The sequence below is a fragment of the Bufo bufo genome, chromosome 2 (assembly GCF_905171765.1).
Source record: "Bufo bufo chromosome 2, aBufBuf1.1, whole genome shotgun sequence".
Taxonomy (NCBI): domain Eukaryota; kingdom Metazoa; phylum Chordata; class Amphibia; order Anura; family Bufonidae; genus Bufo; species Bufo bufo.
In genome coordinates, this window is record NC_053390.1 from 257,281,276 (window position 1) to 257,425,454 (window position 144,179).

At 44.7% G+C, this 144,179-nt stretch overlaps 3 protein-coding genes across 8 annotated transcripts; 1 reads left to right on the forward strand and 2 right to left on the reverse strand.

Annotated features, from left to right (window-relative positions):
* Nucleotides 1-8,677: 8,677 nt before the first annotated feature.
* On the reverse strand, nucleotides 8,678-32,142 carry RNF185 (ring finger protein 185). 4 transcript variants are annotated; one of them, XM_040416491.1, is made up of 7 exons: nucleotides 32,061-32,142; nucleotides 17,932-18,144; nucleotides 15,031-15,049; nucleotides 13,467-13,579; nucleotides 13,325-13,379; nucleotides 11,048-11,165; nucleotides 8,678-9,510 (listed from the first exon to the last, which is right to left on the reverse strand). In XM_040416491.1, exons 2-7 carry the CDS (start codon nucleotides 18,093-18,095, stop codon nucleotides 9,416-9,418), a joined length of 564 nt encoding a protein of 187 aa, XP_040272425.1. In that variant the 5' UTR covers nucleotides 18,096-18,144; nucleotides 32,061-32,142; the 3' UTR covers nucleotides 8,678-9,415. The 4 variants fall into 4 exon arrangements, with proteins under 4 accessions (XP_040272425.1, XP_040272422.1, XP_040272424.1 ...); XM_040416488.1 differs by having other exon boundaries at nucleotides 8,678-9,513; XM_040416490.1 differs by lacking the exon at nucleotides 32,061-32,142 and adding an exon at nucleotides 31,952-31,976 and having other exon boundaries at nucleotides 8,678-9,513.
* C2H12orf43 (chromosome 2 C12orf43 homolog) lies at nucleotides 32,118-49,086 on the forward strand. The gene is made up of 6 exons (XM_040416487.1): nucleotides 32,118-32,263; nucleotides 36,619-36,682; nucleotides 36,757-36,855; nucleotides 37,426-37,499; nucleotides 42,401-42,491; nucleotides 48,117-49,086. Exons 1-6 carry the CDS (start codon nucleotides 32,164-32,166, stop codon nucleotides 48,613-48,615), a joined length of 927 nt encoding a protein of 308 aa, XP_040272421.1. The 5' UTR covers nucleotides 32,118-32,163; the 3' UTR covers nucleotides 48,616-49,086.
* HNF1A (HNF1 homeobox A) lies at nucleotides 48,927-101,714 on the reverse strand. 3 transcript variants are annotated; one of them, XM_040416484.1, is made up of 9 exons: nucleotides 100,563-101,714; nucleotides 56,617-56,816; nucleotides 56,351-56,522; nucleotides 54,560-54,765; nucleotides 53,635-53,946; nucleotides 51,828-52,016; nucleotides 51,259-51,380; nucleotides 50,999-51,131; nucleotides 48,927-49,086 (listed from the first exon to the last, which is right to left on the reverse strand). In XM_040416484.1, exons 1-9 carry the CDS (start codon nucleotides 100,880-100,882, stop codon nucleotides 48,959-48,961), a joined length of 1,782 nt encoding a protein of 593 aa, XP_040272418.1. In that variant the 5' UTR covers nucleotides 100,883-101,714; the 3' UTR covers nucleotides 48,927-48,958. The 3 variants fall into 3 exon arrangements, with proteins under 3 accessions (XP_040272418.1, XP_040272420.1, XP_040272417.1); XM_040416486.1 differs by having other exon boundaries at nucleotides 51,017-51,131; nucleotides 56,351-56,537; XM_040416483.1 differs by having other exon boundaries at nucleotides 56,351-56,537.
* Nucleotides 101,715-144,179: the final 42,465 nt, after the last annotated feature.

Consider the following 144,179-nt stretch of genomic DNA (forward strand, 5'->3'; position numbering starts at 1 on the left):
ACATTTGTTTTGATTTCCGTTTTTCATTTCCACCGAAGGAACATCGTGAATGGCGCTTTATGTTCAGTTCTTGTTTTCACATTGATGCCAGTTCTATGTCAGTGTGGTATTCTGCGCTGTGTATTCCCGGACTGTGACAGACTATTCAGACAGTACACATAATGCAGAATACGCCACTCACATAGAAGCGGCATCAATGTGAAAACAATAACCCATCATAAAGCGCCATCGCCCTCTGTATGTTGGCAGTGTAGGATCAGTGGCTTGAATTCATTTAACCCTATAAAAACACCAGTTACTTACTCAAAACAGGAGAAATAGTTTGTCTGCTCATTGTGATGCCACTTCTTGTGCGAACAATCTGATCGGGCCAGGCTGATCTCAACTCTGTCTAATGTGCGGCATCACCCTCTGTATGTTGGCAGTGCGGCATCACTGGCCTGAATGCATTTAACCATTTAAAAAGACCAGTTACTTATTCAATTTAGTGAAAATAGTTTGCTAACTTTGATGCCAGTTGTCGTGTCGAGAACCTGTTCAAAACTGACGAATAAGAAATCAACTTTAAAGGGGTTTTCCTCAGGATAGGTCATCAATATCTGATCTGTGAGGGTCCCACTCTCGGCACCCCCCTTCGACCCTCTCACAGCTAAGGCTTTGTTCACATCACCGCTATTATTTTGCGTTCTTCTGCTCTGTTATAGGAGCAGAAGAACGGAAGCACATAATGGGATCTGTTCGGGAAAACTTTTTTTTTAAACTTTCTCTGCTTTGACATCGTTCAAAAATGTACGGTTTGCAGCAGGAGACTACTGTAACTTTCTTCAACAAAATACAGTAATGAAAAAACTGTCAGCACTGTATCCTGCATAGTTATGGGGGCACATGTAGCTGAGACCATCAGTGGATGACGCACTGCTATGTGGAGGGGGGATCTGCTGCTGACACACTGTTACGGGGGATCTGCTGCTGAAATGGTTATGGGAGGATCTGCTGTTGTGAGCGAAATCAGCCCTAATGATATCATGATGGGGTCACATCAAGGGTTAAGTCGAGCAGCTTAGGAAAATCATCACAGAGACACAGGAGGTGAGTTCTCTATAAATGACCAAACTTTATTTCAGCAAGCGCGTATATATATACCGATAGGATATCATAATGGATCTAGGCCAAAAAGCAGTGAAACTTTCACAAAAGTGAAGACAAGTTTAGAATATCCTGTTCTAGAGATTATATAAAAATGCAAGCATCAGCATGTGAATCAGAGAGTATGAGAATATGGGAGTATGCTAAAGAACAAGGAAGCAGGGCAGCTGAGAGACATTTTGGGCCACCTCCAATTGAAAGAATGATAAGATAATGGAGGAAACAGGAGGATCAGCTGCAAAAAGCGGATAAAAGTAACAACACTTTTTGTGGGCATTCTCCAAAGTGGCCATAGTTAGGCCCCTTAACACAGGCGAGTATTCCGCGCGGATGCGATGCGTGAGTTCAACGCATTGCACCCGCACTGAATCCTGACTCATTCATTTCTATGGGGCTGTTCACATGAGCGGTGATTTTCACGCATCACTTGTGCGTTGCGTGAAGATCGCAGCATGCTCTATATTCTGCGTTTTTCACGCAACACAGGCCCCATAGAAGTGAATGCGCATGCGGTGCGATTTTAACGCACAGTTGCTAGGAGACGATCAGGATGGAGACCCAATCATTATTATTTCCCCTTATAACATGGTTATAAGGGAAAATAATAGCATTCTGAATACAGAATGCATAGTAAAATAGCGCTGGAGGGGTTAAAAAAAATAATAATAATTTAACCCACTTTAATCCACTTGATCGCGGAGCCGGCATCTCCTTTTGTCTTCCTCTTAGCTGTGTGCAGGAAGAGGACCTGTGGTGATGTCATTCCGGTCATCACATGGTCCATCACCATGGTAAAAGATCATGTGATGACCGGAGTGACGTCACCACAGGTCCTGTTGCTCCACACAGCTAAGATGAAGACAGAAGGAGATGCCGGCTCTGCGATCAAGTGGATTAAGGTGAGTTAAATTTTTTTTTTTTTTTTTAACCCCTCCAGCGCTATTTTACTATGCTGTCACAGCCACTATCTCTGGCTGTGACCTTCCGTTCTTGCTCGTTCGGCGCTCCTCGCTGAAGTTCTGTTTCTCTGTATTATTTGTGGTTCTGTATGGGTTAACTCCCCTGTGCCTATTAGGAGTTAATCCTCTGTCTGCTCCATGGGTGTGGTCTCTCTGCTGCACCCATGGAACCTGTATATAAGGCTGAGGTTTCCTCAGTTCTGGGTCAGCTCTCCTGGTGTGTGTTGTCTGTCCTGCTCCTGTTTTGTACTCTGTCTCCCATGCTGCTGACCCATGGGATCTGTGGGTTTCCCTACTTGTTCATTTGCGTCCTTTTTCCTGTCCTCTTTTCTGTCTTTCTGTTCTGCCAGTTATGTTTTAGTTACTTTGTGTTTATTCTGATGTCTGTGTTCTGCAAGCCTTTGCAGCAGAGTGGCATGACAAGGCCATGCAGATTTCTACTGGTGGAGCAAGTCCTTCTCTGCTCATTGCCACTCCTGCTCCCTTGCATGAACTCCTGCTTGTGTTATTATTTGCCCTGTTTTGTATTTACCTGTCTGTTATGTTTGCCTATGTGCCGTCGGTACCTTCTGGTACCTGTTGTCCATTCGCTCCTGCTGTCACTGTCTAGGTCACGCTCCAGAGTGGACCCTGGCAACTTTCTGCGGCTAAGTCTAACCCTACCATCTAGGGCTCTAGTGAAAACCAGTAGTTGCTTAGTTACGCCCCTCTGGAGTATTACTAGACAGTGGCGCAGTGGGGGTTTTCTCCCACTGTGCTGACTGTACATAGAGCTGGTGGCAGGCCAACATAAGAAATGAGCAATTCTGTACAAATCATGGGCCTAAAAGACCCATGAAGGTTCAAAATTAAAAAAAAAGGATTTTGTAGGCTCAAATACGAGCTTCAAAATCATAAAAAACTTAAAAAATATATATAATTTTTTTTATTTAATCACCCCCCTTTTCGTAGAAAAAAATTAATAAATACATAAATAACAAAAAACATAAACATCATGGGCATCACCGCTTCCGAAAATGCCCTTAGTATTAAAATATAAAAATAATTTTTCCAATATGGAGAATGGCATAATGGAAAAAAGGGTGAAAATGGCCAATTTGCCATTTTTTCATTGCTTCTCTTACCCCAAAACATGTAATAAAATGTGATCAAAAAGTCATACACAATCCAAAATAGTAATAAAAAAAAACTACAGATTGTCCCGCAAAAACTGAGCCCCCACTCAGCTTAGTAATGGTGATGTAAAAAAAATATTATTTTCAATGTTTACATATTTTTTTACACTATTTAGATATAAAAAACCTATACATATGTGGTATCATTGTAATCATACTGACCCAGGGAATGAAAGGCACAGGTCAGTTTTGCAGCAAAGGGAATGCCATGGGAACAAAACTCATAAAACAGTGGAGGAATTGTGTTTTATTTCCAGTTCCACCCAAATTGGATATTTTTTCCCGCTTCCCACTACATTGTATGCCATATTAAAAATTAAAACTTGTCCCGCATAGAAATAAGCCCTCATGCAGCTATATGAACCAAAAAATAAAAACGTTATTGCTCAAGAAAGATTGGGAAGAAAAATAAAACAGAAAAAAACTCTGCTATCCAAAGGGTTAAAACTTAATTTTTCTCAGCAATGCGGGCACATATGAACATAGGACCAACACAGATGTCTTCAGCTGCAAAGTGCACATGTAACAGGTCAGCCAGTGTCATAGGTACAAATCTGATGACAGATGCCCTTTAATATAAGTAGCTTTTAACTATATATTGTTATTTAAAACAATCGTAATAATTTAACCACTGCATCGGATTTTGATAGTTTGCCGCAAACTTTCGTATATAATAATATCCTCTTGTTTCAAAAGTATTTGCTCCAGATAACTAAGGCTACAACTACAGGAATTAATTATAGGACACTATTTTTTGTCCTTCCATTTGAAATCTATTTCTGGGGCCAGTGTTCCGCTGACCATTCGCTGTTAGGGCTTGTTCACACGACCATTGCCCCTCCGTGCCCGTGCTGTGGACCGCAAATTGCGGTCCGCAATGCACTGGCACCGACCGTGGGCCAGCTGCATGTGGATCGCGGATCCATTCACTTGAATGGGTCCTCGATCCGTCCGTTCCGCAAAAAGATAGAGCCAGTTCTATCTTTTTGCAGTGTGGAGGCACGGAACAGAACCCCAGGAAGCACTCCGTAGTGCTTCCGTGGGGTTCCGTTCCGCACCGCATCTCCAGACCTATTCAAGTGAATGGGTCCTCATCCGTGATGTGGAATGCACACGGCCGGTACCCCGTTTCCAAAATGAGGTCACTTCTTGGGAGTTTCTACTGTAAGGGTGCATTAGGGGGCTTCAAATGGGACATGGCATCTAAAAACCATGTGGAGTTCCTTTTCTTCTGCGCCCTGCCGTGTGCCCCCACAGCAGTTTATGACCACATGTGGGGTGTTTCTGTAAACTGCAGAATCTGGGTAATAAATATTGAGTTTTGTTTGGCTGTTAACCATCGATGTGTTAAAGAAAAAATTGGATTAAAATGGAAAATCTGCCAAAAAAGTGAAATTTAAAAATTTGATCTCCATTTTCCTTTAATTCTTGTGGAACGCCTAAAGGGTTAACAAAGTTTGTAAAAATGTTTGTTTTGTATACCTTGAGGGGTGTAGTTTCTACAATGGGGTCATTTATGGGGGTATCCACTATGTAGGCCCCACGAAGTGACTTCAGACCTGAACTGGTCCATAAAAAGTGGGTTTTGGCAATTTTCTTAAAAATTTGAAGAATTGCTTCTAAACTTCTAAGCCTTCTAAAGTCCTAAAAAAATAAAATGACATTTCCAAAATGATGCCAACAAAAAGTAGACATATGGGGATTGTTAAGTAATAAATATTTTATGAGGTATCGCTTTCTGTTTTAAAAGCAGAGAAATTGAAATTTAGAAAATTGCGAATTTTTCAAATTTTTGGGTAAATTTGGGATTTTTTCATAAATAAAGGTGAAATATTTTGACTCAAATTTATGATTATCATGAAGTACAATGTGTCACGAGAAAACAATCTCTGAATGACTGATAAATAAAGGCGTTCCAAAGTTATTACCACATAAAGTGAGATGTCAGTTTTGCAAAATTAGGCCTGGTCAGGAAGGGGGCAAATGGCCCAGATGGGAAGTGGTTAACATTCCCCATATGTCTACTTTATGTTGGCATCATTTTGGAAATGTCATTAATTTTTTTTAGGACGTTACAAGGCTTAGAAGTTTAGAAGCAATTCTTCAAATTTTTAAGAAAATTTCCAAAACCCACTTTTTAAAAGGACCAGTTCAGGTCTGAAGTCCCTTTGTGGGGCTTACATAGTGTATACCCCCATAAATGACCCCATTGTAGAAACTACACCCCTCAAGTTACTCAAAACTGATTTGACAAACTTTGTTAACCCTTTAGGTGTTCCACAAGAATTAAAGGAAAATGGAGATCAAATTTCAAAATTTCACTTTTTTGGCAGATTTTCCATTTTATTACATTTTTTTCTTTAACACATTGAGGGTTAACAGCCAAACAAAACTCAATATTTATTAGCCCGATTCTGCGGTTTACAGAAACACCCCACATGTGGTTGTAAACTGATGTAAGGGCACACGGCAGGGTGCAGAAGGAAAGGAGAGCCATATGGTTTTTGGAAGGCAGATTTTGCTGGACTGGTTTTTAGATGCCATGTCCCATTTAAAGCACCCCTACAGTAGAAACTCCCAAAAAGTGACCCCATTTTGGATGGGGGGGCGCTTTGCAGCGCTTGGATTAAAGAGCTGGCTTGATGTTTATACACGTGGTAGCTGCACGGGGCATGTGCAAATATCACGTATTTAAACGGATTGCAGTCGTGAAGGGGTTAAAGTAAGCCCCATAACCAGCTGCATCGGTGAACAATTTCAAGGATTCAGAAATCAATGAATTTCTCCTGCCATAGATTGTTTCTAGGGATGAGCAAACGCCATATTTTGAAGTTCGGGTATATGCTGAATTGCGTTATGGATTCCGTTACCACGGACCATAAAGCAATTCCATGATGGAATGCCTTTAGAGGCATTCCGTTATTTATTCCGTCATAATAGAAGTCTATGGCCTGCTCGCTATTACATGCAGTGATCTCCTTCGCAGCATGTGGAGGAGCGATCTCTATGCCATTGCTCGTCCCCATGCTGTATAGTGGTTTGCCGGTGGCAGATCATGATTAGACACCATGACCTGCCGCCTACAAACGAACATTTTTGAACACGTCAAAAGATTTGATTGTTTATAGGGCAATCGGCGGCAGTATTACACTGCAAAATGATCGGCGGGTGTAATACAGGCTTTAATCTCATTCAAGTGAATGGGCCTGGGCTGCAATACCAAGCACAACCACTATACAATGTATAACAATGAGCTTGGTAAGCTGCAAGGAGGTTGCGGCACTCACTGGAGCACCATGGCCTCTTCAAACAGCTGACTGGTGGTGGTGCCAGGAGTCGGACAGTCACCAGATACCAATGTCGGATCCTGAGGAAAGGACAATATTAAACTCCCAGAAAACCTCTTTAAATTAGGCGCAAATACATTGTAAAATCACATTAGAGCTGAACATAATATTCATAAATCCCCTCTGATATCAAAATAGTTGGCAATTGTGATAGGGTTACGGAAACAGCTGAATGAAAAAACGAAGTGAAGAAAAAAAAAATGTACATGTCTCTCTTGGGATTTGAACCTGAGACATATATATATATATATATAATATCTGGCTTCAATAAGTACAATAGCTTTCTAAGTATAGAAAACCGTGCTTGAGGAAGGCTCCTGTATAGAGCCGAAACGTCGCATGTCCTTTTTGGGTAAATAAATTATTTTTGCATTTTTTACTTTCTGGAGTGCTGCCCGTTTTTTTATTTTTTATCTATTTGGATTGGCTTATATCCATATTGGGCCAGCTGCACCCTTTTTTCTATACCAAGGACGGTGCTGCCACTTTGTTTTCTTTTACTGGCTTCAATAAGTACAATAGCTTTCTAAGCATAGAAAACCGTTGTTCTAAACATGGTAGAGCTATAGCGTGGAGGTAAGTGGTATGCCTTCCAAATAGAGGGTCCCAGGTTCAAATCCCAAAAGAGAATTGTAATTTCTTCCCTCCCTCATTTAACCTATAATAAAAGTTGATAGAAATGAAAATGTTAGGTGTATGGTAAAAAATGGTCTTATGCTAGTAATGCTACACTTGCTAGGCTGTAAGTAGTGTATATGATATCATGTTATGACACAGCTGTAGGATAATTTTACTTATTTCCTGATACTCATATACACTGCCTGTCCAACAAAAAAAAAAAAAAAGTCGCCACCTGGATTTAACTAAGCAAATAGTTCTGAGCCTCCTATTGGATAAATACTGCATGGGCGATTATCTTTCAGCTGGCAACAAGTTATTTAACCCCAACTGGTGCAATGAGTTGCTTCTCATTTCTTAAACAACCATGTCGAAAGACACATCTCGTGGTCGTAGAAAAGATGTTAGTCTGTTTGAGAAGGGTCAAATTATTGGCATGCATCAAGCAGAGAAAACAGCTAAGGAGATTGCAGAAACTACTAAAATTGGGGTAAGAACTGTCCAATGCATTATTAAAAACTGAAAGGATAGTGGGGACCCATCATATTCGAGGAAGAAATGTGGCGGGAAGAAAATCCTTAATGATCATGATTGGCGATCACTTAAACGTTTAGTGAAATCAAATCGAAGAAAAACAACAGTAGAACTCAGGGCTATGTTTAATAGTGAAAGTAAGAGTATGTAAGGCTGGCGGGCGCATGCGCTGTAGTGATACTGAAGCCGGCTGAGTGTACGAGCCGGAGCCGGGATCGCGCTACAGCAGCCCTTTACTGCGCATGCGGGCTGAGAGCGCAGTCCCGGCACTGAGATGCGGCGTGTCAATCAAGGCGGCGGGAGGCGGGGAGAGCAGGATTGGAGACGGCTAGGCCGCTGCCCCCCTTGACTCCAAGCCTGACTCGGAGACAGCGCCAACAGACATTAAAACATCGTTTTTAACAAGTATGAAGAAACACAAAGAGGCAAGAAAAACATTAGCAGCAACACACTGGGGGCTACTGTAAGGTACTGTGGTCGGTTTAATATGCGTTTTTCAGGTGACAGGTTCCCTTTAAGATCTGTGTAAAGGCAAAGTCCAAGCCAGAGCTGATTGTCACAGATTTATGAGAAGCATGACTACACCTGCTGCTTCTGCAATTACCATGCTTAATGTCTAGTCCTGTCTATCAGTAGGGAGGGCGTGAGGGACGTTGCAAAAGCAGTGCTCCAAGGACTCTGCCCGGCCCCCTGGTGCTTAAACTTATTTGCATGTGAATAAAAATGCTGATATTTCTGCAGCGATTTAAGATACAAACAAAATCAGAAAGATCAACCCTACAAGGCAGTAAACCTCGTTTATTAGGTTTGATCATGCTGACAGAGGCTCTTTAATAAAGTCATCCCACAGCACTGAGGAGTACATAGAAAAAGCTGAATAAACACAAGAATACTAGAATGTATTTTAAAATTAACATTTAATCCCAATGAATTATTAAAATCTCATAAAATTGAGGAATCACCCTTAAATTCCAAAGCACATTGAGAGTATCTACAAACTTCATGGCATCATCCTTTGGAGCTCAGGGGCAGATCTTGGAGCATACATTTTGGACAAAAATAATTCACTCTTCATTCAGAGTATTTTCTCATAAAACTAATTTCAAAGTCTTATTGTCCCTGAATCCCGATGTTTTGTCTTTTCCACCTCTTCTTACCTTGTGCTACACTGCATTTTGCCCAGAAATATATCGTTTTGCTGCCATGTATTTGCCAGTATGCAATATACTTTCCATTCAGTACTCTCCTATGTTAGCTTTTAAGGACCCGAGGAGCCTTTTTTTTAACAGATTCTCCATTTTTCTTTGCGTCCACACTTATATGTGTTTCCTTATATTTATTATTCTGATTTGCAATATTCTCACCCTGTCCCACTCCAAGTAATTATAATGGTGCCTCTCTGGCACAGGATATTTACTCCATCTGTCGGCGACACAGCTCCTCCATAGCCAATAATACTTTTGTGCTTTATGTCCTCTCTTGTCTAACAGCCCTTTCTAGTAATCTAAAGAGCAGCGACTAGAGCGTAGCACTTCAGAGGCCAGAGAAGGATACGGGGCAAAGTTCAGGCTAAGAAATCACGGGGATTGGGACGATATTCAGTCCTTACTGCCATCCACAGAGTAATTAGTGATATTCAAGCGATCAGCAGCCAAAACATTATTACCAGGGCAACGAAAAGGAAAAGACGAGACAGGAACTGTTCATCCACATATTGAGGGGTTCCAGGGACTGCTGTAAAACAGGTTCAAAGAGAGAATGAGAAACATTGCACTAAGAAATTATTGTCTTAAAACTAAGTAAGGATTAATGTACTTTAAAGGTCCAGCCATGCAAATAAAAAAAATACGATACAGTATACAATACTCGCCTTACCGGTCCCCTGACCGACTATGTATCCTGGCCTCTAGCAGTGACTCTCCTACACGAACATGTGACCATGGCAGCAAGTCGCTGGCTGTAGCAGGTACCCGTGAGGTCTCTGCTGCAGCCAGTGGTTAGCTTTAGTGGTCACATCTGTGTCGGGACATCATCGCTGGAGGTCAGGATGCACAGTATGTTGGGGGATCGGAAATCGTCGGGGAATAGGTAAGGTATACGTACCTTACTTCTGTTATCATTTTACAACAGTAAGTTTTTTGCGTATTTTTTTTTTTTTTACTATTTATGTAGCTAAACAACCCATTTAAAAGAGGAAGCTATAGGACGGCTCTACCTCTGATTGGGGAGAGCAAGGTGCACCAATCTGATGTCGCACTCAAATCACCAAGGAAAATTGTATCAAAGAAATGAATGGGCACCCTTATATCCGGAACATAGGTTTAGTGTAGTCACACTGTCTATATTTATTAATACATATGATAATGATGCAAAGTACATAAAACACAAATCCGAATCAGGAATATATATGAATAGCCTAGTGCTTTTTTGCTGTAGTGTGCAAGCACGACCACGGCTGATGGATTGCAGGGTGGTCGTAACCATGTAAATGAGCAGTGCATAAGGTGATGGAAAAATGAATGCAGCCAGCAAAGGAAACCGTATGGACATTAGTAAGTGCCTTGTATTAACTTCCTCTACATCATAAATGCTGTTTGCTGAAGTGACACAACCATTTTAAAGTGCAAAGTTTAAAGTGAATGTTCACCTTTAAACATGATTTGACATTTTCCATATACAATTATTGTACATTGAGGGTTATGGCCAATGATAACCAGCAGAACTCTGACTACAGCTCTGGATTATAATATACTGTAGTCTATAATTTAGCATTAGTGCAAGTAATATAATGTATTTACATTACTGACCCTTTTTTGCAGATTTTATGCTATTCTGACTTCATTTAAAAAAACAAAACAAAAACTTACTGGAGACACCATCTTAAGTCCAACAACTCCTGCTAAATGCGATTTTCTGCATGTTTAAACAATAAGCTACATTCAGACGACCATATGTGTTTTGCAGTCCGCAAATTGCGAAACCTCAAAACACGGATACCAGTCGTGATGCGTTCCGCATTTTGCGGAATGCACATGGCTAGCCCTATGATAGAAACGCCTATTCTTGTCAGTAAGAATAGGACATGCTCTGTCTTTTTTGCGGAACGGAACTACAGATGTGGACAGCACACGGTGTGCTGTCCCCATCTTTTGCGGCCCCTTTGAAATAAGTGGGTCCGCACCCCAGAGCGGATGCTGACCCATTCATATGGTTGTGTGAATTAGCCCTTATACTCATGACTTTACTGCTACTGGAAAGCTTGGTTCACCTGGTGGAGGACGACCATCATTGATGTTAAATGCTGTCGCAAACATTCCAAAGGGAAATGCTCCAATGCCAAAGGACATCTGAAAGCCTCCATCTCCAAAACCAAACCCTTGGAAACCCTGGAAAAATATAATAAAACTATAAAGACCAAGAAACTAGACAGAGTACATCATATAAAATGTGTCCACAAGAGGATTTTTCGAATCTCCTTGAGGCTCTGTTGCTGTAATTTTATAAATTTGGCACATCTTGAAATATGTCTAGAGATGTTACTCCAGTTGATCTGCCAACTTAGTTGAAGGGGTTGTCTCACTTCATTAAGTGGCATTTATCATGTAGATAAAGTTAATACAAGCCCCTTACTAATATATTGTTATTATCCATATTGCCTCCTTTGCTGGCTGGCTTCATTTTTCCATCACATTATACACTGCTCGTTTCCATGGTTACGACCACCCTGCAATCCATCAGTGGTGGTCGTGCTTTCACAATATGGGAAAAAGCACGAGCCTATGTGCGCTCCCATGGTCCCAGCCACCAGAGAGGCTGACGCTTTTACCTATAATATGCAAGCACGACCACCACTGATGGATTTCAGGTGGTCATAACCATGGAAACGAGCAGTGTTTAATGTGATGGAAAAATAAATCCAGCCAGCAATGGAGGCAATATGGATAATAACAATACATTAGTAAGTGGATTGTGTTAACTTTCGCTACATGATAAATGCAACTTACTGAAGTGAGACAACCCCTTTAAAAGGCTATGTACACCTTTGGGGCAATTGGTCTTTATTAATAATGTTCAGCTGTTTCTGAGATAAACGGGTTAAAAAAATAATAATAATAATCTGTCTGTTTGCAAGTTGTGAATCTGTTTCTTTGAATCCTGTCAACTGACTGCTCATGTAGAGCTCCTATCTCTGATCTCCTGACCTTATGAACACCTATTTAAAAAGGGAGTCTGTCACCTACCTGACCGGTTTCAAACAGGTGCCATGATTCACCCGCATCACAGCTTTCTATGATTCTGTTCTGCACATGAATGAACATGTTCAGCACAGAACTGAATCCGTCAAGTGTCAGTTCAGACAGCGGCGATGTGGGTGAATCATATCACCGCCGCCATCTTACACCCTATGGACGTTGTTTACACAGATCGGGACCACAGAGCAGGGGTAAGTTATGATGTGACATACAAATCAAAAATTTGGGTAAAACATCTTTACAAATTGGCTTACCCCGTTATAGAGGACTCATCACCTCCCCTGACATGTCTGTTTGGTAAATAATTGTATTCCCAATCCTATAAAAATTCTGGAGCTTGTTTTCCTAAAAATCTGCCAAGTGCCATTCCTCTGTTATTCCTCTTAAAAAAATGTATAAATAAATTGACACCTGAAGTCACCAATTGGGGGAGAGTGTCCCTATATCCCCTAACACTGTCCAATCTGTGCCAACAGTATCAGACTAGAGGAACACCACAACGCAGCGTTCTAAGGAGAGATGCTGCAGAATAACAAGAGAATCCAGGTATTTACTAAGAGAGACATGTTATTAGAGTGGACAGGTCCTCTTTAAAGGACCACTAGAAATGGCATTGAGAATATGGTGTAATAGCTAGTAGCTTTCAATGTCATACAGTACTGTATATGTAAGCAGTTTGTCATTGTATAACCAGGTTGTATAGTAACCTCGGGTGCAAAGCAATCCAACTGACTAATAAGCTGTATGTAGCACTTAGGATAGGGTCACATCTCCGTTTAAATTCTGCCGTAGGAACAGAATAGCGGAATTGCCGGTTCAATCACATGCCAGACACTGCAAGCGCCCAATGGATCCTATCCCCTCTGCAGGATAAACTGGCGTGATACTATGTGGCCACAATGTCATATCATGTCAACAGGAGGGTTGGCCCACTGTAACGACAGCTTGTACAGGTACAGCTCATGCCATACCCATTTACAACTTCTGAAACCTGCACGAGTTACAGAATCCATCACCAATACACTACGGTGTAAATCTAAGGACTGGATCTTGGAGGAAAAAAAAAAAAAAAGCTGGAAATGGCCAATCACAGATTTAGAAGCAGAAGATGAATGGCAGGAAGCGCTGTGCGGCCGGTGTCATCCTGTTACTGTTAATTAGTTTTTCTCGAGGGAAGCTCGTTATGTGTTAACTAACAATTCCCAGGAGCCGCTACAGAATTACAGATTAGAAGCAATCGTTTCATCATGTGACACATACTGTACAACCCCAAACCTTCACCCATCACTCACCCCTCTGTTCTCTGGCTCCGGTCGCTGCCCTTGAGGCCGTGGGGGAGTTTTTTCCCTAATGGAAGGAAGATTGTGTAAGATGAGTTCACGTGTAACGCCAGAAAATAACATTGTGACTGCTTCTATAGAAGTGACTGCTCACCGAGGGTCTTCTTGGCCCGTGCTTCCTCTTCCATACAAAGGTATTACTTTATCACGGCTGATTCCAGCTTTGCACACTGGACACACCTGGCGATTTGGTCGGGTTTCTAACCACTGAAGACAAGAAGGACACATGTAGTGAATCTTCATTAACCATTATCACTAACGGTCCTTTTACATGGAGCAATAATCAGGCCAATTAATGGGGATGAGGGTTTGTAGAAGTGCTGGTTCCTGATAATTGGCCTTTGTGAAAGGTGCAGATCCTGTCGTTCAGCCAGCACTAAAGCACTCATTGTTCCGTGCAGCAGACTGGGCTGTGTAATCCGTCATCTGCAGCCCAGGAACAATGATTTTCAATGGGATCAAGCAATCAATGTAGCAATCGCTTCTCCTCATACAGCGGAAGTGATTGCTGCATGTAAATGCAGCCCTCATCACCGATGAAAATTAGGCAATTATCAGGAACGTTTGTAAACATTTCCAATAATTGCCTGATCGTCAGAGATGAAGCTGCATTTATATGCAGCAATCACCTCGGCTATTGCTACAGCCATTGCTTGTCCTCATAGAGATTCATGGTTCCTGGGCAGCCGGTCTGCTGCACGGAAACAATGATTTTAGGTGCCAGCCTTTTACACATGCCAATAGTCAAGAACCGCGTTTCTACAAACACTCATCCTGAAAATTGGCCTATTATCAGTCTTGGTAAGAGGACAATCAAAGATAAAGACCAGGCGTACATGCAGGCCAACCTAGTGGAGTGGACTGCACCATTGCCAGAAATAATATGCATCACAGGAGCCCGTAGATGTGACTTTACAGAAAGAAATAACGCTAGGTATGCTTCTACAGGAGAACCATGTACAACCCATTAAAGGGCCACCCCTTATCCAGACCAGATTTCCTGCTCCACCATAATTATGTATACTGGGCATCTTCTTTGAGAAGACCACTGTTCAATGCAATTGTGGGTGGTCACCTCCAAGAAGTTTCCCTGTATGTGGTACTGCATTCCACTCCTAAAGTTAAAGGTAGGGTGAGCACACACACGAAAATCTTGTAGCACAGTTAGGCTCCATTCACACGTCCGCAATTCCGTTCCGCATTTTGCGGAATGGAATTGTGGACCCATTAATTTCTACGGGGCCGCACGATGCGGACCCGCATTTCCGGGTCCACAAATCCGATCCCCCAAAAAATAGAACATGTCCTATTCTTATCCGCAACAAGAATAGGCATTTTCTATTAGGTGCCGGCAATGTGCGGCCCGGATCCAGAAATGCGGACCCGCACTTCCGGGTCCGCAATTCCGATCCCGAAAAAAATAGAACATGTCCTATTCTTATCCGCAACAAGAATAGGCATTTTCTATTAAGTGCCGGCGATGTGCGGTCCGCAAAATGCGGAATTCACATTGCCGGTGTCCGTGTTTTCCGGATCTGTGGATCCCCAAAACACACACAGACTTCTGAATGGAGCCTTATCAAAAGGTTTGGTACACCCTCCATATCCCATACCCTCCTTTACAATCCTAAGTAATATAGTATAATATATAAACTTACCTGATGCAAACATGGCCAGCTAGAAAGGTAAGAGAAGAAAATGTTATACGATAGTATATATGTTATAAATAATATTGCACATTAGCACTTACTCATTTACTATATCTCTTTATATATCTAAAAAGGAGTTTGTCTATCCGTCCGTCCGTTCTTTCTTTCTGCGCGACAAAAAGACTGGACCGATCTTTACCAAATTTGGCACACAGGTACATGAGGTGTCAGGAAAAATTCTCAGCTCTCTAGCACGTACCGTTTCTGAGATATTCCCAAAAAATGACCTGCATTAACCAATACAAGCCTGCAAGTCTTTCTCTTCATATCCCAACTGCCATACACACGGTCGCATGTTCCTTATCAGCCAATAGAAGCTTGCATGCCCTTAGTCTCCACATACACACAGTTTTACTCCAGCCATTTTTCTTCACTGCTGTAGGTCAGCTTTAGCCTAGGGCTACACGACGACAATAAGTCGCACGACACATAGGGCACAACTACACTGCTACATGCATCCATCTTGGATGGATTTTTGGCGACTGTCGTGTCGCAGCATGTCGCAGTGTAACACCATAGCCTATCAATATAAAAATTGTTGCGCGATACATGTCTTCATGTATCCCTAGCCTTAAAGGGGCAGGGCGCTGTGGAGGTCACTGTTAGGGTCCATTCACACGTCCGTTGTTTCTTTCCTGATCTGTTCCGTTTTTTGCGGAACAGATCTGGACCCATTCATTTTCAATGGGTCCTGAAAAAAATCGGACAGCTCAATGTCTGATTTTTTTTCAGGACCTATTGAAAATGAATGGGTCCAGATCTGTTCCGCAAAAAACGGAACAGATCAGGAAAGAAACAACGGACGTGTGAATGGACCCTTAAGGGGGCAGGGGCCACTATTAAAGGGGCAGCTGCTGTGGAGGTCACTGTTAAAGGGACAGGTGCTGTGGAGGTCTCTGTTAAGGGGGCAGGGAACAGTGGAGGTCACAGATAAGGGGACGATCCCCTATGGAGGTCAGTGTTAAGGGGCGGGGTGCTGTATAAGTCACTGTTAAGGGGGCGGACCCCTGAGGAGGTCACTGTCAAGGGAGTCGGGTGCTGTGAAACTCACTGTTAGGCCTCTTTCACACGAGCACAGTCCGTGGGGCAGCCGCAGTGGATCGCGGACCCATTCACTTAAATGGGTCCGCGATCCGGCCGTTCCGCAAAAAGATAGGACATGTTCTATCTTTTTGCAGAACGGAAGTACGGGACGAAACCCCACAGAAGCACTCCGTAGTGCTTCCGTTCCGCATCTCCGGATTTGCGGACCCATTGAAGTGAATGGGTCCGCATCCATGATGCGTAATGCCCACGGAACGGCACCCGTGTATTGCGGATCCGCAAATGCGGTCCACAATACGGCAACGGGGCGCACACGCCCGTGTGAAAGAGGCCTTAAAGGGGAGGGCTGCTGTGAAGGTCAAAGTTAAGGGAATGGGCTGCTGTTGAGGGCACTGTGGGGAGGGGGTCAGTGTTAAGGGGGCAGGGTACTGTAGAGGTCACTGTTATGGGGGATACTGTCCATATCTTTTAACGACACACAGAAACATTAAATGAAATATACCCGTGCGAAGCCGTGTCCTTCTGCTAATATATATATTATATATATATATATATATATATATATATATATATATATATATATTAGGGCTGCACGATATGGGAATTTTGTGCGATTGCGATTAGGGCCCTAAAAATTGCGATAACGATGTGCGATGCAATATTTTAAGGGAATTGTGCTAGAGGTCTATTTGCTTGGATTTTCCCATATGAGCCGCTGACGCGGCTGAGTATGACATAGTTATGGGGGATCTGTGGATGACGCTGTGTTGTGGGGGATCTGTGGATGACGCCGTTATGGGGGGGGGGATCTGTGGAGGACGCCGTTATGGGGGGGGGGGGATCTGTGGAGGACGCCGTTATGGGGGGGGGGATCTGTGGAGGACGCCGTTATGGGGGGGGGGGGATCTGTGGAGGACGCCGTTATGGGGGGGGGATCTGTGGAGGACGCCGTTATGGGGTGGGATCTGTGGAGGACGCCGTTATGGGGGGGGGGATCTGTGGAGGACGCCGTTATGGGGGGGGGATCTGTGGAGGACGCCGTTATGGGGGGGGGGATCTGTGGAGGACGCCGTTATGGGGGGGGATCTGTGGAGGACGCCGTTATGGGGGGGGATCTGTGGAGGACGCCGTTATGGGGGGGGGGATCTGTGGAGGACGCCGTTATGGGGGGGATCTGTGGAGGACGCCGTTATGGGGGGGGGGATCTGTGGAGGACGCCGTTATGGGGGGGGGATCTGTGGAGGACGCCGTTATGGGGGGGGGGATCTGTGGAGGACGCCGTTATGGGGGGGGGGGGGATCTGTGGAGGACGCCGTTATGGGGGGGGGGGGGGATCTGTGGAGGACGCCGTTATGGGGGGGGATCTGTGGAGGACGCCGTTTTGGGGGGGGGGGGATCTGTGGAGGACGCCGTTATGGGGACCTGTGGATGGCACTGTTATAGGGGATGTGTGCTATGACACTTAGTCACGCTCCTGCTTCCTGAATTAAGTGACGTCAGTCACGCGCCGGCCGGCTGGCCGCCTCGCTCGCTCCCGCTCTCTGCAGTGCATTCATCGTGAAAGTAAGTACAGAGGCTGGCAATTTTATCAATAGGACAGAGGACATTTTATCAATAGGGGCCCCTTCATATATAATCGCGGCATTTTCGGGTAGGCCGAATCGCCATATCGCATTTGTCGATTATCGCCCTAATATATATATATATATATATATATATATATATATATATATATATATATATATATATATATATATATATATATCTCCAGCCCGTGCAGTCTTACAACAGTAATCAGCTACTTACCAGAAGAGGTGGCCACATAAGCTGATCACGGCATCCTTGGCTGTGTCCAGGCAAATGTTGCACTCAAATGTGCTGTCCTGGCTGCTCCCCTCGCTACTTCCACTTGCTCCACCAGGGCCTGAATTCTCTGCAGACGCAGAGGTGGCTGGACCCGCACTCGCCATCTTATCCAGGGCACCACAGGGCTGAGATAACTAATCCAAGACAGTGGACCTAGCAGAGACAAGAGGAAGTAAATGACGGCATCTATGCATGCATGGTAAGGTTAGGCCAATCTCAAAAGCCAGGCAAACTTACCGAAAATGTAATAACCGATTGGTGCTACAGTACAACTTGCAGCAGGGACAGTCACTATCACTCAGTGATGGAGGAAGAAGAGACTATGCTATATGTGTGGTGTGTGGTGCTTTTTCACTCTGTTACATCATGTCCCCAAAGAATAGATTGATGACAGGATGAAAAAAAAAAAAAAAAAACATGGAGTGACGCACAGAGTGAAGGAAATGGGTCTGGAGAAAGGGGAAAGGAGAAATAAAGGAATGGGGAGGGGTTAAGCAGACAGCAATTAAACCAGAGAAATCGGAGAATGCCTTAGAGACTAGAGGAGACCAGCAATGAACCACCCTCTCACCTGTCTGGACCGCCCCTGTGTGTGCACACGTAGCCAGCTAATCCCCTGCCCATAGGGACCACCTTCACAGCTGTCATGCAATTTCATAGACAGCAACAGGAAACCATGCGCATGCCCTGGCACAACATTTAGCAAGACCAGTTCAACCAGTGTCGCTACTGTACAGATTACAAAACAAACCAGATCATACCAGGACTGTTCTGCAGGAGCAACGCTCCAAATGCCAGCGGGGTTTACCCGCTTTAAAACTGTGAAGCGTTTGAAAGATCCACAGGGGCATCAAAGAGGAGACAGCCACTAATGGCCACTGCCCCTCTCCCTAAGCGATGCTGCCGTTCGGAAGCATCCAGACTGAACAGTGACCCACGCATTTCAATGGGTATACGCAGAGGAGCACTAGTCATCACTGACTGCCTGTTCCGGAAAAATAGTAGCATGCTCCATCTTCATCCGTTTTTCATGCAGGACTGGTTCATTCAAGTCAATGGGTCAGTGAAAAAAAATAAGTCCTCTTGCACACGACCGTATGTATTTTGCGGTCGGCGAAAAACGGATCCACAAAATATACGGATGACATCAGTGTGCATTCCCTATTTTGAGTAACGGAACAGCTAATAGAACAGTTTTATCCTTGTCCGTAATGCAGACAATAATAGGACATGTTCTATTTTTTTGCGGAACGGAAATGGAATGCACAAGGAGTACCGTTTTTTTTGCAGACAATATACGGAACCATTCATTTCAAAGGGTCAGCAAAAAAAACGTGAGGTACTCCTTGTGCATTCCATTTCTGTTCCGCAAAAAAATAGAAAAAAATGGAACGGACACGGAATGAAAATACGTTTGTGTGCAAGAGGCCTAATTGACAGCATCCGTGTGTGTTTTTCACTGGCAATGACCTCTAAGGGCTCATTCACACGACTGTGGTTTGGTTCCGCAACCGGGCTGCATTGTTTGTGGCTCAGGTGCGGACCCATTCACTTCAATGGGGCCGTTTTGCGGACAAGAACAGGCATTTCTATAAAGGGCCGTCCGTTCTGAAAATTGCGGAAGGCACACTGGCGGCATCAGTGTCTTGCGGATCCGCAATTTGCAGACCGCAAAACACGGCACGGTCGTGTGAACAAGCCCTAATACGGTTATATACATGTTTGCTTCTCGCATCAGTGAGCCAGTTGAAGAACCGAGGTGCTGGCCTAGCCCCTCAGAGCACTGCTTCACCTTCCCCTCCTGCACTGATTGACAGGGGTCAGGCATCCCAACTGTTCAGATGCCTGGCCCTGAAATCCCGCACATGCGCAGATTGGATTTCAGTGGGGACTCCACTCTTAAAGGGGTTATCAGAGTTATGGAAAAAAATATATAAAAAAACCTTATAAAACTCATCAGGACATACATATACATTCTTTAAAGGGACTCTGTCACCACTTTCTAACCCCCCCTTTTAAAAGTATTGTTCTCTCCATGGCGCCCTTGTGATTACAAAGGTGTTGTTATAACATAAATTCGCCGTCTCGTTTTGATAAAAATACCTTTTATCTAACCTGTCAATCTTGTGGATAAGGTGCCCAGGACGTTTCTGAAGGTCTGAAGCTGCCGCCCGCCGCCGCCATTGGTGCCCAGCTCCTCCCCTGATCCTTTCAGCGCCGCCTGAATGTAAAGAAATCCGCCTCCGGCTCTCGCTGTGCGCACGCGCGGGATCTTTGAAGGAGGAGGGGGCACTGAGCGAGAGCCGGAGGTGGATTTCTTTACATTCAGGCGGCGCTGAAAGGATCAGGGGAGGAGCTGGGCACCAACGGCGGCGGCGGGCGGCAGCTTCAGACCTTCAGAAACGCCCTGGGCACCTTATCCACAAGATTGACAGGTTAGATAAAAGGTATTTTTATCAAAACGAGACGGCGAATTTATGTTATAACAACACCTTTGTAATCACAAGGGCGCCATGGAGAGAACAATACTTTTAAAAGGGGGGGTTAGAAAGTGGTGACAGAGTCCCTTTAAGCTTGATTTCTTAAGAGAAAAAAAAAACATGCTAAGGCTACTTTCACACTTGCGTTCAGAGACGGATCCACTCCTATAATGCAGACGTTTGGATACGTTCAGAACGGATACGTCTGCATAATAGTTTAGAAAAAATTCTAAGTGTGAAAGTAGCCTGAACGGATCCGTCCAGACTTTACATTGAAAGTAAATGGGGGACGGATCTGTTTAAAAATTGAGCCATATTGTGTCAACTTCAAACGGATCCGTCCCCATTGACTTACATTGTAAGTCTGGACGGATCCGCTTGCCTCCGCACGGCCAGGCGGACACCCGAACGGTGTCCGCTTGCTGAGCGGAGCGGAGGCTGAACGCTGCCAGACTGATGCATTCTGAGCGGATCCGCGTCCACTCAGAATGCATTAGGGCTGGACGGATGCGTTCGGGGCCGCTTGTGAGACCCTTCAAACGGAGCTCACAAGCGGAGCCCCGAACGCTAGTGTGAAAGTAGCCTTAAAGGGAACCTGTCACCGGGATTTTGTGTATAGAGCTGAGGACATGGGTTGCTAGATGGCCGCTAGCACATCCACAATACCCAGTCCCCATAGCTCTGTGTGCTTTTATTGTGGGAAAAAAAAGATTTGATACATATGCAAATTACCCTGAGATGAGTCAGAGCTTGAAAATATGACTCTTCTCTGGTCACACAAGTAAGATATGACTCTTATGTTAATTTGCATATGTATCAAATCGTTTTTTTTACACAATAAAAGTAGGGGTGCACCGAAATTTCGGCAGCCGAAAATATCGGCCGAAAATGCACCTAATCCACTTCGGCCGATATTGTTACATATCAGCCGAAAATATGGGGTGTGGGATTTGTCACCCACCATCTGCGGGCAGGCGCCGGGCGGGCGGTTTACTTTGTCACTGCATCTTTATTTTACCTTACAATCGTGAGGCTCCAGTAACTAACAACTCTGCAGGCAGAGCGGAGGCCGGCGTAACGTCACTTACTCACGTGACGCGCCTGCTCCGCCTCCTTCATTCATAAAGTGGGCGGAGCAGGTGCGTCACGTGAGTAAGTGACGTTACGCCGCCCTCCGCTCTGCCTGCAGAGTTGTTACCGGAGCGTCACGATTGTAAGGTAAAATAAAGATGCAGTGAGTGATGCTGTGAGCAGCAGGGCCGGGGCTGTTATGGGTAGGGGGATCGGTCTATGGCACTGCTATGGGGAGGGGGGATCTGTGCACTGCTATGGTGAGGGGGGATCTGTGCACTGTTATGGGGAAAGGGATCTGTGCACTGTTATGCCCATAACAGTGCACATATCCCCTTTCCATAACAGTGCACAGATCCCCCTCTCCATAACAGCGCCACCCACAGATCCCCCTCTCCATAACAGCGCCACCCACAGATCCCCCTCTCCATAACAGCGCCACCCACAGATCCCCCTCTCCATAACAGCGCCACCCACAGATCCCCCTCTCCATAACAGCGCCACCCACAGATCCCCCTCTCCATAACAGCGCCACCCACAGATCCCCCTCTCCATAACAGCGCCACCCACAGATCCCCCTCTCCATAACAGCGCCACCCACAGATCCCCCTCTCCATAACAGCGCCACCCACAGATCCCCCTCTCCATAACAGCGCCACCCACAGATCCCCCTCTCCATAACAGCGCCACCCACAGATCCCCCTCTCCATAACAGCGCCACCCACAGATCCCCCTCTCCATAACAGCGCCACCCACAGATCCCCCTCTCCATAACAGCGCCACCCACAGATGAATTTCATTCATGAAAAAGAATTATTAATAAAATCATTAAAAAAAAAAGTATTTTAAAAGTATTTGGGCAAAAAGGCAGTTTCGGTTTCGGTTTTCGGTCAAGGGCATCCTGAATTTTCGGTTTCGGTTTCGGACCAGAATTTTCATTTCGGTGCACCCCTAAATAAAAGCACACAGAGCTATGGGGACTGGATATTGCGGATGTGCTAGCGGCGATCTAGCAACCCATGTCCTCCGCTCTATACCTAAAATCCCGGTGACAGGTTCCCTTTAAACCTTTGCATGGTTCTGTTATTCATGCTTTGTTTACATGCTGCAGCAAAGCTGTGGGGGCGTGTAACAACAATGCCTGAGCCCTCCCTCATGAATATTTGTGGGTGGGAATAATCTGACCTTCCCCGCCCCTGCACTGCACGCTCTGCAGAACTAAACTTTACATTAAAAAAACTGTCATTATCATTGTGATAATAACAAATGTAATTACATCTAAATAAAAAGGTATAGATATAGAGATATGTAGATAGATCATAAATGTATATAGAGAGATAGATCAGTAACTATATACATATAGATATTTACTGTTCTATATATACATAGATGTTATATCTACATCTTATATATATATATATATATATATATATATATATATATGCCGGCCGGTTCCAAGTGTCTAAGTGTGGTGAGCTCCGTCCTGCTGTTTTTAACTTATGATAAGGTACAGCTGTACCAGTAACTGATGTTTTTAACCCTATATGCACTTAACACTTTCTGCACAGTGTCTATTATGGGTAATCATGTATTGAATAGAGAGATATATATTCTATTTAAATGTAATGGAAGCACAGAGATCTACCTCTATATATTAGTTTTGATATCATTATGATCACTTATGAAATGTTTGTACGCTCGCAACATGAGAATGTTCATTATACACTTATGTCATGTGTTTATATGGTTAATGATCACGTGACTTGACTGGAGTCACGCCTAATCACTGATTGTAATTGATTTGTATTGATTGGTGGGTATATATACCTTGTCATATGCACTGTTATGTAGCTTGAGAAAGGCCTCATTGAGCAGGCCGAAACGTCGCTTGAATAAAGTTTGGGGTCCTCACCCGTTCACTCTATACTGGAAGTGCTGCCTCATCATTCGTTTGATATATTTCGTGGAGGAAGAGCCGACCTCTGTGGGGACCTTGCACCCGGTACATCGTATCTGACTGTGCTGCTGCACTATTTGTGAGATATATATATATATATATACACATACATACATACATACATACATACACACACTCACCTAAAGAATTATTAGGAACACCTGTTCTATTTCTCATTAATGCAATTATCTAGTCAACCAATCACATGGCAGTTGCTTCAATGCATTTAGGGGGGTGGTCCTGGTCAAGACAATCTCCTGAACTCCAAACTGAATGTCAGAATGGGAAAGAAAGGTGATTTAAGCAATTTTGAGCGTGGCATGGTTGTTGGTGCCAGACGGGCCGGTCTGAGTATTTCACAATCTGCTCAGTTACTGGGATTTTCACGCACAACCATTTCTAGGGTTTACAAAGAATGGTGTGAAAAGGGAAAAACATCCAGTATGCGGCAGTCCTGTGGGCAAAAATGCCTTGTGGATGCTAGAGGTCAGAGGAGAATGGGCCGACTGATTCAAGCTGATAGAAGAGCAACGTTGACTGAAATAACCACTCGTTACAACCGAGGTATGCAGCAAAGCATTTGTGAAGCCACAACACGCACAACCTTGAGGCGGATGGGCTACAACAGCAGAAGACCCCACCGGGTACCACTCATCTCCACTACAAATAGGAAAAAGAGGCTACAATTTGCACGAGCTCACCAAAATTGGACTGTTGAAGACTGGAAAAATGTTGCCTGGTCTGATGAGTCTCGATTTCTGTTGAGACATTCAAATGGTAGAGTCCGAATTTGGCGTAAACAGAATGAGAACATGTATCCATCCTCTGATGGCTACTTCCAGCAGGATAACGCACCATGTCACAAAGCTCAAATCATTTCAAATTGGTTTCTTGAACATGACAATGAGTTCACTGTACTAAAATGGCCCCCACAGTCACCAGATCTCAACCCAATAGAGCATCTTTGGGATGTGGTGGAACGGGAGCTTCGTGCCCTGGATGTGCATCCCTCAAATCTCCATCAACTGCAAGATGCTATCCTATCAATATGGGCCAACATTTCTAAAGAATGCTATCAGCATCTTGTTGAATCAATGCCACGTAGAATTAAGGCAGTTCTGAAGGCAAAAGGGGGTCCAACACCGTATTAGTATGGTGTTCCTAATAATTCTTTAGGTGAGTGTATATATATATATATATATATATATATATATATATATACACACACACACACATTTTTATATGTATCTAAGCTATATGACAGCTGCGTGTATCTAAGCTATATGACAGCTGCGTGTATCTAAGCTATATGACAGCTGCGTGTATCTAAGCTGCATGTATCTAAGCTACATGACCGCTATATGCATCTAAGGGCTCTTTCACACTTGCGTTCTTTTCTTCCGGCATAGAGTTCCGTCGTCGGGGCTCTATGCCAGAAGAATCCTGATCAGGATTATCCTAATGCATTCTGAATGGAGAGAAATCCGTTCAGGATGCATCAGGATGCCTTCAGTTCCGGAACGGAACGTTTTTTGGCCGGAGAAAATACTGCAGCATGCTGCGCTTTTTACTCCGGCCAAAAATCCGGAACACTTGCCGCAAGGCCGGATCCGGAATTAATGCCCATTGAAAGGCATTAATCCGGATCCGGCCTTAAGCTAAACGTCGTTTCAGCGCATTGCCGGATCCGACGTTTAGCTTTTTCTGAATGGTTACCATGGCTGCAAGGACGCTAAAGTCCTGTCAGCCATGGTAAAGTGTAGTGGGGAGCGGGGGGGCAGTATACTTACCGTCCGTGCGGCTCCCCGGGCGCTCCAGAGTGACGTCAGGGCGCCCCACGCTCATGGATGACGTGATCGCATGGACACAGCATCCATGCGCATGGGGCGCTCTGACGTCATTCTGGAGCGCCCCGGGAGCCGCACGGACTGTAAGTATACTGCTCCCCCGCTCCCCACTACTACTATGGCAGCCAGGACTTTAATAGCGTCCTGGGTGCCATAGTAACACTGAACGCATTTTGAAGACGGATCCGTCTTCAAATGCTTTCAGTTCACTTGCGTTTTTCCGGATCCGGCGTGTAATTCCAGCAAATGGAATACACGCCGGATCCGGACAACGCAAGTGTGAAAGAGCCCTAAGCCATATGAATCTAAGCTATTTGACACCTACATCTATCTAAGCTATATGACACCTACTATCTAAGGGTACTTTCACACTAGCGTTTTTCTTTTCCGGCATAGAGTTCCGTCACAAGGGCTCAATACCGGAAAAGAACTGATCAGTTTTATCCCCATGCATTCTGAATGGAGAGTAATCCGTTCAGGATGCATCAGGATGTCTTCAGTTCAGTCATTTTGACTGATCAGGCAAAAGAGAAAACCGTAGCATGCTACGGTTTTATCTCAGGCGAAAAAAACTGAAGACTTGCCTGAATGCCGGATCCGGCATTTTTTCCCATAGGAATGTATTAGTGCTGGATCTGGCATTCAAAATACCGGAATGCCGGATCCGTCCTTCCGCTCTGCGCACGCACAAGACGGATCCGTCTGTCCGCATGACAAGCAGAGAGACGGATCCGTTCTTGCAATGCATTTGTGAGACGGATCCGCATCTGGATGCGTCTCACAAATGCTTTCAGTCACATCCAGATCGGCGGATCCGGCAAGCAGTTCTGGCAAGCAGTTCCATCGTCGGATCACACTGCCGCAAGTGTGAAAGTAGCCTCAGGCTACTTTCACACTAGCGGCAGGACGGATCCGACAGGCTGTTCACCCTGTCGGATCCGTCCTGCCACTATTTCACCGTGCCGCCGGACTGCCGCTCCGTCCCCATTGACTATAATTGGGACGGGGGCGGAGCTCCGGCGCAGCGAGAGGCCCCCGGACTAAAAGTACTGCATGTCCGACTTTTTAGTCCGGCGGTCTCTCGCCATGCTGCTCCGGAGCTCTGCCCCCGTTCCCATTATGGTCAATGGGGATGGAGCAGCAGTCCGGCGGCACGGCGAAATAGCGGCAGGACGGATCCAACAGGGTTAACAGCCTGTCGGATCCGTCCTGCTGCTAGTGTGAAAGTACCCTTATCAGGATCCTGATCAGTCTGAAAAATGCCTGATCAGTCAGAAAAATGCATTGGAATACCAGATCCGTTTTTCCGGTGTCACCCGGCAAAACGGATTCGGTATTTATTTTTTTCACATTTTTAAAGGTCTGCGCATGCGCAGACTGGAATGCCGCATCCGGCATTCAGGCAAGTGTTCTGTTTTTTTTGCCGGAAATAAAACCGTAGCATGCTGCAGTATTATCTCCTTCTTGAAAAGTCAAAAAGACTGAACTGAAGACATTCTGATGCATCCTGAACGGATTGCTCTCCATTCAAAATGCATCAAGATAAAACTGATCAGTTCTTTTCTGGTATTGAGCCCCTAGGACGGAACTCAATGCCGGAAAAGGAAAAAGCTAGTGTGAAAGTACCCTTAGCTATATCACAGCTATATCACAGCTATATCTATATGATGGACAATGATTTACTTTGTGATGTTCCTGGGGTGGTTTTGTTTCTGAAGGCCAGTGGAGTAGGCCAATAGTAACTGCCTACTGGTAAAGATCGCCAGACGCAGAAGCAGGGGAACAGGCACACTGGTGGATCACAGGGAGGGAGCAGGCACACCAATGAATCTTTTGGCACGGCTGCCGGTGTTCCGTTATATTTCCCTACCCGTGAGATTTCCCTACCCTAGTCACTTCCTGCTGTGACGCGGCCGCACCGGACATGACGTGAGGAGGTGGTGTGGCGCGCCGCGCAGGCACACAACGACGGGGTAGGGAAATTTCACAGCAGAGTTAGCTGGAGCCGACCGACACTGCGCATGCGCCAGGAGCCTCAACAGCGGTTAGGGTAGGGAAAAATTACGGGCCAGTGCGCAGGCGCGGTGATCGGATCGATGTTCTCAGCTGGACACCGGCCGACACTGCGCATACGCTGGGAGCCTCACCAGCGGTTATGGTAGGGACAAAGCACTGGCCCGTAATTTTTCTCTTTAACAGCTGGTGAGTCTCCCAGCGCATGCAGTGTCGGCCGGTGTCCAGCTGAGAACATCCATCCGATCACCGCGCCTGCGAACTGGCCTGTAATTTTTCCCTACCCTAACCATTTGTGATGCTCCCAGCTCATGCGCAGTGTCGGCCGGTGTCCAGCTAACTCTGCTGTGAAATTTCCCTACCCCGTCGTTGTGCACCTGCACGGCACACCTCCTCACGTCATGTCCGGTGCGGCCGGAAGTGACGAGGGTAGGGAAATATAACGGAACACCGGCACTGGAAAGGATCGCGCATTCGTGATACCTCACAGGAGCTGCGGCATCCAGAGGAGAGACAGAGGGGGGCGGGCACACAAGGCTCTGACGTTTCGTGTACAGAGCCGGGCCACTCCCTAAGGCAGGGAGAAGCCTGTACACGAGACGTCACCACCGGAGCCTGGTGGAGGACGTCAGGGGTCACATGACCCGCATTGGCTGTGCAGAAACACGGCAGAATAAATAAAGTAAACTACAACTGTATTTTTAATAATGTTATAAGCCACCGTAATATATACAGTACAGACCAAAAGTTTGGACACACCTTCTCATTCAAAGAGTTTTCTTTATTTTCATGACTATAAAGGCATCAAAACTATGAATTAACACATGTGGAATTATATACATAACAAACAAGTGTGAAACAACTGAAAATATGTCATATTCTAGGTCAGGGCTCGACAAATCCCAGGCGCCAGGTCGCCATGGCGACCAGGAATTTAGTCCTGGCGCTTGGGTATTTGTCAGCCCGTTTTCAAAGGTGCCCGGGCGATGGTTGCGGAGCTGCCGTTCTGTCCGGAGGCAGCACCGTTTGAAACAGCTCCAGTCCTCAGTCAGTGAGTCACAGCACACAGAGAGCGAGACGCTGGCAGCAGGGAGGGGAGGGGCTCGGGAGGAGTGTAATCTGATCCTAGAGTGGAAGCTGCTTCTGCCAGCCCCTCCCCTCCCTGCCCACCAACCAATCAGAGCTGAGGCAAGGACTAGCAGTAGCAGCTCTGAGCCCGAGTCACTGACACAAGTACAGGGAGTCTAAGTAAGAAAGAATCGAATGAGTCTCAGGTTAAAAGAATCTAAAGATCCGATTAGTTAGAGACTCATTCGATTCTTTGAGTTAAAAGAACAGTCAGTCAGACTGTAGAACAGTTTACACTGAGGCTCGGCTGATGCTTTTGCAGCAGTGATAAGATTAAGGGACAGGAGCAGAGAGATAAGAGAAGTGACAGGACACAGTTTAGATTACAGTTTGAATTAACCCTTTAGGATCAAATTGGCTTCTCAAGGAGATCTATGTTAAAGGCATCCCTTCTTCTGTCTGATTCAGTAGCTATAGAACTAAGGCTACTTTTACACTTGCGGCAGGATGGATCTGGCAGGCTGTTCACCCTGTCGAATCCGTCCTTCGCCGGACCGCAGCTCTGTCCCCATTGACTATAATGGGGGCAGAGCTCTGGCGCAGCACGGCAGTGCATGGTAAGGCTACTTTCACACCTGCGTTCGGGTGTCCGCTCGTGAGCTCCGTTTGAAGGGGCTCACAAGCGGCCCCGAACGCATCCGTCCAGCCCTAATGCATTCTCAGTGGAGGCGGATCCGCTCAGAATGCATCAGTCTGGCGGTGTTCAGCCTCCGCTCCGCTCAGCGAGCGGACACCTGAACGCTGCTTGCAGCGTTCGGGTGTCCGCCTGGCCGTGCGGAGGCAAGCGGATCCGTCCAGACTTACAATGGAAGTCAATGGGGACGGATCCGCTTTAAGATGACACTATATGGCTCAATCTTCAAACGGATCTGCCCCCATTGACTTTCAATGTAAAGTCTGGACGGATCCGTTCAGGCTACTTTCAGACTTAGAAATTTTCTAAGTTATAATGCAGACGGATCCGTTCTGAACGGATGCAAACGTCTGCATTATAGGAGCGGATCCGTCTGATGAAACATCAGACGGACCCGCTCCGAACGCTAGTCTGAAAGTAGCCTAAAAGTACTGCATGTCCAACTTTTTAGTCCGGCGGCCTCTCACCGCGAACTGCCGTACTGCGCCGGAGCTCCACCCCCGTCCCCATTATAGTCAATAGGGTCCGGGGACGGAGCGGCGGTATATGTAACATGGTATACAGCATTATTGGGGGGGCTCTATGGAGAAGTGGGGAGGGGAGGCACCTACTGGGGGCTTTATGACGCGGCTCCGCCTGGCTCCTAACTTTTTTAGCTGGCTCCTAGATTCCGAGGAAATTTGTCAAGCCCTGTTCTAGGTTCTTCAAAGTAGCCACCTTTTGCTTTGATTACTGCTTTGCACACTCTTGGCATTCTCTTGATGAGCTTCAAGAGGTAGTCCCCTGAAATGGTCTTCCAACAGTCTTGAAGGAGTTCCCAGAGATGCTTAGCACTTGTTGGCCCTTTTGCCTTCACTCTGCGGTCCAGCTCACCCCAAACCATCTCGATTGGGTTCAGGTCCGGTGACTGTGGAGGCCAGGTCATCTGGCGCAGCACCCCATCACTCTCCTTCATGGTCAAATAGCCCTTACTTTCAAAGTTTTCCCAATTTTTCGGCTGACTGACTGACCTTTATTTCTTAAAGTAATGATGGCCACTTGTTTTTCTTTACTTAGCTGCTTTTTTTCTTGCCATAATACAAATTCTAACAGTCTATTCAGTAGGACTATCAGCTGTGTATCCACCTGACTTCTCCTCAACGCAACTGATGGTCCCAACCCCATTTATAAGGCAAGAAATCCCACTTATTAAACCTGACAGGGCACACCTGTGAAGTGAAAACCATTTCAGGGGACTACTTCTTGAAGCTCATCAAGAGAATGCCAAGAGTGTGCAAAGCAGTAATCAAAGCAAAAGGTGGCTACTTTGAAGAACCTAGAATATGACATATTTTCAGTTGTTTCACACTTGTTTGTTATGTATATAATTCCACATGTGTTAATTCATAGTTTTGATGCCTTCAGTGTGAATCTACAATTTTCATAGTCATGAAAATAAAGAAAACTCTTTGAATGAGAAGGTGTGTCCAAACTTTTGGTCTGTACTGTATAGATATAACTCGGACAACCCCTTTAAGATCCAAACTACGCATGCAGTGATTGTACTCTCGCCAGATCTCAGTGGGTACAGATGTCCTTGTTTTGACCTCCAAACTGTTCTAGCACAGACAGTACTATGGCTGACACATGCGCAAGCTTTCAGGGCCATCTGAACAGTGAGGATGCCTAGCCTTGTCAATCAGTACAGGAGGTTGGAGTGGTGCCGAGGAAGAGGTGAAATGGTGCTCCGAGGACCTCATTAACATAAAAATAAAAGTGCACATTCCTGTACTCGGCATAATCAACACTTCAAAGCAGTATGTCTGGTTTATTAGGTATGATCATGCTGACAGATGCTCACATTATACATTGGGACTTAGAACAGCTGAAACTTACAAGATCCATATCAGCTATGACTGATACCCATACGCTTGTGATTCTCTCAGAACATCTGTTTAACACCCTAAATATCAGAGATATCTCAACAGTTTAGATCAGTGTGGGTCTGAGTGCGGAGACCCCCACGATCCGCAGAACGAGGGGAGAGACGCACCCACATATCTCGCTCTCTCCTCAGAGATGGGCCTATAGACTTCTATGGAGCCTGTATACTTCCAGTATATGTGAGTTCCCATTTAAAGTAAATTAAAAGTGTTCAGACTTTTTTTTTTTTAAAGGGTCCTGGTTTTTGAGCACTTGTTGCAAGGAGTCGGACAAGCCCATTAAGCTGATAGGATCAGACTACTGTTTAGATTACTGTACAGTCTATTTCTAGGTGTTATTAGCGAAGCATTTGGGGGTGGATCCTGCTGATGTTGTCAGGGTCAGACTAGATCTAGACATGTCTGATCCTGTTTCCGCAGGCAGATAAGCGGCGTCCCGGATGTTTGGCAGCCATTTATCCCTCTTTGTATACTGTTTTAAAATTGTTTTTATTAGTTTTCATCATAAAGTAAGAACATAAAAGGTCGACATTGTTTCAACCTTTTGGTAGTATAAACTTAACCTGAGCGTACATCCCTCTTTGTATACTGAACTAAAGAGGCATGAATGTTCTCCTGACAACCAGCACGGTGCGCAGGCAGCAGCCCCCTGGGCGAGTCAGCAGATCTGCATCATCACAATGATGCAACAGCCCTCCTCCATGGAAGTGAATGGAAAGTCTGCCCCCTGCCTTATGCACCTTCTGTGGGAGGCAAGTGACACCTTGTGACTCCAGGTGACAGGCAGCTGCTACCGAGAGCCCCTGTCTGGTAGTCTGCAGTGCATGCTGAGACTTGTAGTACTACAGAGGCCGTCTCTGGCAGCTGACTGTAGCAGCCGGTGGGATATGTGGCAGCTATGAACATACCCAGCAATGGCTGATATTGTGGGAGAAGAAAACGCAGGCGGTAGTTACAAGAAGAACTAGCAGTCTGTTTGGCGACGTACGCGCTACAAGGAAGTCTCCTGCCGCTCACCTCCGATAAGCCGAGATCCACCATCACCAAGCGTCAGCTGTAGGCCGTCCCTTTACGTCACTTCCGGGTCACATCAGCAGACCTGGGGGACACGTGAGGCAAGATGGCGGCGCCCAGGAGCAGCTGGCAGGAGGCGGAATCTGACAGTAGTAGTGGGGCTGAGGATCTGGAGCGGTTCCGAGAGGCGGCCTGGGAGCCTCCTGGTGAGAGACCTCACAGCTCCACATACTCATACTACAGGCTTACTTGCACCTTACGGTGATGCATACAGTGTATTGAAATGGGTGGCATGATGCCAGCCTGGTTCTGCAGCCTCTGGGGCAAACATTTACCTGTTTTATCCAGAATCCAAGAGAGTCTGGGGCAGATGAATGCAGACTCCTGGATTGCACAGTGGTATGGAGATTTAAAGGGTTGTTCTGTTTCAGGAGAAAACTAAACAACACGTGATCCACCTGCAATAAAGAATAGATTTTTACCTGAACGCTCCCTCTCCAGTTCTCCGGGCCAGGCTCTATTTACCTGGCTGCAGCACTGACATAAAGTCAATAGCATGTGACCGCTGTAGCCAATCACTGGTGTCAGCAGTTTCCAAGAACAGGCCAGTGATTGGCTGCAGTGGTCACATGTTGTTGACATGGCATCACTGCTGCAGCTGGGTAAATGGAGCCCTATCGGGAGAACCGTGCCATAGGGTGGAAAACAATCAGGCAATTATCTATCTATTCTTTACTGCAGGTGGATCACATGTGCTGCCTGGTTTCCTCCTGAAACAAGACAACCCCTTTAATATTTTGTATAGCTTGTGCTGTGCCTCCCCCCCCCAACTAGCCATATGTATGTTGAAGAACATGGAGCAGACTACTAGACAGGTCTAGGTTGTGTCTGGCGTGGTACCCTGCCCCATGTTAGGGTACTTTCACACTAGCGTTAAAGTTTTCCGGCATAGAGTTCCATCTTAGGGGCTCAATACCGGAAAAAAAACAGATCAGTTTTATCCTAATGCATTCTGAATGGAGAGCAATCCGTTCAGTATGCATCAGGATGTCTTCAGTTCAGTCCTTTTACGGTATTTGGACGGCGAAAAAAACCGCAGCATGCGGTCTTCCGGCCTACGCATGTGCAGACCTTTTAAAAATGTTTAAAAAAAAAAATACCAGATCCGTTTTTCCGGATGACACTGGAGAGACGGATCTAGTATTGCAATGCATTTTGTGAGACGGATCCGGATCCGTTTACAAATTGTTTCCGTTTGCATACAGATTACCGGATCCGGCAGGCAGTTCCGGATCCAGCACCACTAGTCATATCCATTGTTCTGATCCGTTATAGCAGCAGAATAAGGCTGCATTCATACGGGCGTGGGATGGCCGTGCCTGTATTGCGGACCGCAAACTGCGCATCGGCTGTGTGCACTTCACATCACGGTGCAGACCATTGATTTCAATGGTCCGTAATCCGCAAGATGTGATGAAAGATGAGACATGTCCTATATTTTGTGGCACGGACCTGGAAGCACAAGGAAACACACGGAAGCCTTTCCATCTGCTTCCGGGACCATGCCTCTGCACCATGTGAATGCAACCTAATGAGAATACCGGAAGATCCGGCACATAAATGAAATGAGCAGAGCCGAATATTGACATTAATGGGTCCATTCAGTTTCAGTTTTTGGTGGCCCTGAATGGAGCCTCCAGTGCAGATGTGAACAAGTCCACCCACACACCCTAAGAACATTGGTTAAGGGTATATTCACACTTGCAGGTTTTGTTCATGTTTTCTAAGACACATTTTGAGGCCAAAATCAGATTTAACTTGTGCCCCATTTTGACCTACCCTCAAAACACCATAAAAAAATGCAAAAAAAACACATGTGGGTTCCACACTGAGTTTTGCAGGGGGATTTTCAGAATCATGTGAACATAAGGGTGGGTTCACACTATGTTTGTTGTCTTTTAACTATGCACCTTATTGATTTTTTTTTTTTTTAAGGAAAAAACCACACCATTGTCTGATGTTACATGTTCTGTATAGGAAAATAAAGCATCTATAAAAAAAAAAGTGAAATGTTTGACAAAAAAACACCACCTCAAACAAAAGCGTGTAAAAGCCTAAGAGCAGCGTGAAGTAGTTACAGGCTCACTGAGAAGCAGAAGTGAACAGAAGGAAAAGTGTAAGGCCTCATGCACACGACTGTGGGGCTGCCGCATGCGGATCGTGGACCCATTCACTTTTTTGCGGTGCGGAGGCACGGACAGAAAACCAAGGGAGGCACTCCATAGTGCTTCCGTGGGCTTCCGATCCATACCTCCGTTCCGCACCGCATCTCCCGGATATCGGACCCATTCAAGTAAATGGGTCTGCAACTCTGCATCCATGAGGCGGGGTGCATACGGCCGGTGCCCGTGTATTTCAGACTCGCTGCCGCACCACCTTTCTTTCGTATCCACGCCTGACTGTGACTTAAACAGTCTAGTGAGTGCAGTTTTATGTGAGATTTCAGAGTTTCAGTAAATATACAATTTAATATTTTCAGCACATGAAAGCCCAGATTTACTAACATTTCTGCAGCAAAAATCTGTCTAAAAAGTGGCGCAATATCGCTTCTAGGGTTTCTACACATTTTTACGATATGCTCGGGAGGGGGGTGGTTTAGTGGAAAAGGGTGTAACTTCATTCGACAGGGCCTAAAATGCTCAATTTTGAGCCAAACTTGCGCCGCAATTCTGGCCTAAAATTCTGTATGACAGTAGCCAACCAATACTACAGAGTCAGAATCTCTCCCTGCACCACATGTATCCTCCAGCCGGAGCTGGTGCCGGTCTAGACAGCCTGGCTGTTCACCCTGTGGGATATGTCCTGCTGCTATTTCGTACTAAAGGTACTGCATTTCTGACCTTTTAGTCCGGCGGCCTCTCACCGCGCGCTGCGCCAGAGCTCCGCCCCCATTATAGTCAATGGGGACGGAGCGGCAGTCCGGCGGCTAGGCGAAATAGCAGCAGGACAGATCCGACAGGGTGAACAGCCTGTCGGATCCGTCCTGCCGCAAGTGTGAAAGTAGCCTTAGCTTACAACATCTATAGGATTAGGAAATCTGGGACAAAGTATTTATGGGGTCAGTATCTTTATATGAAGTAATTGCATACGTATAAAATTGATACTATCTATAAACAGGCGTTGTCTTTATGATCTAAATATAATAAATATGTGTGTGTTCATGTCTTTTTACTAGTATAGTAGTCCTAGACACCGGTTTGCTGGATACATTCCTATTAGATTGTTGGGGTATGTTCACACTGAGTATTTTGAGCATGGAAACCGCGCCAAAAAGTGATGCAAAACTTCCCCACTTATTTCAATGGGGAATCTACATGTTAAACCATACAGCGCTTTAAAAATAAAATAAAAAATTCCACTTGTGGATTTGAAAACTGCACTGCAGAAAAAAGACGTGTCCTGTGCATACTAGACACAGATTCCACACCAAAAGCCACATTAAAAAAGTAAAAAAAAAAACTGCATCATTCCCTTAGAGTACTTTTTTTTTCCCCCCCTTTACATACATCAGTCTTTTGGCCGAACACAGTCAGTTGATGCTCTTGGTAGCATTGGATACAATGGGCGCTCATAATTATCTTTAATTTCTGTTGCTGATTGTACGTTTTTACCTAGATTTGTGGTAACTGTGGTAGAGGTCTTACAAACATCACATCTCCATTTTTCCCTCTTATAAAAGAGGTTTTCCCAAAATAGGCATCATCTTTCCATATGCTCTGTTGGGGCACATGGACGCCTCTTATCTGGATCAGCTTTCTTTTCATCTAGGTAGCTATTCTTTTTTGCAGTAGGGCTAATGGAGAATACGGATAAAGATAAATATAGAACATTTCTTGTAAATTTAGGTAAAATACAGTACTAATAAACTTCAGAACATACTCCGTACTGATCAGACAGTACTATGGCACATTTAAACTCACTGGTTCACCATTTTACTTCCTATTATCCTCATTTTAATGTTCTGTTAAAGGGGTTCTGTCGTCAGATATGTCGCAATTAAACAGTCTCATCTGAGACATGTGCGCGTGACAGTTGAACATCATGGTCTTGGTCCAATCTGCCTGGGTTCCCGCAATGAATGTTTTGTAATATGCAAATGAGACGCTAGGAGCAACGAGGGTGGTGCTGTTGCACCTCGTTGCTCCCAGAGGCTCCGCTCACTGCCCTTCATGCTGTGCCCTCACCACTGACTGAAAGGAACAGGCAGTGAAAACATACACCTGGCCTTGAGGTCTTGTGGGAGCCTCTGGGAGCAACAAAGTGCAATGTCGCGCTCCTAGGGGCACATTTGCATATTATAAAACATCCATTTTTTTAAATAATGAGGGCATCTAGGAAGATGGGACCTAGACCATGATGTTCAATGTCAAGCACACATCAGGTGAGACGATTTTATTGCGACGTCTCTGATGACAGAACCCCTTTAAATTGAATTAGTTTCTGCCAAAACGTAAAATTCCTAATAATGACCTTAGTTACCGGTACTTTCTTTTAAATTAAGGTTCAGTGAAGAAAATAGTTCCATTTCCAGAGAAATCTGCTTCTCCTGTTGTCCCAAGTTTACGGTACGTACAGTAAAATATCAGGGCCAGATTCTGTACCTTTGCCAAAGTCCTCTAAACATTTCAGCCTTTTCTAGGGTTCGACCTAACAGCCATGAGCATGACGGGAATGAACTCCAAACTACCCCTGAATTCCGCACTCATGTTGCCAAGAAGCTCGCTGCCATGCTGGACAGGTAAGCAGAAGCACTTGTTAGGCTGGGTTCACATCTGCTGCGGAGGTTCAGTTACGAGTCTTCGTTACAGGACAAAATACTGTTCCATGCTAATTAATGGAAACTCGATGAACCCCATTATGGTCAATGGGATTCGTCGGAAGTCATCAGTGTTTGTCATGGCGAATCTGGTGCTTCCTTTTTTTTCTGGTCCCACGATGGAACAGAAAAAGTGAACCTGGGCCGTAGATGTGAACTTAGCCTTAGGGCTCATACACACGAATGTGGTGCCGCAAAAGATGAGGACAGCACTCCATGTGCTGTCCACATCCGTTGCTCCGTTCCTTGGGGCCGCAAAAAAATAGAAGATGTCCTATTCTTGTCCGTTTTGCGGACAAGAGTAGGCATTTCTATTATGGGCGGCCCGTTCCGTTCCGCAAAATGCGAAATACACACGGGTGGCATCCGTGTTTTTTGGATTCCCAATTTGCGGCCCAAAAAACACAGCGCGGTCGTGTGCATGAGCCCTTGCAATCTGTATAATTCCTGCTCGTGACTATGGGATAAAAAATGTTTGCCTGTGTTCTTCAGCTGCATCAAAGAAATTCCAGGAAGCAACAGCTTCAATCAGGAATCTGCAGCCGCATCAGACTCCGAAGACGAAGGTAAATAGTATCATCATATCGACATTTGGATACAGGTTCCTTATTCCTACTTTCAAGTTCCAGCAATTTCAGCTTTGTCTTACTTGTTCCTAGACCTAACATTAAAAAAACCCAGTTCCATCAAATGCGTAACCATCCTACCACCCTCTAGCCTAGCTCGCATTATAAGAGTCCATTCACACGTCCGCAATTCTGTTCCTCATTTTGCGGACCCATTCATTTCTATGGGGCCACACTATGTGCTGTCCAGATCCGCAATTCCGTTCCCGAAAAAAATAGAACATGTCCTATTCTTGTCTGCAATTGCGGAGAAGATTAGGCATTTTCTATTATAGTGCCGGCGATGTGCGGTCCTGCAAAATGCGGAGCGCACATTGCCGGTGTCTGTGTTTTGCGGATCCGTGGATGTGTGAATGGACCCTAAGAGTGTTCTTCCTTTTTTCTCCATGCCAACTCTACATTTATTTTCAAAAGCAGAATACGCTTCTGTCCTGCATTTTTATTGCATTGTGCATTTTACTGTCTGTAGTCGGTAGCTCTGATTTATTATATCTACATGATATGTCTCATATGGCCGTTGCAGCAGCATGAATAGGTAGATCTGGTGTCCTCACCTATTGCGTTATTCTTATGCAGCGGCCAAAGGGCAGTCTACATGGTAGTTTATTATTCAGATACATACAATGTATCATGATTACGTTTTCTCATCGGTCTCTCTCTCCTTGCCTTGACCCTGTAATTTCACACGACGATATCTCAGCATGCAAGCTATAAAGAAGTGTTTTTTCACATTTAATGTACATTAAAGAGCCTTTTGTTACTTATGTTAAGTCCCCTTTATCTTCTTTCTTATTATGTAGGGAGCTTTTTCTCTGGTAGTATATTTTCTGATTAGGACTTTCACTTCTGATTTTCGTTGGATGACCAGAGCCCAAATGCTTAAAGGGGTTCTCCAGGCATTATCAAAAAATACAAGCAGTCTTTTGACCTGTTAAAGAAAGATCATTTCTTCAGTACTTACCTGTCCTTCGTTCCAGCCAATGCCACAGTCTCCACTGCATTCAAATGGGCTGTGAGCCGTTCTGCTCCAGTCCCGACCAGATGTGTTCCCTTCTCTTCCTCTTCAGCTACATTTACTATTATGCAGTTGCATCCTGTTGAAACCCGAGCAGAAGAGCTTGCAGCATCGGCGGAGCGAGGGACAGGCAAGCATTAACAAAATTATCTTTTTTCAACAGGTCAGAAGAATGCTTGTATTTTTTTATAATGCCTTTAAAAGGGGTGGCCCAAGATAATTATTAATCTCAGACAAGCCCTCCAATAGCCTAAAAAAAGAAATGCATGTTATAGTCACCCCTTTCTCCAGCACCGTTGGTTTGGCCCTCCTGCTGCTGCTTGTGTACAAACTGCAACAGGGACGTTCCGTTACATGGCCTGAAAATGCTGCAACCAATCAGTGTGCTCAATGGTCTAACGCTAAGGACAGTCATTGGCTGCAGCGGTCACATGGTGTATACTGGCACGTGGCCACTGCAGTTTAAAACAGGAAGCGACAGGAGGACTAGACCAATGGTGCTGAAGAAAGGGGGGACTATAACACGATAGGCAAACAATATCAGATCAGCAGTGGTCTCACACCCTTGCTGTACAACTATTTCGTTTTATCTCCGGCACTAAAACTATACAGATCCCTCCATTCTGTAGTGGGTGGTGCTGGTAACGGCAGCGCTGCTCCCATTCTCTTCAGTGGAAGTAGTGCTGCAGTTAGCAATTCTACTGACTATATAATGGACAGGGCTGTGTAGGTCCAGCACTAACTTCTGGCCCCAGAGCTCCTTCTCAGCGGCTAATCAGCATGGGTGCGGACTCCAGCTGAACTGATATTGATCTGATCTATCCTTTATTCATTACTAAAATCCCAGCCCACCCCTTTAACTACTTCCAGATCACCCATAAGGATGTCATGTCAGAGAAGAGGGCTTCTTTTTTTTTATTTTTCCAGTCCAGCTCAGTAACATGCAGCCATTTTGCTGTTTCGAGCACCTTGGAGAGACATGAGCCCTAATGCAGGGATCAGCAGCCTTCAGCACTCCAGCTATGGTGAAACTCCCAGCATGCACACTTGCTTGGATGGGGCTCTTTTTTTTTCTTATGGAAAAGATTCTGGTTTTAACTTAGTTATGAGAAAAGTAACGTAGAAATTTATGATCTCCTTTGCGCCTGAAAAGTGATGTCAAAATTTGCAAACTATGTATTTGCAACTTTTTAGAAAATTGTCACATCTCCCACGTTATGGACAGCAGCTGCGACAGACTTCTCTTCATTTACGCCAGTTTTCTGGTGCAAATGAAGCCAGAAATCGACAGCAGCTCAGGGTTGCCGTAGATTTCTGTTTAGGCGCACTGACTGAGGCAATGAAGGCGATATTAACCACTTAAGGACCACAGGTTTATACCCCCCTAGTGACCAGGCCCTTTTTTACAAATCGGCACTTCACAACTTTCACGGTTTATTGCTCGGTCATGCAACTTTGCACCCAAATGAATTTTACCTCCTTTTCTTCTCACAAATACAGATTTCTTTTGGTGGTATTTGATTGCTGCTGACATTTTTCTGATATTAATCAAAATAGACCGCGTATTTTTAACTTTTTCTGGTAAAATTGTTCAAATATAATTACATTTCTATACACGTTTGTGTCAGAATTTATTGTGCTACATGTCTTTGATTAAAAAAAAAATCCAATAAGTGTATATTTATTGGTTTGTGCAAAAGTTATAGCGTTTACAAACTATGGTACAAAAAAGTGAATTTCCGCATTTTGAAGCAGCTCTGACTTTCTGAGCACCTGTCATGTTTCTTGAGGTGCTAGAATGCCAGGATAGTATAAATACCCCCCAAATGACCCCATTTTAGAAAGAAGACACCCCAAAGTATTCGCGGAGGGGCATGGTGAGTTCATGTATGATTTAATTTTTTTTCACAAGTTAGCGGAAAATGACACTTTCTGAGGAAAAAAATAAAATAAATAAAGTTTCCATTTCTGCTAACTTCTGGCAAAAAAAAATAAAAATCTCCCCCGGACTCACTATGCCCCTCAGTGAATACCTTGGGGTGTCTACTTTCCGAAATGGGGTCATTTGTGGGGTGTGTTTACTGTTCTGGCATTTTGGGCGGGGCTAAATTGTGAGCAACCCTGTGAAGCCTAAAGGTACTCGTTGGACTTTCGGGCCCTTTGCGCATCTTGACTGCAAAAAAGTGTCACACATGTGGTATCGCCGTACTCAGGAGAAGTAGGGCAATGTGTTTTGGGGTGTATTTTTACATATACCCATGCTGGGTGAGTGAAATATCTCTGTAAATTGACAACTTTGTATAAAAAAATGGAAAAAGTTGTCATTTACAGAGATATTTCTCACACACAGTATGGGCATTTTTACGCATTTGGATTCCGTGAGGGGTATGGTGAGTTCATGTAAGATTTTATTTTTTGTCACAAGTTAGTGGAATATGAGACTTTGTAAGAAAAAACAAAAGAAAAAAATATCAATTTCCGCTAAATTGTGCCAAAAAAAAAGAATCTTCTATGAACTCGCCATGCCCCTCAAAAGTGATCTTTATAGCGCCGCAGCGATTTTACGGTATTTTTGCAGTGATCAGAAAAAATATATATTCTGTCACTGCGGTGGGGCGGACTGAACGCAAGTGTGCGCACAAGATCAGGCCTGATCGGGCGAACACTGCGTTTTTTGTAGAGCCTATAGAACATGTCCTATTCTTCTCCGTAATTGCGGACAAGAAAAGGCATTTTCTATATAGTTCTGGCAATGTGCGGATCCGCAAAATGCAGAAAGCACATTGCCGGTGTCCGTGTTTTGCGAAAACACATACGGACGTCTGAATGGAGCCTTACAGGGGAGTGATCAGGGAGTCTATATGGGGTGATCAGGGGTTAATAAGGGGTTAATAAGTGACAGGGGGGGTGTAGTGTGGTGCTTGGTGCTACTTACAGAGCTGCCTGTGTCCTCTGGTGGTCGATCCAAGCAAAAGGGACCACCAGAGGACCAGGTAGCAGGTATATCAGACGCTGTTAACAAAATAGCATCTAATATACCTTTCTGGGGTTAAAAAAAATCGCATCTACAGCCTGCCAGCGAATGATCGCTGCTGGCAGGCTGTAGATCAACTCGTTTACCTTGCGATCCTGTGAACGCGCGTTCACAGGAAATCTCGGCTCACGCGAGATGACGCGTATATGCGTCCAGGAGGAATAACCCGCCCGCCCGCAGGACGCATCCCTGCGTTAGGCGGTCGGGAGGTGGTTTTAAGCAGAAAGCGCAGGTCTTGATAAATCTCCCCCTTTGTTTCTCATGACTGTATGTCTCAAGTCATTGACTTGACTTCTAAGGTGGCCATCCAATAGGTGGCACCAGAGAGCCTGTGTTTGTCCTTCTACATAAGAGCTTATTTAAGACAGGTGATCAAGATATGTGAGGAGGATCTGACTCCCAGTACCCCTGCTGATCAGTTTTTTGTTTTTTTTTGAGTTTTATAAATATACGAAAACCAAAATTAGCGGAGTAGCTGATCAACTTTTTGAAGAAGCCGCTGTGCTCTGTGAGACGGCTGCAGATAAACATTGAAGAGAATGCAGCACTCGCACAAGTGCAGCAGCTTCTTCAATCAGCCGATCGGTGGGGTTGCACCGGATCAGGCCCCCACCAATCTGATATGAATCACCTATCCTGAGGCTAGGTCATCAATCTCGTGACACAGCACAAATGCATTATGTTAATAGACAAGTCTACTTTTGCTGGATCTTTCATTGGGATATGCCATCAATCTGTATGTTTTGCAGCCTCCTGTTTGGTAATGGTATATGTTTTACTTTTATGTTTAAGGTTTTCGGCTATTAACTACATCTGTTCCTGGGGATTGTGGGAAAATATTACCGTCTCCAACCTTAAAACGCAGAGTGGCATCTTCTACCAGGTGAGGTGGTAACAGGGTTTAAAAACGTTTAGTTACTTTTACCGCACTAGTAGAAAAGTATAGTGATCGGAAGGGGCAGATTTAATAATCCTTTTAACGCTTAAATGGCGTAAACTTAAACTTTACTAGACAGTCTGAAAATGCACCAGATTTATGACAATAGTTCATTATGGATGATACATTTGGTGCATATTTAGAGACTTGTTTAATTTTACACCACCTATTGGCTGGTTTACTGTGTAAGGCTACTTTCACACTGGCGTTTTGGCTTTCCCGTTTGTGACATCCGTTCAGGGCTCTCACAAGCGGTCCAGAATGCATCAGTTCAGTCTCCATTCCTGTTTGGAGACGGATACCAAAACGTTGCTTGCAGCGTTTTGGTGTCCGTCTGATGAAACTGAGCCAAACCATCCTGGCACACAATGTACGGTAAGTCAATAGGGACGGATCCATTTTCACTGGCACAATAGAAAACGGATCCGTCCTCCATTGACTTTCAATGGTGTTCAAGACAGATCCGTCTTGGCTATGTTACAGATAAAACAAAGGGATCCGTTCTGAACTGATGCAGACGGTTGCATTATCTGAACGGATCCATCCATGACGGATCCGCACAAAACGCTAGTGTGAAAGTAGCCTAACAAGTACAGTTTGCATCATAATCTACACCCTTTCCACTAATCCATGCCCCTATTCCATGACCCCCACTCATCAGATAAGGCACAAAAACTGTCTTAAAGTCCGAATAAACGTGGTGCGTTCATGTTCTCAATTTGAGCCCGAATTCTTGTGCATTTTGAATAGTAAATCTGCCCCCATTGTATATTATTGGGAATTGTATTAACCTGACACTTGTGCACACCTGGTGGTTTATCAGCCCTAACTTTCCATTTTTTTTTTTCCTTAGCCTTTGTGCCTTTTCTCCCTTTTTCTTTATTTTGCATGGGACTGCTTTTGATATATATATTTTTTTGTTTAATTCAGGTAATGGTTTACAAAAAGTTAAAATAATTTATTAAGTATATATATATATATATATATATATATATATATTTTTTTATTATTTTTATTTTTTTTATTATTATTTAAATTTGTAATCTAAGTATTAGAATGGGTTCCCTATTTTGTTTTGGTTGTTTTTTTCATACATAAATGGGAAGATTTTTCAAGACTGTGGTTTGTAACCAGCCTAGATGTAGTTTATGATGTTTGATGCACCAAAATTATTAAGAGAAACTATCCTTTTTAATAATTCTGGTGCATCTCGGCAGGTCTGTGTGCCACAGTCTGAAATTGACACCACTTAGGAGCTGGAGTAGATATCAGACATTACTTGTACCAGAAAATGCGTAAGTAATGGTAAATGTGTTGGGTTGCCTAGGCCATGCCCCTCACACCCATGCCATGCCCTAAAGTCGCATTGGTTGTGCAAAGCGGGGCTTGCACAAAAATGTATAACTTTTTGGTGCCACGTTTCAGGTGTAGGGGGCTTGATAAATAATCCCTAATATGTGTAGTCTGAGGTGAACAGGATAGCTATGGTGACTGTGGAGGTGTGAGTTTATAAACTGCTTCTGTCTTAGCCTCAAGATGCCAAACTCTCTGACAGTGGCGTAGCATTAAAGCCCAAGACCACATGCTTTACATCTTGGTGTTTTCCACCAGTTAATTATATCCCCAATAGACTATATAGTATTTCAGGAAAAGAGCTGCGTGGCAGTACTGAACCATCAAAAAGTTACAAAATTGTTGTTACACAGGAAGTATTAATGCCTTATATTTATGGCGTGGTGGTTGCTAATTACAGGCTTACAAACTCTGCCAGTCCTAAAAGCCACTCATACAACATTGGTGCCACCAATTATACTTTTATCTCATGTCTGTGTGATGAAACTAATCCTTGACTATGTCAAGGAGTATAGCAGTACATGGTGTTTGGTCTGTTCTGTCTCACTGACATTGCCTACGAGATTCTTTTGGGAAAACAAGTAGCTAAAAACCGCAGTATATAATACTCCCAAACACTTCAGCAGCTCAGCACTGTTTGGTTGTCATGTCCATACAGCAGGGGTAGGCAACCTCCGGCACTCCAGATGTTGTAAAACTACAACTCCCAGCATGCATACTTCCTCTGCTCTTCTCAGAACTCTCACAGAAATGAATGGAGCATGCTGGGAATTGTAGTTTCGCAACAGCTGGAGTGCCGGAGGTTGCTGACCCCTGCCATACAGGTTGTGGCCTAGAAAAGAAAATGATTTATGGTGGCATGCCTAGCCAACTCCTATTTTTAGTGTTGGTGTCCTGGCGATGGGATTCAGTGATCCAGTTTGTATAGAGGCAGGTTTAGGTTATGTATTTCAGTATATCATAGCTATTACCACCAAATTTATGGCACAAGTCTTATTATTTTTATTTATTGTTCGGTTTGTCATATTGTATAAAGTGCAGCATACAATGTGTAACGCTATATAAATAGTAATGTATATACATGATATCATCTTCCACAGTTAAAGAGGACCTGTCACCACAAAATACAGTGCAGTATGTTGTAGAGCAGGAGGATTGATGTATATTTTTGTAGGAAAAGACTCAGTAAAACTTGTGATTTATACATTTAAATCTCTACTGTTTCAGACTTCGTTGTACACAGGGTGGTGTTATCAGTGATTGATAGTATTCTCTATGTAAGTGTGTATACATAGATAGCTGTCAGTCACTAATAGTTATACATGGGGAAGGTATTATGTGATTGATAGCATTCTCTGTGTAAGTGTGTATACATAGATAGCTGTCAGTCACTGATAGTTGTACACGAGGGAGGTGTTATCAGTGACTGATAGTATTCTCTGTGTAAGTGTGTATACATAGATAGCTGTCAGTCACTGATAGTTATACATGGGGAAGGTATTATGTGATTGATAGCATTCTCTGTGTAAGTGTGTATACAGAGATAGCTGTCAGTCACTGATAGTTGTAAATAGGGGAGGTGCTATCAGTGATAGCATTCCCTGTGTAAGTGTGTATACATAGATAGCTGTCAGTTTAGGGCTGAAACGATTACTCGATTGAATTGAGTAATTCGATGCAAAAAAAATCATCGATGCAAATTTCTTGCATCGAGGATTCGTTTGTGTCATGTGACCATGGAGCGGGAGTGAAGCACTTGCTATTACTTACCGCTCTGTGATCACCCGCCGGCCCGTACCGCGCTGCACTGGATCCTAACACATGGCCAGGTCATAGTGAACGTAAGCGCGCACTATGACCCGGCGCTGTGTGACGTCAGGATCCAGTGCAGAGCGCGGAGAAGAAGAGGAAGGAGCTGTGGAGCGGCGCCCCTACAGGAAAGGTAAGTATTTTATTTCACTGGCGCTGGGGACATGGCACTGAAGGGGGACAGCCGGCAATGGATGGCATAGAGGGGCAGATGGGAGTGGGGCACATGGAGGGGCTGATCTGATGGCACTGGGGGACATGGTGGGGCTGATCTGATGGCACTGGGGGACATGGTGGGGCTGATCTGATGGCACTGGGGGACATGGTGGGGCTGATCTGATGGCACTGGGGGAGTAGGGGACATGGCGGGGCTGATCTGATGGCACTATGGGAGTGGGGACATGGAGGGGCTGATCTGATGGCACTGGGGGAGCGGGGGACATGGATGGGCTGATCTGATGGCACTGGGGGAGCGGGGGACATGGAGGGGCTGATCTGATGGCACTGGGGGAGTTGGGGACATGGAGGGGCTAATCTGATGGCACTGGGAGTTGGGGACATTGAGGGGCTAATCTGATGGCACTGGGGGACATTGAGGGGCTAATCTGATGGCACTGGGGGAGATGGAGGGGCTAATCTGATGGCACTGGGGGAGATGGAGGGGCTAATCTGATGGCACTGGGGGAGATGGAGGGGCTAATCTGATGGCACTGGGGGAGATGGAGGGGCTAATCTGATGGCACTGGGGGAGATGGAGGGGCTAATCTGATGGCACTGGGGGAGATGGAGGGGCTAATCTGATGGCACTGGGGGAGATGGAGGGGCTAATCTGATGGCACTGGGGGAGATGGAGGGGCTAATCTGATGGCACTGGGGGAGATGGAGGGGCTAATCTGATGGCACTGGGGGAGATGGAGGGGCTAATCTGATGGCACTGGGGGAGATGGAGGGGCTAATCTGATGGCACTGGGGGACATGGAGGGGCTAATCTGATGGCACTGGGGGGGGGGGGAGATCTGAAGGCACTGGGGGAACGGAGCTGATGGCACTGAGGGATAGTGGAGCTGATGGCACTGGGGAACTGATGCACTTGGGCTGATCGCACAGGGGGGAACGAAGGGTGTTGGGGACTGATGGCAGGGGGTCTGAGTTTTTATAAAGGAAAACGGTCTATTAAGTCATTTTTTCTTATTAGATTACTCGATTAATCGTAAAAGATAATCGGTAGAATACTCGATTACTAAAATAATCGTTTACTGCAGCCCTATGTCAGTCACTGATAGTTGTACACGGGGAGGTGTTATCAGTGATTGATGGCTTTCTCTGTGTAAGTGTGTATGCATAGATAGCTCTCAGTCACTGATAGTGGTACATGGGAGGTGTTATCAGTGATAGATAGCATTCTCTGTAACTGTGTATACATAGATAGCTGTCAGTCACTGATAGTTGTACACAGGGGAGGTGTTATCAGTGATAGTATTCTCTGTGAAAGTGTGTATACATAGATAGCTGTCAGTCACTGATAACACCTCCCCTGGGAACAATTAAATCAGAAATAGCAGAGATTGAAATGTTAAGGCTTGTTTCACATTTGCGCTATACATCTCTGGCAGGCTGTCCCAGCAGGGGAGCAGCCTGCTGGAGATGTCTGGATCCGGCACTCGAGATCTGGTCACAAGCCGGCAAGCATGCCGGGTAACGTCTGGAGAAAAACTGCTGCATATAGCGGTATTTGTCCGGTATGCTGGTCCCCATTATAGTGAATTGGGGCCGGACAAGAATGATGCAGAGAGATCCAGCAGGCAAATGTGAAACAGGCCTAAATTACAAATCTTACAGAATTCCCCCCCCCCCCCCCCCCCCCCCCCCACAAAACTATTTCAATCTGCTCAGCTCCTCCTGCTCTGTAACGTGCTGCAAATCATTGCGTTTCGTGGTGACAGGTCCTCTTTAGGTGATTTGCGCTAGAGGTATCAGCTCACCATATATATAAGTTCTGGATTGAGGTCTTTTCAGGGGGAATTGTATGACAGGTTGAAAGAATTTTGCAGTTTGAAGCTTAGAATTATATGCTGTGTACTGTACAGGTAATGGGCAATCCCACACAAACATGCATGTAGAAATGTGCTTTTCGGGGGCTTTAAAGGGAGCGTGATGTTTTTTGCAACTATCAGATTTCTTCTAGGATGGTCTTTCTCTAGAGTATTGGAGACTTTTTTCCCCTTGCACTTGTCACGTGATGCAGGAAGATTAGTAATAACCACTCCAGTGTTTTAGCCCCCTGAGCGAGCGAATTTCCTGCTGCAGTTAAGGTTCATCCAGGGGCTTAAAATGTAATTGTTCTTTTAAGCTTAGCTTCTAGCAAATAATTACAGTTGCTCACTATATTTCTTCATTTTTGCCTGTCAGTGAGAACAGTGAAGAAGAGGAACAGAGGTGTCGCGAGGCAGCTGTGTCAGGATTAGATATTCTTAAACACAGTGCATTACAGACAACCCTAGTGGAGAGGATCGAAACCGATGCTACTAACCAACCTAAAAAGAAGAAGAAGAAAAAGAAGGCAAAGAAGGATAGAGGGTTGAGTGGTGAGACTGAAACAGATGACCAGAACATGGAACCCAAAGGTAATATAAATGGGTTTAAGAAGAAAAAGAAAGAAAGAGAAATGAGTGACAAGACAGACTCGCATGAGAAGACTATTCTTCCAGGGTCTGAAAAGATCAACCCAGAATCGGATTGTTATAATAAGTCCAAAACTGTAAAAGATCAGTCTAAGAAGAAAAAGAAGGAAATGGGATTGAATCGGGAGACTACACCAGATTACAACATAAATACAATGTGTGGAAAAAGTGGAACCAAAAAGAAGAAAAAGAAGGTAGCTGCGGAAAATTGTGATGAACATGACTGATCGTGGATTATCAATGACTTATCCAGGCAAATACTGTGTTCTTGATGTACAGAAATCGAATGTTGGATTGAGACAAGTTCATCAGAAGTGTTCAGTGGTTTTAGCTGTTAGTGAAGTTTCCAGTTCATGCATGTATGCTAGAAAAGCTACATGCTAGCCATTCTGCACAACTTGGTTCTAGTCGCATCTCCAGAGAAGGAGGATGGAGGATAATCTTCATAGACCCAATACTTGCAACCTTCGTTAGGTCTGACACTGACAAGTCCTCTCTTGTACCTCCATTATTTAGCATGAGTCCAAGGAATGTACTTTACTGGCAGGTCAAGCTGTGGTCGCAGGTCCTTCACTGTGAGGAAGATGCCATCTGTGAGGACATATAATTGTCCAGGCTGTTGTGTGAAGGGGATAGGAGGTGGCTGTGGCTCTCTGGGGTACTGGAATTCTGGTAGTGTACCAAGCTTGCTGAAGACACTGTACCAAGAAAAGGGAAAAAAGTGAGAGATCAGAGTATGAACCTTTGGTCCAAGTTATTTTTGGTTGTTCATTATATGTTTTACGTTGAAATCTTGTAAACTATCTTTATTAAAAAGATAAAAACTAAACATGGCTCTGAGATATGTGGCTTACTACTATACCCATAATACAGAAATAATATGGATTTTTCTTTAAAGCATCCATAAGCATGGCTTCAGGGTATCTTTTGTTGCCCATACCCAGAGAATTCTGCTGTGACAGCACTGGCAGGTTGCGATGCTGCAGTGTGCTCCTGTCTCTTTGCAGTGTTAGTATCATGAGTAAAAACCTTTTTTAGTTGTCCTTCACACACAAATGTGCTCTGGCATTATTTTACTACTAAAAATCACCATAAAAAGCACTTGGTATCGCATGTGTTCTTTATGGCATTTTTCTTTTCCAGAACAAATTTGTGGATTGGATTGCATTTTTTTCCCTATAGAGGGGGAGATGGAAAATTGAACATTAAAAAAGGAATCTTCAAATTTTAAAACAAAAACGTCAGCAGCCAAAAAACTGCTTTTCTTATTTCCCATAGATGATAAAGAGGACCTTTCACCGCTCCTGACATGCTTATTTTAATTGCTACATGCATTCCCCATGTAATAACAACAGTTCTGAAGCATCTATTCTTATGGCTCTATGTTGCTCCATTCCTTTATTATTTCTACTAGAAGTTATGTATGAATTGCTGTCAGTCTGCAGTAAGGGTACAGAAGGGAGGTAACCAGTTGGGGGGTGTACCTGCACAGACTCACTCTATCCAATCAGTGCTGCCATTGTCAGACTGTGCAGGTACACACCCCAACTGGTTACCTCCCCTCTGTACCCTTTACTGAAGGTTAATAGCAATTCATTCATAACTTCTAGTAGAAATAATAAAGGAATGGCACATCATACAGACATAAGAATAGATGCTCCAGAATTGTTGTTACATGGGGAATGCATGGAGCTTTTAAAACAGGCATGTCAGGACTGGTGAAAGGTCCTCTTTAGGCTACATGCACAAGACCGTATGTGTTTTGCAGTCCGCAAATTGCGGGTCAGCAAAAAAAAAAACGGATGACATCTGTATGCCATTAGTTTTTTTTGTTTTTTTTTTTGCGGATCCATTGTAACAATGCTTAAAACGGACAAGAATAGGACCTGTTATATTTTTTTTGCGGGGCTACGGAATGGACATTCGGATGCAGATTGAAATAAATGGGTCTGCATCCTATCTGCAAAAAAACACAAACCTGTGTGAATCTTCCCTTAGGGGGCATAAACATTGTTGTTTTGTTTTTTGGTGATGTATTTTTATTTTTTGTGCCTGTTCATATTTAAAAAAATAAATAAAAAAAGTCAAAGGGAATGCATCATCAGAAAATGACACGTTTTTATCTTATTTTTTAGCATTTTTGGTGTTCTGTGCAGGTAACTTTTCAGCAGTCATCTCATTATTATCACAGGCAGAATTACAATGACAAGTAAAACCTCTGTATAGACAACACAGGATCCATCATTAACAATAGTTGATATCACATCAGCGTTAGACATGAGATGCACAAACATTATCATATGTTAGGTCTCATTCAGACAGCAGTAAGGTGGGTGCATTTTAGCATCCCTATTACAGCTGCAAACGCTGGTCTAGTGGCCAAAACTAACAGCATTTATAAGGGTAACTAAATCGAAAGTTGAGCCGGGATTTGTGGCTGTATGTAGAAGCTATGATGCTTCCATAATATGGCTGTCTGAATGGGACCTTAGTTCCTTCCAGTACCTACACAGTAAACTAGCACTCAGCTAGATCTGTATGAACCTAGTACAATTTGGTCCCTTTTGATAGAGAAACGGGTTTTGATGAATGTACATCAAACTTTCTTACTCAAGGTTTGCTCCTTACTGGTTGAGCTTGGGGAGAGACGGTGGCTGGGAGCGAGATGGAGGATGTTGGAGTCCTGATTCTGAAGCTGAGAGCCCTGAGAATCTCCTTGTCCACTAGAGTGCAGTGAATGAATCTGTAAAGAGGAGAATAATGGGGTAGATTTATCAAATCTAGTTAGTTAGAGAGTTTCACAATAAATATGCGCCGTCCCTTATATCTGTAGATGAATGAGAAGATAGGTGTAGTATGTGGACTATTACCTGTTTGCTGGAGGTCAGGCTCGTTAAGGTTCCCAGGTTAGAAGTGTCAGTGATGACCATTGTTTGTGGAAAGAAGCTAGCAGATGCATACTGTGCAACATCAGGTTTATGGCCATAAAAAGCTGTGGAAATGAAAATTCTGTTGAGAAAATCTTCAGATGGACCCAATTTTACTTAGAGGGACACTGTCACCTTGGACCAGCCCTATTAACAGTACTGTATAGACAGTGTCCTGGACGCTAAGCTAGGCTCAGATCAGTCTTTTTTTTATCTCTGATCTAAGCTAAGCTAAGCTCAGATCAGTCATTTTTATATCTGTACTCACTGTGTACAGGCAAACCAACAGACTCCTTGGTTTGCACAGATAATGGAGAGGACTCCTGGAAGAGTCCCTTCTGTGCATTACACTGCCGGTTTGCCGGAGTTCAGCAGGGGAGCTGAAGTGAATTTATAGAGATAAAAATGACTGATCTAAGCTCAGTATCAGGTATACTAGTCATGAAGTAAAGTAGTTAATAGGGCTGGTCCACGGTGATAGTGTCCCTCTAAACCTGACTGTCCTCTCTTACCATGTGGAGACTGGAGCTGAGCCATTGTGGCCATGAATGGATTCTGTGACATATGGCCTTGGACCTGTTGTACTATAGGCTGCTGGTGCGAAGGATGGATTTGCTGAGAGAACTGAACGGGCTGCAAGGTGGTCAGACTGCTGCCAACACTGTTTATCACAGGAACACTCTGAGATTGTGATGTAAGACCTGAAACACAAAGTTAGCCTGAAGTGAAACCTTATTTTACTACTATATAATGTATTATTAGTCTGGATAGCCCCTTCTCTCCAGACTGCTTCACAAATCAAATGTAAAAGCAGAAAAAAAATAAAAAATCTATGTAATAACTTAAATCAGAATTTTAATTAAAGGCAAAGACATGAATAAAAGTTTAGCATTTTATGCCAAAGTGTGTCTTATTTATTGGAAGACATTTTTAATCATTTGTGCAAGAAATTAGAGCCGTTTGCGCCTTGCAAAAGCAGAGTGGCTTGCTGGATTTAGACATATTTATGAACTGCAACTTTTTAAAATCTTTCAACATTTTTGCTCAATCTCACTTTAATAGGTAGCTGAAAAAAAAACGTCTCCAGACCTATTTAAAAGATGCTACAAATGCATCAACGTTAGAGATGAGTGAATCGATTTTAACAAATTGAATTTGTTTACCATCAGTCTCCTGGCTGGCCCCTCAGCTGAAGATACTCCCCCCTTCCACCTTGATTGAGGGGGCCAGACATCTCACCTGGCCTGTCAATCTTGTGTTTGCACCTTTGCTCCAAGTACTGACGCAAGCACAGATTATCTGCTGCTGCTACCTGAGCAGTGCATATACCTACTGCGCATGTGGCGCCGGCGTCCGAGTACACCCGGAAGTGGATTCAGCTCTCCTCCATCTGAAGCCTCCACTTCAGTGTGTACCAAGAGGTCAGCGATGCATGCAGTCGGTTATCTGCACTGCTCAGGTAGCAGCAGCAGATCCTCTGTTCGGAGCATTGGTGCAGGCCCAAGATTGGCCAGGCCATTGGAGATGTCTGGCCCAAAGGGAGTGGGGAGTCTCTTCAGCAGTGGGCCCAGCCCTTCAGTGCTCCAGGAGGCTGATTTTGAACAAATTTGATCCTTTAGAATATATTTGCTCCTCTCTAAATCAACATCATGTGACATCTTGATCCGTTTTTCGCAAATAATAGCAACATTGCCTTCAGCAAAACTGACCGTAGGGGGAGATTTAACACGAGGGGTATTTTGTAAGCCATTTGAGTCTGCATTGCTGTAATTTGCAGTAAATGAATCAAAGTCACATGATTGTCTGGAAAATATTACTTTTGATTAATCGGGTGTTCCTCTACTTGCCTAGCTAACCACTCGCTCTTTCTCACCCATTTTCCAGAAGTTATGGGACCAGTGTAAAATCACAAAGGTTTCAAATGTTGTCCACAAAACTGTCATACAACAAAATGTGTGACTTATTTTGCCAGAAAACTGTCATACAGGGCTTCATAAAATTCCCCACACATTTATGACTTTAAAGGTTGGCCTATGCGAGTATGTATGGACACAACAAATTTGTTCTATGGACTATATATTTGTCTAAAATTTTTATATTTAAAGCTAGAGTCTGTATTGCCATACTGTCCACCAAATGGATGAAATGTCACACAAATTTCTGGAAAATAAGTCTAATTTGATAAATCTGGTTTACACAATCTTGCCTAGCTAACTACCCCAGGTTGACCTATGTGAGAATGCAAGATTATACGTGTACAACAGGATCTGTTTATACACAACTAATTTGTTCTTGGGACCATATATTTGGATTCCTTACCTATGAGTAAAGTTGAAGGGCCAGAATTGCTAAACCCGTGCCCAAGTGCCGCGTCTGTTCCAATTGTCATGACACTAGGTAACGAAGCCATAATGAGATTTTGTGCTTGGCTAAGAGTATGCTGTCCGTGGTCCAGGCTATGCAGAGCGGTCAGTGTGCTGACAGGTGGAAGGGAGCCCCCTGATGTTGGAATCAACTTGTCACTGTTCATGAGACTGTGGCTGTGCTCTATACCAGACGGAGACATACTGCTTTGGTTGGTCACCATTGAGTTCCCTCGCTCACTGCCGGAGTCTTGAGAATAACGAAGACCTGTAAAGATAAAAAGTATGGCAGAATGGGAAGCATTGAGTCATCTGAACTTTGTGGGACACAGGCATGCTTCTTACCTGCAGGACGGTGCAAGGATTTTTGCCCACACAAGCGAAGCTACATTTTGGTGCCCCCCCCCCAGAACTCGGTGGGGGTGATGTAAAAAGGAGGGGGAGAAATGTGACCATTATGCTCCTCACCTGGCCCTGGTCCCGTCTGCAGCAGCTCCCCTTGTCCTCTGTGTGGTCCTGGTATCTTCTCTCTGGGCTCCTGACAAGACTTTGAGGACCCTTTCCACTCAGCCAATCAGTGGCCGCAGCTGTGTCACATGTCAGGCCAGTGATTGGCTCAGCAGGAAATCACTGCCATGACATGTGACACAGCTGCAGCCACTGATTGGCTGAGTGGGAAAGGTCTTCAAACAACTTGTCGGGACTCGGGAGCCCAGAGAGAAGATATCAGGACCACCACACAGAGGAGAACAGCCGCAGGCGGCCAGTGGCGTGCAAGTGATTAATAAAAATAAAAAAAAGTTTCATTTTTCTCTTCCCCCCTTCTCTGCGACCTAAGGCAGCCGCTTGGTCTGCCTTATTATAGCAACGGGCCTGCTTACCTGTTGCTTTGGCTGTAGAAAGTTCGTGGACTGACAGAGGAGGTGCAGAGCTCTGACCATTGTATGTGTCCATTGCTAGCTTGTGTCGAAATGCTTCTTCTTTGCGCCGGTTTGCAAACCAGTTGTACACTCGCACTTCTGTCACCAAGTTGGAGCCCAGGCCTTGTGCTTGAGATGGGGACACCCCTCTCTGTAGACACTCTGCCCTTGAATTAACATAAGAAGAGAATTGACTGACTTTTAGGGGTTGTGCACATGAGAGTTCCTAAACTTGTGGGATTCTGTCAGTGAAAAACGGACTGTTTTCCCTCCGTTTTTCTTCAGTGTATTCTGGTGATTGTGTTAAAAGTCCTTGCATATTCTCTGCCCAAAAATTTTTATGCACGTGAAAAAAAAAAAGAAAAATTAACAAGGCATCTCCTAGCAAACATCAGCGAAAAATGGACCCTCAATCAATGTGCTTGTTTTTTGTTTTTCTCTGATCTATTGACTTGAATAGGTGACTCCTGCACGAAAAGCGCAGCACATGCGGTTTTTCATGCAGACCTATTCTTGCATGAAAAATGCAAAAGATGGAATATGCAGCTTTTTTTTTTTTTCATGCAGAGCATGTGCCTAAACCTATTGACTTTAATGGGTCAATATTCACTGCTGGTGCTACCCGTACATGAACTGGCTTGTGTGCATGAGCCCTTACTTATGAAAGTTGGTTCTACAACACAATTGCACACCCATATACCATTAACCTTTCATCACATAACTCTGTTCTCCTAAAGAACAGTCCTCGGTATCCATATACACTACCGGTTCTATCAGGCAGAGGGAGCAGTCACATGTGTAAATTCTCTACTTGGTCCTGATTAGGTGTAGTCTCATGTGATGCCCAATAATGGTACTGTCCCTTCCTTGCCAATAATGGTTTACTTTGTTCTTCAGGTTTAGGTAATTCACCAGTGCAAAGGCTCAAACAGGATCAATAAAAAACAAAGTTCAATATGCAAGTGTGGGTGCGCCCTGGCTGCTGGCATACCAGATAGGACAGCGATACCCAGTAACAAGCAGTCTCGCTTCAGTGGCATCACTTGTCAGGAGATCCATTCTGGAAAACGGTTCATGCACTTGACCATATTTTGCATCCGTGTCCGATCCGCATCTTTTGTGGATTGCACATGGGCCTATTCATTTCTATGGGACCGCATCCATATGTCTGTTACGTTAATTAGAGAACATGTCCTATTCTTGTCTATGTTGTGAACAAACCTAGTCCTTTCTAATGATGGGAGTGAGAAAAATAAGTGCACACAGATAGTATCCGTATTTTACAGATCCCAATAGAGACACTGCAATGTGCATGAGGCCTAAGGCTGATTTCCTTCGTTATTTGTGCAGAAATTAACTGATGCTTAGCTTTTTTCCCTTACTGATGGTTCAACAGATTGTACTTTCTAATCATCCTGCCCATGCACTGACTTCCTGGTGAGCCTGTGATGGACTTGTGGTTATTCGCAGCAGCCTATCTGAAAAGGCAGAGCTTCAGAGGAGCGAGAGAGCAACAGCCTGGACTAATGAAGAGACGGGGTGTGTCTTAGACTACCTTAGACTCCCTGTAGGCATGTAGCTAAAGTGTAGTCACAGATCAAGGTTCTACCATAATACAGATGAGCACAGGAAAATAAATAGCAGGTAAGTATCTGTAGATATTGCATATCATTTTTTAGGTCATTACTGTACAGTCACATTCACAAAAAAGATGTTTGTCTTGGGTCTATTTTTTTTGCAGATTTTTTTTACCTGTTGCATTCCTCAACAAGTGCTTCACGTTCCTCTTTGCTTGGATTCTTCTGTCGTTCATAGGCTTGGAACAGAATGTGTTGTGAAGCTGGGCCCCACTTGAATCGGTTTCTTCTCATTTTCTTATTTGGTACTTCGTCACAAGACATATCATCTGACATCATGGTTTGGCCTGCGTGTGTGAACTCTGTCATTAAAACATAAGTATTAGGGCCCCATGCAGCTTTTTCACAAATCCGATCCCTTAGATATTTAGCAATACTCACGCCTTGCAACTTCTCGCTGTTTACCGACATACCAGGTGTATAGGGCTGCCCGCTTTTGAGTTTTCATGGGTGTACCCTTGTTGAGGTGCTGGGATAAATGTGACTGGTTAAGCCCCGTGGTGTCCACCACTTCCCTCTGAGGAATATTGTGCTGCTGTAAGTAAGATTTGACCAGTTTGGCCACATGCCATGGGTCTTCCCTACAAAATGAAAGTCACACAGTTTACTATATAAACCTTGAATAGAGATTGAATTAATTAGATGAATACAAATGGTCAAATTGTCCCCTTTTGTACAATGGTTCAGCCATCTTTATACCAAAAGTGTTGGAGCACACAAAAAGCTTCATGAACCAGTCACCGGCCAGTATCTGTGCACAGATATAAAGTGCATTTCAGTGTATGGGATGTGGGGATCACTTATGCGTTAAGGGGTCAGGTTCTGATGAATAATGTAGGAAAAAGAAAGTAGTTTTTTTATTTATTTATTTTTTAAAGGGAGTCTTTCACCTAATTCTAAAGACAGCCGACCGACCCATGTGCAATATGAAAAGCTGTTCCTCTGCCCATAATGGGCAGAGCAGTGCGCAGGTGCGGGCCAGTTCCTAGCCTGACTTCTTCTCTTGCCGCTCGTGAAGTCCGCCGGCTGGAGGCAGAGGAGGAGGTAATAATAGGACAGAAGGACGGATCAGAGGTCTGAAAGAGGTGTGTTTTTCTGGGCACATCGCCCAGTAACGCCGCCCCTGGGCACCTTCAGAAGCTCATTTGCATACGTTTAAAAAGTGTTTTTTTTTTTTAATATCTGGACGAGGGACACAGAAAACAAAGGTAACATTGTAATGAGGGTCAAAGAGTCTATAACCTGATCTGAGCGGTCTAAAACGCTCAGATTAGGTGAAAGACTCCCTTTAAATTAACCCTGTAGTTTTTACATTGGCCACTTAGGCTAATAATTGGGCACAAGGCAAATGTGGTGCCCATTTTCAATTGAACCTTTCAAAATTATGGTGCCCATTTTCAAAAGGACTCTAGATCTTCCCCAGGAAATTGTAGACCAGTTAGCTTAACTTCTGTTGTGGGGAAAACTGTTTGAAGGATTCTTCAGGCACTATATACAGGAGTATGTGACTGTTAATATCGTAAGTGATAGCCATCATAGGTTTACCAAGAACAGATGTTTTCAGACTAAGGCCTCTTTCACACTTGCGTTGTCCGGATCCGTTGTGCACTCCATTTGCCGGAAGTGCCCGCCGGATCCGTAACACCGCAAGTGAACTGAAAGCATTTGAAGACGGATCCGTCTTCAAAATGCGTTCAGTGTTACTATGGCACCCAGGACGCTATTAAAGTCCTGGTTGCCATAGTAGTAGTGGGGAGCGGGGGAGCAGTATACTTACCGTCCGTGCGGCTCCTGGGGCGCTCCAGAATGACGTCAGAGCGCCCCATGCGCATGGATGACGTGATCCATGCGATCACGTCATCCATGCGCGTGGGGCGCCCTGACGTCACTCTGAAGCGTCCCGGGAGCCGCACGGACGGTAAGTATACTGCTCCCCCGCTCCCCACTACACTTTACCATGGCTGCCAGGACTTTAGTGTCCTGGCAGCCATGGTAACCATTCAGAAAAAGCTAAACGTCGGATCCGGTAATGCGCCGAAACGGAGTTTAGCTTAAGGCCGGATCCGGATTAATGCCTTTCAATGGGCATTAATTCCGGATCCGGCCTTGCGGCAAGTGTTCAGGATTTTTGGCCGGAGCAAAAAGCGCAGCATGCTGCGGTATTTTCTCGGGCCAAAAAACGTTCCGTTCCGGAACTGAAGACATCCTGATGCATCCTGAACGGATTTATCTCCATTCAGAATGCATTGGGATAATCTTGATCAGGATTCTTCCGGCATAGAGCCCCGACGACGGAACTCTATGCCGGAACAGAACAACGCAAGTGTGAAAGAGCCCTAACCTGATTTGTTTTTTTGAGGTCAGGGTTCAGTGCTGAGTCCACATTTAACTTATTTATTAATGCCTTCCCCACATCCACCGGCAGATGTTGGGTCTTTAAAGATGGTGATTCCTGCTGCGTTACACAGCAAACACCTGGGACTAATGTCAGCGATTAGTGATAACACAAAAAAACTCAGAAGCATGCGCTCTCAGGGGTGGAACGCCTTTCCCTCGCAGAGATCGGGGAAGGCATTACTTAGTATTAACAGACCTGTTACCACGTCTATTACAGGTATATTCCAATGCAAGCCTGTAGGTGGCAGCACTGCATTGAAATGTACAGAATTTTCTATTCCGTAATGGATTAAATTCCATTACTGATTAGAAATGGCAATCTAATTATTTTATTTTGAGGCCACTCTATAAAACATCTTAAATTATCAAAAAATAAAATCTATATAAATCATGGGCATTGTCGTGTCTGATAATGCCTGTAGCATTAAAAAATTTAAATATTTATCCTATACGGCGAATTGCACAACGGAAGGAAATCAAATGGTCAATTCACAGTTTTTTCATTGCTTCACTCCTCCAAATTTTTTTTTATAAAAAGCTATCAAAAAGTCATAAACACTCCAATATAGTATAAATAAAACTACAGGTCATCTTGCAAAAAATGAGCCCTAATAGCTCCGTAGACATAGCTATAAAAAAAAGTTATGGGGGGTCAGAATATGGCGATGAAAAAAAAAAAAAACAAAGGTGTTTTTTTCAGTATTAAAAAAACAAGAAAAACTATACAAATGTGGTATTGTTGTAATCGTACTGACCCATAAAATGAAACTAACAGGTCAGTTTTACTGCATAGGGAACACTGTGAAAACAAAACCCATAAAACTGTGTCAGAATTACATTTTTTTTTTCCATATTCTCACTATTCTGTCCTAGGTGATGTAGCACTGGGAGAGTCACTTATAGAGAAGGATTTAGGTGTCCTTGTGGATAGCAGATTAAATTATAGTATACAATGTCAATCAGCTGCTTCTAAGGCCACCAGGATATATTGTCATGCATTAACCCCTTACGGACACATGATGTACCGGTACGGCATGTTTCCCGAGTCCTTAAGGACAACACACGTCATGTGTTGTTCCGATCACCGCTGCCCGGCGGGCGGTGATCGGAACAAGGTGCCTGCTCAAATCATTGAGCAGGCACCTCGGCTAAATGCGCGTGGGGGTCCCGTGAAACCCCCCCCCCCCCTCCCCGTGTCGGCGATCGCCGCAAACCGCAGGTCAATTCAGACCTGAGGTTTGCGGCTTTTCATGGTGTGGGCGGCAGCAGTGCCATCGGGTCCCCATGGGGCTGTGGGGGGGACCCAATGGCATGGAAGGCAGCGCGATGCCTTCCTGAGGCATCTGCGCTGCCTTCCGGTGAAGAGCCAGGCCCCGGAAGCTGTATGAGTAATAGACACAGTATTACTCATACAGCCAATGCATTCCAATACAGAAGTATTGGAATGCATTGTAAAGGAATATACCCCCAAAAGTTCAAGTAAACAAAAACTTCATTTTCCCCAAATAAAGTAAAAGAAAATTGGTAAAAAATAGGGGGGGGGGAGTGTACATATTAGGTATCAATACATCCGTATCGACCGGCTCTAAAAACATATCACATGACCTAACCCCTCAGATGAACACCGTAAAAAATAAAAACTGTGCTAAATAAACCATTTTTTTGTCACCTTACATCACAAAAAGTAGAACAGCAAGCGATCAAAAAGGCGTTTGCCCACCAAAATAGTACCAATCTAACCGTCACCTCATCCCGCAAAAAAATGAGCCCCTACCTAAGACAATCGCCCAAAAAATAAAAAAAACTATGGCTCAGAATATGGAGACACTAAAACATCATTTTTTTTGTCTGAAAAAAGCTGTTATTGTGTAAAACTTACATAAATAAATAAAAAGTATACATATTTGGTATCGCCGCGTTTGTATAGACTGGCTCTATAAAAATATCACATGACCTAACCTCTCAGATGAACACCGTAAAAAATAAAAAATAAAAACTGTGCTAAATAAACCATTTTTTGTCACCTTACATCACAAATAGTGTAATAGCAAGCGATCAAAAAGTGATATGCACCCCAAAATAGTGCCAATCAAACCGTTATCTCATCCCACAAAAAATGAGACCCTACCTAAGATAATCGCCCAAAAACTTAAAAAACTATGGCTCTCAGAATATGGAGACACTAAAACATGATTTTTTTTTTTGTTTCAAAAATTATATTATTGTGTAAAACTTACATAAATAAAAAAAAAAAGTATACATATTAGGTATCGCCGCGTCCGTCTCGACCGGCTCTATAAAAATATCACATGACCTAACCCCTCAGATGAACACCGTAAAAAAATTTAAATAAAAACTGTGCTAAATAAACCATTTTTTGTCACCTTACATCACAAAAAGTGTAATAGCAAGCGATCAAAAAGTGTAATAGCAAGCGATCAAAAAGTCACACGCACCCCAAAATAGTGCCAATAAAACCGTCATCTCATCCCGCAAAAATCATACCCTACCCAAGGTATTCACCCAAAAACGGAAAAAATTATGGTTCTCAGACTATGGAAACACTAATACATGTTTTTTTTTTGCTTCACAAATGAAATCATTGTTTAAAACTTACATAAATAAAAAAAAAAGTATACATATTAGGTATCGCCGCATCTGTGACAACCTGGTCTATAAAAATATCACATGATCTAACCTGTCAGATGAATGTTGTAAATAACAAAAAATAAAAACGGTGCCAAAACAGCTATTTCTTGTTATCTTGCCTCACAAAAAGTGTAATGTAGAGCAACAAAAAATCATATGTACCCTAAACTAGTACCAACAATACTGCCACCCTATCCCGTAGTTTCTAAAATGGGGCCACTTTTTGGGGGAATAATGGATTAAAATAGAAAATTTGCCAAAAAATGTAAATTCTGAAATTTCATCTCCATTTGCCAATAACTCTTGTGGAACACCTAAACGGTTAACAACGTTTGTAAAATCTGTTTTGAATACCTTGAGGGGTGTAGTTTCTTAGATGGGGTCACTTTTATGGAGTTTCTACTCTAGGGGTGCATCAGGGGGGCTTCAAATAGGACATGGTGTAAAAAAAAACAGTCCAGCAAAACCTGCCTTCCAAAACCGTATGGCATTCCTTTCCTTCTGCGCCCTGCCGTGAGCCCGTACAGCGGTTTACGACTACATATGGGGTGTTTCTGTAAACTAAAGAATCAGGGCCATAAATATTGAGTTTGGTTTGGCTGTTAACCTTTGCTTTGTAACCGGAAAAAAAATTATTAAAATGGAAAATCTGCCAAAAAAGTGAAATTTTTTAATTGTATCTCTATTCTCCATTAATTCTTGTGGAACACCTAAAGGGTTAACAAAGTTTGTAAAATCAGTTTTGAATACCTTGAGGGGTGTAGTTTATAGAATGGGGTCATTTTTGGGTGGTTTCTATTATGTAAGCCTCGCAAAGTGACTTCAGACCTGAACTGGTCCCTAAAAATTGGGTTTTTGAAAATTTCAGAAAAATTTCAAGATTTGCTTCTAAACTTCTAAGCCTTGTAACATCCCCAAAAAATAAAATATCATTCCCAAAATGATCCAAACATGAAGTAGACATATGGGGAATGTAAAGTAATAACTATTTTTGGAGGTATTACTATGTATTATAGAAGTAGAGAAATTGAAGCTTAGAAATTTGCAATTTTTTTACAAATGTTTGGTAAATTTGGTATTTTTTTTATAAAAAAAAATGAATTTTTTTTATTTCATTTTACCAGTGTCATGAAGTACAATTTGTGACGAAAAAAACTATAACTATCTCAGAATGGCCTGGATAAGTCAAAGCGTTTTAAAGTTATCAGCACTTAAAGTGACACTGGTCAGATTTGCAAAAAATGGCCTGGTCCTTAAGGTGACATAGTCCTTAAGGGGTTAAACGAGGCATGGACTCGCGGGGCAGGGATGTAATACTACCACTTTACAAAGTACAAAGAAGAACGACTAAACTAATAAGGCGCATGCAGGGTCTTAGTTATGAGAAAAGATTAAAATAATTAAATTTATTTAGTCTTGAGAAGAGACGTCTAATGGGGGACATGATTAACTTGTGTAAATGGGCCGTACAATAAATGTTCAATGTAAAATCCCCTTAAAAGACAAGGGGGCACTGCCTCCGACTGAAGAAGAAAAAGTTACGTCTCCAGAGGTGTCAACTAGGGTTGAGCGAATTTCATATTTTGAAATTCTGGTTCGGGTTGTGGTATAATCTGAATTGCATTATGGATTCCGTTACCGCGGACCATAACGCAATTCCATAACGGAATGCCTCTAAAGGCATTCCGTTATGCATTCCGTCATGGAATTGTGTTATGGTCCCTGGTAACTGAATCCATAACGCAATTCAGATTATACCCGCTCATCCCTAGTGTCAAGGTTTAATGAAAAATAAATTGTAGTCATGAATGATACAAGTTAGGTGAGCATGGATGTCTCAGCTACAAACTGACATACAGGTGAAACTCGAAAAATTAGAATATTGTGCAAAAGTTCATTTATTTCAGTAATGGAACTTAAAAGGTAAAACTAATATATGAGATAGACTCATTACATGCAAAGCGAGATATTTCAAGCCTTTATTTGGTATAATTTGGATGATTATGGTTTACAGCTTATAAAACCCCTAAATTCACAATCTCAGAAAATTTGAATATTACATGAAATCAATAAAAAAAAAGGATGTTAAATAGAAAAATGTAGGACCTCTGAAAAGTATAATCATGCATATGTACTCGGTACTTGGTTTGGGCCCCTTTTGCATCAATTACTGCCTCAATGCGGTGTGGCATTGATGCTATTAGCCTAAGGCTATGCTGAGGTGTTATGGAAGACCAGGATGCTTCATTAACAGCCTTCAGCTCTTCTGTATTGTTCGGTCTCATGTCTCTCATCTTTCTCTTGGCAATGCCCCATAGATTCTCTATGGGGTTCAGGTCAGGCGAGTTTGCTGGACAATCAAGCACAGTAATCCCATGGTCAGTGAACCAGGTTTTGGTACTTTTTGCAGTTTGGGCAGGTGCCAAGTCCTGCTGGAAAATGAAGTCACCATCTCCATAAAGCTCATCTGCGGAAGGAAGCATGAAGTGCTCCAAAATCTCCTGGTAGATGTCTTTGTTGACTCTGGATTTAATAAAGCACAGTGGGCCACTACCAGCAGATGGCTTGGCTCCTCAAATCAACACAGACTGTGGAAACTTCACCCTGGACTTCAAGCATCTTGCATTGTTTGCCTCTCCATTCTTCCTCCAGACTTTGGGTCCTTGGTTTCAAATGAGATGCAAAAGTTGCTCTCATCAGAAAAGAGGACTTTGGACCACTGAGCAACAGACCAGTTCTTTTTTTCTTTAGCCCGGACGCTTCTGACATTGTTTGTTATTCAGGAGAGGCTTGACAAGAGGAATACAACATTTGAATCCCATGTCTAGGATCCGTCTGTGTGTGGTGGCTCTTGATGCACTAACTCCAGCCTCAGTCCACTCCTTGTGGAAGTCCCTAACACTTTTGAATGGCCTTTTCCTAACAATCCTCTCCAGGCTGTGGTCATTCCTGCTGCTTGTGTACCTTTTTCTTCCACACTTGTCCCTTCCACATAACTTTGTATTAATGTGCTTTGATACAGCACTTTGGGAACACCCAACTTCTTTTGCAATTACCTTTTGAGGCTTTCCCTCCTTATGGAGGGTGTCAATGATGGGTTTTCTGCACAACTGTCAGGTTAGCAGTCTTTCCCATGATTGTGATTCCTACTGAACCAGACTGAGAGACAATTTAAAGGCCCAGGAACCCTTTGCAGGTATTATGGATTAATTAGCTGACTAGAGTGTGACACTTTGAGCCTAGAATATTGAACCTTTTCACAATATTCTAATTTTCTGAGATTGTGAATTTGGGGTTTCATAAGCTGTAAGCCATAATCATCCAAATTATAACAAATAAAGGCTTGAAATATTTTGCTTTGCATGTAATGAGTCTATCTCATATATTAGTTTCACCTTTCAAATTGCATTACTGAAATAAATGAACTTTTGCACAATATTCAAATTTTTAGAGTTTCATCTGTACGTATTTACTCACCCATCCAAGTACATTACTGTATGATTGTATTTAAACTAGTCAACTTAATGCTATTTTTATTTTTGGTTTTCTTTGTCACACATTGAACGTCAGAGATAACAAACATCAGTTGGGGGGGAGATTTAACACAACTAGTATAAAGGAAAGCTGTCTTAGATTCTAACAGCAACCAATCAGATTGAAACTTCCATTTTTCAAAGTAGCTCTGAAAAATGAAATGTGAAATCTGATTGGTTTCTATGGGCAACTAAGCCAGTTCTGATAAGCCACTTAGTTTCTTATCATGTCCTGGATTTTGTTATCTAGAGCTATATGCTCAAAATTCTATTTGGGTACAATTTGGTAAAATCGGTCAACCGATTCAGGTTTAAATCAATTCTAACCGAATCGAAAGTGCTCCAGTTGGCCAGATAATTTGCATATGACACTCAGATGTCTCCTAGGATATTATTTATATCTTTTATTTCTCACTTTAAAAAAAAATGTTTTCATTTTTATTTTCCCCCTCTCACTCTGCCCAAATTGAATCATTTAAAATTTGAATTCGGGTCCATTTTTACTAAATTTGGGTCAAATCAAATTCGTTTAGAATCGATTTCCTCATCTTGAATAGAATTATATAGTAGCTGTCAACTTCATTTAATTGAATAACCCCATTCAGTATCTGCATTTTAAATTCATGACTGTGTCATACTGACAGAAATCTGTTTTTAGTATCTTCCATCTTAATAAAAACCAAATAACCAATGGCAAATACATATAAAAGTTTATATTTTCCCCTTCTATTTTTGTATTTTGTGTTCTTGTGATTTTGAAGTATTGTACGTTTAGTAAACAAGCACTGGTATTCATTGTCCTTATGTGGCACTGAAAGAGTTAAGAGTTATCAAGAAACACGCATGTCAATAAAATGAAAGGGTAGGGCAACCTTTGGAGTCAGAGCTAGAGTTAACACATTATAGTTATTACTGAAGACTTGTGCTGTAACAGGGGTCCATCCCGATGAAAGGGGACGGGGTCGCTTTCATTATAGATAAGCCTTTTTTAGTGTAGAGTATTTGGAATTCTTCACAGATTTTTGACCAGTCAGACGATCTTACAGATGATATAGCTGGTTAGAGTTGGTCATGCGCACACACAGACATACACTGAACAAAAATATAAACGCAACACTTTCGGTTTTGCTCCCATTTTGCATCAGCTGAACTCAAAGATCTGAAACATTTTCTACATACACAAAAGACCCATTACTCTCAAATATGTCTAAATCTGTGTTTGTGAGCACTTCTCCTTTCTCGAGATAATCCATCCCACCTCACAGGTGTGGCATATTAAGGTGCTGATTAGACAGCATGCATATTTCACAGGTGTGCCTTAGACTGCCCACAATAAAAGGCCACTCTGAAATGTGCACAGTTTTGCCTTACTTGGGGGGGGGGGGGGGGGTCAGAAAACCAATCAGTATCTGGTGTGGCCACCATTTGCCTCACACAGTGCAACACATCTCCGTCGCATAGAGTTGATCAGGTTGTTGATTGTGGCCTGTGGAATGTTGATGCACTCCTCTTCAATAGCTGTGCGAAGTTGCAGAATATTGGGGCAGGAACTGGAACACGCTGTTGTATATGCCGATCCAAAGCATCCCAAACATGCTCAATGGGTGATATGTCCAGTGAGTATGCAAGAACTGGGATGTTTTCAGCTTCCAGGAATTGTGTACAGATCCTTGCAATATGGGGCTGTGCATTATCATGCTGCAACATGAGGCGATGGTCGTGGATGAATGGCACAACAGTGGGCCTCACTATCTCGTCACAATATCTTTGTGCATTCAAAATGCCATCAATAAAATGCACCTGTGTTCGTTGTCCATAACATACGCCTGCTCATACCTTAACCCCACCACCACTATGGGCCACTCGATCCACAACGTTGAAATCAGAATACCGGGACTTATCCATGAACAGAACGCCTCTCCAACGTGCCAAACGCCATCGAATGTGAGCATTTTCCCACTCAATTTGGTTACGACGACGAACTGCAGTCAGGTCCAGACCCCGATGAGGACGACTAGCATGCAGATGAGTTTCCCTGAGACAGTTTTGGACAGTTTGTGCAGAAATTCTTTGGATATGCAAACCGATTGCTGCTGCAGCTGTCCGGGTGGCTGGTCTCAGACGATCATGGAGGTGAACATGCTGGATGTGGAGGTCCTGGGCTGGTGTGGTTACACGTGGTCTGCGGTTGTGAGGTTGGTTGGATGTACTGCCAAATTCTCTAAAACAGCAAATATGTGGCCACAGGATGAGAAAGGCACTCATAGGGTGAATAGGTAAAGATGAAACAGCGTTCTTCACCCCGAGACGCGTTGTCTCTCAATAAACCCGTACTTGTCAAATCTGGTTGTGATTTGCGCCTCACGTCCACCAGCTCGCCAGACCACAAAAGTCGTGAAGGGCACCGTCAGAAATTCTCTAAAAGACCATTCATTGCACGGGAAACAGCTCTGGTAGACATTCCTGCAGTCAGCATGTCAATTACACACTCCCTCAAACGTTGCGACATCTGTGGCATTGTGCTGTGTGATCAAACTGCACATTTCAGAGTGTCCTTTTATTGTGGGCAGTCTAAGGCACACCTGTGAAATATTTATGCTGTCTAATCAGCACCTTGATATGCCACACCTGTGAGGTGGGATGGATTATCTCGGAAAAGTGCTCACTAACACAGATTTAGACAGATTTGTGAACAATATTTGAGAGTAATGGGTCTTTTGTGTATGTAGAAAATGTTTCAGATCTTTGAGTTCAGCTTATGCAAAATGGGAGCAAAACCGAAAGTGTTGCGTTTATATTTTTGTTTACTGTATATTATGTAAGGATGCCCCTAAACAATGTGGTCCGTCAGTCAGATCCAAATGCGAATCACTGCTAGTTGCCAGGCCACACCTTTACTTGCCGTCCAACACCTATTTGTTTCAAACTTCATCTTCATGTGCATACAGTCAGGTCCATAAATATTGGGACATAGTTCCAATTTTAACATTTTTGGCTCTATACACCACCACAATGGATTTGAAATGAAACTAACAAGATGTGCTTTAACTGCAGACTGTCAGCTTTAATTTGAGGTTATTTACATCCAAATCAGGTGAACGGTGTAGGAATTACAACAGTTTGCATATGTGCCTCCCACTATTTAAGGGACCAAAAGTAATAGGACAATTGTCTTCTCAGCTGTTCCATGGCCAGGTGTGTGTTATTCCCTCATTATCCCAATTACAATGATAAAAGGTCCAGAGTTCATTTCAAGTGTGCTATTTGCATTTGGAATCTGTTGCTGTTAACTCTCAAGATGAGATCCAAAGAGCTGTCACTGTCAGTGAAGCAAGCCATTATTAGGCTGAAAAAAACAAAACAAACCCATCAGAGAGATAGCAAAAACATTAGGCGTGGCCAAAACAACTGTTTTGAATATTCTTAAAAAGAAGGAATGCATCGGTGAGCTCAGCAACACCAAAAGACCACGGAAAACAACTGTGGTGGATGACCGAAGAATTATTTCCCTGGTGAAGAAAACACCCTTCACAACAGTTGGCCAGATCAAGAACACTCTCCAGGAGGTAGGTGTATGTGTGTCAAAGTCAACAATCAAGAGAAGACTTCACCAGAGTGAATACAGCGGGTTCACCACAAGATGTAAACCATTGGTGAGCCTCAAAAACAGGAAGGCCATATTAGAGTTTACCAAACGACATCTAAAAAAGCCTTCACAGTTCTGGAACAACATCCTATGGACAGATGAGACCAAGATCAACTTGTACCAGAGTGATGGGAAGAGAAAAGTATGGAGAAGGAAAGGAACTGCTCATGATCCTAAGTATACCAACTCATCAGTGAAGCATGGTGGTAGTGATAGTGTCATGGCGTGGGCATGTATGGCTGCCAATGGAACTGGTTCTCTTGTATTTATTGATGCTGTGACTGCTGTTAAAAGCAGCAGGATGAATTCTGAAGTGTTTCGGGCAATATTATCTGCTCATATTCAGCCAAATGCTTCAGAACTCATTGGACGGTGCTTCACAGTGCAGATGGACAATGACCCAAAGCATACTGCAAAAGCAACCAAAGAGTTTTTTAAGGGAAAGAAGCGGAATGTTATGCAATGGCCAAGTCCATCACCTGACCTGAATCCGACTGAGCATGCATTTCACTTGCTGAAGACAAAACTGAAGGGAAAATGCCGAATGAACAAGCAGGAACTGAAGACAGTTGCAGTAGAGGACTGGCAGAGCATCATGAGGGATGAAACCCAGCGGCTGGTGATGTCAATGCGTTCCAGACTTCAGGCTGTAATTGACTGCAAAGGATTTGCAACCAAGTATTAAAAAGAGAAAGTTTGATTTATGATTATTATTCTGTCCCATTATTTTTGGTCCCTTAACAAGTGGGAGGTACATATGCAAACTATTGTAATTCCTACACCGTTCACCTGATATGGATGTAAATACCCTCAAATTAAAGCTGACAGTCTGCAGTTAAAGCACATCTTGTTAGTTTCATTTCAAATCCATTGTGGTGGTGTATAGAGCCAAAAATGTTAGAATTGTGTTGATGTCCCAATATTTATGGACCTGACTGTATGTGGCCTGGGAAGTACAGGTACAGCTTGGAAATTAGCAGTGATCTGCATGCGGATCCCACTGCCGTGCTGGACACCATTGTGTACTGGCAACTTAAGTTACAACCAATTCGCAACTTCCTCAGCTAAGATCATCCTAAAGTAAAACAAAACAAAACTTTCTATTCCCAATAATGTGTTTCAGTTTTGGAGATCTTTGTGATGCTTTTTTACATGCTACAATCATTGTGATTATCAGATATTTTATGCACAACATCACTTTTCTGGCAGCTGACAGATGTCAGATTAAATGGTTATTAAGACACAGAAATTTGGACAGAAATCAGATATCTGTACATGTGAGAGCACCCTAATCTGGTTGGTCATAAAACACATCTTAAAGGGATTGTGTGAAAAATTTAACAACCCCCCCTTCCCTCCCAGCCAACGGCATCTTGCCACTTTGGGACAAATCCTGCTACAGAATCCTGCTACTCTGTTACCGATTACAGATTCAGAAATGGTGGAGGGAGGTGTATCAAAACTTTTAACTGATCTTGTTGAACATGGCCCTCATGATTGCGTACAATTAATGCAGCAGGAAACGTCTGGGTTTGATCATGTTCATGAAAAACCTCTTTCTAATCCTGACTTTGAGTAGATGGAAGCAGATTCATGGGAGAGGATGGCCGGTTCCATACTGGATATGCACTGGTCACACAGCACGAGGTAGGTACAGCAGAACTACTCCCACCTCATATGTCAGCACAAGAGGCGGAATTGAAGGCACTCACTGAGGCGTGTAAAATGGCCAAGGGGAAGAAGGTAAACATCTACTCAAGGTATGCTTTTGATATTGCACATAATTAGGGACCTATTTGGCGGGCCAGGGACTTCCTAACATCTGCAGGCCAGTCTATAAAGAATAAAGACTCTGTACTAGAACTTATGAACTCTCTGTTGTTACCAGAGGAAGTTGCCATCATCAAGATCAAGGCACACACCAGGCACACTACGGTGGAGGCAAAAGGTAACGATCGAGCTGACAAGATGGCCAAACAAGCCGCACTACAGACTGTAAAGACTGTCCCCACCCCGGTAAAAATCCTGAAGCCTGAAGATGTGTCTGTAAGTATGCTCCAGAAAATGACTGGTTAAGCCCCTCCTGAGAAAAAAGAACTTTGGCCAAAGCACGGGGCCAAGGTTGATGAACAAGGAATTTGGAGAAACAAAGAAAGGACTTGTTTACCTTTTCCAATGTATCCTGCTATGGCACAGGAGGCCCATGGACCTACCCATCTGTCTAAAGGTGCTATTGTAAGTGTTGTAAATGCTGGTTGTATTGCACCAGGGTTTTCCACAGTAGCAGCTCGGTTTGTACAAGGGTGCATGATTTGTGCATTGAATAATCCCGGTCAAGTGGTGAAGACTCCAAGCAAGCACACCCCAAGGTCATTTTACCCATTTCAGAGATTGCAGATAGACTATATACAGCTACCTAAGGTAGGTGTGTATGAGTTTGTTCTTGTGTGTTTTGATCTCTTTTCAGGATGGCCAGAAGCCTTCCCAGTAGCAAGCCAAATGCAAAGAATACCTCCAAGAAATTGGTCAGTGAACTGATATGCAGGTACGGTGTTCCTGAAGTCATTGAGTCAGATAGGGGGTCCCATTTCACAGGAGAAGTAATGAGGGAGGCCATGCAGGCGCGAGGGGTCACTCAAGCGTTTAACACGGCCTACCATCCCCAAAGTAGCGGCCGAGTTGAACGCCTCAATGGCACATTGCAGTTAAAGATCCAGAAAGCAATGCAGGAAACCCAAAGAACTTGGCCAGAATGCCTGCCCTATATTCTGTTAGGACCACTCCCAACCGAAAAACAGGACTGTATCCTTTTGATATTTTGTTTGGGTGCGCTCCCAGACTTGGGTTGTACTTCCCCCAGCAGTTACAGAACAATGACAATCTCGCTGGGTTTGTCCAGGCCCTCACAAAAAAGGCTTGAACATACTCTTAAACAAGTGTTTGCTTCACTTCCAGATCCTGACTCAGTAGAAGGAACTCACAGCTTGCAGGCCAGAGACTGGGTGATGATAAAGAGGCATGTGAGAAAAGGACAAAATTCGATAGTCCCTTTCAAGTACTGTTGACCACCCACAGCGAAGGAAAACCCAACTGGATACACGCTTCTCACTGCAAGAAAGTCTTGGAACCACAGGATGAAGATCCTCCTGCTGACAGTGGCTCTGACCCTGAGCGTGTCAGCAGTCTTTCGTCCACTGAATGATGAATGGGACAATGCTTTGATACGGCACCATAAGGTGCTGTTTGAAGGACTGAATGACATTGAAAAATTGAGGGACTGTTAGATCTGTACTCACAGTCCTGTGAGTTCAGCCAGTATGCCCTATTTCGCCATGCCCCTCAATTTTTCTGAATTGACTGAACTGGCCAACTCTACTATCTTTTTCTCAGGCATGAAGCAGGTTAAGTCTAAAACTAGAGACAGGGAAGCACCCTTACCCATTGCAGGATGGGCTGAGCCCCCCTGGCTCATGGTAAACAGATCAGGGCCACCAGTTGATTATAGCTCTTCCCCCTGGAACGAGAACATGTGGTGCAATGTGTCATGCTTTCCAAGTTGGACACACTGGTATTGTTTGCAAATACAGTCGAAAGGTATGTCTTTTAGTCCTCATAACAAATTCGGCTGCAATGACTCTAACCCGAACAGCCTGGTGCAGTGTGTTGGTATATATCCTGTAAAGGGTAAGAATCTGGTCTGCAACAACCGTACCTTAGTTTATTTAATTGCTGGAATAACCTCTAACTCCTCAGAGGGTCAGGAAAAGGGACCAAAACTGGCAGAAGGTGTCCTACTGGCCAAATTGATAACTCAGTTGTTTAATAGTACGGTGGTTGCAGTCCCAGAAGATATATTCCTAGTCTGTGGGCATAAGGCATACAAGTGGTTGCCCAGAAATGTCACTGGTCTATGTACAATTGTCCGGCTTACTCCTGTAACCTTTATAATACCCCATTCCTACATAGATATAAACGCTGTAACTAAACATACTCTGTATCGATGGGGCCAAGGACAATACACCCAGACCAAATGGTAAACCTCACATAGCAGAGATGAGCATCTCCAATAAGATTTTCAGTACCCTGTTCTTGTACCCCATGGTAATGCAGATGTGGGACAAGCTAGTGGTGGCAACTGATTATTCGGATGATCAGATATGGGAGGTGTTAAGACTCATGAACACCTCTAACATTGTCCAGAACCAGATAATCATTGTCACCAATCAATACACCTTGGTTTTAGACTACCTGACAGCAAAGGAAGGAGGTATGTGTCAGGTTGTAGGACCTGCTTGTTGTGATTACATAGATCCCCAAGGTAACCTACAGGTAAAAGCTGGAATAGAAAAGGTGAAAGCCATGAGAGACAAATGGTTACAGGAAAATAGTGCAGACAATGACTCATGGTGGGGAGGCACCTTTTCCTTCCTCAACCCTGCCAACTGGTTCAAAACTTTGGGAGGGTGGTTGGTATGTATTGCTTAGGCTACTGTTTATGTGCACAAAGTATGTACCAAGAGAAGAGATTATAGAGACTATTGAGAAAATCTTCTGTCCTGCGCCAGCTGCAGCACTGAAGATATCTCAAAATGGAGGAATTGTGAGGGATAAGAATCCATTTTGTATAAAGATGTCCTCCATCTTGTCTATATGGGAGATTTAGGTCAGGTCCTAAATGGAGCTTACAGGGTTAAATAGACAGATAATAATGTCTAAAAACAAGGTCAAAAATGTTTCAAGCCTATATTATTGTGAGCTTGTCTATGAATTAAAGAGAAATCTGATACAACTACATCCAATGTTTATGTCAGTTTCCCGAGCGCTCCAATCCCTTTTACTTTGGATTCCAACAATTATAAGTGAAGGGATATTTCCTTAACAGTACTTGACACGGATGAGGACAGTATACTGCTACAGATGGATCTGGATAGATTGGAGGCTTGGGCAGAGACGTGGCAGATGAGATTTAACACTGACAAATGTAACGTTATGCACATGGGAAGGACTAATGCAAGTCACCCGTACATACTAAATGGTAAAACACTGGGTAACACTGACATGGAAAAGCACCTAGGAAATTTTAGTGAACAGCAAACTAAGCTGTAAAAACTAGTGTCAGGCAGCTGCTGCCAAGGCCAATAAGATAATGGGTTTCTTTCAAAACTATGACAAGATGGTATAATGATCCATTTAAACTCTTTAAAATGGGTCTCTCAAATAATGATTTGTGTTGGAGATCCAAAACGCAGAGAGGTACCATAGGTCACATCATGTGGTATTGTCCGTTAATTCGCCCTTTTTGGGACCAAGTGGAACATATAATAAACAAGATTTGCAAATCCTCGATTGAGCTCTCTCCTCAATCAGTATTTCTATGGCAGCCGTCGTTGTCTGACTTACCGCACCTATTAATTCAGACAGCAAGATAACTACCATATACAGTTGTGTTCAAAATTATTCAACCCCCACTGAAATTGAGTGTTTTGGCCAGTTTGACATTGATTTTGATCATTTCAGTCATCTTGTTTACAATTATAAAGAGCACTTGTAAGTCAGACAAATATAACATAACATTTATAATGAAATAACCACAAATGTCTTTTCTGTGCTCACATCATTATCAGTTTTATTCAACCCCCAAGTGACATTCAATCTTAGTACTTAGTACAACATCCTTTTCCAGTTATAACAGCTTTTAAACGTGAAGCATAGCTTGACACAAGTGTCTTGCAGCGATCTACAGGTATCTTTGCCCATTCTTCATGGGCAAAAGCCTCCAGTTCAGTCACATTCTTAGGCTTGCGCGCTGCAACTGCTTTCTTTAAGTCCCACCAGAGGTTCTCAATCGGATTTAAGTCTGGTGACTGCGATGGCCACTTCAAATGTTCCAGCCATTAATCTGCAACCATGCTCTAGTGGACTTGGAGGTATGCTTGGGATCATTGTCCTGTTGAAAGGTCCAACGTCTCGCAAGCCTCAGGTTTGTGACGGACTGCATCACATTTTCATCCAATATCTCCTGGTACTGAAGAGAATTCATGGTACCTTGCACACGCTGAAGCTTCCCTGTACCTGTAGAAGCAAAACAGCCCCAAAGCATGATTGACCCCCCGCCATGCTTCACAGTAGGCAAGATGTTCTTTTCTTCATAGGCCTTGTTCTTCCTCCTCCAAACATAGCGTTGATCCATGGGCCCATACAGTTCTAATTTTGTTTCATCAGTCCACAGAACACTATCCCAAAACTTTTGTGGTTTGTCCACATGACTTTTGGCATACTGCAGTCGACTCTTATTCTTTGGAGACAGCAAGGGGGTGCGCCTGGGAGTTCTGGCATGGAGACCTTCATTACGCAGTGTGCGCCTTATTGTCTGAGCTGAAACTTCAGTACCCACATCTGACAAATCTTTTTTCAGTTCCTCAGCAGTCACACGGGGACTTTTCTCCACTTTGCGCTTCAGGTAGCGCACAACAATCGAAGTCAGCATCTTCTTTCTGCCACGACCAGGTAGCGTTTCAACAGTGCCCTTTGCCTTGAATTTGCGAATGATGCTTCCTATGGTGTCTCTTGGTATGTTTAACATCTTTGCAATCTTCTTATAGCCATTGCCCTTCCTGTGAAGAGAAATCACCTCTTCTCTTGTCTTCCTGGACCATTCTCTTGACTTCACTATGTTTGTAAACATACCAGTAAATGTCTAGAAGGAGTCAAGTATCACAGTCCTTTTAAATCTGCCTAATTGGTGCTTATTATGCTTGATTGCTGCTCCTTGACATCCACAGGTGTTTTCAATACCTGATCGAAAACACTTGAATGAACCTCTGTTCTTAAGAGTGGTAGTCTTTAAGGGGTTGAATAATTGTGTCAATGAAGAAATCACAAAAAAAAATGTAATACTGTATTACAAAAACAATTGATGTCATTTTAGTTGCATTTGGTTCTTTAAAAAGTCCTTGTAAGATTTCATTCTGAACACAATTACAAATGTACACTAAATTCCCTAAAACCCTTTACAGCACGGGTGTCAAACACAAGGCCCGCGGGCCGAATCCGGCCCGCCAGACCTCGTCATGTGGCCCGCGCAGCCGCCGCCGATATGCGGCAGGCGAGCGAGCTGGCGGCGGCGGCTGGGCACAGGGAGATGAGCGCTTCCATTGTGGAAGCGCTCATCTCCAGTCATCTGTATCGCCGTCCTCAGGACAGCGATACAGATGCCTGCCTGTGCTGCGGTAGGGGAGGGAGAGGCGTGTCCCTTTCCCTTCCTCTGATAGGCTGCCGGCCTAGTGCCTGCAGCCTATCAGAGGCCGGAGCAGGCGTCGCGATGACGTCATCGCGCTGCCTGAGCCATACAGCGTGGGACACAGGCCAGAAGAGGCCTGCATCGCATCACTGACATGGAGGTAAGTATGTGTTTTTTTTAATTATTTTTATTATGTACAATACTTTTACTGGCGGGGTCTGTTATTACTGGCAAAGGGGGGGCTGTTTGTTATTACTGGCAAAGGGGGGGCTGTTATTACTGGCGGGGGCTGTTATTACTGGCAAAGGGGGGGGCTGTTTGTTATTACTGCCAAAGGGGGGGCTGTTATTACTGGCAAAGGGGGGGCTGTTTGTTATTACTGGCAAAGGGGGGGGCTGTTTGTTATTACTGGCAAAGGGGGGGCTGTTATTACTGGCAAAGGGGGGGGCTGTTATTACTGGCAAAGGGGGGGCTGTTTGTTATTACTGGCAAAGGGGGGGCTGTTTGTTATTACTGGCAAAGGGGGGGGGCTGTTTGTTATTACTGGCAAAGGGGGGGCTGTTTGTTATTACTGGCAAAGGGGGGGCTGTTTGTTATTACTGGCAAAGGGGGGGCTGTTTGTTATTACTGGCAAAGGGGGGGCTGTTATTACTGGCAAAGGGGGGGCTGTTATTACTGGCAAAGGGGGGGCTGTTTGTTATTACTTGCAAAGGGGGGGCTGTTTGTTATTACTGGCAAAGGGGGGGCTGTTATTACTGGCAAAGGGGGGGCTGTTTGTTATTACTGGCAAAGGGGGGGCTGTTTGTTATTACTGGCAAAGGGGGGGGCTGTTATTACTGGCAAAGGGGGGGCTGTTTGTTATTACTGGCAAAGGGGGGGCTGTTTGTTATTACTGGCAAAGGGGGGGCTGTTTGTTATTACTGGCAAAGGGGGGGGCTGTTATTACTGGCAAAGGGGGGGCTGTTTGTTATTACTGGCAAAGGGGGGGCTGTTTGTTATTACTGGCAAAGGGGGGGCTGTTATTACTGGCAAAGGGGGGGGGGGGGCTGTTATTACTGGCAAAGGGGGGGGCTGTTTGTTATTACTGGCAAAGGGGGGCTGTTATTACTGGCAAAGGGGGGCTGTTATTACTGGCAAAGGGGGGCTGTTTGTTATTACTGGCAAAGGGGGGGCTGTTATTACTGGCAAAGGGGGGGCTGTTATTACTGGCAAAGGGGGGGCTGGTATTACTGGCAAAGGGGGGGCTGTTATTATTGGCAAAGGGGGGGCTGTTATTACTGGCAAAGGGGGGGCTGTTATTACTGGCAAAGGGGGGGCTGTTATTACTGGCGGGGGCTGTTATTACTGGCAAAGGGGGGGCTGTTATTACTGGCAAAGGAGGGGGCTGTTTGTTATTACTGGCAAAGGGGGGCTGTTATTACTGGCGGGGGCTGTTATTACTGGCAAAGGGGGGGGCTGTTTGTTATTACTGGCAAAGGGTGGGCTGTTATTACTGGCAAAGGGGGGCTGTTATTACTGGCAAAGGGGGGCTGTTTGTTATTACTGGCAAAGGGGGGGCTGTTATTACTGGCAAAGGGGGGCTGTTATTACTGGCAAAGGGGGGCTGTTATTACTGGCAAAGGGGGGGCTGTTATTACTGGCAAAGGGGGGGCTGTTATTATTGGCAAAGGGGGGGCTGTTATTACTGGCAAAGGGGGGGCTGTTATTATTGGCAAAGGGGGGGGCTGTTTGTTATTACTGGCAAAGGGGGGGCTGTTTGTTATTACTGGCAAAGGGCGGGCTGTTTGTTATTATTGGCAAAGGGGGGGCTGTTATTACTGGCAAAGGGGGCTGTTATTACTGGCGGGGGCTGTTATTACTGGGGGCTGTTATTACTGGCACAGAGGGGCTGTTATTACTGGGAGCTGCTATTACTGGCAAAGGGGGGGGCTGTTATTACTGGCAAAGGGGGGGCTGTTATTACTGGCAAAGGGGGCTGTTATTACTGGCGGGGGCTGTTATTACTGGCACAGAGGGGCTATTACTGGCACAGAGGGGCTCTTATTACTGGGGGCTGCTATTACTGGCAAAGGGGGGGCTGTTATTACTGGCAAAGGGGGGGCTGTTATTACTGGCAAAGGGGGGGCTGTTATTACTGGCAAAGGGGGCTGTTATTACTGGGGGCTGTTATTACTGGGGGCTGCTATTATCTCCAAATACTTATTATGAAATCTTTCTCATTAGGATAAAACACCTCATCAGCTCTACAAATCACTAGTCATACCACACATGGAGTACTGTGTACAGTTCTGGGCTCCTGTGAACAAGGCAGACATAGCAGAGCTGGAGAGGGTTCAGAGGAGGGCAACTAAAGTAAAAACTGGAAAGGGGGGACTACAGTACCCTGAAAGATTATCAACATTAGGGTTATTCACTTTAGAAAAAAGACGACTAAGGGGAGATCTAATTACTATGTATAAATATATCAGGGGTCAGTACAGGGATCTCTCCCATCATCTATTTATCCCCAGGACTGTGACTGTGACAAGGGGACATCCCCTGCGTCTGGAGGAAAGCAGGTTTGTTAACAAACATAGAAGAGGATTCTTTACGGTAACAACAGTGAGACTATGGAACTCTCCGCCTGAGGAGATGTGATGGTGAGTTCACTTAAAGAGTTTAAGAGGGGCCTGGATGTATTTCTGGAGTGTAATAATATTACAGGCTATAGCTACTAAAGATGGGTTGTTGATCCAGGGAGTTATTCTGATTGCCCGTTTGGAGTCGGGAAGGAATTTTTTCCCCCTTAAGCGGGGAAAATTGGCTTCTACCTCCCGTTTTTTTTTTTTTTTGCCTTCCTCTGGATCAACTTGCAGGATAACAGGCCGAACTGGATGGATAAATGTCTTTTTTCGGCCTTATATACTATGTTACTATAAGGCTGATTGGGTGGCAGAGTATCGGCTGCCTTCTTGTTAATCAGATCAGTATAACTGGCATATGATGAAGGCATTCTCTGGAGGCCTTGCGGGACTAGAGGCCTGAGGACAGGCTGAACTGTAGCCAGACGGTGAGTGTGACATCGACATCTCTAATGCAAGACCTGTCCATGCCCACTGTCCCTATCAATCATCAATGCATGGAGACAGAGCCATGGTGTCACGGATGGTGAGGGAAGGGAAGCTAACCAAACACAACAAAATTAATTAAAACAGCAGGCTAGGCCCCACAGCTAGGGAACAGGGAAAGGTCACCTTCTGACAATCCCTAAACCTTTCCCTGACTGCTACCAACATGAACAAATCTCGATGGTAGAAGTGTTCATGCACACGAACTTAAGCCCTGCTGCAATTGACACAAACCCTCAGTTAGGGAGCAGGCAAAAAGACAACCGTTTCCTTGCACAAGATGAAGGAACCAGCGTCAACCTAAGGCCTAGCCAGTACAAACAACAGAAGGGAAGGAAGGAGGACTTAACTGAAGACGAACTGGGAGCAGGAGATCCACCAAACACCAGCAGAGAACTCCAGGAGAAACTATAAACCGCAAGGGGTATAGTGAGAGGCAGGTATAAATAGCATCACTAACTAACGAGCAGAACCTGTGAGGGGGTGGGATCCAGCCCAAAGCCACAACAAAGCAATCTGTCAGAGAAAGTCACGTGAAGCAAGTCTGAAAGATCTTCTCAGATCACTCACAGGGCAGGGCGTGACAGTCCCCCCCCCCCCCTCCGGGTACCCAGGACCAACTTTATCCGGGTGTGCCCTCTGAAAGGCGTTCACAAGACGGCTAGTATTGACATCGGTAGCCGAAACCCACATTCTTTCCTTAGGACCGTATTCCCTCCAATGCACCAGGTACTGAAGGGAATCTCGAAGAACACGTGAATTGAGTATTCTGGAGATCTGAAACTCCAGATTACCATCTACCAAGACAGGAGGAGGAGGCAAAGGAGATGGTTCAGCAGGTTCAACATACTTCTTCAACAAGGACCTGTGAAACACATTATGGATCTTCCAGGCCTGCAGAAGTTCCAGACGAAACGCCACTGGATTAATAATGGCCGAGATTTTGTAAGGACCAATAAATCTTGGGCCCAACTTCCAAGAGGGTACCTTCAACTTAATGTTCTTAGTGGACAACCACACCAAATCAACTACACACAGGTCCGAACCAGTCATACGTCTCTTGTCAGCCATTCGTTATATCTTTCGCCCATATTTTTCAAATTAATCGGAATCTTCCGCCAGATAGAAGACAACGAAGAAGAGAATCTCTCCTCTTCAGGTATACCAGAAGATTCAGTCTCAGAAAAAGTACCAAACTGAGGGTGAAAACCATATGCGCCAAAAAATTGTGACTTATCAGTTGACTCCTGTCTACGGTTATTCAAGGCAAACTCAGCCAAGGACAAAAACGAGGACCATTCTTCCTGATTCTCAGCGACAAAACACCTCAAATAAGTCTCCAGGTTCCGGTTAGTGCGCTCAGTTTGTCCATTTGACTGAGGATGGAAAGCCGAAGAGAAAGACAACTGAATACACAGACAAAACGCCTTCCAAAACCTGGAGACAAATTGCGTCCACCTATCAGACACCACATCAGAGGGGATGCCATGTAATTTCACAATGTTATCAATAAACACCTGAGCGAGAGATTTAGCATTGGGCAAACCTGATAATGAGCCAAAGTGAGACATCTTACTAAAGCGGTCCACCACCACCAAAATCACAGTTTTCCCAGACGAACTTGGTAAATCAGTGATGAAGTCCATGGACAAATGCGTCCAAGGATGAGATGGAATGGACAAAGGAAGAAGAGATCCTGATGGCCGAGTGTGAGCGCATGCACAGGTCTCATAAGCTCCTACATAGCCCTCAACACATTTACGCAAAGCTGGCCACCAGAATCTCCGGGAAATAAGATCCACCATGGACAGGAATCAGGTGCCTCACCTTGAGCCCCCAACAATTCCGCCTCAAGCTCGGGATAAAGAGCAGATACCACCACCCCATCAGCCAAAATCGGAGCAGGATCCTCCGAATCTCCCCCTCCCCCAGGAAAGCTACGTGACAAAGCATCCATTTTGACATTTTTGATCCCAGGACCAGGGGCGTAACTAGAAGTGACTGGGCCCCACAGCAAATATTTGTAAGGGACCCTCCAGCGCGCTTCGCACCTCCCTCCTCCTGTGTAAACCCCACTCCTTTGGCACAGTGTAGCGGTATACTGTATATTGTGTGGCACAGTGGATGCTATATGTGTATAACATAAACATATTTCATATGAAAACTTACAGTTACTTGACCCTTGGGGATCTCGGACACCACTTCAACACTTGGCCGGGGGCTCGGCGGAGCTGATGTTGTGTTTTATCCTAATGAGAAAGATTTCATAATAAGGATTTGGAGAAGGGGCAGAGGGATAGCAGAGCAGGGAGAGGCTGGTGCTGCTACTAGGGGGTCATACCATGGGGGAGTAATAAAGCCCACTATAATGCCCCCCCCCCCCCCCCGTAGTAATTATTCTACTTATAATGTGACAGTGCAAAAATACCCTCTTGTAATGCCCCCAGTTGAGCTAATGTCCCCATAGTGCCCCCATAATGTCCCAGTATAAAATACCCCTATATAGTGCCCCCAGTAAATTCCCCCATAGTGCTCCTCTCCCACCTTCCTGCTAGTGCCCCCCATAATGTACCAGTATAAAATGCCCCATATATAGTGCCCCAGTAGATGCCCCTCAGTGTCCGGCCTCTGATAGGCTGCCGGCCTAGTGTCCCCCATAATGCCCCCCAATAATGTGCCAGTAAGTGTCCCCATAGATGCCCCCCCATCATGTGCCAGTATCAAGTGCCTCTCTCCTTCCCCCCCCCACATGTCCCAGTATCATAGTGCCATCTCCCCCCCAATGTGCCAGTATCAAGTGCCTCTCTCCTTCCCACCCCCATGTGCCAGTATCATAGTGCCAAACCCCCCCATGTGCCAGTATCAAGTGCCTCTCTCTTCCCCCCATGTCCCAGTATCATAGTGCCATCTCCCCCCCAAAAAAGTGCCAGTATCAAGTGCCTCTCCCCCCCATGTGCCAGTATCATAGCGCCAAACCCACCCATGTGCCAGTATCAAGTGCCAACCCCCCCCCACATGCCAGTATCAAGTGCCTCTCTCCTCCCCCCCATGTCCCAGTATCATAGTGCCATCTCCCCCCCACAAAAAAAGTGCCAGTATCAAGTGCCTCTCTCCCTCCCCCCCATGTGCCAGTATCAGGTGCCAACCCCTCTCCCCCCCATGTGCCAGTATCAGGTGCCTCTCCCCCCCCCAGGTGCCAGTATCAGGTGCCAACCCCCCTCCCCCCCAGGTGCCAGTATCAAGTGCCTCTCTCCTCCCCCCCATGTCCCAGTATCATAGTGCCATCTCCCCCCCCACAAAAAAAGTGCCAGTATCAAGTGCCTCTCTCCCCCCCCATGTGCCAGTATCAGGTGCCTCTCTCCCCCCCCATGTGCCAGTATCAGGTGCCAACCCCTCTCCCCCCCCATGTGCCAGTATCAGGTGCCTCTCCCCCCCCCATGTGCCAGTATCAGGTGCCAACCCCCCCCCCCCAGGTGCCAGTATCAGGTGCCAACCCCCCTCCCCCCATGTGCCAGTATCAAGTGCCCCCCGCTTCCCCATGGCAATAACAGTCAGGTATTAAAAAAATAATAATAAACACTTCTACTTACCTCCATGTCAGCGATGCGATGCAGCCTCTTCCTGTGTCCCGCCCTGTATGTCCATATATGGAGTCAGTGCTTGTATTTCAGCAAAGTTTCTGCTGGGATTCAAGCCCACGACCTTCTGTATCAGAGGCAAAGCACTTAACCACAAGACCATAAGAGATGCCTTGCTGCTGATTGAAAAAATATGAGACTTCTACTGTTATAGCTGGCTAAGTGTACATCTATACACATGACAGCTGCTCATATATAGAGATATAGCAGAGCTGAGTGTGATGGGACAGCTGTCATATAGAGATATAGCAGTGCTGGGTGTGTTGGGGCAGCTGTCATGTGTATAGATGTACACTTAGCCAGCTATAACAGTAGAAGTCTCATATTTTTTCAATCAGTTGTCATACAGCCTTTATGGCTGTGTGGGTAAATGCTTTGCCTCTGATACACTGATACATTGTGGGTTCGAATCCCAGACACATCAGGAGACTTTAGGAGACAGTAAGATTAGATCACATTAGCGAGGGGGCCTGGTGAGCCGCCGCTGCTGTGAAGGGGCCCTGAACATTAAGACAAGAATCGATATTTAACTAACTTGAAAATAAACTTCCCCGAAGCAGCTGTCTGTGTGCAGTGTCTGTGTGTGTTAATAAAAAAAAACAAAAAAAAACACTGCTATGGCGATCCCTACGCCACTGCCCAGGATGATAAGTGACTACAAAATTAAACCTGGTAAAGAACAATCACCAGCTGGCCTGCCTAGGGTTCAGACGCTTTGCTGATTGCACTTAAGCCAAATTCTTATGGTCAGTAATTACTGTAATTGGATGAATCGCTCGTTCTAGCCAATGATGCCATTCTTCAAAGGCCAATTTGATGGCCAACAACTCTCTATTCCCAACATCATAATTTATTTCAGCAGCAGAGAGTTTCTTAGAGAAAAACTGCCATTTGCTAGGAGAGGGACCCTGTGACAAAACTGCTCTGACTCCCATTTCTGACGCGTCAACCTCCACAGTGAAGGGTTGAGACACATCGGGTTGCATCAGAATGGGAGTGGAAGCAAAACATTCCTTAATTGCAGAAAAAGCCTGTAATGCCTCTTCCGACAGAGAAGTCAGTGCCCTTCCTAGTCATATCGGTCAAAGGTTTGACAATCGTGGAATAATTCAGGATGAACTTCCTGTAGTAATTAGTAAATCCTAAAAACCGCATCAGAGCTTTCTGATTTTCCAGCCGGTCCCATTCTAGTACCGCACGGACCTTTTCAGGATCCATGCGAAAACCTGAGGCAGAAAGTAAGTAACCCAGAAACTGCAGTTTCTGAACAGCAAACACACACTTTTCCAACTTAGCATACAATTTATTCTCCCGAAGGATCAATAATACTTGTCTTAAATGATCCTTATGAGACTCCATATCGGGTGAGTAAATCAGTATGTCATCGAGGTAAATAATGATAAACCTCCCCACCAAATGATGAAAAATTTCATTGATAAAGTGCTGGAAGACTGCCGGGGCATTAGTTAAACCAAAGGGCATAACCAGGTTCTCGAAGTGACCCTCAGAGGTATTGAAGGCCACCTTCCATTCATCCCCTTCCCTGATTCTTATCAGATTATAAGCTCCTCTTAAATACAACTTAGAAAACACCTTGGCACCGACAATCTGATCAAATAGATCTGGAATCAAGGGGATAAGGGTCACGGACAGTAATGCAATTCAGTTCCCGGAAATCTAGGCACGGTCTAAGGGACCCGTCTTTTTTTTTTTACAAAAAAGAAGCCCTCTGCCATAGGTGATTTAGATGGTCTAATATGTCCTTTTGTCAAACTCTCGGCAATATAGCTACTCTTTCAGGTTGGGAAAGATTATACAACCGAGATTTGGCAATTTTGCTCCGGTAATAAGATTGATCGTACAATCATACTCTCGGTGGGGGGGCTCCTGATCTCCACCCTCCGAAAATACGTCCGAAAAATCAGAAAGAAACCGAGGTAACACCTTAGTGTATACCCCAGAAATAGATGTGCCGAGACAGTTGTCCATACAAAAATCACTCCAATTACTGATTTGTCCAGTTTGCCAATCGATGATAGGATTATGTTTGGTCAACCATGGTAAACCCAGAACCAGCAGAGCAGGCAAACCTTTAAGAACAAAACAAGAAATGGATTCAACATGAGAATCACCCACCCTCAAATGAATATTCTGCACAATATGAGTTAGACATTTTTGCGTGAGAGGAGCGGAATCTATAGCAAACACTGATTTCTCTTTGCTTAATGCGCTAGTTCTAAAACCATGACTCTGAACAAATTCATAATCAACAAGATTAACCCCTGCGCCACTGTCAGCAAATACTTCTAATTCAATATTTTCAGAGTCTAGCGCCACCATGGCAGGCAGGAGGAATCGGGTACTGCAGGTGGAATACAAATATAGCTGTTCTGACTCTTCATTCACGCTACAAAGAGTAAGGGAACTTTTTTGAAAGAACCCCCCTTTTGTTTTTCGTTACCACTTTGAGGCTTATTAAAAGGACACACATTAACATAGTTACATAGTACATAAGGCCGAAAAAAGACATTTGTCCATCCAGTTCGGCCTGTTATCCTGCAAGTTGATCCAGAGGAAGGCAAAAAAAAAAAAAAACTGTAAGGTAGAAGCCAATTTTCCCCACTTTAGGGGAATAAAAAATTCCTTCCCGACTCCAATCAGGCAATCAAAATAACTCCCTGGATCAACGACCCCTCTCTAGTAGCTATAGCCTGTAATATTATTACGCTCCAGAAATACATCCAGGCCCCTCTTGAATTTCTTTATTGTACTCAACATCACCACCTCCTCAGGCAGAGAGTTCCATAGTCTCACTGCTCTTACCATAAAGAATCCTCTTCTATGTTTGTGTACAAACGTTGTTTCCTCCAGACGCAGAGGATGTCCCCTCGTCACAGTCACAGTCCTGGGGATAAATAGATGATGGGATAGATCTCTGTACTGACCCCTGATATATTTATACATATTAATTAGATCTCCCCTCAGTCGTCTTTATTTCTAAAGTGAATAACCATAATTTTGATAATCTTTCAGGGTACTGTAGTTGCCCCATTCCAGTTATTACTTTAGTTGCCCTCCTCTGGACCTTCTCCAGCTCTGCTATGTCTGCCTTGTTTACAGGAGCCCAGAACTGTACACAGTACTCCATGTGTGGTCTGACTAGCGATTTGTAAAGTGGTAGGACTATGTTCTTATCACGGGCATCTATGCCCCTTCTGATGCAACCCATTATCTTATTGGCCTTGGCAGCAGCTGCCTGACACAGTTTTTTGCAGCTTAGTTTGCTGTTTATTAAAATTCCTAGATCCTTTTCCATGTCAGTGTTAAACCTCATCTGCCACTTATCTGCCCAAGCCTCCAATCTATCCAGATCCCTCTGTAGTAGTATACTGTCCTCTTCAGTGTAACCTACTTTACACAGTTTAGTGTCATCTGCGAAAATTGATACTTTACTATGCAAGCCTTCTACAAGATCATTAATAAATATATTGAAGAGAATAGGGCCCAATACTGACCCCTGAGGTACCCCACTAGTGACAGTGACCCAATCTGAGTGTGTACCGTTAATAACCACCCTCTGTTTTCTATCATTGAGCCAGTTACTTACCCACATACAGACGTTTTCTCCCAGTCCGAGCATTCTCATTTTATATACTAACCTTTTATGTGGTACAGTGTCAAATGCTTTGGAGAAGTCCAGATATACGACATCCATTGATTCGCCGCTGTCAAGTCTAGAACTTACCTCCTCGTAGAAACTGATTAAATTAGTTTTGCATGACCGATCCCTCACGAAGCCATGCTGATATGGCGTTATTTGCTTATTTCCGTTGAGATGCTCTAAGATAGCATCTCTCAGAAAACCTTCAAACAGTTTACCCACAACAGATGTTAAACTTACCGGCCTATAGTTTCCAGGCTCGGTTTTTGGACCCTTTTTGAATATTGATACCACATTTGCCATGCGCCAATCCTGTGGGACATTCCCTGTCAGTATAGAGTCCGCAAATATCAGAAATAAGGGTCTGGCTATGACATTACTTAATTCCCTTAGGATACGGGGGTGTATGCCATCCGGTCCTGGCGATTTGTCTATTTTAATCTTTTTAAGTCGCTGATGTACTTCTTCCTGGGTCAGACAGGACACTTTTAATGGGGAATTTATTTTTACATTCTGCATGTCATCTGACAGTTTATTTTCCTCAGTGAATACATTGGAGAAAAAAATATTTAACAGCTTTGCTTTCTCCTCGTCGCTCTCTGCGACTCCCCCCTCATTACTCTTTAAAGGGCCGACACCTTCAGATTTATACTTTTTAACATTTATATAATAGAAGAACATTTTAGGGTTAGTTTTACTCTCTTTGGCAATTAATCTCTCGGTCTCTAGTTTGGCCGCTTTTATTTGTTTTTTACATGTTCTATTTTTTCCCTTATAGTTTTTCAGTGCTTCCGTGGTACCCTCCTGTTTTAGTGATTTATATGCTTTCTTTTTGTCATTTATTGCTTTCTTTACAGTTCTATTTATCCACATTGGTTTCTTTTTGTTCCTTAACCTTTTTTTCCCATACGGTATGTACCTCTCACAATGAGATTTTAAGATGTTTTTAAAGATATCCCATTTTGTGGCCGTATTTTTATTTTTGAGGACTTTGTCCCAGTTAGTTAGGCCCATGGCCTCTCTTAGTTGGCTAGTGCCTCCTACCTGAGGGAAACCTCTCACCTCTCCCTCAGACGTCTATCAATCCTTACGGCTAGAGCCATGGCCGCCTCAATAGAATCAGGATTTTCATGAAACTAAATGCCATCTTTTAGTTTCTCAGGTAGCCCCTGACAGAACTGACTACGGAGTGCAGGGTCATTCCACTCCGAGTCAGTCGCCCATCTTCTAAATTCAGCACAATATGACTCAGCCGTATGTTCTCCCTGACACAAGCTACGCAGCTTAGATTCGGCCAGAGAGACCCGGTCTGGGTCATCATAAATCAGGCCCAGGGCTCTGAAAAATTCGTCCACCAATCGGCAGAGAAAAAGCCCAAGACTGAGCATCACCTTTTAGCAGAGAAATGATAATCCCCACTCTTTGATTTTCATCACTAGATGAAATCGGACATAGACGAAAATATAATTTGCAATATTCCCTGAACCGGACAAAGTTATCACTTTCCCTGGAAAACCTATCTGGGAGAGCGACCTTTGGTTCAAGGCTGACCTGGTTCACACCAGTGGCGCCAGACACCAGATATCTCTGACACAGTGCAACCGTATTGCGGAGGTCAGCAACCTCCAAAGACAATCCCTGCATGCGATCAACCAGAGCAACAACAGCATCCATTTTGCACAGAGCAAGGGAAAAAAATAACTGTATGGGCGGTTTATAATGTCACGGATGGTGAGGGAAGGGAAGCAAACCAAACACAACAAAATTAAATAAAACAGCAGGCTAGGCCCCACAGCTAGGGAACAGGGAAAGGTCACCTCCTGACCATCCCTGAGCCTTTCCCTCCCTGACTGCTACCAACATGAACAAATCTCGATGGTAGAAGTGTTCATGCACACGAACCTAAGCCCTGCTGCAACTGACACAAACCCTCAGTTAGGGAGCAGGCGAAAAGACAACCGGTTCCTTGCACAAGATGAAGGAACCAGCGTCAACCTAAGGCCTAGCCAGTACAAACAACAGAAGGGAAGGAAGGAGGACTTAACTGAAGACGAACTGGGAGCAGGAGATCCACCAAACACCAGCAGAGAACTCCAGGAGAAACTATAAACCGCAAGGGCTATAGTGAAAGGCAGGTATAAAAAGCATTACTAACTAACTAATGAGCAGAAGCTGTAAGGGGGTGGGATCCAGCCCAAAACCACAACAAAGCAATCTGTCAGATTCACGTGCAGCAAGTCTGACAGATCTTCTCAGATCACTCACAGGGCAGGGCGTGACACATGGCAACCCTAGCAACAGAGAACTGATGAATTCTGGGAGAACATAGTGGGAAATCTTCTCTGAATGTGGGTCACCATCTGAAGATCTGTAGGCACAGAAGCATATTGGATAGATTCTAGGAGATGTAGTCTGCTGTCAGAATTCACAGCTAAGCACTTTTCCAGAAAAGAACCACAAGTTTGTCATCTTCACCTAGAGTCAACTCTGCCATCCGCCTTAAGCTCTGGAGTGCCCTGATTTAAGAGGACTCTTCACATAATGACCATTGACACCACAGTAAAGGCAGAAGTTGTTACTGCATCTTTGCTGGTGCTTCCACTCGGACAGCTTGACTCTGTCTAGTTCCACTGGTTCCACTAATGAAGACGATGAGGAAAGAAGGTACTAGTCATGGGGTTTTCCTCTCTCAAGCTTATTCCGTAAGATGCTCCCTGATGCAGAGATCTATGCATGTAGCTAGTGTGATCAGGTTGTTTAGGGTACTTGGCAAATCCTGGCCTGCAAATTTGTCTTTGAAGCAGGCTGGCAGACACTCCCAAAAAGCAGCCATCAGAGCCTTGTTGTTTCAGGATAAGACCAAGGGTAGGGTATGGAACGGGATGGCTGTCAGAAACTCTTGCAAGTAAAATGTCGGTATCTCCCCATTCCCAGAGCGGTATGGCCCAGCCAAGGCCTCATCTGACAGTAGGAATATTAGAAAGACCTGCAACTCAAAATGCATTGTGCTTTAGATCAGAAGCCATTGTAGGTCTTAGGATCCCCTTTCATAGTGCAGTGGTAGTGGTAAATGCAAGCCATCAGTGCCCAAAGTAGGGGTAGGCCATGGCTCTGGTGCAGATACTGCAGCTTGACAAGATGGAGTAGAAGCTGAAACCATCAAGAAGTCCAGTGAAGCAGAAATTGAGATCAGGCATTGGGTAAGTTGTTCCTGGAGACTACAATGATTGGTCAGCTCCTTGATCATGTTTTGTAGACCAAACTTGGGTGAGCCAGTGGAATCCATAGCCTGAGCATACTGTCACAAAGTGGGTGTGAACCCACTATGTCATTGAACAGATTTGGCTTGGGGCTACTTCTAAAAGTGTTATCTAAGTGGCCCCTGGTCTCCACCTTTTAACCCTGTATAAGGATCTGGATTCCGTTGCAGGGAAACACCAGGCTGCTACCTCTTGAAGTGGTGTATGAGTGTCAGTGGATAGGTCGAGGTCAGGACAGGTAGAGTTCGTACAATCCAATATAAAGGCAATACGTCAGGTCAGGCAGCAGAGAGTTAAAGCCGGTAAACAGTTAGAGATCAAGCATGTGAATCAGAATGGAATAAGAGCACACCTTTACAGGAAAAAGCAAGCTAGAGAATCTATTGCTCAGGCACCTTCCCATAAAGGAAAGAGCCTTATAACACCCAGGGACAGCAGCTAATGGCTAGGGACAGCTTGGGCCGCAGGAGAAGGAAGAGGCTGACATACATGGGCAGAAACCATGGCAGACCTACTGATGAGGTAAGTGTTCCCATGGCCCTGCCTGGCGGGAGAGGAGAGATTGTTAATTCTGTATTGTTGTTGTTTGTTTTTTTTAGTTTTTTTTACACGATTGTGGGGCAGCCATCTTGCTGAGCTGTTAACTACATTAAGAGATGCTTTATAGCAGTTGCATGGACTACAAGAAGCTCAGATTGTGGAGATGACTCAAATCACAAATTTTGGTGCACCCTATATTTTCTCTAAAATGACTTGTGACTTTTTTTTACCTTCTAGATACTTTTCAAAACTAGGGATGTAAAGTGGAGGCGATAAAGTGCCTTTTAATAAATTTGGTACAATTTAACTGGCTTGTGTATGAAACGCCAGTCTTAGGCCTCTTTCACACTTGCGTTGTCCGGATCCGGCGTGTACTCCACTTGCCGGAATTACACTCCGGATCCGGAAAAACGCAAGTGTACTGAAAGCATTTGAAGACGGAACCGTCTTCCAAATGCTTTCAGTGTTACTATGGCACCCAGGACGCTATTAAAGTCCTGGTTGCCATAGTAGGAGCGGGGAGCGGGGGAGCAGTATACTTACAGTCCGTGCGGCTCCCGGGGCGCTCCAGAGTGACGTCAGAGCGCCCCATGCGCATGGATGACGTGATCCATGCGATCACGTGATCCATGCGCTTGGGGCGCCCTGACGTCACTCTGGAGCGCCCGGGGAGCCGCACGGACGGTAAGTACACTGCTCCCCCGCTCCCCGCTACACTTACCATGGCTGTCAGGACTTTAGCGTCCCGGCAGCCATGGTAACCACTCTGAAAAAGCTAAATGTCGGCTCCGGCAATGCGCCGAAACGACGTTTAGCTTAAGGCCGGATCCGGATCAATGCCTTCCAATGGGCATTAATTCCGGATCCGGCCTTGCGGCAAGTGTTCCGGATTTTTGGCCGGAGCAAAAAGCGCAGCATGCTGCGGTATTTTCTCGGGCCAACAAACGTTCCGTACCGGAACTGAAGACATCCTGATGCATCCTGAACGGATTACTCTCCATTCAGAATGCATTAGGATAATCCTGATCAGGATTCTTCCGGCATAGAGCCCCGACGACGGAACTCTATGCCGGAAGACAATAACGCAGGTGTGAAAGAGCCCTTAATAAATCTGCCTGATTGTCTTTTATGGAAGCATGCTTTAGACAGGCTCTGTGACCCGTGCAGTTGTCATTGTGCAGGGAGGGGGAGGAAATGATGAGTTATGACCTTCACCGTTGTGAATAGTGGATCTGGTGTTATTTACATATCACTGTTATCTTTCACTGTAATCCTGTCTGTGATGATGACTAGACTACTGAAAGTGAGCTGCATAAAATACGAAGTGTTAGTCTATTGTGGGTCTCAGTGGCCAGAGTGAAAACTGCAAGATGTTGGTATTTAAATTTTTTTTATACACTGCTCAAAAAAATAAAGGGAACACTTAAACAGCACAATGTAACTCCAAGTCAATCACACTTCTGTGAAATCAAACTGTCCACTTAGGAAGCAACACTGAGTGACAATCAATTTCACATGCTGTTGTGCAAATGGGATAGACAACAGGTGGAAATTATAGGCAATTAGCAAGACACCCCAAATAAAGGAGTGGTTCTGCAGGTGGTGACCACAGACACTTCTCAGTTCCTATGCTTCCTGGCTGATGTTTTGGTCACTTTTGAATGCTGGCGGTGCTTTCACTCTAGTGGTAGCATGAGACGGAGTCTACAACCCACACAAGTGGCTCAGGTAGTGCAGCTTATCCAGGATGGCACATCAATGCGAGCTGTGGCAAGAAGGTTTGCTGTGTCTGTCAGCGTAGTGTCCAGAGCATGGAGGCGCTACCAGGAGACAGGCCAGTACATCAGGAGACGTGGAGGAGGCCAACAACCCAGCAGCAGGACCGCTACCTCCGCCTTTGTGCAAGGAGGAACAGGAGGAGCACTGCCAGAGCCCTGCAAAATGACCTCCAGCAGGCCACAAATGTGCATGTGTCTGCTCAAACGGTCAGAAACAGACTCCATGAGGGTGATATGAGGGCCCGACGTCCACAGGTGGGGGTTGTGCTTACAGCCCAACACCGTGCAGGACGTTTGGCATTTTCCAGAGAACACCAATATTGGCAAATTCGGTGGGGTGGCATTTCTTTGGAGGGCCGCACAGCCCTCCATGTGCTCGCCAGAGGTAGCCTGACTGCCATTAGGTACCGAGATGAGATCCTCAGACCCCTTGTGAGACCATATGCTGGTGCGGTTGGCCCTGGGTTCCTCCTAATGCAAGACAATGCTAGACCTCATGTGGCTGGAGTGTGTCAGCAGTTCCTGCAAGACGAAGGCATTGATGCTATGGACTGTCCCGCCCGTTCCCCAGACCTGAATCCAATTGAGCACATCTGGGACATCATGTCTCGCTCTATCCACCAACGTCACGTTGCACCACAGACTGTCCAGGAGTTGGCAGATGCTTTAATCCAGGTCTGGGAGGAGATCCCTCAGGAGACCGTCCGCCACCTCATCAGGAGCATGCACAGGCGTTGTAGGGAGGTCATACAGGCACGTGGAGGCCACACACACTACTGAGCCTCATTTTGACTTGTTTTAAGGACATTACATCAAAGTTGGATCAGCCTGTAGTGTGTTTTTCCACTTTAATTTTGAGTGTGACTCCAAATCCAGACCTCCATGGGTTGAAAAATTTGATTTCCATTTTTAATTTTTGTGTGATTTTGTTGTCAGCACATTCAACTATGTAAAGAACAAAGTATTTCAGAAGAATATTTAATTAACTCAGATCTAGGATGTGTTATTTTTGTGTTCCCTATTTTTTTGAGCAGTGTATATAGGAAGTGACATGGAAAAATTAAATACAACAAAAAAAGCAATTTTCTGATGATATTTCCCATTCTTATGTTACTACATAAACGAACAGCTGTAGGGAAGATGAAAATGTACATGCTCCATGGTCCATCGTGTTATAAATGGACAAGCCCTGTCCTCCTCCTTATAGAACGGTATTCACCACTAAGAACTGCATGTCTCAACAGGGCATATGGACAGTGTTTGTGTTGATGTGGCAAACCCTGGTAAACAAGAGTTTTGTAGAGTGTATTTAAGGATACTTTCACACACTGATCAGTTTTATCCTAATGCATTCTGAATGGATGAGAGTTGAGAAAGAGACGCGGCACTCACCAAACTTCTAAATGCTGGTAGCTGTTTATTGAAGATCGAGCATCATGCGCAAGCAGGGGGGGCGGGATGGCCACAGTGTGCGTCGGCGGCGACGGCCGTTTCGCGCTGGAATAGCGCTTCTTCTGGCCGGATATGACGTGCGTTAGCACGAGTAACCTTATATAGGGGAAGGGAAACCGGGCGTATCCATGATGATCCCGGACCTCCCCTGTGTGCAGGTGCTTCAAAAAGTGTACAGACAGAGACACAAGTGAATAGTTCATATTATACAAATAATGTCATGTAAAACAAGACAAGACGAACATGAGATACCCGAGTTATAATTGGGCAACAAATTTCAGAAATCAGGCCGAAGGTATTAACAGTAACAGGAAATTCAGAAATATTTATACGTACACGTGGGCGCTGAGCCTATCAAGGGAATAATATCATGGGTTATCAAGAGGTCGAATTGATAGTGTACGCAATTATACAGGAGTAAGGTGGTGAAAGCGGGAACAAGGGAGGGACCAGACTACGCGGCCATGCCCTTACAAGAAAACCGCCATGTCGTTTTTGTCATTGAGACCGAGAGGACCCATGGCATTGGTCCTGATGATCCATCTGGCCTCCCGCTGCAGCAAGAGGCGGTGGCGGTCGCCTCCACGGAGGATCGGCCCCACAGCCTCAATGCCCACAAAGGAGAGGCCAGATGGATCACCGTTGTGGGCCGCATGTACATGTTCAATTAGGCGGGGGGAGCCTCGCCCGGTGCGGATCGAATTGATGTGCTCCCGCATCCGTTCAAGCATCGGCCTAATGGTCTTCCCGATGTAAAACATGTTACAGGTACAGAAGATGACATACACTACAAAGGGAGTGCGACAGTTAATGAATTGTCGAACTTTGTGTGTTACGCCCCCTAAGGACAAAACTTTGGCCTGGGCATTTAAGTGACAAAAAGAGCAGGTACCACACTTGTAATTGCCTATAGGAATTCTACTGTTCAACCAATTAGACCTTTTTGGTTGCCGAAGAACGCTTTGGACCAATTTGTCCCTTAGAGTGTGGCACTTCCTAAAAGAAATAATTGGTTTGCTGGAGGCTACTGTGCCCAATGAAGCGTCATGCTTCAAAAGGTCCCAGTTGCTGTATATTGCCCGTCTAATAGTGTCAGCTACGGGGCTATACTTGAAGACAAAGGCAAATCTCTCGTCTTTGTCCTCGCCATTATTGTCCCTGAGGAGGCTAGATCGAGGGCGGATAGCTGCTCGATGCAATGCATCCAGTACAGTTCTCCTTGGGTAACCCCTTTCCACAAGTCTACCCACAAGTTGATGAGCCTGTCTAAAGAAGTCCGCATCGGTACTATTAATTCTGCGCAACCGGACGAATTGCCCGTATGGTACCGCATTCTTAACAGCGGGGGGATGGAAACTGGTCTGGTGGAGCAGCGAATTAGTGGCAGTGGGTTTCCGGAAACCTGTAGTGTGCAGGTGACCTTCAACCACGGAGACATGTACGTCAAGGAAATCCAGACATCTGCCTCCGAAGTTGAAAGTGAACTTCATGTTCATATTATTGATGTCATTAAGGTACTGCACAAAGAGTCCACACTGCTCTTCGCTGCCCGACCAGACCAGGAACACATCATCCACGTATCTGAGGAACCTGTGGATGTAGACAAGGAAGGGGTTACCCAAGGAGAAAATGTACGTCTCCTCAAATACCGCCAGATACAGGTTGGCAAAGGTACATGAGACAGGTGTACCCATTGCCGTACCCTGTATCTGGCGGTACCATTGGCGGTTGAACTGAAAGACATTGTTACTGAGAACCAGATGGAGAGACTCTTGTACAAACTGGGAAAACATGGAGCCTTTATCTGTCCGGGAAAGGACTGTCGCCACCGCTTGAAGGCCTGCATCATGGGGAATGCGGGTGTAGAGACTCTCCACGTCCAAGGACACAAGGTGGAATTCCTCCCGCCACTCAAGGTCATTGACGGCGCGGAGGAAGTCCCCGGTGTCCTTGAGGTACGTGGGAGTCCCCACTAGAAGAGGCCTGAGGAGCCAGTCCACATACTTCGAAATGGACTCCGTCGGGGACCCAATACCCGCAATAATGGGTCTCCCCGGTGGGTGAAGTAGGGACTTGTGTACCTTTGGCACGAAGTACCACGTGGGGTACTTAGGGAACTTAGGAACTAGCTTCTCCATAATGCTTTTGGGCAAGAAATTCTGGTCAACGTATCTAGAAAGAAGTGAGTGAACTCTGTCAAGGATGGATGGCACAGGGTTCTCACTAAGCTTTAAATACACGGTGGCATCGTCTAGCTGTCTAGAGGCTTCCTCGAGGTAATAGGCCCTCGGCATCAGGACCACGTTGCCCCCCTTGTCGGCGGGCTTTATGACCACATCATCAAGGCCACATAGCCAATGTAAAGCCGTCTTCTCCTCATGGGTTATGTTAGGGGGTGCCACTGGATATACCAGTGCACGTACATCCCTAAGAACTCCACCTTCCACCTTGTGTCCTTGGACGTGGAGAGTCTCTACACCCGCATTCCCCATGATGCAGGCCTTCAAGCGGTGGCGACAGTCCTTTCCCGGACAGATAAAGGCTCCATGTTTTCCCAGTTTGTACAAGAGTCTCTCCATCTGGTTCTCAGTAACAATGTCTTTCAGTTCAACCGCCAATGGTACCGCCAGATACAGGGTACGGCAATGGGTACACCTGTCTCATGTACCTTTGCCAACCTGTATCTGGCGGTATTTGAGGAGACGTACATTTTCTCCTTGGGTAACCCCTTCCTTGTCTACATCCACAGGTTCCTCAGATACGTGGATGATGTGTTCCTGGTCTGGTCGGGCAGCGAAGAGCAGTGTGGACTCTTTGTGCAGTACCTTAATGACATCAATAATATGAACATGAAGTTCACTTTCAACTTCGGAGGCAGATGTCTGGATTTCCTTGACGTACATGTCTCCGTGGTTGAAGGTCACCTGCACACTACAGGTTTCCGGAAACCCACTGCCACTAATTCGCTGCTCCACCAGACCAGTTTCCATCCCCCCGCTGTTAAGAATGCGGTACCATACGGGCAATTCGTCCGGTTGCGCAGAATTAATAGTACCGATGCGGACTTCTTTAGACAGGCTTATCAACTTGTGGGTAGACTTGTGGAAAGGGGTTACCCAAGGAGAACTGTACTGGATGCATTGCATCGAGCAGCTATCCGCCCTCGATCTAGCCTCCTCAGGGACAATAATGGCGAGGACAAAGACGAGAGATTTGCCTTTGTCTTCAAGTATAGCCCCGTAGCTGACACTATTAGACGGGCAATATACAGCAACTGGGACCTTTTGAAGCATGACGCTTCATTGGGCACAGTAGCCTCCAGCAAACCAATTATTTCTTTTAGGAAGTGCCACACTCTAAGGGACAAATTGGTCCAAAGCGTTCTTCGGCAACCAAAAAGGTCTAATTGGTTGAACAGTAGAATTCCTATAGGCAATTACAAGTGTGGTACCTGCTCTTTTTGTCACTTAAATGCCCAGGCCAAAGTTTTGTCCTTAGGGGGCGTAACACACAAAGTTCGACAATTCATTAACTGTCGCACTCCCTTTGTAGTGTATGTCATCTTCTGTACCTGTAACATGTTTTACATCGGGAAGACCATTAGGCCGATGCTTGAACGGGTGCGGGAGCACATCAATTCGATCCGCACCGGGCGAGGCTCCCCCCGCCTAATTGAACATGTACATGCGGCCCACAACGGTGATCCATCTGGCCTCTCCTTTGTGGGCATTGAGGCTGTGGGGCCGATCCTCCGTGGAGGCGACCGCCACCGCCTCTTGCTGCAGCGGGAGGCCAGATGGATCATCAGGACCAATGCCATGGGTCCTCTCGGTCTCAATGACAAAAACGACATGGCGGTTTTCTTGTAAGGGCATGGCCGCGTAGTCTGGTCCCTCCCTTGTTCCCGCTTTCACCACCTTACTCCTGTATAATTGCGTACACTATCAATTCGACCTCTTGATAACCCATGATATTATTCCCTTGATAGGCTCAGCGCCCACGTGTACGTATAAATATTTCTGAATTTCCTGTTACTGTTAATACCTTCGGCCTGATTTCTGAAATTTGTTGCCCAATTATAACTCGGGTATCTCATGTTCGTCTTGTCTTGTTTTACATGACATTATTTGTATAATATGAACTATTCACTTGTGTCTCTGTCTGTACACTTTTTGAAGCACCTGCACACAGGGGAGGTCCGGGATCATCATGGATACGCCCGGTTTCCCTTCCCCTATATAAGGTTACTCGTGCTAACGCACGTCATATCCGGCCAGAAGAAGCGCTATTCCAGCGCGAAACGGCCGTCGCCGCCGACGCACACTGTGGCCATCCCGCCCCCCCTGCTTGCGCATGATGCTCGATCTTCAATAAACAGCTACCAGCATTTAGAAGTTTGGTGAGTGCCGCGTCTCTTTCTCAACTCTCATTGACTTACCGCTTAACTACGCTGAGCACCACCTCCTGCTGTGTACCTCACCACGGCTGCCTCCCCAGGTTCTGGCACGGACGCATTTAGACAAAGGTGTTTGCTGTAGTGCCGCTGTATTTTCCTTTCCCTGCTCCTTTGCTTGATCATTCTGAATGGATAGCAATCCGTTCAGTATGCATCAGGATACATCAGTTCAGCCCCTCTTGCGTTTTTTAGACAGAGAAAATACCGCAGCATGCTGTATTTTTCTCTCCGGCCAAAAATCCTGAACACTTGCCGGAATGCTGGATCCGGCATTCATTTCCATTAAAATGAATTAGTGCCGAATCCGGCATTAAAATTGCCACATTGACTGATCCGTTCTTCCGGTCCGCGCATGTGTAGACCTTTAAATCTGTGAAAAAAAATAATTCTGGATCCGTTTTTTCCAGATGACACCGGAGAGACGGATACAGTATTTTAATGCATTTGTCAGACGGATCCGCATCCGTTTGCGTCCGGATTGCTGTATCCGGCAGGCAGTTCCGGCGACAGAACTGCCTGCCAGAATCCTCTGCTGCAAGTGTGAAAGTACCCTAAGGGGTCGTTCTCTTATCATTCTTTTTGTTGCTGGGATCCACTCCTGTCTTTAAAAAAATGGAAGGGGCATGGAGATTTACATTGAATTTTAAAATGAGCACTTAATAATATACAGGTGAAACTCGAAAAATTAGAATATCGTGCAAAGGTCATTTATTTCAGTAATGCAACTTAAAAGGTAAAACTAACATATGAGAGACTACTTGCATGCAAAGCGAGATATTTCAAGCCTTTATTTGTTATAATTTGGATGATTATGGCTTATAGCTTATGAAACCCCAAAGTCACAATTTTGAGGTCCCCTTTGCTCAGGGGGTATGGATTAATTAGCTGACTAGAGTGTGACACTTTGAGCCTAGAATATTGAACTTTTTCACAACATTCTAATTTTAAGCTGCATTAATGCAATTCCTTTTAATTTGCATTACTGAAATAAATTGACTTTTGTATGATATTCACATTTTTCGAGTTTCACCTGTATATTACAATATAACACTATAGGAAACACTAATCTCCAGCTATAAGAGTTGGTTGTATAAAAATGACAGTACATTTTAGATTCTGCAAAGCTGTATTGTGTGCTGAAAGTGTGTCCATATACACCTGCACACACAGCAGACCCTCCCCCAGCGCCAAATGGCGATTCTCTTAGCTACTGATAGCAGCTTATCTAAGCACAAAGTCCAACCTGACGGTAAACAATAACTGCTATGTACTGGAGACATGGAGCTGCACTTATACTAAGGGGCCACCTGTGTTTCATAGGGTCTTTTGCAAAACAAGCATATGTATGAGCAGCACTGAATAAGATTAATGACATATTTAACCTTCAGACTTATTTACGGATAGTCTGAACCATAAACCATCATGCAATGAAACTCTGATTCTCAGTCCCTTTACAGTAATGATTATCTCCCTTGTGATCTACAGGAAAAGCCATCTTGTGTAGCACAGCATTTACAGTGTCTTAGACTGGGGTTGATATTGAATGTGACCGATCTTGTAGAAATAGACAAACACCTCTGTGGGTACCGGTGTTGCCCCTAAGCCCCATATTCTATCCTTAAAGGTCATTTCTAAAGGGCGTTTTCACCTCCCTTTTGTTCCGTGAACAATAAGTAACCCAGTTAGTTAGTTATCAACTCAGAGGAAACAAGAGGCTGGTTGATAATTTATAGCACCTTAACCAATTTAAATGGAAAGTTCATATGAAGAGATTTCTATCTCAGTAGACCCAAAACAGGCAGACACTGTCTCTCCCTTCATTCTGTAGGTTCCTTGGGGCTGAAGCACAATACCTTGCTGCTAAGCTAACCAGAGAGCAGATGATATTCTAGAACTGGACTGAACCTGCGATTGCAGTGAGGACATAGTCGGAGGTAAGATCGATTGGACACTCCAAGTCAGGGCTGCTACTGGATAGAAGGGATTTCTCAACTCAAAACTCAATGTTCTGGAAAGGTTTGCCATTAACATTAGATTTTGAAAAACTGTAACCTTCAGAGACCAAATTAGGAAAGGAATTTAGTCAACTGTATCTGCCCAGCTGAATGGTTTGCCCGATACAGGCAGTCAAGCAGAACATTATTGTTGTGTCCTCTGTAGCAGCACTATCCATGTAATCTCAGTTCAAAGTAGCATTAGAGTGGTTAATCATCAGAGTTAATCATCACAAAAGGCAGAGGCCATTTGGTTTATAAGTGTACAAATTATGGAGGGCCTAGATAATTAGTAACCAGCTCAGGCCCCCTGAGCCCCATTGATTAGGAGAACCCACAGTACCCTGAGGAGATTCAGTGCAGGACCCAGAGCACCATAAGCAGAAGGAGTAGGACCTCTATTATGGGGTAAGAAATATCAGCATCACAAAAGGAGAGGCGATGACATTTCAAGAAAATGGAGGGATCCCACAGCAAAAGGCTTAACTTATTGGAATTTACAGAATATAAAATCTGGAATCAATCCCGATGTCCTAAAATGTGGAGTTCGGAGGCTCAACCATTAGAAGATATTTATTGTGAGACAGAAAACTATTTCATAGCAACATACCTTCTGGACTTGCAAACCTAACATGGGATATTAAAGTTCAGGACCAAGAGAGAATGGGCCTTAAACATGTCTGAAAGTTAATAATCGAGAGACGGTCTGCGTGCCTTGCATTTGATTGTGATTTCCTGTGTACTCATTGAAGATAAACCATATACTGCATACAAGTGACTGCATTCATTGGGTTATAATTATAACAGTTCTGATCTGCAAAAACATGTTTTATATACTTATTAATACAACTGCAAAAAGGCAAGAGGCTAAAGAAGGTGGATGAAATGGAAAAACAACATTTGTGAACAAAGGTGTGGAGAATAAGTATCAAGTGTAGGACAGCGTAATGGAGAGTACAGTATACAAAGATCTTACTGGAGCAGACGTTCCACCACAGCCTTCTGATGAGCAGCCTCCTCTGGGCTCAGTCTCTCCAAATCCTTAATAACCGGAGGCGTGAAATCCCCCCCATCCTCAGAACTGTCGTCTTCTGACATATGAGGCTCCTCAAGCCCATTTGGAAGTTGTACGCAGTGTTCCCCATCTTCCAAACTACTCATATCGTCCAGGGGATCCCTGGGATATTGATAATTGCCGCCATCGTTTAGAGCTTTCATAATAGTCTCTTTAGTGACACCTGACTCCAGCAATGCATGTAGTAGCTCCTGCTGCAAGTAAGTAAGTTGAGACGCCATCCTTAATGTTACCTGCTAACATCTCACCATCCTGAGGTTGCAATAGGGATCAGCAGGCGGGAGTCCATGCTCTACCCACCTTCTGTCTCCTCCTCCCCCCAAAAAATACTTGCTCTGCAGCCACAACCAGAAATTGGTCACCCCCCGGACTGTCTTCACTGAGACATAGCAGATAAGGGACCCTTGTCACTCTCTGTTTACATCAGAGCAGTGTAAATCCTCCAAGGTTCATATTTATCCCTGCGCTTCACAAGTTACTGAACTTTGGACCCCAACTCTGCACAAAGTGCATGTGTGAGAGAGGGGGGAGAGAAAGGGAAGAGCAGGTAAGAGGAAATAAAGAAATGAGAATTGGAAAGACTAGAAATCAGTGAAGAGTGAAACGGGAGACATTCAAAAACTACAGAAGTGAGAAGATAAAGCTAAGGAGTTTATTAATAGCTAAGGTCGCAGGGGGGGTTATTAGGAACCATTATATTATTATTATTATTATTTTATGCACTTATATAGCGCTACTTTATTCCGCAGCGCTTTACAGACATTACCATCCAACTGTCTCCAATGGGGCTCACAATCTAAGGTCCCTATCAGTATGTCTTTGGAGTGTATATACGAGCTGATGAATTAAACGGCTTCATCTATACCTTAGGCCACTTTCACATTGTCAGTATTTGGATCAGTAATTGTAAACCAAAGCAAGGAGGGGACCCTACGGAGAAAGAGGATAATGAGAAAACGTGTGCCTCTTCTGTGTTTTGGACCCACTTCTTGTTATGGCTTAGAAATACTGATGGAAAATACTGCCCATGTAAAAGTGGCCTTAAAATTGTGTTCCTAAGGCCTCATGCACACGACCGTTGTTTTATTCCGTGTCCGTTGTTCCGTTTTCCGTGATTTTCTGCGGACCCATTGACTTTCAATGGGTCCGTTGAAAACTCGGCTGATGCACTGTTTGTCATCCGCGTCCGTGATCCGTGGTTCCAGTCCGTCAAAAAAATATAACCTGTCCTATTTTTTTTCGCGGAAAATGGTTCGCGGACCCATTCAAGTCAATGGGACTGCTAAAAAACACGGAGGCACACAAGATTGTCATCCGCGTCCGCGCGTCCGTGTCAGTTTTTTTCCTATCATTTGCATGGCAAACCTGTCTTAGATTTTTTTTTACTTTCCTTTATGTCTGGTGATCCTCCAAAAATAAAGGAAGACACACGGAAACAAAAACGGAAACAGATCACGGAACAACGGAACCCCATTTTGCGGAACGGAATAAAACAACGGTCGTGTGCATGAGGCCTAAAGCACATACCCCAAGTCTATGATCACACACTGGCCTGCTCATTTAAAGCACAGCATGAGCACAGTGAGAGTACATGGTACGCACCTCTGGGGTACACTTAACACAGGTTGGAAGTGGAACTCTTAGAAATAGTCAATAAATGACACTGTATGCAGTATTATGTTGTGATTGTTAGTATTAAAGGGAACCTGTCATGTTGAACATGGTGTCTGATCTGCAGGCAGCAGATTATAGAGCAGGAGGAGCTGAGCTGATTGATATATAACTGAGAAAACATTCAGAAAAACTTGGCATTTATACTTTTATATTTGTGCTCATTCTGGGCTTTAAAGTCCAGGAGGAGGTCCTATCAGTGACTGACATCCTTCCCTCTGTGACTGTGTATACAATGATAGCTGTCAATCACTGATAGGACCGCCTCCTTGACTTCAAAGCCAGGACTGAGCAGGAATATAAATGAATGAAATGCAGATTATACTTAAAGGGGTTGTCCATCTTTGGAGCTGACAGCCCCTAACCTGTGCCCCTAAACATAACAAACCCGACTCAACTGTCTGCAGTCCAATCCCTGCTCTGTTTCCAGCTGCATCTGGTCCTCATGGAATGAGTGAGCGGCTTGGTCCCATAACTGCTACGGCCTAACATAGGCTTACTGCTGTGATGTAGTGTTAAAGCGATCATGACCACTGAGGCCTGTGATTGGCTGCAGCAGGACATGTGGGTGGGGATTGTTATGTTCAGGGGCACAGGTTAGGAACCCCGATATTGTCAGCTCCAAGGTCACTCAGTTTTTCCCACAAAATTATATATCAATCTGATCAGCTCCTCCTGCGCTATAACATGCTACCTGCAGATTGCACTGCATTTTCATGGGGACAGGTTGTCTTTTAATATCCCTGTACTTTTTATTTAATGCTAAAAACTTCTGAAAATATTTAAGGTTTTTGGTTTTTATTCAGTTTAGCAATGGAAACATGTTTTAATCCTGTTAAACACGTGCATTGTATGGGAACAGCCACACATGGCATAAATGCTGTGGATTCTTCGGAGCAAAATTTTTCTGTACTGAAGGTTTTATATTCACAGTATGAAGGTTGGCCTTCAACCTTTGTGGTGCAAAGGTTAAAAGCAGCAGAATGCCGTCAGCAAATGCCGCTGCAAAAACCAGCCTGTTTGGGGTGGTTTTTGTAGTGGCTGTTTTTTTTTGCCATATCCGCTGTGGAAAATCCTCAGTGGACTCACTGGGGGTCATTTACTAAGACTAGCTTTTCATGCTGGTCTTAGATTCCCCCTTACACTGCATATCTCCTGACATGCCCCCCCGCTCTGCCCCATCACGGCCAACCGTCAAACATGACGTAAAACTAGCCGCGTGACGAAATATTTTCACACTGACGGTCAAAAAAAGGACTAAAATAGTCGCAAGTCCCTTAATAAATGACCCCCACTATGTTTGACTGTACCCTATGAACAAGGCCTAAGAAGGGGAAGGGTCTGATTACTTGCCACTGACTACTGCTTGTATCCAATGTCAATAAATGAATAGTAGTAGTAGTGTCTTTGGTGCACAACCGTGATACAGCTTCAGCAGCTGCATTGTTCATAGCAGAACTACTATTAGGCAGAGCTAGGCCTTTAGGTTTTTTGATGCAGTTTTGAAAGCCAAAGCCAGGAAGGGATCTTAAATGGAAGACACATATAAAGGAAAGACTGAGTCTTTTCCTTTTCATTCCCCTTTTGACTTTGACTTCAAAAACTGCTTTAAAAAACCTAAATGTGGATGGGTGCATTCACACGACTGTATTTTCGGTCCGCGTCCATGCCACATTTTTTGCAGATCACACGCGGCAGACCCATACATTTCTTTGGAGCTGCAAAAATGCAGATAAGGCTACTTTCACACCAGTGTTTTCCCTTTCTGCTATTGAGATCCGTCAATGGGGACAAAACTGAACCGAAGGGAATGGAGTGCACCAGAATGCATTTTGTTCTGTTTTATTGCGTTCCTATGACGCACACAAAAGCACAGCAAGCAGCGTTTTTGAGTACGGATCCGTCATGACTCCCAATGTAAGTCAATGGGGCCGGATCCATTTTCTCGGACACAATAGAAAACGGATCCGTCCCCCGTTGACTTTCAATGGTGTTCATGACGGATGCAGAGATTGTAGAAAAACCCGTCATGTCTATTTTAAAGATAATGCGGCCGGATCCATTGATAACGGATGCAGACAGTTGTATTATTAGTAACGGAAGCGTTTTTTACGGATCCAGCAAAAAGGCTGGTGTGAAAGTAGCCTTAGCCGCAAAAGACAGAACATGTCCTATTCTTGTCCGTTTTATGGACAAGAACAGGCATTTTTTCAATGGGGCCTGCAAAAAGTGCGGACAGCACACGGACCGCATCTGTATTTTGCAGGTCTGCAAAGTGCATCCGCGGATACAGTTGTGTGAATGCTCCCTATGGACAATCTACATTGGAAAGGAAATCATTATCATTTAAGCTTTTAGATTGTGAGCTCTTATGGGCAGGCTGTTAATGATCATTTGTTTCCCTAGTTATCGTTCTGTATCTTTACTAGAAGGAAACTGTGTTGGCTCTTAATAAAGAAAGGTTATTATTACCATTTATTATACTACTGTGTGTTTTCATTTATAGGTAGCTACTTGAACCTAGTACTCATGGTTAATGCACATAGCAGAGCACTCTAGTAGTTTATGGGTTAACAGGTGCCTGACGCCTCAGTGGTGCAGTGTGAGGCAGTTCCTGTTAGCAGGTTCACAGACTTCATTAAAATGTCCCAGCAAGGTCAACAGAGCTATAAACATACTGCAAGCAGGGTAGATGTTAGCCCTGCACCAGCTTTGCTAGCCCTCTTTTCTGAAAGTATTTATGATCGCTAACACATTCCGAGCAAAAGGAAAATTGTCATCCGTAACATAGAAAAATGAAATCTTGACTAAAGGTGGTCATAAATGTAACCATTCTTACACAAGATAGTGAACAATCTGATTATATACAGATGATTTTACAATCACTTATAATGTCACGCCCACGTCATAAACATTCCAACTCGCATGTAGTGGTGGTGGTGTGAAGAAAAGACGTGGTAGCTCTTAAAGGGGACCTTTCATGGTTTTTATTTATCCTAGATAAATACCTTTACTTGCGGAGTACCCCCCCCGCTGATGCTGCCACCCTGCCTGTTTTTTTAAAATATCGCTCCTGCGCCCCGCTGTAGTTTTCCCGCTGGGTATGTTAACACTGAGCATCGGTACAGGGAGGAGGAGACGCCAGGGTTTCTCAATGGGCGTTTCCTTCTCCCTGGCTGTGAGGTTCTCCGCTGTGATTGGATCGCGGCACGGCCATGGAGAAGGAGACGCCCATTGAGAAACCCTGGCGTCTCCTCCTCCCTGTACCGATGCTCAGTGTTAACATACTGAGCGGGAAAACTACAGCGGGGTGCAGGAGCGATATTTTAAAAAAAAATAGCAGCATCAGCGGGGGTTACCCCGCAAGTAAGGGTATTTATCTAGGATAAATAAAAACCATGAAAGGTCCTCTTTAACACTTTCTTAATGGTCACAGTTTGCTGAAAATGGCCATTAACAAACTACAGCAACTTGTCACTTCTTTTACTGGCGAACTGCAGCTCCCGGCAGCCGGTATGTGTGACAGCGCCCCAAGCAAAAAGGCATCTCATGAACGTATTTACTGAAATCTCTTGTTTCATTGGTAAATCACTGCATAAAAGTAACAATTATGTTATAACGTTTAACATCCAACTAAAATTTGAAGTAAATTTGGAGTGAACAATCAGTTTCCACTCCTTTTTAACCAGTTCATGCAGTCCGTATAATTTTCCTCACAGATGCAGATTCTCAGTGTCAGCAACCAGGACCTGTTACTGTAAGTGATGCTTCATATTCTACACTACTGGAAAATGAAAAAAGAACATCTAGAAGGAGTTATGATTACTCTTGATCGCGAATATTCGTATTACGAATTTTTATCGCGAATATCGGCACTTCGAGAATTCGCGAATATTTAGAATATAGTGCAATATATTCGTAATGACGAATATTCGCTTTTTTTTTAACACAGTACACATTAGGTGATCATCCCTCCCTTCTTCTAGCTTGAAGGGCCAATGAGAAGGCTTTGTCACAGGTTAGCAAGATCCCTAGCAACCAATCGGAAAGTTGCTTACCCCTTCACTATATAAATGGAGACACTCCCCAGCAGCCATTTTGTGGAGTTCGATGTGTGTGAGAGAGAGAGATCAGCTTGATTCTAGTGCTGTGCTTTGTCTGATATCATTTCCAATCGAATATAAATACTCTTGATAGTTAGTGTTAGATAGTGATTAGGGCATAGTAAAGGTGAATAGCTGATAGGGTCCAGTGCAGGGTGTAGTGAAGGTTATAGACATAGTTAGTTAGCTGTAATATATAATACATATAGTTAGTGTTAGGGCAGATTGTAGCAGATGGGGTCCAGTGCTGGGTGTAGTGTAGGTTATAGAGTTAGTTAGCTTAAATATATAATCCATATAGTTAGCTATTGGGAGTTAGGGAATAGTTTAGCTGATAGTTTCCAGGGCAGGGTGTACTTTAGGTTAGGGTTAGTGTAGGGTATAGCTGCCTGTTTCGTCTGTCTGTGAAAAAAAAGTTTATTAGTCTTAGTGTTTTAGTGTCCAGTTTTTGTAGTAAATGTGATGAGGGTTTTTGGCTTTTGTTAGTAAAAAAAAAAAAAGTATTTTAGTCTCAGTGCTTTAGGCTTTAGTTAGTGTCTGCGACTTTTGTGTTTAAAAAAAAAAGTGTTTTATAGTCTTAGTTTTTTAGTCTTCATTTTTTTGGAATAATTAGTGTTTTCGTCTATTGTTAGTGAAAAAACTAACAAACAATAAAACAGCCTTTTAGTCTCCGTGTTCTAGGCTTGAGTTAGGGTCTGCGTCTTTTGTGTGAGAAAAAAAAAGTTTTTTAGTCTTAGTTTTTTAGTCTTAAGTTTGTGTAGTAATTAGTGTTTTTCGTCTTTTGTTTGTGAAAAAAAGTCTTTTAGTCTCAATGTTTTAGGCTTTAGTGTCTGCGTCTTTTGTGTGTGAAAAAAAAAAGTTTTATAGTCTTATTTTTTTAGTCTTCAGTTTTTGTAGTGTAGGTTATAGTTATTGAAAAAAAAATATATAATATTCTTTTACGCTGTGTTTGAGGCTTTAATTAGTGTCTACATCTTTTGTGTGTGGAAAAAAAAAGGAAAAAAAGTTTTATAGTCTTAGTTTTATAGTCTTTTTTTTAGTAATTACTGTTTTCGCCTTTTGTTAGTGAAAAAAAAAAATGTATTTTAGTCTCAGTGTTTTAGGCTTCAGTTAGTGTCTGTGTCTTTTGTGTGTGGAAAAAAAAGCAAAAAAAAAAGTTTTTATAGTCTTAGTTTTTTAGTCTTCAGTTTGTGTAGTAATTTGTGTTTTCGTCGTTTGTTAGTGGAAAAAAAATAAAGTCTTTTAGTCTCAGTGTTTTAGGCTTTACTTAGTGTCTGCATCTTTTGTGTGTGAGAAAAAAAATATATAGTTTTACAGTTTTTCGGTTTATTGTATATTCCATTTCATTATTGCCCAATTGTCCCCACCCCAATAAAGTTTGCCCAAATTCCTTCTTTATTAAAATTATTTTTTTTGGGTGTATATATAAACCCACATATTCATCATGAGTGCACATGGACGTGCAGGCAGCCGTGGTCGTGGTAGGGGAGTTGGAGGGGCAGGCGCAGGTGGCAGGGGCCTCAGCCTCATCCATGATTTCTTTGGGCGTGGGAGCCACCCTATTTCAGCGCAAGACGCTGAGGCAGTGGTGTCATTCATGACCCAGACCAGTGGCACGGAGTCCTCTGCCCCGGCTTTCAGCAGCAGCAGCAGCAGCAGCAGCTTGCCGCCTCCTGCAGGACCAGCCCCCAAACCCCAAGAATCGTCCCTGATGCCGTTTGACAGTGACAGTGACATCTTGGGGGTGGTAATGCAGGAGAGTGAGCTAGAGCTTGGCCTGGATGGTCAGGACCTTTTGGAAGGCATGGAGGGGGTACCGCCCGTCAGTACCCCAGTGACATCTCTTCCAACTGGTGCGGGTGGTTTTAGTCACAGAAACCCCGCACCTTGTTAGACCCAGATGTCAGCGAGGTCAGGGGCTCCACGTCTGTTGTTCCCCTCAGTCCACCACAGGTTGGCCTTGGGTCTGATATATCAGGGGGCAAAGAATGGGTGCCACCTCCCTTGTCAGTTGACAGCAGCACTGATGAGGAAGGTAGGCACCCGAGGGAAATAGTGCGCCAGGTCACCAGTGACCAGTGTCATGGGCTCCACTGGTAATGGCAGCAGGAGGAGGTAGCAGCCAGCTCTACCTGTGAGCACCGAGTCCGAACAGGTGCAAGTCAGCATCACCCCATCTGACAGGAGGTCGGTGCGTAAGTCGCCTGTTTGAGCTTATTTCACCCTGGCAGCAGACGATGTGACAATTGCCATCTGTAAGCTCTGCCATGCCAGGGTGAGGAGAGGGAGGTCTGTTGCTCGGCTGGGTACACTTACCCAGCACATGAGAGTAAACCACTGGCGGGAGTGGAAACAGATGCAGGGTGGTCGTAGCAGCAGTGCGCAGGGGACAGCAGCTCCTGCCACTGTACTGCAGCCACCCCAACCCCTTCCAACAATGCATACCCACTCCCCCGTTCCCTCTCCTAGAGGTACTGGTACCGGCAGCCAGACCTCTTCCTCCACTGCACCTTCCTCTATCGCCTACACTGCTGTCTGGTGCCAGCCATCTGTTGCCGATGATTTTGAACGCACCGCGCCCTACACCCCCGAGGACCGACGCGTGCGTTCACTCAATGGGCTCCTGGCAAGGGTTATCGCCCAACATCTGCTGCCCTTCAATCTTGTGGACAGCAATCCATTCCTGCAGATGTTGGAGCAGGACCAACCCAGATGGCGTGTCCCCAGCCGTTTTTTTTTGCCAGGAACGGCGTCCCTGCACTACACCAGCACATTGAGCAGAATGTATCCCTGTCGCTGGATCATGCTGTCAGCGACACAGTGCATCTGACAATGGGCGCATGGACCAGCAGACATGGGCAGAGATGATACATCAGTTTTACTGCCCATTGGGTGTCCCTCCGAGGTGGCGGGGAGGGATAATCACATGTGGCGGCATCTGAGTTTGTGGTGCCGCCCCGGGGTGTCCAGGGGAGAACTGCTGCTCTAATACAAGCAACTGTCTCCACCGCTGCTGAGCCCCCCAGCAAGCGTCCCTGTAGCTACGCAAGTGTGGGCACGTCCGCTGCCAGGCCGTGCTCCAGCTTGTGAGCTTAGGGGCATGTTCGGGCCGCACTACAGGCTCAGGTCCAGAAGTGGTTGACACCCCGAAGGCTAGAGGCAGGTATAGTTGTCTATGACAACGGCAGCAACCTCCTGGCCGCTCTCCATGCTGGCAGTCTCACTCACATGCCCTGTATGTCACATGTCCTCAACCTTGTGGTACAGAAGTTCCTACGCACATACACAAGGTTGAGTGATATTGTGCAAAGGGTACGTAGGATTGCCAGCCACTTCCGACGCTCCCCAACCGCCACCGCATCCCTGTCCAAACTGCAGCAGGACAACAGTCTGCCCCCTCACAGGCTGATTGTGGACAGTGTGACGCGGTGGAACTCCACCCTTCACATGCTGGAGAGGTTGTGGGAGCAGCGACGGCCGGTCAAGGATTACCTGCTGGACCAAGGCACTTCCGGGCCATCACACCCACTCCCCTAAATCACCAATGCGGAGTCGGGGCAGATACACCAGGTCTGCCACGTGTTGGCCCCATTCGAGCAGGCAACAAAAATGGTCAACGGCGAGCATGTCGGCCTCAATGACGTGCTCCCCATAGTGTTCCTGCTGGACAGGACACTAGATCGCCTCCTCGAGGCTGGGGAGAGTGCCTTGGTGGAGCAAGACGAGGCAACACTGCTCCACCAAGACCAGGTTCAGGAGGAGGAGGAGGAGGAAGAATTTGTGGAGGATTTTGCTGATATCCAGGAGTCTGGGCCTGGTCAGGAGGGAGAGCTGGTGCTGGGGGTACCATTAGTCCGGGGGTGGGGCGGCTCCAGCCGAGCAGGTGATCTCATGGGGTTGTCTTACCAGTCTGCGAGATCCAGTAGCAGCAGCAGTCACCACCAGCGGCTGGCCCGCATGGTGGCAGATTACATGGTCCGTTGGTGCTTCCGACAGCATGAGCACTGACGACCCTATGGAGGACTGGGTTGCCAGGCTGGACACCTGCCGTGAGCTCGTTCAGTATGCGCTATAACTACTGTCTTGCCCCCCCCCCTCAAGCGTACTGTCTGAGCAGACATTCAGCGCGGCAGGTGGGCTGGTCACCGACGTGCAGACCCGTCAGTCCACTGACTCCCTGGACAGACTGACATTTATCAAAATGAACGAGTCCTTGATCGGTGGCGACTTCTTGGCATCCGCTGTCAGTTCAGGGCGCTGAAGGGTCCCTTGTTAATCCCTCTCCTTGTCTCTCCCTCCAAAACTACGTTGTATTTTATTCTTTTTATGTATGTAATCATGTATATATTTACTTATTTATTTATTTCGTATTAATTTCTTCATTTATTTATTTACTACTTTATTGATATATTTATATGTTGACTACCTTTTTTTAATCATGTATTTCAAGATTAATTTATTTATTGATCCTTTATTTATTTCATATATTTAATTATTTAGTTATATATTTATATTTTAATGAATTATTTGAATCGAGATTTTGTAGATTAATGTATTTATTGATTGCTAATTTTTTTTAATATATTCATTTATTGTCATATTTCTGTATAGACAAATTATTTTAATCATGTATTTGTAGATTGATTTATTTTTTTGATAGTTTTATTTTTTTATTTAGAGATATATTTTTAGATGGTTAATCTTTTATTATAATGTATTTAGTAATTACTTAATTTATTTATGGTTGAATGATTTAATATATTCATTAATTTATTTATTGATATATTTCTATATTTTTTAATTGTTTAAATCATGTATTTATACATTAACGGGCACTACAGTATATTGGCACACAGCGCTCCACACGCTGCCAGCACCAGTCTGCTCTCAGTTTCGTATTGGGCATTTCAAGTCTGTAGCACAGGATCTGCCCCCCCCGGTATAGATGCACCACTGCATATGGGGTTAAGCACTTCCTGCTTTTCATCACCACGCCAATTTGTAAATTGGAGTTTATACACCTCCAGGAATCTCTATATATACAAACTGAAAAGACTAGCGTGGCATTAGCAGGAGTTGCTCAAACCCACATGCAGTCGGGCATATATATAGGGGAGCAAATCCTGCACTTGTGGCCCGTTGCTAATGGCAATCCCCAGCAAAATGCATACGGTGGAGGATGCCCGCGGCGATTCCTGGAGGTGTATAAACTCCAATTTAAATGTGCCTGTTTTCCATCTACAGGTCACATTTAGGTGCACCTGTGAAGCCTGGGCTATATCAGCCAGTCTTGAGTGGGACTCGCAGACTCCTCCCTCCTCCCACTGCAAGCATGGTTACATGCTGGAGGTAACTGGTGAGTTGTTTGTGAGTCGGCCTCATGCTCCTGTACTTTGCCCACTGGCTCCTGGTAATGCCCATACGGCTCAGTTAGGAGAGTGTTAGGTCCCGGGCTACTTGAGAAACCTTGTCGCGGTGTCCGGGCTTAGACATGTTCTACACCGTAGGATATGTTGACTAATCTCTCAATTTTAAAATCAGTTTGAGGGTTTAGTAAGATTGCAGCGTGCACCTGTTTTTGCTATTATTTTGTTATATTGTTATATTAATTATCACATCCGCACTTGTTACCTTGTGTAGGATGTCTATTGTGGTACTTGTGGTTCACCGCGGGCATCCTCCACCGTATGCATTTTGCTGGGGATTGCCATTAGCAACGGGCCACAAGTGCAGGATTTGCTCCCCTATATATATGCCCGACTGCATGTGGGTTTGAGCAACTCCTGCTAATGCCACGCTAGTCTTTTCAGTTTGTATATATAGAGATTCCTGGAGGTGTATAAACTCCAATTTAAATGTGCCTGTTTTCCATCTACAGGTCACATTTAGGTGCACCTGTGAAGCCTGGGCTATATCAGCCAGTCTTGAGTGGGACTCGCAGACTCCTCCCTTCTCCCACTGCAAGCATGGTTACATGCTGGAGGTAACTGGTGAGTTGTTTGTGAGTCGGCCTCATGCTCCTGTAATTTGCCCACTGGCTCTTGGTAATGCCCATACGGCTCAGTTAGAAGAGTGTTAGGTCCCGGGCTACTTGAGAAACCTTGGCATGGTGCCCGGGCTTAGACATGTTATACACCGTAGGATATGTTGACTAATCTCTCAATTTTAAAATCAGTTTGAGGGTTTAGTAAGATTGCAGCGTGCACCTGTTTTTGCTATTATTTTGTTATATTAATTATCACATCCGCACTTGTTACCTTGTGTAGGATGTCTATTGTGGTACTTGTGGTTCGCCACAGGCATCCTCCACCGTATGCATTTTGCTGGGGATTGCCATTAGCAACGGGCCACAAGTGCAGGATTTGCTCCCCTATATATATGCACGACTGCATGTGGGTTTGAAGATGTGGTGTTCCAACAAGATAACACCCACCCACACACTGCCCATGCTACACAACAAGCTCTTAATGGTATCCAGAAGCTCTATTGGCCAGCCTGATCGCCAGATCTCTCCCATATCAAGAATGTCTGGGACTGTATGAGGCGGCAGATCACAGAATTGTCACCTTGGTTGAACTAACGGTCCAAATTGAAGGAGATTGTAATGATATACCACAGGAGGATATCCAGCATCTGTATGACCAATGCCATGCCAGAGTGGCAGCCTGTATGATATGCCACCCAATATTAATGTGATCCTACCTCAACATATACCCTCCTGCAGAACCCAAAACAAAGGGTGCATCTCCTTGGTTGTGTGATCATAGACCAAGTTCTACTAGCAATTTTTACTTTGTGAATCTCAGCTTAATCACACTGTTTCCAGGTGTTCACTTTTCATTTTACACTAGTGAACATTTGGAAATTTCTTGTTTGAAATATTCACTTTCTGGGCGTAAGAAATTGATGACCTATTCTCAGGATAGGTCATCAATATTTGATCGGTGGGGTTCTGACATCCAGCACCACCACCGATCAGCTGTTTGTAGACATTGACTCTCCGGTGAGTGCTGTGACCTCCTCGAACCCTCTCAAGCATAATGCCATTTACTGTGCACTCACAAAATCACTGCAACCTCTTCAAGCAGTGGTTGGACCCCCGCAAATCAGATCTGCATGGGTCCAACACTCTTACACCGCTACAGCCCTAGTTATTCCAACAGATGGTGGTGGAAGCTTTATGCTGTGGGGACGCTCTTCATCAGGAGTCTTCATACGCCAGCCTTGAGGTTGTGCTGGAATGAGATGCACCTAATTTATTAAATTACATGCATCTCTGACCTCCATGTGCAAGTTAAATCTACAACATCTATGAGATAGCTTTGTTTCTGGCATAAATTATAGTAAATTTGTCAGACAGCAGGAAGTCACTCCCCTAGCACTTAGCCCCACCACCACCACACACACACTTTCCAGAAAAGGGTTGAACATGATGGAAAAAATCAATTTTGCAATTGTTTTTTGTAATGTTTTTTGAGCTTTGTTTCTATAGTGTTCACAATGCAGTATAAATTACACTATAAGGGTCCATTCACACGTCCGTAGTGTGCTGCGGATCCGCAATACACCCAGCCAGCACCCCCATAGAAATGCCTATTCTTGTCCGCAAACTATAGACATAGTTAGTTAGCTGTAATATATAATACATATAGTTAGTGTTAGGGCAGATTGTAGCAGATGGGGTCCAGTGCTGGGTGTAGTGTAGGTTATAGAGTTAGTTAGCTTAAATATATAATCCATATAGTTAGCTATTGGGAGTTAGGGAATAGTTTAGCTGATAGTTTCCAGGGCAGGGTGTACTTTAGGTTAGGGTTAGTGTAGGGTATAGCTGCCTGTTTCGTCTGTCTGTGAAAAAAAAGTTTATTAGTCTTAGTGTTTTAGTGTCCAGTTTTTGTAGTAAATGTGATGAGGGTTTTTGGCTTTTGTTAGTAAAAAAAAAAAAAGTATTTTAGTCTCAGTGCTTTAGGCTTTAGTTAGTGTCTGCGACTTTTGTGTTTAAAAAAAAAAGTGTTTTATAGTCTTAGTTTTTTAGTCTTCATTTTTTTGGAATAATTAGTGTTTTCGTCTATTGTTAGTGAAAAAACTAACAAACAATAAAACAGCCTTTTAGTCTCCGTGTTCTAGGCTTGAGTTAGGGTCTGCGTCTTTTGTGTGAGAAAAAAAAAGTTTTTTAGTCTTAGTTTTTTAGTCTTAAGTTTGTGTAGTAATTAGTGTTTTTCGTCTTTTGTTTGTGAAAAAAAGTCTTTTAGTCTCAATGTTTTAGGCTTTAGTGTCTGCGTCTTTTGTGTGTGAAAAAAAAAAGTTTTATAGTCTTATTTTTTTAGTCTTCAGTTTTTGTAGTGTAGGTTATAGTTATTGAAAAAAAAATATATAATATTCTTTTACGCTGTGTTTGAGGCTTTAATTAGTGTCTACATCTTTTGTGTGTGGAAAAAAAAAGGAAAAAAAGTTTTATAGTCTTAGTTTTATAGTCTTTTTTTTAGTAATTACTGTTTTCGCCTTTTGTTAGTGAAAAAAAAAAATGTATTTTAGTCTCAGTGTTTTAGGCTTCAGTTAGTGTCTGTGTCTTTTGTGTGTGGAAAAAAAAGCAAAAAAAAAAGTTTTTATAGTCTTAGTTTTTTAGTCTTCAGTTTGTGTAGTAATTTGTGTTTTCGTCGTTTGTTAGTGGAAAAAAAATAAAGTCTTTTAGTCTCAGTGTTTTAGGCTTTACTTAGTGTCTGCATCTTTTGTGTGTGAGAAAAAAAATATATAGTTTTACAGTTTTTCGGTTTATTGTATATTCCATTTCATTATTGCCCAATTGTCCCCACCCCAATAAAGTTTGCCCAAATTCCTTCTTTATTAAAATTATTTTTTTTGGGTGTATATATAAACCCACATATTCATCATGAGTGCACATGGACGTGCAGGCAGCCGTGGTCGTGGTAGGGGAGTTGGAGGGGCAGGCGCAGGTGGCAGGGGCCTCAGCCTCATCCATGATTTCTTTGGGCGTGGGAGCCACCCTATTTCAGCGCAAGACGCTGAGGCAGTGGTGTCATTCATGACCCAGACCAGTGGCACGGAGTCCTCTGCCCCGGCTTTCAGCAGCAGCAGCAGCAGCAGCAGCTTGCCGCCTCCTGCAGGACCAGCCCCCAAACCCCAAGAATCGTCCCTGATGCCGTTTGACAGTGACAGTGACATCTTGGGGGTGGTAATGCAGGAGAGTGAGCTAGAGCTTGGCCTGGATGGTCAGGACCTTTTGGAAGGCATGGAGGGGGTACCGCCCGTCAGTACCCCAGTGACATCTCTTCCAACTGGTGCGGGTGGTTTTAGTCACAGAAACCCCGCACCTTGTTAGACCCAGATGTCAGCGAGGTCAGGGGCTCCACGTCTGTTGTTCCCCTCAGTCCACCACAGGTTGGCCTTGGGTCTGATATATCAGGGGGCAAAGAATGGGTGCCACCTCCCTTGTCAGTTGACAGCAGCACTGATGAGGAAGGTAGGCACCCGAGGGAAATAGTGCGCCAGGTCACCAGTGACCAGTGTCATGGGCTCCACTGGTAATGGCAGCAGGAGGAGGTAGCAGCCAGCTCTACCTGTGAGCACCGAGTCCGAACAGGTGCAAGTCAGCATCACCCTATCTGACAGGAGGTCGGTGCGTAAGTCGCCTGTTTGAGCTTATTTCACCCTGGCAGCAGACGATGTGACAATTGCCATCTGTAAGCTCTGCCATGCCAGGGTGAGGAGAGGGAGGTCTGTTGCTCGGCTGGGTACACTTACCCAGCACATGAGAGTAAACCACTGGCGGGAGTGGAAACAGATGCAGGGTGGTCGTAGCAGCAGTGCGCAGGGGACAGCAGCTCCTGCCACTGTACTGCAGCCACCCCAACCCCTTCCAACAATGCATACCCACTCCCCCGTTCCCTCTCCTAGAGGTACTGGTACCGGCAGCCAGACCTCTTCCTCCACTGCACCTTCCTCTATCGCCTACACTGCTGTCTGGTGCCAGCCATCTGTTGCCGATGATTTTGAACGCACCGCGCCCTACACCCCCGAGGACCGACGCGTGCGTTCACTCAATGGGCTCCTGGCAAGGGTTATCGCCCAACATCTGCTGCCCTTCAATCTTGTGGACAGCAATCCATTCCTGCAGATGTTGGAGCAGGACCAACCCAGATGGCGTGTCCCCAGCCGTTTTTTTTTGCCAGGAACGGCGTCCCTGCACTACACCAGCACATTGAGCAGAATGTATCCCTGTCGCTGGATCATGCTGTCAGCGACACAGTGCATCTGACAATGGGCGCATGGACCAGCAGACATGGGCAGAGATGATACATCAGTTTTACTGCCCATTGGGTGTCCCTCCGAGGTGGCGGGGAGGGATAATCACATGTGGCGGCATCTGAGTTTGTGGTGCCGCCCCGGGGTGTCCAGGGGAGAACTGCTGCTCTAATACAAGCAACTGTCTCCACCGCTGCTGAGCCCCCCAGCAAGCGTCCCTGTAGCTACGCAAGTGTGGGCACGTCCGCTGCCAGGCCGTGCTCCAGCTTGTGAGCTTAGGGGCATGTTCGGGCCGCACTACAGGCTCAGGTCCAGAAGTGGTTGACACCCCGAAGGCTAGAGGCAGGTATAGTTGTCTATGACAACGGCAGCAACCTCCTGGCCGCTCTCCATGCTGGCAGTCTCACTCACATGCCCTGTATGTCACATGTCCTCAACCTTGTGGTACAGAAGTTCCTACGCACATACACAAGGTTGAGTGATATTGTGCAAAGGGTACGTAGGATTGCCAGCCACTTCCGACGCTCCCCAACCGCCACCGCATCCCTGTCCAAACTGCAGCAGGACAACAGTCTGCCCCCTCACAGGCTGATTGTGGACAGTGTGACGCGGTGGAACTCCACCCTTCACATGCTGGAGAGGTTGTGGGAGCAGCGACGGCCGGTCAAGGATTACCTGCTGGACCAAGGCACTTCCGGGCCATCACACCCACTCCCCTAAATCACCAATGCGGAGTCGGGGCAGATACACCAGGTCTGCCACGTGTTGGCCCCATTCGAGCAGGCAACAAAAATGGTCAACGGCGAGCATGTCGGCCTCAATGACGTGCTCCCCATAGTGTTCCTGCTGGACAGGACACTAGATCGCCTCCTCGAGGCTGGGGAGAGTGCCTTGGTGGAGCAAGACGAGGCAACACTGCTCCACCAAGACCAGGTTCAGGAGGAGGAGGAGGAGGAAGAATTTGTGGAGGATTTTGCTGATATCCAGGAGTCTGGGCCTGGTCAGGAGGGAGAGCTGGTGCTGGGGGTACCATTAGTCCGGGGGTGGGGCGGCTCCAGCCGAGCAGGTGATCTCATGGGGTTGTCTTACCAGTCTGCGAGATCCAGTAGCAGCAGCAGTCACCACCAGCGGCTGGCCCGCATGGTGGCAGATTACATGGTCCGTTGGTGCTTCCGACAGCATGAGCACTGACGACCCTATGGAGGACTGGGTTGCCAGGCTGGACACCTGCCGTGAGCTCGTTCAGTATGCGCTATAACTACTGTCTTGCCCCCCCCCCTCAAGCGTACTGTCTGAGCAGACATTCAGCGCGGCAGGTGGGCTGGTCACCGACGTGCAGACCCGTCAGTCCACTGACTCCCTGGACAGACTGACATTTATCAAAATGAACGAGTCCTTGATCGGTGGCGACTTCTTGGCATCCGCTGTCAGTTCAGGGCGCTGAAGGGTCCCTTGTTAATCCCTCTCCTTGTCTCTCCCTCCAAAACTACGTTGTATTTTATTCTTTTTATGTATGTAATCATGTATATATTTACTTATTTATTTATTTCGTATTAATTTCTTCATTTATTTATTTACTACTTTATTGATATATTTATATGTTGACTACCTTTTTTTAATCATGTATTTCAAGATTAATTTATTTATTGATCCTTTATTTATTTCATATATTTAATTATTTAGTTATATATTTATATTTTAATGAATTATTTGAATCGAGATTTTGTAGATTAATGTATTTATTGATTGCTAATTTTTTTTAATATATTCATTTATTGTCATATTTCTGTATAGACAAATTATTTTAATCATGTATTTGTAGATTGATTTATTTTTTTGATAGTTTTATTTTTTTATTTAGAGATATATTTTTAGATGGTTAATCTTTTATTATAATGTATTTAGTAATTACTTAATTTATTTATGGTTGAATGATTTAATATATTCATTAATTTATTTATTGATATATTTCTATATTTTTTAATTGTTTAAATCATGTATTTATACATTAACGGGCACTACAGTATATTGGCACACAGCGCTCCACACGCTGCCAGCACCAGTCTGCTCTCAGTTTCGTATTGGGCATTTCAAGTCTGTAGCACAGGATCTGCCCCCCCCGGTATAGATGCACCACTGCATATGGGGTTAAGCACTTCCTGCTTTTCATCACCACGCCAATTTGTAAATTGGAGTTTATACACCTCCAGGAATCTCTATATATACAAACTGAAAAGACTAGCGTGGCATTAGCAGGAGTTGCTCAAACCCACATGCAGTCGGGCATATATATAGGGGAGCAAATCCTGCACTTGTGGCCCGTTGCTAATGGCAATCCCCAGCAAAATGCATACGGTGGAGGATGCCCGCGGCGATTCCTGGAGGTGTATAAACTCCAATTTAAATGTGCCTGTTTTCCATCTACAGGTCACATTTAGGTGCACCTGTGAAGCCTGGGCTATATCAGCCAGTCTTGAGTGGGACTCGCAGACTCCTCCCTCCTCCCACTGCAAGCATGGTTACATGCTGGAGGTAACTGGTGAGTTGTTTGTGAGTCGGCCTCATGCTCCTGTACTTTGCCCACTGGCTCCTGGTAATGCCCATACGGCTCAGTTAGGAGAGTGTTAGGTCCCGGGCTACTTGAGAAACCTTGTCGCGGTGTCCGGGCTTAGACATGTTCTACACCGTAGGATATGTTGACTAATCTCTCAATTTTAAAATCAGTTTGAGGGTTTAGTAAGATTGCAGCGTGCACCTGTTTTTGCTATTATTTTGTTATATTGTTATATTAATTATCACATCCGCACTTGTTACCTTGTGTAGGATGTCTATTGTGGTACTTGTGGTTCACCGCGGGCATCCTCCACCGTATGCATTTTGCTGGGGATTGCCATTAGCAACGGGCCACAAGTGCAGGATTTGCTCCCCTATATATATGCCCGACTGCATGTGGGTTTGAGCAACTCCTGCTAATGCCACGCTAGTCTTTTCAGTTTGTATATATAGAGATTCCTGGAGGTGTATAAACTCCAATTTAAATGTGCCTGTTTTCCATCTACAGGTCACATTTAGGTGCACCTGTGAAGCCTGGGCTATATCAGCCAGTCTTGAGTGGGACTCGCAGACTCCTCCCTTCTCCCACTGCAAGCATGGTTACATGCTGGAGGTAACTGGTGAGTTGTTTGTGAGTCGGCCTCATGCTCCTGTAATTTGCCCACTGGCTCTTGGTAATGCCCATACGGCTCAGTTAGAAGAGTGTTAGGTCCCGGGCTACTTGAGAAACCTTGGCATGGTGCCCGGGCTTAGACATGTTATACACCGTAGGATATGTTGACTAATCTCTCAATTTTAAAATCAGTTTGAGGGTTTAGTAAGATTGCAGCGTGCACCTGTTTTTGCTATTATTTTGTTATATTAATTATCACATCCGCACTTGTTACCTTGTGTAGGATGTCTATTGTGGTACTTGTGGTTCGCCACAGGCATCCTCCACCGTATGCATTTTGCTGGGGATTGCCATTAGCAACGGGCCACAAGTGCAGGATTTGCTCCCCTATATATATGCACGACTGCATGTGGGTTTGAAGATGTGGTGTTCCAACAAGATAACACCCACCCACACACTGCCCATGCTACACAACAAGCTCTTAATGGTATCCAGAAGCTCTATTGGCCAGCCTGATCGCCAGATCTCTCCCATATCAAGAATGTCTGGGACTGTATGAGGCGGCAGATCACAGAATTGTCACCTTGGTTGAACTAACGGTCCAAATTGAAGGAGATTGTAATGATATACCACAGGAGGATATCCAGCATCTGTATGACCAATGCCATGCCAGAGTGGCAGCCTGTATGATATGCCACCCAATATTAATGTGATCCTACCTCAACATATACCCTCCTGCAGAACCCAAAACAAAGGGTGCATCTCCTTGGTTGTGTGATCATAGACCAAGTTCTACTAGCAATTTTTACTTTGTGAATCTCAGCTTAATCACACTGTTTCCAGGTGTTCACTTTTCATTTTACACTAGTGAACATTTGGAAATTTCTTGTTTGAAATATTCACTTTCTGGGCGTAAGAAATTGATGACCTATTCTCAGGATAGGTCATCAATATTTGATCGGTGGGGTTCTGACATCCAGCACCACCACCGATCAGCTGTTTGTAGACATTGACTCTCCGGTGAGTGCTGTGACCTCCTCGAACCCTCTCAAGCATAATGCCATTTACTGTGCACTCACAAAATCACTGCAACCTCTTCAAGCAGTGGTTGGACCCCCGCAAATCAGATCTGCATGGGTCCAACACTCTTACACCGCTACAGCCCTAGTTATTCCAACAGATGGTGGTGGAAGCTTTATGCTGTGGGGACGCTCTTCATCAGGAGTCTTCATACGCCAGCCTTGAGGTTGTGCTGGAATGAGATGCACCTAATTTATTAAATTACATGCATCTCTGACCTCCATGTGCAAGTTAAATCTACAACATCTATGAGATAGCTTTGTTTCTGGCATAAATTATAGTAAATTTGTCAGACAGCAGGAAGTCACTCCCCTAGCACTTAGCCCCACCACCACCACACACACACTTTCCAGAAAAGGGTTGAACATGATGGAAAAAATCAATTTTGCAATTGTTTTTTGTAATGTTTTTTGAGCTTTGTTTCTATAGTGTTCACAATGCAGTATAAATTACACTATAAGGGTCCATTCACACGTCCGTAGTGTGCTGCGGATCCGCAATACACCCAGCCAGCACCCCCATAGAAATGCCTATTCTTGTCCGCAATTGCGGACAAGAATAGGACATGTTCTATTTTTTTCCGGAGCCGTGGATCAGCAGACCCATTATTACGGACGTGTGAATGGAGCCTAACTTAATACTTTGGGTCATTATGACTGCAATGATGCCATATGTTGCTAGTTTTTATTTGTCATTTATTTTTACACAATAAAACTTTTTAAAGAAAATACGTTTTTTTGTGTGACTGCATTCAAAGACATGGGAGCCTTACCATAGAAGTGAATTGGACAGCTTAGGTGTAACTACAAAGGCACAGTTCTGACTGTCAGACAGTCAGTAAGTCAAATATATAGAAGGTAGTGCAGATTAAATATATCATAGAACCACCACCACTAAAATGTAACCTTTAATTGGGTAATTAAAAATATCATATACCCCTAATTAGGAGTAACCATATATAGTTTTATCCTTTATACCAGGGATGCTCAACCTGCTGTCCTCCAGCTGTTGCAAAACTACAACTCCCAGCATGCCTGGACAGCCTACAGCTATTAGGGCATGCTGGTAGTTGTAGTTTTGCAACAGCTGGAGGGCCGCAGGTTGAGCATCCCTGCTTTATACAGTATCTGTTGCCAGTGGCGGATTACAATAGGGACGTTCGGGTCGGCAGCCCCGGGGCCAGCACCGCTGGGGGGCCCAACGCTGACCCGAACGCCCACATACTGCTGCGGGGCACGGGAGCGCATAGCTCCCTGTCCCGTCCGCGATCACCGCCATAGGCTTTAGGCCTTGAAGGCCTGAGGCCTATGCGGTAGAGAAATCCCGGCGCAGGCGTGCGTGATGACGTCATCGCGCGCCTGTGCCGGGATGCAGCACTGTGACGCGCCTGACTCATCCCGCCTTTCTCTGCGAGCAAGCGCCTGGCCCTGGACATACAGTAGGTGAGTATTTATCTTTTTTCATTTTTTTGTTTATCTTTTATTTTTTTTATTTCATGTGCCTACTTTGGGGGGGCACACAGGAGGACATATTAGGGAAGTTAAATCGAGTACATTGGGGGGGGAATGTGGGGGCTGTATGGGGCCAAATTATTATGGGAGGGAATACTATGTGGGGGCTAATTACTATGTGGGGGCAGTGTGGGGGCAAATTGCTATGTGGGGGCAGTGTGTGGGCAAATTGCTATGTGAGGGCAGTGTGGGGGCAAATTGCTATGTGAGGGCAGTGTGGGGGCAAATTGCTATGTGGGGGCGGTGTGGGGGCAAATTGCTATGTGAGGGCAGTGTGGGGGCAAATTGCTATGTGGGGGCAGTGTGGGGGCAAATTGCTATGTGGGGGCGGTGTGGGGGCAAATTGCTATGTGGGGGCGGTGTGGGGGCAAGTTGCTATGTGGGGGCGGTGTGGGGGAAAATTGCTATGTGGGGGCGGTGTGGGGGCAAATTGCTGTGTGGGGGCAAATTGCTATGTGGGGGCGGTGTGGGGGCAAATTGCTATGTGGGGGCGGTGTGGGGGAAAATTGCTATGTGGGGGCTGTGTGAGGGCAAATTGCTATGTGGGGGCTGTGTGGGGGCAAATTGCTATGTGAGGGCAGTGTGGGGGAAAATTGCTATGTGGGGGCTGTGTGGAGGCAAATTGCTATGTGGGCGCTGTGTGGGGGCAAATTGCTATGTGAGGGCAGTGTGGGGGCAAATTTCTATATGGGGCAGTGTGGGGGAAACTATTGTGTGTGGGGAAATTGTTATGTGGGGACAAATTACTATATGGGGCAGTGTGGGGGCAAATTACTATGTGGGGGCAATTTGCTAGGGAGCATAAAGATTGGACTCTGGAGCAATGGAAGAAGGTCATGTGGTCTGATGAGTCTAGATTTACCCTGTTCCAGAGTGATGGGCGCATCAGGGTAAGAAGAGAGGCAGATGCAGTGATGCCTACTGTACAAGCCTGTGGGGGCAGTGCTATGATCTGGGTTGCTGCAGTTGGTCAGGTCTAGGTTCAGCAACAGTATGTGCTCCAAGAATGAGGTCAGCTGACTACCTGAACATACTGAATGACCAGGTTATTCCATCAATGGATTTTTTCTTCCCTGATGGCACGGGCATATTCCAAGATGACAATGCCAGAATTAAATCGGAATTGTGAAAGAGTGGTTCAGGGAGCATGAGACATCATTTTCACACATGGATTGGCCACCACAGAGTCCAGACCTTAACCCCATTGAGAATCTTTGGGATGTGCTGGAGAAGGCTTTCCGCAGCAGTCAGACTCTACCATCATCAATGCAAGATCTTGGTGAAAAATGTATGCAACACTGGATGGAAATTAATCTTGTGACATGGCAGAAGCTTATCGAAACAATGCCACAGCGAATGCATGCTGTAATGAAAGCTAAAGGTGGTCTAATGAAATATTTTTGGTGGCGACTTTTTTTTTGGATAGGCAGTGTATATTGATATCTTGTAAGGGACATATATTGATATCTTAGTAAAAGACTTATTCTGCCGGTCCACAGGACCGATATTGATCTTGACTGACGGACATTCACTCCAAGTGATGGCTTTTCTCTGTGTCAGGGACTTGCCAGCTATATCACTAGGTTCCTGATATGGGATCACCCCTATCAGGGCGGCTATTCTATTTATTGGCAGGGCCCCAGAAATACAGGGACATAAAAAGGGACAGATTTCTGGTTCCAGTCCTTGCTCTGCCATACAAGTATGGACAAACTAGGAATTATATGATATTTTTAATTACCCAATTAAAGGTTATAGGGCACATTTATTAAGACCGATGTTTTAGACGCCGGTCTTAATAAAGCCCTATAGCTGGCGGTGGATCTCTACATAAATTAAGCGCATCCAGCGCCAGTTCTAAATGTATGACAGCTTCCGAGCTGTCTTACATTTAGACCATTTTCTACGCCTGAAACAGGTGTAGAAAATGGTAAATGAGATGGGCCTGCAGACACGTCCCCTTACCTGCCCACACCACTCCCACAATTTTAGACCTGGCGTGAGGGGGCAAATTCGCAGATAGCGGCACAACTAACTGTTGCACACCTATCTGTACCTGAAATACTCCTAATATAGGCGTGTTTTAGCATGATAAATGACCCCCTATGTTTTAGTTGTGGTGGTTCTGTGATATATTAGGTGTGACGGTGAGCAGGTAAACAATGAAGGGAAGACAGCGCTTGTACAAGCATGGCCTTCTCTTTAAACAGCTGATGGCAGGGGGTGCTGGGAGTCGGACCCCATCGATATGATATTGATGACCTATGCTGAGAATAGATTATCAACATAAATAAAGCGGACAACCCCTTTAAGTTCAGGTTTTTAATGCAATTTTTGAAGCTAAAATAAGGATCATAAAAATTGAGTAAATATAAAGGACATATACTCCCTCACCTCATTTGATCCCCTCCTGATTTTGGCTCCCACTGAATGTGGTAACCCAGTCAAACCACTCAGATTTTGCGGTCATCAAATTGGCTAAAGAACTTGGGCTGGAATAATTTCTCGTATCGGTTGTTAGAGCGGGGTGTCAGCTGTATAGTTCAGTACTGTAAGTCCATCTGTGCCATCACTCTGCCATAACATCTGTCAGCAGATTTGTACCTATGGAACCGACTCACCTGTTGCATGTGCGCTTGGTAGCTGAAGGCATCTGTGTTGGTCCCATGTTCATATGTGCCCGCATTGCTAAGAATCTGAAGTTTTAATATATGCAAATGAGACTCTAGGAGCAACGGGCGCATGGCTGTAGAGGCTCTGCTCTCTTTGCAACTGCTGCACCCTCTGCACATTCATTGACAGGGTCAGGTGTAATACATATGTTCACAGATTTCGTATAATACCAGTATAATACCAGTAGCCAAGCTTCCATGACGTAGCAATCAGGAAAAGGAAAAAAGATAAGACCTACAGGTAGGAATTTTAGATCAATACACATAATCTTTGAGAGCGTGAGGCACTGACAAGGTGGTATTCTTTTACACAATAGTGTTTTGTACAGATAGTTCCCTATTGGCTTTTTTTTAACAACCGTTACGTGGTAGGTGTTCAAATGAATATATTATGTGCAGTTTCCTACTATACTTTTACTAGCACAATTGCTGCTGCTACGGACAATGTGATTCAAAATCCTGAAACTACAGAATGCTGTTTAAAGTGTTGTGCCAATAGGTTTCACACTGAAGAATGCCCACAGACTATAGAAGCACACAGACAGTTTTTCTCTCACGGATTCCATGACATGCTCTGTTGAAACATATTCTCCCCAGAGACATATGAGAGCATACAACCTCACAGAGGCACCATACAGTGTTCAATGGAGGCCACAGTCATTTGTACATTGCTGCACAGGATCCATTACATTGCTGCACAGGATCCATGCACCGGGCACTGTGTGCATGATTACTAAAGCTGGTCACTCATATTTAATAACTGCCAGCCCCATGAATCCACCATTTAGCCGACCATGCATGAGGGTCAATATGTTTTTTTTTAAACTAAAGTCTAAAAGTCACATTAATACCAAGTAAAGTAATTGTGACCAGAGAGCATACACTCATTATACTAATCAGATATCATTTGAGTTAAAGGAGTTGTCTAAGGTATTCTATGTGATGGTCTGTCCTTAGAATAGGTCTTCATGTCTGATTAGCGGGGGTCTGGCACTCCTCACCCCTGCCGACGATTAGCTGTTCTGTGTAACTCTGTCGCTAGAAGTTGGCACTGGAGCTACAGAGCACCATCACCATTGTAGTGGGCAGCCAATCAGCTATCCCGAGGATAGGCCATTATTAAAAAAAACATGGACAAATCCTTTAAGATTACAATATTATGCCTATAGTTATTAACTATTCCATGGATTCACAGCAATTAGGACTTGTTCATGTGGATTTTTTTACTTCAGGATTTCCATACTGCATCAAAACTGAATGGAGACTGTCGACATCCACATTAGCCCCATTAAATGGGACTAAGTCCACAGGCGAGTCCAGGGCACTCAAACTGCAAAACTGTGGTATAAATCCGATATTCAGCCTTGGATTTCTACCATGGTTTCTGCAGAAAATATGTGTTGGATTTTTCTGATGACTGATTCTGCCATCTGAGCATACTGTTAGTACAGAAGCCTTCACAAAGAGAAACAGCCGTCAATCCCTTCCTATTCATACGCGGTGCACGTGTCCAGGGTCGGTGTCCCACAACCAAACGAAGAAGAAGACCGGCACTTGCTAGATAAGATGAAAACTTCTATTTTTTATTGCCACATAGAGGACACAAGTGACGCGTTTCGACTCTACAAAAAAAACTCAATTTGTAGAGTCGAAACGCGTCCCTTGTGTCCTCTATGTAGCAATAAAAAAATAGAAGTTTTCATCTCATCTAGCGAGTGCCGGTCTTCTTCTCCGTTTAGTACAGAAGCCTTGTCACCAATGGAGACTCAACTTTCTCCTGATGGAAGGAGTGACCCCTTGTCTTTTGAGGGGATTTTACATGGTACCCGCTTTTAACCATATTTTTTGTTGTTCAATTATTTTATTTAGGCATAAAAAAAAAATGTAACAACATGAATCAGTACAATGCGAGAAACACATCATATTTAAAATGACATCAGTAGGTTACAGAACTTAAGCGAGTAAACCTTGCATCCGTAGGATTCACAACAAAGAGTGTTTCCAAAAGCCTATGCATAAACATGAAACGAGACAAACGGGGGAGACAAACACAGACAACACAGATAGACACAAAAGGAAAAAAGACAAACTACTAGGTATCTTCCATAAAAGCAAGCATCTACAGTCTTATACAACCGGAGACATACTGTACCGATTCATCCATTCAGAAAATCCCTGAGACCCTTTAAACAAAATCCATGGCATCCATACTTTCAAGTATTTCTGGTCTAGTCCCGCATCCTCTGCTATCAATTCCTCCATTCTACGTAAGTTCTCAAACGTCTCTAGCCATTCTGACATCTTCGGCGCGTCCTGTGACTTCCAATGTCTAGGCAAAACCAAACGAGCCGCCTGCATGAAAAATCTCAGGAGGCCTTTTTTGACTACCAGAGTGGGACTGGCAAACATTGATAACAAAGCTTCCTCCGGGGTCCAAACAGATGTCGTACCCACCACACTGTTGTACAATTTATTCAGGGCCGACCAAAAGGGAACAATTTTCTTACACCGCCACCAGATATGGGACATTGTACCCACCTCCTCCAAACATCTCCAACACAGGTCAGAGCACTCCGGGAAAAAGGAATGCAAAATAGCAGGGGTCCTATACCATCTAGAAAGTATTTTAAAATTCTTTTCTTGCACCCCACAGCATATGGAGGACTTGTGAGATAATACAAATGATTTCTCCCATTGTTCCTTAGAGAACACTCTTCCCATTTCCTTCTCCCAAGCCCGAACATAAGGCAAGGAAGAGGCCGGCCCAGCATTCTCCTGTAGCAGCCCGTACACCAGAGACACCAAATGCGTAGGAGGAGATGACTGTGAACACACTGCTTCAAAGGGGGTCAGATCCCTAGCCAGGGCTTCCGTCGGACCTAAGGACAGTATGTAGTTTCTCAGTCCTCTATATAAAATCCACGCCCCTCTATTCCTACACCCCGGCAAGTCATCTAAAGTACGGATAGAGGTTCCCGAGATCAATTGTCGAACCCTAAGTCCATCCTCTCTTCGATAACCCAGTATTTCTCTCCTACCCTTACACAGCGGAAAAGCTGGATTATCAAATATCGATGCCACAGGGCTCGGGAAAGATGAGCAACCGAGTGCAGCCGCACAACTGTCCCACACCTGTAGTACCCCAGCTGTAATGTTCGGGATTACCCTGCCACGCAAACCCTTTGGTATCCACAAAAGATTTTGCGGGGGGACTTCCATCTCGCTCCTCTCAAATCCAACCCATCTTTTGCTGGAGCTGTTGTGAAACCAGTCCAATATGTATGCCAGAACTGCCGCTCTATGGTATAATTTAATATCAGGGACCCCAACTCCGCCCCTATCCTTAGTCCTAAAGAGGAACTTGATCCCCAACCTAGGAGTAGAACCGGCCCAAATAAAGTTAATAAACAGGGATCTTATAGTCCTGAAGAACACGCCTGGCAACGGGATGGGAATAGTCCTGAGAACATAAAGAATCCTAGGGAGTACATTCATTTTTAACGCGTGTATTCTGCCAAACCATGACAGGGGTAATCCCTTCCAGACCGCCAGATCCTTCCTAATCTCCTCTATTAACGTAGAGAAATTTAGCTGATATAAGTCCTCTAAACGGGTAGGGATGGACACCCCCAGGTATGAAATGTGATCTGTTTTCCATTGAAATGGAAAGGCTTGTTTCAAAGCCTCCATTGTGGTGTGTGGAACCGTGACATTCAATATCTCAGATTTGTGGAAGTTCACCTTAAAATTACTCAAGTCTCCAAATATAGAGAATTCTTTAGTAATATTTGGTAAGCTAACAACTGGATCTGTACAGTATATCAGTAAGTCGTCTGCATATATTGCGATTTTAGATTCTAGTGCACCAAAACACAGACCTCTAATTGAAGCATTAGCTCTCAGTGCCCTTGCCAGAAACTCCATGACCAGAATATATAGTAATGGCGATAACGGACACCCCTGGCGAGTCCCATTGTGTATCTCAAAAGAGGAAGACAATGCGCCATTTACTCTCACCTGAGCTCGTGGTTTATTGTAGAGCGCCATTATTCTGAGCAACATATTAGGGCCCAGCCCAAACGCCAACAAGGTCTCCCTGAGGAAATCCCAGTCGACGCGGTCAAATGCTTTTTCCGCGTCGACTGAGAGAAGGCACAAAGGCGATCCGTCAGCTCTAGCCTTTGCGATATGAGCCAAGGATCTGATGGTATTGTCCCTAGCTTCCCTGCCGGGCACAAACCCCACTTGATCTGCCGAAACCAGGGAAGGAATATGCCCCCTTAGCCTATTTGCCAGTATTTTCGCATAGATTTTCACATCCACGTTGATTAAAGAAATCGGCCTGTAATTACAACAGGCCAGGGGGTCCTTCCCCGGCTTAGGGATGACACATATGTGTGCCGTAACTGCCTGCACCGGAAACACATCCCCCTGATCTAGGGAATTGCACATATCCTTCAGAGGCCCTAATATCTCCGTCAAAAACTTTTTATAAAAACGAGGTGTGAACCCGTCAGGGCCTGGGCACTTGCCTACCTCCAATGACTTCACCACCCCCTTTATCTCCTGATCCGTCACCTCCCTCTCTAAGTCCAAACTATCTATAGATGAGAGTTTAGGTCCCTTTAGCTCATTCAGGTACTGTCTTATTTTTTGGGCTTTAAGTTCAGAGGCTAAATCAGCATATTTCCCTTTTAAGCTATAAAGCTCCTCATAATAGGCCCGAAACTCCCTCAGAATGTCCTCCGTAGCATGGACCTTCCCCCCTACTCTACAGTTGAGAGAGGGAATATACCCAGAAGCCGTGCGTGGTCTCAACGCCCTCGCCAGGAGTCTACCACTCTTATTACCTAAGCTGTAGAACAAACTCTTCAATTTGTCCCTGGCCCCCAAATATTTCTGGTCAATGAGTTTCCGCAACGCACTTCTAGTGTCGCAGAGCTCCTGAAACACTCCAAGATCCAGACTGCTCTTATGGGACTTCTCCAGATCCGCTACCTTCCTCAAAAGATCAATAATCTTAGCGGCCCTCATTTTCTTGAGTCGGGACGCGTGGGAAATCAGACGACCTCTGATCACACACTTAAGCGCCTCCCATTTAATAGTGGACCTGGAGGAGTCCTCCTTGTGAACCTCCACAAATTCCTCAATTACTTTTTTAATGTCAGCCACACACACACTGTCTTTCAATACGTTATCATTCAATTTCCAAGAGCTCCTTGCACGAGTGGGATCCCCTAGGTCTAAAGCTACCCAGGTCATTGAATGGTCAGAGAAGAGGATAGGTTCTATCTCCGCAGTCGGATGTAGATCTAATAGTTCATGTGAAATGAACACGTAGTCCAGGCGGTGATATGAGTTATGTGTCACAGAAAAAAATGTGAAGTCCTTCCCTGACGGGTGCAGTATTCTCCACACATCAACTAAACGCAGTGCATGTAAGTGTCTCTGGAAACCACGGGCTGCCCCAGGAGAAGTAGAGGACTCACCTGAGGACGTATCCAATTTAGCCTCAAGAGGGAGATTAATGTCACCACCTAGGATAATCTTTACACCATCCGCAAAGTCCTCCAATGCGGCAAAGACCAAATTCGCGAAGCCACTCTGACCTGTGTTGGGACAATATATATTAGCAATAATCAATACTCTAGAGGCAATATTAACTTTCAGGAACAAGTAACGACCTTGATCGTCTCGACGGGTATCCAGCACAGTGCATGGTACATTTTTATGTATAGCTATGGCAACCCCCCTTGATTTAGATTCAGCATATGTACTATGAGCCCATGTGGTGAAGTACCTGTTTTTACATGAGGGGATGTGACCTTCTTTGAAATGGGTCTCTTGTAGGAGGGCTATACCCACTTTCTGTTTATGTAGACTATATAGTACTTGGTTTCTCTTGACCGGTTCGTTTAGCCCGTTGACATTATAGGAGCATACTTTAATGGATGCCATAGCTATTGTATGATATGCTTATGGAAGTTACTGGATACCTAACATGTAAAGGCAGAACCACTGCCCTAAGGGAGACAAGACACAACAGGGGGGACATACAAACATTACATATAACAAATAAGCCCCTACAATATGGAGCGACAAAAATGACATTTCTTGTGGTTAACATTAGGTAGTGGAATGAAACAACCATCCACCACCCACACCTCTAAGGGAGAAGAGGAAGCCCAAGATGACAGAGCAGGCTCTCCCCCCCATCTCCATCTGATATTATCATCTGACAATTTTAAAGAAAAGCTAAACATAGTAATAATGCTAAAATACATCCTGCATTATATGAACTATATAGGCCCTTATAGCCCATCCAATTCCTTGCTGGAACTCTCTGGAAAACATCGTATACCATAACATAATAACGATCATCCCTCATACTATCCTGAACCAACTGCACAGAATATGTGCTAACTTAACAGGGAAGCCTATCGGCTATAACCACAGTAGTATGAGGCAGGTTATGATTCACATAAGTGGTCCACTATATGACCACGGTAAAAAGATAAGTGACCCCAAGGTTAGTCAGACTATCTTCATGGTGACTTTCTTTGCCTAGAAGCCCTTGGAGATACCTCCGACCATCTTTCTCTTTGTGGCCTAGGCGCAGGCTCCATAACCATCGGCCAATCCGGTAATGAAACACGTGGGAGCGACAAAGTCTCCAGAAACTTGGGAAGGTCCTCCGGATCTCTGAAAATCGCTGATCTTCCATCTCTCTTAACATGCAGTTGGAAGGGGAAGCCCCATCTATATGGTATCTCTCTCTCTTTGAGTAAGGCGAGTAGAGGCTTCACCGCCCTTCTAAGCTGAAGAGTACGTCTAGAGAGGTCCGGCAAGATCTGTACCACAGAGCCTCCGAGTTCCAGAGTGTCCGCTTGCCTAGCTGCTTTTAATATCTCCTCTTTTACTTTAAAAAAATGTACACGGCACACAATGTCCCTTGGTCTGGAAACATCCATAGATTAAGGCCCCAAGGCCCTGTGCAGGCGATCCAACTCCACCGGTAGCTGCGCCGATTCCCCCAGCAGTTTGCTAAAAAAGGTCTGGATCGTTGCCTCCAATTCAGACGTGGATATTGATTCCGCCACTCCACGGATCCGCAGGTTATTCCTGCGATGGCGGTTCTCTAGATCATCCACATGTGAAAGAAGGTGGCTGATCTGCTGTGTATGCGCCGATAGTACCTTGTGCTGGTCATCCAGCTGGTCTTGAAAGGACTCCTGTGTCTTTTCAGCAGCCTCGACTCTGGTTCCCAAGTGTTTGATTTCCCCTTTCAGGGTCTCCATTTCTGAGCGATATGTCTGCTCTAGCCTCTGCACCGAGTGGGCTAAATCATCTTTGGTGGGGAGAGCCTGCAAGAACGTGCGGATATCCCATTCGCCGTCCGTAGTAACGGTCACCGGGCTTTCCAGCTCTCTGTCCTCATGTGGCGGGCTCGAGTTACCAGCGGTCGCAGGCACATTCTTACCGGTCGCCATCTTGGGCGCCTCTGCCGGCCCTGTGCCACTCGACTGGGATCCAAAAAACTTCTCAATTCCGGACCCCTCCGGCTGTTGTGCAGGCTCCTGTAACCCCTTGGCAGTCCTACGACCCATCAGGAGACGTGAGTAAGCAGGAATGTAGGTAAAAATAGCTTTTCAAGCGGAGATGGCGGGAGAGCTTCACCGTCCTGCGTCCTACTCCGCCATGAGCAAGCCACGCCCCCCCTAACCATATTTTTTGTATTGATGTCACCATACAGGAGTAAGTTACGCAGTGATGTCACAGTACAGGGATAATATACAAATGCAAAACTGTGGCAATACTGTGTACCATACAAGAGTAAGGTACACAGTGAATTCACAGTACAGGGATAGTGCACACAGTAATGTCACAATACTGAGTGATAATACAGGGAAGGAATTATACAAATTGTGATCTCACTGTACACGCGTAAACCACACCACATTGTATAGCACAGGAATAACACAAAAAATGTCACTATGTAGCAGTTTTCTCACAGCACAGTAAAATAAAAACTACTATACTTATGTCACATGTAAGTATAATGCACACATGATGCACAAAGGCAGTTTACATTTTTCCATAACCTATATTACTACAATACTAAGATCTCCTATTTATAGTTTGGTTTTAAAAACAAATTTATTTCATTTATAAATTACTTTTCAGTATTTGTAAGCTACATCTGCTAGGAGATTACACTGGGCATCTGTTCATATTTCTATAAAAGATTATTTGTTTTTATTTAGCGCCACTGGCATAAAAAGACAGACACTAAGGGGGTTATTCATGAAGCTGAAATACTCCTATAATAGGAGGTTAGTTGCACAGCAATCTGTGGCTTTTTCCCGCTCACACCAGGCCTAAAAAAGTGGTAGCCGGTAGGCCCGTCTCATTTACCACTTCTACAGCTGTTTCAAGTGTAGAAAAAGGTCTAAATGTAAGACAGCTCAGAAGCTGTCTTACATTTAGATGCGGCGGTGGATCCGCCATAGTTATGTAGAGGCCGGCGCCTCTTCATAACTCCGGCGGATCCACCGCCAGCGCAGGGGTTTATTAAGACCGGCGTCTAAAACAGCGGTCTTAATAAATGACCCCCCCCTAAGGCTACATTCAGACAATGGTGTGACGCCCATTTTTAGAACCAATGAAAGTCTATGGGCTATTTACATGGCCGTTTTTTAACAGCTGTGAATAGCGTCCATCAAAAAATAGGACAGTGTGGACACTTCCACAGCCAAATTATATATGCTCACCTCATTCACTTGAATAGGCTGACACTCGCTCAGCACTGGAGGAAACTGGAAGAACTTGACTCTCCCAGTATCATGATGTCACAGGGGGATAATTTATACTGGGGTCACTATTGGAGGCCCTTTTATACTTGGAGAACACTGTTGGGGGCATTTTATATACAAGGGGCACTATTGAAGAGGATTTTATATACAGTCAGGTTCCTAAATATTGGAACATCGACACAATTCAAAATTTTTTGGCTCTATACACCACCACAATGGATTTGTAATGAAACAAACAACATGTGCTTTAACTGCAGACTGTCAGCTTTAATTTGAGGGTATTTACATCCAAATCAGGTGAACGGTGTAGGAATTACAACAGTTTGCATATGTGCCTCCCACTTGTTAAGGAACGAATGGGGGCCCACCGAGAAAGGCGGGGGGATATACTCATTAATATATAACTTTTAATAAGGTATGCAATAAAATACACCACACGGATGCATCAACATAACAGACATACAATGGAGGGGTCCAACTATGGTACCCCAATACTGGTAGTAAGAAAGTAGATCTGCTACACTTGTGGGGGTGCACGCAGTCTTACCAGACCAACCATATGGCTAGGATCAGCTTGACTTGGGTATTGCCTGGACCAGAGGACGTCCCGTGGTGGCGTGGTGTCAGAGGAGGCAGTGATGGAACTGTGCCCTGTCTAGCCCGAAAAAGAGGGGAAGGGGACTGCTCCCATACTGCTTATCTACACAGAGCACCCGCCCCGAAAGGGGCGACCCCGTCCGGATACCTGTCCCTAGTTGGGACCTGATCACTAGCACTAAAAAATATATCCGTTCCTTCAGACCTCCCGACGTGGCACGTTTCTGTCGTGTCGACTCCTCAGGAGAAGATGGTACACATAGGAAGAACAAAAATGTGAGACCGCAGGTAAGAAAACCCTGCAGCCAAAAAAGCTCCAATAATTTTGGGAAGAGCCTGTGGACTGTCACCCCCGGTATTGGGATGCAGTGCTGTAGAGGGATAGATGTTCCTCTGCTAGTCGGTGTATGAGGATATGGTGGTTGGTCCTCACTCAAGGTAGTGTCCTTCTAGTTTTGGGGAATATACTAAACATCTACCAGCCACACTGATACATACCTCTGTGGGATTTAAATAGGACCCATGCGCGCCTCTCCTGGAAGGACCGCCCTGCGATCGTCCGCTTCGGCGTCTGACGTCACATGCATGCGCCGCGCGTGACGCGTCAGACGCCGGCGCCGACACCACGTGATACAGGCGGCCAGTCACAATCGCGGAGAGGTGGCCAGGGAGGTTGCCTAGGAGACAATAGGTAGGCAACCATACAGAGCGCTAACGATCTAGCGCGTCCATAGTAAGGCTGTGACACAGAATCGCAGCAAGATTATAATGACATTTATTGCATGGACACAAGGAACAGGGTTCATCACAGGAAGGGCTACAAAACTTTAGGCCATATTCCCTATGAATATTATACCAATTAGGCAGTTAGAGCGCTCTCACCCCCAGGACACCTCAGAGGGTATTTAGATGAAACAGCCAAAATTAAGCCTCTCATTGAGACCCAGGCGGGCGGAGGTCTTCAGACAGAAGATCCAGCGTGATTCACGCTGGAGGAGGTTCTTATCCCTATCGCCTCCCTTTTGGTGTTATTCAGGGATCAATATATGCGATTCTCTTTGAAGTCAGAGAGATCCCTAATGAACTGCCGGTGTTTTCTCTCTTTCAGGTGGTATTGATACTTTTCCAAAGTTAATTGTAGCTGTTTCTCTTTGTTTTGAAATTCCACCTCTTGAGAGAAGGTCTGCACCACTTCCGTATATTCTGTCAATTTTTGATTAAGAGTGGCTAGTGTGCCTTTTTCTTCCTCCAGCAGTAGCTTCATCAGTCTAAGGGAACTGTTGGTGGCTTCCTGTTCCCATTTGGTTAAAAAAAACAGGATGTCGTGAGCGAGCTGCTGGAAGGAGAGAAATGCGCAGCCCCCTAGGGACAATGTTGTTCTTGATATAGTTATCCAGACTTTGCACCTCCCACCAGGACGTAATCTGTTCTTTGTAGACCTGTGTAAGGTCCACAAAGGCTGTGTGAAAAGAAGGTAAATATTTTTTCTGATGAAATTGTTTATCAGAAAATATGTCTTTGGCCTCATGTAGCCAATTCTCTGCATTAAACCCCGTTGCCAGGAATCCTGCCATGCCAGAAGAAAACAAATTGTGACAATGGGACAATTGGCTCCTCAGCTGTTCCATGGCCAGGTGTGTGTTATTCCCTCATTATCCCAATTACAATGAGCAGATAAAAGGTCCAGAGTTCATTTCAAGTGTGCTATTTGCATTAGGAATCTGTTCCTGTCAACTCTCAAGATGAGATCCAAAGAGCTGTCACTATCAGTGAAGCAAGCCATCATTAGGCTGAAAAAACACAACAAACCCATCAGAGAGATAGCAAAAACATTAGGCATGGCCAAAACAACTGTTTGGAACATTCTTAAAAAGAAGAAACGCACTGGTGACCTCGGCAACACCAAAAGACCCGGAAGACCACGGAAAACAACTGTGGTGGATGACCAGAGAATTATTTCCCTGGTGAAGAAAACACCCTTCACAACAGTTGGCCAGATCACAAACACTCTCCAGGAGGTAGGTGTATGTGTGTCAAAGTCAACAATCAAGAGAAGACTTCACCAGAGTGAATGCAGAGGGTTTACCACAAGATGTAAACCATTGGTGAGCCTCAAAAACAGGAAGGCCAGATTAGAGTTTGCCAAACGACATCTAAAAAAGCCTTCACAGTTCTGGAACAACATCCTATGGACAGATGAGACCAAGATTAACTTGTACCAGAGTGATGGGAAGAGAAGAGTATGGAGAAGGAAAGGAACTGCTCATGATCCTAAGCATACCACCTCATCAGTGAAGCATGGTGGTGGTAGTGTCATGGTGTGGGCATGTATGGCTGCCAATGGAACAGGTTCTCTTGTATTTATTGATAATGTGACTGCTGACAAAAGCAGCAGGATGAATTCTGAAGTGTTTCGGGCAATATTATCTGCTCATATTCAGCCAAATGCTTCAGAACTCATTGGACGGCGCTTCACAGTGCAGATGGACAATGACCCAAAGCATACTGCAAAAGCAATCAAAGAGTTTTTTAAGGGAAAGAAGTGGAATGTTATGCAATGGCCACGTCAATCACCTGACCTGAATCCGATTGAGCATGCATTTCACTTGCTGAAGACAAAACTGAAGGGAAAATGCCCCAAGAACAAGCAGGAACTGAAGACAGCTGCAGTAGAGGTCTGGCAGAGCATCACCAGGGATGAAACCCAGCGTTTGGTGATGTCTATGCGTTCCAGACTTCAGGCTGTAATTGACTGCAAAGGATTTGCAACCAAGTATTAAAAAGTGAAAGTTTGATTTATTAATATGTGCCATTACTTTTGGTTCCTTAACAAATGGGAGGCACATATGCAAACTGTTGTAATTCCTACACCGTTCACCTGATTTGGATGTAAATACCCTCAAATTAAAGCTGACAGTCTGCAGTTAAAGCACATCTTGTTTGTTTCATTTCAAATCCATTGTGGTGGTGTATAGAGTCAAAATTTTTAGAATTGTGTTGATGTCCCAATATTTATGGACCTGACTGTATAAGGTAGCACTATTGGAGTATTTTATACTAGGGGACCACTATTGGGGGGACTTTTTTTATACTTGGTGGCACTATGGGGGTCTTATATATACTGGGGGGGGCATTATAGACAGTGGGGATGCTATAGGGGGCAATTATCGATACTAGGACTGTGGGGTGTACTGCAGGGATTGGGAAGCTAAAAAAACAATGACATTTATTTGTTTTTCATGGCTGTTTTTAATGACCATGAAACATGGATGCAAAACGGCCATTAAAAATGGAGAAATAGACAGAAAATGGATGCACACACGGATGCAGAATGGCCATGAAAAACTGACAGAGAGTTTGTCTTTAATGGCCTTTTTTCACTGTCATGTGAATGTAGCCTAAAATGAAAATAAAGCTCAAAGCAAATTACCCTGGTTAGAGATCTTTTAAAGCACAAATTCCTAAAGTTCAAATTCAATACAGACCAGCACAAAGAAGTAAAACATACAATATTTTATTCATCCATGTTAAAACACTCCACATAAGAAACGAGTCCATCACAAATGCTTACAGGTTTTAAGTGCATACTGTATCCATAGTCACTGCATAAGTGGGAATAGGAAACAAAGTTTCAAATCAAGTTCAGCCAATCCACTTGTTCTTGATTGTGGAGCCTGCTCCTTAGGCCTCTTTCACACTTGCGTTGTTGGGATCCGGCATGCACTTCCGTTGCCGGGGGTGCCCGCCGGATCCGGAAAAACGCAAGTGTACTGAAAGCATTTGAAGACGGAACCGTCTTCCAAATGCTTTCAGTGTTACTATGGCACCCAGGACGCTATTAAAGTCCTGGTTGCCATAGTAGGAGCGGGGAGCAGTATACTTACAGTCCGTGCGGCTCCCGGGGCGCTCCAGAATGACGTCAGAGCGCCCCATGCGCATGGATGACGTGATCCATGCGATCACGTGATCCATGCGTGTGGGGCGCCCTGACGTCACTCTGGAGCGCCCTGGGAGCCGCACGGACGGTAAGTATGCTGCTCCCCTGCTCCCCGCTACACTTTACCATGGCTGTCAGGACTTTAGCGTCCCTGCAGCCATGGTAACCATTCAGAAAAAGCTAAATGTCGGCTCCGGCAATGCGCCGAAACGACGTTTAGCTTAAGGCCGGATCCGGATCAATGCCTTCCAATGGGCATTAATTCCGGATCCGGCCTTGCGGCAAGTGTTCCGGATTTTTGGCCGGAGCAAAAAGCGCAGCATGCTGCGGTATTTTCTCCGGCCAACAAACGTTCCGTTCCGGAACTGAAGAGATCCTGATGCATCCTGAACGGATTTCTCTCCATTCAGAATGCATTAGGATAATCCTGATCAGGATTCTTCCGGCATAGAGCCCCGACGACGGAACTCTATGCCGGAAGACAATAACGCAAGTGTGAAAGAGCCCTTAGACTCCTGGGAGGTCAAAAAGGTGCAGTTGAAAACCAACATAACATAAAATAATTTCCTAGTGCAGGTTCTGATTCCATAAGGGTTCCTAATGCCTGGAAATCCCACTCTGATCCATACAGATCCATATAGATTAATTACACACAGAATGATCTATTTCAAGCTTTTATTTATTTTAAAGGGTTTCTGTCACCCTGCAAAACTCATTTTTTTTTTTTTGGATAGTTAGATTGCTCATAGTGCGATATAGCAGAATATAATGCTCTTACTTACATTCATGCGACCGATTCTTTATAAAACGAACTTTTATAATATGTAAATTCGGGCTCTACCAGCAAGTAGGGCGTTTACTTGCTGGTAGCTGCTGCAGAAATCCGCCCCCTCGCCGTGTTGATTGACAGGGCCAGCCGTGATCTCCTCCTCCGGCCGGCCCTGTCAGTAATTCAAAAATCGCGCACCTCGCGTCATTCGGCGCAGGCGCTCTGAGATGAGGAGGCTCGTATCCTCAGCACTCCCTCAGTGCGCCTGCGCCGATGACGTCTTCTCTTTCGGTGATGTCATCGGCGCAGGCGCACTGAGGGAGTGCTGAGGAGACGAGCCTCCTCATCTCAGAGCGCCTGCGCCGAATGACGCGAGGCGCGCGATTTTTGAATTACTGACAGGGCCGGCCGGAGGAGGAGATCACGGCTGGCCCTGTCAATCAACACGGCGAGGGGGCGGATTTCTGCAGCAGCTACCATCAAGTAGATGCCCTAGTTGCTGGTAGAGCCCGAATTTACATATTATAAAAGTTCGTTTTATAAAGAATCGGCCGCATGAATGTAAGTAAGAGCATTATATTCTGCTATATCGCACTATGAGCAATCTAACTATCCAAAAAAAAAAAAATGAGTTTTGCAGGGTGACAGAAACCCTTTAATGTTGATGATTATGGCTTACAGCTAATGAAAACCCAAGAGTCAGTTTCTCAGAAAATCTGAATATTATATAAGACTAATTAAAAATGATTTTTAATACGGGAATGTTGGCCTACTGAAAATATGTACAGTATATGCACTCAATACATGGTCGGGGCCTTTTGCATGAATTACGGCATCAATGCGCCGTGGCATGGAGGCGATCGGCCTGTGTTATGGAAGCCCAAGTTGCTTTGATAGCGGCGTTTACACTGACGAGCAAAAGAGTAACAATGTTTTAAACTTTTGACTTTCAGGATCTATATCTCACAATCCACTACTCCGCTTCGAATGTGAGACTACTATCATTTTATAGACAATCATCTTGGCTATCTCATACATAAATTGGACTTGCAACTATTTAGCATATGATTAGCTATGCAGATTCTTGTCAAGTAACTGCATTGTTACAGTTTTGCTCCTAAAATTCTACATTTTAGTTTTTATTTTGTTAGTATTTTGTAAATCCACCTTTGGCTTTCAACACTACCTGAATCCTTCTGGGCATGCTCTCGATCAGATTCAAGCATGTCTTGACTAAAATCTGTTCCCAGGTCTCTTCTACGCGTTCCCAGTGTTGATGCATACTGGTCGACTCACTTGGGTATGAATAAAGCTTTTTCTTCAACTCTAACCACAAGTGTTCGATTGGGTTGAGGTCTGGGGACTGTGGGGGCCAATCCAGAACCTCTACTTCATTGTCATTGAACCATTTCTTTGCTAATCCTAATGTATGCTTCGGGTCGTTGTCCTGCTGAAACACTATGTCGTCCTTTTATTTTATTTTTTTATAATTGTATGTTTATTATGGTATATAAAACAGAAACGTGAATACACTTTTACAATAGCATAGTGTACAGAAGTTCAAGGAAAGGGTAATACACAAAATACATCACATACATATTGGATGAGCATATGTAACACTTGATAATATTCAGTGATGAAGCATTGAAGACCGAACAAAAATAAAGCATTGAATTGAACTAACTGAGACTGCATCTATCTGTAACCAGCCTAAAAAGAAGAAAAAAAGAAAACAAAAACTGCTGTGCAATATATCTTAAACAAAAAAAAAAAACATCAGGTAGAAGCGAGATAGCCCAAAAATTCTCAACCAGTATTACCCAACCCAACAAATAGCCAACAGACAATGACATGGACAAAGACAGAGGGGAAGGGGGGGTGAAAGGGAACAATCCTTTCACCATGGCTCTTTAAGGTTGCCTAGTGGCCCAACAACTATCCCATATGTCCCATATGGCGTTGAAGAGTGCCATTTTGTCCTGATACATAGCAGTGGAATACTCCATTGTTCGGACCTCCATCACCCTGGCAAACAAATCCGTGGTGGATCGGGGCTTTTCCAGGTTCGGGAGACTAGACAACGAGCTGCTGTTAGTATCAGTAGCAGCAACTTGAGTGCATGTTTTTTGACTTGTATGGGGACCACATTAAGCAGGAAGGACACAGGTTCCGGTCAGATTTCAATTCCAAAAACATCGGTCAGGAGGGCACCTACTTCAGTCCAGTAAGGGCCTATCTTGGGACAATCCCAGAAAATGTGAGGCAATGTACCCCTATGTAAGCCACATCTCCAACAATCACCCGGAACTACTGGATTCATTCTATGGAGGAGGTCAGGAGTGTGATACCAGTATATTAAGATCTTATATTGGTTCTCCTTGTGAAGTACCGACATAGATGATTTCGCTGCCCTCCTCCATATAAGGTGCCAGAGTGAGTCCGGTAAGGCCCTCCCCAAATACTCCTCCCACCGCACCATGTTGGAATGCCTTTGGGCCCGATCCGGGAATGGAGTCAGCAGTATAGAGTAAATCTCAGAAATTAAACCTTTCGCATGTACCCCTTCCCTGCTTATGCGCTCAAAGGGGGTCGGAAGGGAAACCGTAACCCCCGAAAAGATGGACTGGGCAAAGTGCCTAATTTGGATATAGAAGAAGTTGGAGGAAGGTGGGAGATCATATTTGGCCTGCAGGGTAGTAAACGGTAGGAGGACCCTAGTGAAGGGGTCCACAATATCGGCGAACCGAAACACCCCCCGTTGAAACCATGGTCTCGTTGTAGATGTGATAAGACTAGCAGGAAGCGTGGGGTGATATAGGAAGGAGGTCATGGCGTAATGAGTGGACTCCAGAGGGAATTTACTACTGCACTGCTTCCAGATGCGTCTGGTACACGCCATGGGCCCTAGGAGATCCTTGGCTGGCTGAGTCCTGTCAGGCCCAGCCCATAGCATGGAGTTAGGGTGTACAGGAGCTAGCCAGAGTCTTTCTACCTGCATCCAGACAGAAGGGTGCAAAGAAGCCCAGGCCGTGACAGAGCGTAGCTGGGCCACCCAGTAATATTTAGTTAGGTCCGGAACCCCCAGACCGCCCTGATGCCTACTAGATAGAAGAACCGACCTCGGGATTCTGTGCCACCCTCCCGCCCATATGAATCTGAGGAGGTGAGATTGAGTGGATCTCAGGTCTTTAAGGGAGACTTTAATCGGTAAGGTCTCAAAAACGTACAAAAGCTTGGGTAGAATCGTCATTTTAGTCGCAGCAATACGCCCCATGAGAGAGAGTGGGAGAGGGTGCCACCTATCTAGAAGACCCCTGATCTCTGTGTATATGCGTGGGAAATTAGCTTTGTAAAGCTCGCCATATCGGGGTGTGAGGTCAACCCCCAAATATCGCAGTGAATCCGTCTTCCAATGAAAAGGAAAGTTCACTTTGAGAGAGCTTAGGACCGTCTGAGAAAGATTAAGAGAGAGGGCCTCAGTTTTATGAGTGTTGACCTTATACCCCGAGAGACGACCAAACTCCTGTAAGATGGAGTGGAGATTTGGTAAGGAAATGTGAAGCTTGGTAAGGGTAAGGAGAATGTCATCAGCATATAGCGATAGCTTAAACTCCCTATCCTTGACCATAACACCTCTAATATCCGGGCAAGGGGTTCGATACACATGGCAAAAAGTAGGGGAGATAGGGGGCAACCCTGCCTCGTTCCATTAGCAATGTTTATGGGTCGAGGTTGAGCATGAGGAAGTCTGATCGTCGCTGTGGGGGAGGAGTATAGACTATGGATGGCTCTAACAAATGGGCCAGAAAGGCCGTAAAGCCTGGAGGGTAGCAAAGAGGAATGGCCAACCTAAACGGTCGAATGCCTTTTCTGCATCCAAACTAAGAAGTAATGCCTCCTCCCCCGAGCGAGATATGACATCAATCAGGTCAATGTTTCTTTGTGTGTTGTCAGCCCCCTGATGGCCCGGGACAAATCCCACCTGATCTTTATGAATCAGGGAGGGGAGAAAGATGTTTAGTTGGGTAGCTAGGGTTTTGGTGAAAATCTTAAGGTCTGAGTTAAGTAGGGCAATGGGCCTATAGTTAGGACATTCGTGCGGATCCTTCCCAGGCTTCAGAATCATTATGAGATACGAGTGAGACATTGGGGCAGGCACAGCATTGCCCCCTAGAAAATGATTAAATAGGGTAACTAAGTGAGGGATTAGTTGAGCCTTAAAGGTCTTATAATATTTGTATGAAAAGCCATCAGGCCCTGGGGATTTACCCTCAGGTAGATGTTCCACCACCTCCTCGATCTCTTCCGACACGATCGGACTATTAAGGGCAGCAAGGTCGGAAGCCGATAGGGTAGGAAGGTGACAGGATGCCAAATAAGACCGGGGTGTACTATCTCTCAGTCCTTCATCCGTGGGAAGGTCGGAGGGTAAGTTATACAGGGAGGAATAATAGGCTGAGAACCGTTCCGCTATCACCCTGGGGTCATAGTGGATTGTTCCGTCAGATCCCCTAATAGCACTCGGCCCCGTTTGGGAGCTGTGATTTCTAAGTTGTCTGGCCAGCAAAGTGTGGAGTTTGTTCCCCCAGGCATAATAGCGCTGTCGAGTGTAAAGTAACAACTTACTGACGCGACCTAAGGCTAGGGTCTTCAATTGGGTCCTAGTATCTACAATTTGTCTCAGTGTGCAGCGTGAGGGGTGAGCAGTCATCTTGCCTTCTAGTGTTTGAAGGCGGGACTTAAGGGTCTTGACTAAGGCAGTCGAGTCCTTCTTTAATTTTGAGCTTATTGCGATACAATGACCCCTCATGACCGCTTTATGCGCTTCCCACAAAGGGCGGACATCCCCTACCGATCCCTCATTGAGTTCAAAATACGTCTTCAGATGTTCACGTAGTTCCTCCCTAATGGTAGCTTGTTTTAGGAGGGAGTCATTAAG

Coding starts and splice junctions, on each gene's coding strand:
- C2H12orf43 (XM_040416487.1), top strand. CDS start 32,164: ATGGCGGCGCCCAGGAGCAGCTGGCAGGAGGCGGAATCTGACAGTAGT. Junction 36,856..37,425: donor CTCGCTGCCATGCTGGACAG/GTAAGCAGAAGC, acceptor TGTGTTCTTCAG/CTGCATCAAAGAAATTCCAG. Junction 42,492..48,116: donor AGAGTGGCATCTTCTACCAG/GTGAGGTGGTAA, acceptor TTTGCCTGTCAG/TGAGAACAGTGAAGAAGAGG.
- HNF1A (XM_040416483.1), bottom strand. CDS start 100,882: ATGGCGTCTCAACTTACTTACTTGCAGCAGGAGCTACTACATGCATTG. Junction 56,538..56,616: donor ACAGCGAGAAGTTGCAAGGC/GTGAGTATTGCT, acceptor TTTTAATGACAG/AGTTCACACACGCAGGCCAA. Junction 52,017..53,634: donor CCCTTCAACTTTACTCATAG/GTAAGGAATCCA, acceptor TTTGTGTTTCAG/GTCTTACATCACAATCTCAG.
- RNF185 (XM_040416488.1), bottom strand. CDS start 18,095: ATGGCGAGTGCGGGTCCAGCCACCTCTGCGTCTGCAGAGAATTCAGGC. Junction 11,166..13,324: donor CGGAGCCAGAGAACAGAGGG/GTGAGTGATGGG, acceptor ATATTTTTCCAG/GGTTTCCAAGGGTTTGGTTT. Junction 9,514..11,047: donor TGATGGTCGTCCTCCACCAG/GTGAACCAAGCT, acceptor CCTGTTTTACAG/CAGTCCCTGGAACCCCTCAA.